Raw genomic sequence first — 144179 nt, forward strand, 5'->3', positions numbered from 1 at the left:
CTTAGCATAACATTTTCAAGTTTAATCCATGTTGTAGCATTTGTTAGAATCTCATTTTTTTTCATGAGCTGTATTTCATTATATTTTGTTGATATATTCTCCTGTTGATGGACTCTCGAGTTTTTTCAACCTTTTGACTGTGAATATTTACATACAAGTACCCTGTGAGTCCCTTGTTCAAAATTATTTTGCATATATACCTAGAAGTGGAATGACAGGAATGTCAATTCAAGTGCATGGCTCAATTTTCAGTTGGCATGCTCTTTTGTTGTTCAGTTATTTTCATAGTTCCTTGTATCGATATAGTCTGGATATAATTTTATTAGATAGATATATGATTTGGAAATATTTCCTCCCATCCTATAGGCTGTCTATTTACTTATCAATCTCTTTTGATTCATATGTTTATTTTTAAATTTTACTGAAAACTACTTTACTTTTTATTTTGTTGCTCATGCTTTTGATGTCGCATAAGAATTCCTTGCTAAAGTTAAGGTCATGAAAATTTATCTGTATGTTTTCTTTTGAAGTTTTATAGCTTTAAGTTTTATTTTTAAGTCCTTGACTCATTGCAAATTTTAAAATATGATTTAGCTTTATTATTTGCATGTGGAAATTAAGCAGTGCTTCTGCAAGTTTCAATTTTTCTACATTCTCATAAATACCTGACATTTTTGTGTTTTCATCTGAGCCATTCTTCTGGTAGAAAGGGCTTCATACTCTGATTATAATTAAACATGTAACTGTATTTACAATAAAGGTCAGTATCTTTGCATTTTGGTATCCTATTTTATGGGCTTCCCTGATGGCTCAGACAGTGAAGAATCCACCTGCAATGCAAGAGACTGGGGTTTGATCCCTGGGTCGAGAAGATCCCCTGGAGAGGGGAATGGCTACCCACTCCAGTATTCTTGCCTGTGTGTATTAATTCGCTTCAGTCATGTCCAGCTTTTTGTGACCTTATGGACCATAGCCTATCAGGCTCCTCTGTCCATGGGATTGGAGTGGCTTGCCGTGCCCTCCTCCATAGAATCTTCCCAACTCAGGGACTGAATCTGCATCTCTTATGTCTCCTATCTCCAACATTGGCAGGTGGGTTCTTTACCACTAGTGCCACCTGGGAAGCCCTGACTATTCTTGCCTGGAAAATCCCATGAGAAAGGAATCTAGTGGGTTACAGTCCATGGGGTCGCAAAGAGTCAGACATAACTGAGCGACTAAGCACACACACACACACACACACACATCCTATTTTAAAATGTACATGTTCCAGTCTTTTTTGCATTTTTATATTGGAATTAGCTGTTATATACAGGGAAGCCTGGCATTCTGCTGTTCATGGGATTGTAAAGAGTTGGACATGACTGAGTGACTGAACAACAACAATTCTAAAATTATTAATTCCTAGATTTTGGATTTTTTAATATATAATCATATATTCTGAATAATGATCATAAAAATTTTACTTTTCTATACAATTTTAATGGCAAACCACTTCAGTGTTCTTGCCTTGAGAACCCCATGAACAGTATGAAAAGGCAAAATGATAGGATACTGAAAGAGGAACTCCCCAGGTCGTAGGTGCCCAATATGCTACTGGAGATCAGTGGAGAAATAACTCCAGAAAGAGTGAAGGGATGGAGCCAAAGCAAAAAGAATACCCCGTTTTGGATGTGACTGGTGATAGAAGCAAGGCCCAATGCTGTAAAGAGCAATATTGCATAGGAACCTGGAATGTCAGGTCCATGAATCAAGGCAAATTGGAAGTGGTCAAACAAGAGATGGCAAGAGTGAATGTCGACATTCTAGGAATCAGCAAACTAATATGGACTGGAATGGGTGAATTTAACTCAGATGACCATTATATCCACTACTGCGGGCAGGAATCCCTCAGAAGAAATGGAGTAGCCATCATGGTCAACAAAAGAGTCTGAAATGGAGTACTTGGATGCAATCTCAAAAACAACAGAATGATCTCTGTTCATTTCCAAACAAACCATTCAATATCACAGTAATCCAAGTCTATGCCCCAACCAGTAACGCTGAAGAAGCTGAAGTTGAATGGTTCTATGAAGACCTACAAGACCTTTTAGAACTAATACCCAAAAAAGAATATGTTTTTTGTCCTTTTCATTATCAGATCAGATCAGTCGCTCAGTCGTGTCCGACTCTTTGCGACCCCATGAATCACAGCATGCCAGGCCTCCCTGTCCATCACCAACTCCTGGAGTTTCACTCAGGCTCACATCCATTGAGTCAGTGATGCTATCCAGCCATCTCATCCTCTGTCGTCCCCTTCTCCTCCTGCCCCCAGTCCCTCCCAGCATCAGAGTCTTTTCCAATGAGTCAACTCTTCACGTGAGGTGGCCAAAGTACTGGAGTTTCAGCTTTAGCATAATTCCTTCCAAAGAAATCCCAGGGCTGATCTCCTTCAGAATGGACTGGTTGGATCTCCTTGCAGTCCAAGGGACTCTCAAGAGTCTTCTCCAACACCACAGTTCAAAAGCATCAATTCTTTGGCGCTCAGCCTTCTTCACAGTCCAACTCTCACATCCATACATGACCACAGGAAAAACCATAGCCTTGATTAGACGGACCTTTGTTGGCAAAGTAATGTCTCTGCTTTTCAATATGCTATCTAGGTTGGTCATAATTTTCCTTCCAGGGAGTAAGCATCTTTTAATTTCATGGCTGCAGTCACCATCCGCAGTGATTTTGGAGCCCCCCAAAATAAAGTCTGACATTGTTTCCACTGTTTCCCCATCTATTTCCCATGAAGTGATGGGACCGGATGCCATGATCTTCGTTTTCTGAACGTTGAGCTTTAAGCCAACTTTTTCACTCTCCACTTTCACTTTCAAATCAAGAGGCTTTTTAGTTCCTCTTCACTGGAACGCAAAAGTAGGAAATCAAGAAACACCTGGAGTAACAGGCAAATTTGGCCTTGGAATACGGAATGAAGCAGGGCAAAGACTAATAGAGTTTTGCCAAGAAAATGCACTGGTCATAACAAACACCCTCTTCCAACAACACAAGAGAAGATTCTATACATGGACATCACCAGATGGTCAACACTGAAATCAGATTGATTATATTCTTTGCAGCCATAGATGGAGAAGCTCTATGCAGTCAGCAAAAACAAGACCAGGAGATGACTGTGGCTCATATCATGAACTCCTTATTGCCAAATTCAGACTGAAATTGAAGAAAGTAGGGAAAACCACTAGACCATTCAGGTATGACCTAAATCAAATCCATTATGATTATACAGTGGAAGTGAGAAATAGATTTAAGGGCCTAGATCTGATAGATAGCGTGCCTGATGAAATATGAATGGAGGTTCGTGACATTATACAGGAGACAGGGATCAAGACCATCCCCATGGAAAAGAAATGCAAAAAAGCAAAATGGCTGTCTGGGGAGGACTTACAAATAGCTGTGAAAAGAAGAGAAGCGAAAAGCAAAGGAGAAAAGGAAAGATATAAGCAACTGAATGCAGAGTTCCAAAGAATAGCAAGAAGAGATAAAAAAGACTTCCTCACCAATCAATGCAAAGAAATAGAGGAAAACAATAGAATGGGAAAGACTAGAGATCTCTTCAAGAAAATTAGAGATACCAAGGGAATATTTCATGCAAAGATGGGCTCCATAAAGGACAGAAATGGTATGGACCTAACAGAATCAGAAGATATTAAGAAGAGATGGCAAGAATACACAGAAGAACTGTACAAAAAAGATCTTCATGACCCAGATAATCACGACGGTGTGATCACTCACCTAGAGCCAGACATCCTGGAATGTGAAGTCAAGCGGGCCTTAGAAAGCATCACTACGAATAAAGCTAGTGGAGGTGATGGAATTCCAGTTGAGTTATTTCAAACCCTCAAAGATGATGCTGTGAAAGTGCTGTACTCAATATGCCAGCAAATTTGGAAAACTCAGCAGTGGCCACAGGACTGGAAAAGGTCAGTTTTCATTCCAATCCCAAAGAAAGGCAATGCCAAAGAATGCTCAAACTACCACACAATTGCACTCATCTCACACACTAGTAAAGTAATGCTCAAAATTCTCCAAGCCTGGCTTCAGCAATATGTGAACCGTAAACTTCCTGATGTTCAAGCTGGTTTTAGAAAAGGCAGAGGAACCAGAGATGAAATTGCCAACATCATCGAAAAAGCAAGAGAGTTCCAGAAAAACATCTATTTCTGCTTTATTGACTATGCCAAAGCCTTTGACTGTGTGGATCACAATAAACTGTGGAAAATTCTGAAAGAGATGCCCACCTGACCTGCCTCTTGAGAAATCTGTATGCAGGTCAGGAAGCAACAGTTAGAACTGGACATGGAACAACAGACTGGTTCCAAATAGGAAAAGGAGTACGTCAAGGCTGCATATTGTCACCCTGCTTATTTAACTTCTATGCAGAGTACATCATGAGAAACGCTGGACTGGAAGAAACACAAGCTGGAATCAAGATTGCCAGGAGAAATCTCAATAACCTCAGATATGCAGATGACATCACCCTTATGGCAGAAAGTGAAGAGGAACTAAAAAGCCTCTTGATGAAAGTGAAAGTGGAGAGTGAAAAAGTTGGCTTAAAGCTCAATATTCAGAAAACGAAGATCATAGCATCCAGTCCCATCACTTCATGGGAAATAGATGGGGAAACAGTGGAAACAGTGTCAGACTTTATTTTGGGGGGCTACAAAATCATTGCGGATGGTGACTGCAGCCATGAAATTAAAAGACGCTTACTCCCGGGAAGGAAAGTTATGACCAACCTAGATAGCATATTGAAAAGCAGAGACATTACTTTGCCAACAAAGGTCCGTCTAGTCAAGGCTATGGTTTTTCCTGTGGTCATGTATGGATGTGAGAGTTGGACTTTGAAGAAGTCTGAGTGCCGAAGAATCGATGCTTTTGAACTGTGGTGTTGGAGAAGACTCATGAGAGTCCCTTGGACTGCAAGGAGATCCAACCAGTCCATTCTGAAGGAGATCAGCCCTGTGATTTCTTTGGAAGGAATTATGCTAAAGCTGAAACTCCAGTACTTTGGCCACCTCACGTGAAGAGTTGACTCATTGGAAAAGACTCTGATGCTGGGAGGGATTGGGGGCAGGAGGAGAAGAGGACAACAGAGGATGAGATGGCTGGATGGCATCACTGATTCGATGGACGTGAGTCTGGGTGAACTCCAGGAGTTGGTGATGGACAGGGAGGCCTGGCATGCTGTGATTCATGGGGTCGCAAAGAGTCGGACACGACTGAACTGAACTGAACTGATACAATTTTATGCTCTTTATATTTTTGTTTTACTATTATACTGGTTAGGATGCCTTCTAAAATACTGAATGGAAATTGTGAGAGCAAAGATACTATTACATTTGGCACATCAAAAGAAATACTTTTAATAATTAGCCTATGTATAAAATTGGGCTTCCCTTGTAACTCAGTCAGCAAAGAATTTGCTGCAGTGTAGGAGACCCGGGTTCGAACCCTGGGTTGGGAAGATCCCCTGGAAAAGGAAATGGCAACCCACTCCAGTATCCTTGCCTGGAAAATCTCATAGACAGTGGAGCCTGGTGGGCTGCAGTCCATGGGGTCGCAAAGAGTCAGGCACGACTGAGCGACTAATTCTTAACTTATGTATAAAATTAGCCATAGGTTTTTATTTAGTGTATTTTGTCATGTTATGTAAGTTCCCACCTTCATTGCTGCAGTGAAGTTTTTATTGTGTTTCCAAATACTTTTTTTTCCTGAATATATCAAAGGACATTGTCACTGTTAATACAGGATAAATTATATTGATTTAAAAATGTTAAAATCTTGAATCACTAGAATAAAATCCAATTTGAAATGAGATATTATTCATCATGGGCTTCCCTAATAGCTCATTTGGTAAAGAATCCACCTACAATGCAGGAGACCCTGGTTCAATTCCTGAGTGGGGAAGATTCGGTGGAGAAGGGATAGGCTAACCACTCCAGTATTCTTGGGCTTCCCTTGTGGCTTGGCTGGTAAAGAGTTGGCCTGCAATTGTGGGAGACCTGGGTTTGGAAGAAAATAAAGAAGAAGATAAAAAACAGAAATTTGCACCTAGCAGAGGGATGCTTCAAAATACAAAGCACTGACATTAGGGTCAGGAAAGAGGTAAAGACCTGAAGAACTCTGAGGAGCTTGCTAGTAGGAGCTACAGAAAAATATCCCTGTTCACACTTCCAATGCTGGGGTATGGATCCGATCCTTGGTTGGGTATTAAGATCCCACATGCTGCATCCTGTGACCAAAAAAAAAAAAAAAAAAAGAGAGAGAGAGACTTTAAAATTATGTGCTGACAGAAAGATTAGTGAAACTGCCCCCTACAGTCATGTGAAAGATGGAAAGTATGCCTGAGGGAATTGTGGATCTGGCTAAGGAAATTTCCAGGAAGAGTGGTGTAAGTTCAAGTTGACTTCTTTGACTATATGAAAGATGAAATGAGATAAGGAAAGGTAAAAGGTGAGATGAGCTAAGGAGGAACTGTTGATATTTTTCTCACATCTATTTCTGTTCATTCCACCAGGAGCTTTGCAGGTGGCACTACCGGTAAAGAATTCGCCAGCCAATGCAGGAGACTTAAGAGATGCAGGTTTAGACCCTGGGTTGGGAAGATCCTCTGGAGGAGGGCACGTAACCCACTCTAATATTCTTGTCTGGAGAATCCCATGGACAAAGGAGCCTGGCGGGCTATGGTCCATGGGGTTGCAAAGAGTTGGACACAAAGTGACTTAGTACACACACACACACACACACACATTCCAATTTAATGCAACATCTCATGAGTTGTTGGGTTGTTTGAGGTGAAATGAAAGTAGCAGCAAGAAACTGCCCAGGGAGAAATCCTTGAAAAAAACTCATTTATAGAGTTTCAAAAGCTATACATTTATTAGCATCATTCTATCTTAATTAGAAAAGGGACTTTGGAGCTTTTTGGAAACAAGTCCATTTTATATATTTGGCAGATAAGAAACTAGCTCAGAACAAAGGGGAAAGTCACCCAACATCTCATAAGCTGGTGAGTGGCAGAGCTGAAATAAAATCTGGTTCTCCTGACATCCTTCTTGTGGCATAGCCTTGAAGCTCTCTTCTCTTTGCAAAGTGAGACAGGCTACTAGTAGAGACATCTGAAAGCTTAACTGTCAAACTGAATCCAGGCTACTTGGCAGTGTCACAGGGAGAAATAATCTAATGGGTTGAAATGAAGGGAGGAAAATAGTTTTCAGCAAGTGGCATCAACTTACTTGGTATTTTTCTCTCCCTTTATTGTTATAGACATGTTAATGGCAAATCTGAGAAGTTTCTTTTGTGAATCAGGTTAGGGCTATGATTGTTCAAAAAAGCTCATTAGCAATTTATGAAGAGCAGCAAAACTCATCTTCCCTTAACGTGAAATCACTTCAGGCTGTCACTAGAGGAAGAATTGCTGAGAAGTGAAATGACCACATACAGATCCATTCTTTCTTTAACAAAAAGGAAACCCACACAAAGGAAAAATACCTTGCAATAATGAGGTATGAGTAACAGTCAGATTTCAGCCCCAGTTACTATGATGCTCTGAACGGAACTACTTTTCTTATTTGCCTACTGCGGGTACCACTCAGGTAGACGTCATAAACCTGAGTTATCTATCTGTTAAAGAGCAACAGGATCTCTTTGACTTAAAATTTCATTAAAGCTCTGAAAGGATTTGGGAATAATGAAATCCACACTCTGGAGAAGAGATACATGAAGTTTACTGAGCACATTCTGTACACACATTGAATAATCACGTTGACCAGAGTGCATGCTGATGTCAATTCTTGGTTATTCCATCTTAAGAAATAAGCAAGAAATATTCCCCAGGGTGGCTGATGGGTAAGTCTGTGCTGGGTGAGGCTATTTTTCTATGTTCTGTGTGTGGTTCATATAAGCTTATCTCTTGCTAACACTTGATATCTAGGATAACTTACTCCCAGAGTCTTTCAAAGTCCTTTTCATTTTATCTCACTTTTTTTTAACTTTTAAAATGTATTTTCAAATTGAAGTCTAGTTGATTTACAATGTTGTATGAATCTCTGCTGTACAGCAAAGTGACTCAGTTATACATTCATTTTTATATTATTTTCCATTATGACTTATTCCAGGATATTGAATATAGTTCCCTGTGCTGTACAGTAGGATCTTAATTTTTCACACCAATGTATTTGGCTGAGGTTCAGAATTTAGGCAATGAATCTTCATCCGATATCTTCTGCATTGTAAATTTCTTGCTGTCTATTTAATCCCATAAGGCCAGGAGAGATTGTATGGCAGTATAGCTCTCTAATTATTCTAGGCATATCACATCAGAATTCTCATTGCCACAGCCATCATTGTTCTGATCTCTGTTTTTAAATAAACAAATTTCTGTATCCCAGGGGGGAAGTGTGCTGGTTGGTATAGGCAGAGACTGTGTGCTTTGATCTTCATAAAGCAATCATTTTATGACTTTAAAATATTAAGATTTATGTTAAAATTATAATTTGTATTCTATAGAATAAAACACATATTTTTAAAAGATAACCAGAGATTAAAAAAAAATTGTGTTTTAAATGACCCATTAACTCCTTTTTCCCTAAGGCAATTCTATGAAAAAAAATGAGAGCTATCATAATTTTATCAAAAACAATGCTTGTTAACAGGTTAAAATTTTCAAAGTTTTAAAATCTTACTGTCTTCAATACAAAGTAGTATCACTTACCATCTGTTACATTTGTGAGTGGTGGGCAGACAGATTTAGCACAAATTTGTGAGTATCTATGTTTATACCTAGGAAAATTCATTTGGTTGAATATTTCAAAAGTGGAGATGTATCAGCATATTAATATCTCACAAGGCCATGTAATTGGGCATCACCTAGTAATACTAAGATTCTACTGCCTAGGATGTTTGTACCAATGTGACCACTACTCTACTTTCTGGATATTTGTTAAAAATGAAGATACTTGTTTTGGTCCCTTTGGGCTGCTACAACAAAACACCCCAGACTCAATAGCTTATAAATAATAGAAATTTATTTCTCAAATTCCAGAGGCTTGATGTCTAAGATCAGCAGGTCAGCATAGTTAGCTGGGGGTCTTCCACCTGGTTCCAGACTCATTGCATCCTCACATGGAGGAAGGAGTTGGGGAGTTCTGCAGCCTCTTTAGATAGGTTCAGCCTTACTGGGATTACCCCAGTGAGGCATATATTACTCAGACTAGTCTTCTCATATCCTACAAATATCACCACCTCTGGGGATTAAGATCTCAACATGTGAATTTAAGGACGATGCAAACATTCAGTCTATAGCAGTAACCACACATCTGCCTGGAAACCTTCAGAAGATTGCCAAGAGAAAAACTAATATAAGAATAATGTCCATCAAGCTAGACTTCAGAAACTCCAAGAAACAAGTTCTTATGCCAAGACTTAAGAGAGATCTTTTAAAAAATATAATAAAGTATTTTCTGTACTTAGCTCTCTAGACTTCAATTTTAGGCCATTAAATATATTTTGAAAATAGTAAAACTACATAGAAAGACATTTTTGATAGTACTTGATGGGTGTCTCATTTTATAGGTAAGTTTGTGGGGCCTACACAGACAGAAACTTCCTTTATACAGTTATAAATCATGTTTTTACCAATTTGTGAAGTCATATTCTTAACACTAAAAAATATTATACTACAGTCAGTTCAGTTGCTTAGTCGTGTCTGACTCTTTGTGACCCCATGGACTGCAGCATGCCAGGCCTCCCTGTCCATCATCAGCTCCCAGAGTTTACTCAAACTCATGTCCATTGAGTCAGTGATGCCATCCAACCATCTCATCCTTTGTTGTCCCCTTCTCCTCCTGCCTGCAATCTTTCCCAGCATCAGGGTCTTTTCAAGTGAATCAGTTCTTCACATCAGGTAGCCAAACTATTGGAGTTTCAGCTTCAACATCAGTCCTTCCAGTAATATTCAGTAAAGCTATTATAATCTAGTGGTTTCTAATTATTTCAATGCAATTTAATAGTTCCCTAAGCTGTTACTCAGGTTTCCCTGGTAGCTCAGACACTAAAGAGTATGGCTGTCATGCAGGTGACCTAGGTTTGATCCCTGGGTCAGGAAGATCCCCTGGAGAAGGGAATGGCTACCCAGTCCAGAATTCTTGCCTGGAGAATTCCATGGACAGAGGAGCCTGGTGGTCTATAGTCCATGCAATCGCAAAGAGTCAAACACAATTGCATGACTAACACACTGAGATGCAAGCCTTTATTCAATAGCTCTTTAAAGTAGTTGAGGTCACCATGACACTTCCATATAGTTTTTTAAAAATTCCCAATTTTTAAAGTCAAAGCCTCAAGTGTATCTTCTTTTATAATTATCTTCCCAACGATTTTACTGGAGAAATAACTTTTACATCAGGTATTGTGGATAAAGCTATTAATTCCCAATCCACAAATTATAATAAATCTAGATTATCTAAATTATGAATATCAAATTTCTAATCAGTAAAAAGGAAATTATATGACATGGGTTCACAAAGAATTGTACACAGCAAAGTTGATATATAGAAGATCTGTATCTCAGTATTTGGTTTTTAGAAAATAAAATACTTACTTTCATTCACCCCCACCTAGTATTCTTCAACCATGTCACATTATTTTATGATTTCTATCATTCTTTTCTGATTTGTGATGAAAGTTCAATTCTATGTTAAAAATTATAAAGCAAGATAGTTTTTTTTCTTCATTATCAAAGAGAAAATTTAATGGGTATTACTCTACTCAAGTTGAAATCAAGATTTCCCGGAGAAATATCAACCACCTTAGATATGCAGATGACACCACTTTAATGGCAGAAAATGAAGAGAAACTGAGAGCCTCTTGATAAAGGTGAAAGAGGAAAGTGAAAAAACTGGCTTAAAACCCAACATTCAGAAAACAAAGATCATAGCACCCATTCCCATCACTTCATGGCAAATAGATGGGGAAAAACTGGAAACAGTGACAAATTTTATTTTATTGGGCTCCAAAGTCACTGCAGATGGTGATAAAGAGGGTGACACAGGATGAGATGATTGGATGGCATCACTGACTCAATGGACATGAGCTTGAGCAAACTCCAGGAAATAGTGAAAAACAGGGAAACCTGGCATGCTGCAGTTCATGTCAGTAACCCTGGTTAAAAGAATGGAGGACAAACTATGTTATCAATCCATTCAAGGTCTTATTGATGACATCACCAACCTCACTGCTACATGTAGGGTCATAGAAGTTAATAAATGAGATCTAATTTCTCTGGGCCTTCAATATCTAACTGAGAAGAGAAACATGAAAAATACAGCTGGTGTATATTTTGATACAGGCAATATCAACTGAAGTACACCACACAGTGAGAGAGGGCATTAATGCAAGTTTGGGGTGAGGGGTCAGAAGACTGGGTAAGGGAGAGCATTCAGCAAAAAGTGATCCATTGCATGGAGTGAGTAGACTGTACCAAAATACAATAAACAAAGTAAATAGACCTCTTTACAAATTAATTTTGAAAATACTATTGGAAGATAGAATAATATCACATATCTATAATATATATCCACAAATGTTCATAAACATATAGACATAGACACCTTGTGATTTTCACCCCGAAATTTTCATCATGAAACAAGTGCAACAATACCAAGCTCACCAGTTTGTAAGTAAAAATTGAATCCAAGCTGTGTTTCTGGCAGAGGGAACAACTTAAGATACCTGTTCAAATGGCTAAAACTTTTTTATTAATGTTTGTAAAGAAGACTTTTAAGAGATTTGTATTTGTACTTGATGAGTAGTCTTATGGAGGCTGTGAACTAGATTTGGACAAGGGAGCTTCTATAGCAGTCTGCATATTAGAAAGCCTCTTTTCTTCTTCTTCTATTTTTTTTTTTAAGTTTTAGGCAATAATTGTCAGTGTTTTAGTTATCTCTTGTGTTATTTATATTTTGAAAACATAAGATTTACATCTTTGAAGGACAGAGAGAGAAAGCAAGTTTTCTTATAGGAGTTTTGGGATATATTTCTCTTTTATCCAAAGTCTAGGGTTATTACTAGGCTTCCCACATGACTCAGTGGTAAAGAATCTGCCTGCCAGTGCAGGAGACATGGGTTTGACTCATGGTCTGGGAAGATCCCCTGGAGAAGGAAATGCCAACACACTCCAGGATTCTTGTCTGGTGAATTCCATGGACAGAGGAGCCTGGCGGGCTACAGTCCATGGGGTTCCATAGAGAAGGACACAACTGAGTAACTAATACTAACACAACATGCATGCTGCTGCTGCTGCTGCTAAGTTGCTTCAGTCGTGTCCGACTCTGTGCAACCCGAGATAGCAGCCCACCAGGCCCCACCATCCCTGGGATTCTCCAAGCAAGAACATTGGAGTGGGTTGCCATTTCCTCCTCCAATGCATGAAAGTGGAAAGTGAAAGTGAAGTCGCTCAGTCGTGTCCAACTCTTAGCAACCGCATGGACTGCAGCCTACCAGGCTCCTCTGTCCATGGGATTTTCCAGGCAAGAGTACTGGAGTGGGGTGCCATTGCCTTCTCCGAACACAACATGCATAGATATGTATAAATAAGTAGAATGATAAACTGGTAACAACAACTTATATGCAAGTGGCACTCTGTATCACATTATACTATTTTTATTTTTAGAATAGTTAATTTAATGGAATAAAATGAACCATGAGTAAAATTATGGGGTAATTAGACTTATTTAAATATTTCATCCTGAGAGATTTAAATTCTAAACTGAAGCCTATTATACAGAGTGAAGTAAGCCAGAAATACCAATACAGTATATTAATGCATATATGTGGAATTCAGAAAGACTGTAAAGATGACCCTATATGCAAGACAGCAAAAGAGACACAGATGTAAACGACAGACTTTTGGACTATGTGGGAGAAGGCAAGGGTGGGATGCTATAAGAGAATAGCACTGAAGCATGTATATTATCATATGTAAAACAGACATCCAGTGCAAGTTTGATGTATGAAGCAGGGCACTCAAAGCTGCTGCTCTGGGACAACCCAGAGAGATGGGGTGAGGAGGAAGGAGGGAGGGGGATTCAGGATGGTGGGACACGTGTACACCCATGGCTAATTCGTGTCGATGTATGGCAAAAATAACCACAATATTGTAAAGTAATTCAGTTCAGTTCAGTTGCTCAGTCGTGTCTGACTCTTTGCGACCCCATGAATCGCAACACGCCAGGCCTCCCTGTCCATCACCATCTCCCGGAGTTCACTCAAACTCAGGTCCGTCAAGTCAATGATGCCATCTAGCCATCTCATCCTCTGTCGTCCCCTTTTCCTCCTGCCCCCAATCCCTCCCAGCAACAGAGTCTTTTGCAATAAGTCAACTCTTCACATGAGGTGGCCAAAGTACTGGAGTTTCAGCTTTAGCATCATTCCTTCCAAAGAACACCCAGGGCTGATCTCCTTTAGAATGGACTGGTTGGATCTCCTTGCAGTCCAGGCCTCCAATTAAAATAAATTAATTTTAAAACAAGCCCAAACAAAAACAACAGAAAATAAGATAATGATAAAAAGTGTTTGGGATTATTTTTTTTCCAGGATGCAGTTCTAAGTAGTGTCTCTTCAAATATTTATTTGATAGAAGACAAATATTTTTTACCTCTAATTTTCATATGAATTGGTCTATTTGGTAATGTTATTAAACTTATGTTGCCAGTGCTTTCAAAGGTCATTCTCCCCTTAATTATGACTTAAGCAAATTTGGTTCTATTTTATTTCCATACTTACAGAGTTAGTTATCAGCATCATTCTTTTTACTAAGTCTTCACATCATTTGATCCCTTATTTTAATACCTGTCTAGCTCTACTGGATCTCATCATTCACTAAGATTTTTAAAGTAAAGCTCATGGGTGTTTCATCCCATTATATTTTCAAGAACACATGACTGACTTCAGAATTCTAGGGTCATATTTCTTCTTGGCAGAACTTTGTAGTAATTGCTTCATTGCCTTTTGGCATTGAGTGTTGCTGTGGAGGGTTCTCTATTCCAGAGGCACTCATTTTTAACAATTTTGGCAGTTTCTCCTAAGAATATGCTAGACTTACAATTCTTCTTACTGAATATTTTACTTTCGCAGTTGGTTTTTTAAAATTTTCATATACTCTTATTTTTTATAGATTCTTCTACCTTTGAGCTGTATAGATGCCATAGACTTTCTCTCTGAAGATAATTTCAAAAACTGATACATGACTTCTTCTGTTCCTTATGTTACATCTTTTATTATGGAATGATTTATAATTACTAAGGTTATTTGTCAAAGCTTGTCTATTCATATTTAAGAGAGGGAACTACAGTGCTTACTGGAGGTAGTATGTGTGGGAGGTTACATGTTTGTTGGTGGATTTCTCTTTGGCTGCACACATTACTAGGTGGCTTTAAAACTGAGTAACCGTGAATATTAGTATCTTGATATGGCCAGTTTTAGCATGGAGGTATAATATTGACCATCATTATACGGAAGTTACGGGGGTAGATTACAATTAATGTCAGTAAAGGGTACATCTTTCTGTTTTGCAGTCTAGCAGCTTACTTCTGTGCTCTGTTGAACTGTGTCCCCAAGTCTGGCACTTCCATTATTAAATTCCACCATAAAATAAATACCTAATCCTATATATGGTTCTGCAAAGAGTGTGCACTTGACTTTGGGGGATGTGGCTGAGAAGTGGAACAACTTTCTGCTCCTTAGTGGACTTTCATTCCAACCACCATCAACTGCAGAAGTGCTCACGCCTCATTCCTAACTCTTGTTGATTCTTCAGGACTTACAAGCTTTTTTCTTGCTAGTATGTGCAGACATTTGAGATTGATTGTCCTTTGACTAACTAAATTAATTATGATTGCCTTGTCAGTGTTCTCATAAATTAGAGATTGAGGCTTCAGCTATCTCTTGTGTCTCATTCTTGTTGCTTTCTGTAGTTTTTGAGGGTAGGGAAAAATCCAAAATTCTTTGGCATCTCTTTTGTTCTACTGTTTTCTTCAGAAACATCAAGTTTATAGCATATGTTTCCTGTCATGATTTGTCATCACTTTCATTTTGCAATTTGTGGTGAGCAGAATTCTAAAATCATCTCCAAGATTCCCACCCCTTGGTATACATGCCCTTCATAATCCTCTCCTCAAGGGTAGGCAGGTTCTATGAATATGATGGAGTCACTTCCACAATTACATTAAGTTATGTTAGACTCCTTCATAAGGGGTAAAGAGTAATTCTCTTGCTCGCTTTGAATGAAGAGTCAAGTTGTGAAAGGGCGGCCATTCAGAGTTGAGAGTACTTCTGGTCAATAGCCAGCAAGAAAGTAGGATCTCTGTGTTACAATGCAAGGAATTAAATTCTGCCAACAACTATATGAGAACCACAGCCCTGCCTAAACCTTGACTGCAGTCTGGCAAGATCCTGAGCAGAACACTCAGTTAATACCGCCTGGACTACTGACCCGCAGACATAGAAACTTCTTTTGTAGTCTTTTAAGCCACTGTGTTTGTGGTAATTTAGAGAAGGCAATGGCACCCCACTCCAGTACTCTTGCCTGGAAAATCCCATGGACGGAGGAGCCTGGTAGACTGCAGTCCATGGGATCGCTAAGAGTCGGACACGACTGAGTGACTTCACTTTCACTTTTCACTTTCATGCATTGGAGGAGGAAATGGCAACCCACTCCAATGTTCTTGCCTGGAGAATCCCAGGGATGCAGGAGCCTGGTGGGCTGCCGTCTACGGGGTCACACAGAGTTGGACACGACTGAAGCGACTTAGCAGCAGCAGTGTTTGTGGTAATTAGTTATGCCGTAATAGAAAATGGGTGTTTGATCTTGCATGTTTGTGGTTTTATTTTTTTTTTCACTTTAACTTGGTATTATACTCATGAGAGTACATTTCTAATTGTGTGCATTGTATTGGCTGCAGATTGCTCACGTGACTTTCATAATATTTTTGTTGTTATCTTCTCAAACTTACTATTTATTTAGTTACCTTAAATTTCTTCTTTTAAAACATAACTCTTGTTCTTCCAATTTATTGGTCTAATTATCTTTTATTTCCTTGTAACTGTGAAAGATTATGTGTATGAATTTTTTCTTTGTTATTAATAAATTTCCTCCTGGAATGTTTTTTTCTTCATTAGCTTTTTGATTCACATCATCACTACCACCAGTCACCTCCCCTCTGCCTACTGTCTCCCCCACCCCCAGTATTTCATAATTCTAATTTCTTTCTGACTTTTGCCTGTCTTTAATGAAGTCATCTATTTAATTAAAAATTTCTGAAGTCACAGGCACATGAGTTGGGAAAGTCCAGAGCTTTAATTCAAGTTTTGCTCTTTGTGTGGGTCTTCAGTACAAAACAATCTCTTCTCTCCCATGAGTATACATCTCATACAAATTCTGGCATTCAATTTTTTAATGCATTGTACTTCTAACCAAAAATATTTGTTGCTGTTGAATAAAAGTACCATAAATTTTCCAAATTTTATTCATTAGATACTATTACTTCCTCCATCTAGAGCTCTCAAACACATTATTTTTACATACTGTTAATGCATCAATCACTTGAAAGATTTTGGCCATGCTGCTCTGTCTGTTTTTATCTCATATAAACAGGTAAACCTTTGACACATTTAAGGATTTCATATAAAACAAATTTTTGAAGAACAAACTTTCTCTTATTTCCTTGGGCACACTGACTCATCATTTCAGCTGATCCCTGAAGGAATCCATGACAAAATATTTATTATTATTTTTACCCACAGCAGCATGATTTAAACTCTAGTTATATAGGCTTGTAAAACAAATTTGTATAACCACAATGGGAAATGATCTTCCCAGTGGTACAGCTAAACTAATAAAGTAATTATAGCAAGGCTGAGCAGTTATAACCAAGCATTGTGAAGTCAATTCACATATATAAAACCATAGAGACAAGAAAAATTTTAAATGTAATAAGATTAGAGGAATAGGAAGACACAGGGAGTTTCCACACTCTCCTACAGAGAGCTGTTATCTACCCACTTTCTCAGGAGCTCACCGTGGAAATGTCTTTTGTCAACTCATCAAGATTAAATATTTTAAAATGTCTTATGCAAAAAATATTGTGTTCTTTTAAAAGGCAGTAAAATTCTGGCACAGAGTGGGAGTATATTCTTCAGCAATATTTACAAATAATTTATAGGTTTATTTGCATAAGACCTAATTAGGGAATATTTTATGTTTCATTAGCTAAACAGTTGCTTCTATACTTAGTCTAACACCAAGGCAGGCTTAATCCACTTAACAACTTTCAACAAATATTTATTGACAGACCCTTGTGGTTAGGGATAATATTAGTTGCTAGGGATACAAAATGAATAAACACCAGGTCCTGCATTAAAAGTTTTTAAGGCTCAAGATAATAGGGACACATAGTCTTTTAGAATATATTTATTTATTCATTTATTCATTTATTATTTATTAATACATATTAATTATTTTAATCAATAATTACTTGGTACCTACTAAATGCAAGTTACTGTCTCTACTTTGATACATGCACAGTTTCTATGACTGTATGTATGTTTCATGTTATTTATTAATATTTTAAAATAATCTGCATTTATTCCTTAATAATACATAATAGTACCAGTACACAGTGCATTATTAATTTTTGAAGTTTTCACTCTTATCCATACATTGCCAGTGCTTATACATAAAATTCTTGTGAATGTCTTAGCCTCTTTCTGAAACCTACTTCTAGTATAGCTGTATGTACTAATTATCTTTCAAGGGACAGCTCTAAGTCATACCCTGCACCCCACTATCATATCTATTCCTATTTAGATATATGTATATAGTATTTTACTCTTTCGAATGCTCATAGTGTTCTTTCTGTGTCTTGTAAAGTTTACTCTGTTAATGTGCATTGCATATTTGCCACTGCCGTTATTACCATCAGCAATACCAATGCCACACATTCAACATCCACCCGAGGGCCAACATATTTTATTTCTGTAAGATAGGACTCACATCTTATTAGTTTAGTGCTCCTGAAATTGAGAATAGTTTCTGGTACATAGTAGAACCCGTTAAACTTTTGGCTTCTAATTTGAACGGTCTTATTGAGCTTGTCCTCAAATATGGGGAGAAAAAGGATACTGTAAGAACAATAGCAATAAAGGAAAAGTTAGAGCTCAAGTCCCACTTTGAGTTATACTAGCAATAAAATAATATTCATGTTTACCTAAAATAATTCCACTTTTTATAATACCCAGAGTGTGACTTGCAATTATAATAAAATCTATCATCACTATCTTAACAATTTGCTGTGTATGCTGCTGCTGCTGCTGAGTCGCTTCAGTGGTGTTCGACTCTGTGCGACCCCATAGACGGCAGCCCACCAGGCTCCCCCATCCCTGGGATTCTCCAGGCAAGAACACTGGAGTGGGTTGCCATTTCCTTCTCCAATGCATGAAAGTGAAAAGTGAAAGTGAAGTCGCTCAGTCGTGTCCGACCCTCAGTGACCCCATGGACTACAGCCCACCAGGCTCCTCCATCCATGGGACCCTCCAGGCAAGAGTACTGGAGTGGGGTGCCATTGCCTTCTCCATTGCTGTGTATAGATAACAGAATATATATGACATGAATCTAGTAAACACGTCATCTTTGTAATTTTTATATCTATTCTATTGTGTACTATTTGTTTAGTTTCTCATTCTACTAAAATAATTTTTAACTTTATTTTCTGAAATTTACATTTTTAAAAAGCAATTTTGCTTATGAAAGTGTAGAAGAGAAGATTTTTTGAGGCACCCTACACAAGTATTTTTTAACACATTTTTAAAATTTTCAAGATATAAGGAGACTCTCCAGGGACAAAAATAATTATGAACTGAGTGAGGAGTAAGCATATATGAAATCAAGGGGTTGGACTGAAAACAAAGGCCTATTATCAGCAAAATAACCTGGAAACTAAGCTTTTAGACAGCTATAAATTAATCCCAGATTAATTCAAGGACACTAGAAAAGAGTAAAATATCTGAGTTGTGACCTTTATTTACCAGTTATAGTCAATTTATACTCCCTGTTTTTGACATACAAAGATAAAAAGAAAAAGAAAACCATATTTAAACTTATGTTGAATAGCATATTTAAACAGGCAAGGTATTTTTAGAGAAATAAGAACAAATCCAAAGTGAAAAAGACAAATGACTAATAGATTTAGATAAGCAAAGGACATTAGATTTTATAATAACTCAGTTCAGTTCAGTCGCTCAGTCGTGTCAGACTCTTTGTGACCCCATGGACTGCAGCATGCCAGGCCCACCTGTCCATCACCAACTCCTGGAGTTTACTCAAACTCAAGTCCATTGAGTTGGTGATGCCTCAAATATTTAAAGAAATAAAAGTTGAAGATAAAATAAGAATGTAAGAAAGTATTGAAAATAACAAAATGGATTAAGAATAATATATACAAATTTAGAAATAAAATATATTTTTATCATATCTAAATGTTTTAACGAGAGCCTAATTAAAAGAAGAAATGGAAATAAAATCTGATTTTGTTGCAAAGACCAGTGAAAGTGATAAATCTTCAGCTAGGATAACCAAGAAAAAAGAAGACACAAATGACCACTATCAGAAATGAAAGGCTGAACACTAGTACTGATCCCGTGGGTTATTAAGATAATAAATGAGCCAAAACGGGTAATAAAAGTTAATAAAGGAATAGCTTGAATAAAACTATGCCCATAAATGTTATAATATAGATGAAATGAACCAATTATTTGAGAGACTCAAACTATCAAAACTAACAGGAAGATGAATAGATTATTTGGAATATATATTTATATATATATATTCGATATATGTATAATAGACATATACATACATATATATTCAATGATTAAGAGTCTTCTAAAAATGAAAGCATATTTGTGTGCCTGAAAAAATTCATTTTTTGACACTAAACTCTAAGGTGATAGAATAATTTGAATAGAAAACACTATCTTTGAAGTGACTATACAATTGCCCCCAATGACAATAATTTAAAACAGAAAGGCTTCTTTATATTTTACTGGAAAATTTAAGACTATTTAGCCTCCAATGTAAAAATAAATAGTAGCTAATACATGGGAGAAGGCAATGGCACCCCACTCCAGTATTCTTGCCTGGAAAATCCCATGGACGGAGGAGCCTGGTGGGCTGCCGTCTATGGGGTGGCACAGAGTCGGACACGACTGAAGCGACTTAGCAGCAGCAGCAGCAATACTTACATAGCACTTTTTATAAACCAGGAATGACTAAGTATTTTGCCTATACTATAGTGGTGCAGTGGTAAAGAATCTGTCTGCCAATGCAGGAGATGCAAAAGATGCAAGTTCAATCCCTGGGTTGGAAAGATCCCCTGGAGGAGGTCATAGCAACCCATGCCAGTATTCTTGCCTGGAGAATTCCATGGACAGAGGAGCCTGGCAGGCTGCAGTCCAAGAGTCCACAGAGGTGGACACAACTGAGCACACACCTATCCCAATAGTTAGCACAGGAGGTAGGGGCTATAATTACTCTTGTTCTACAGATGAGGGAACAGGCACAGGGAAATTTCCAACTCACACCATTAGGAAACAGCAGAACTTGGATGCAAACTTAGGCAAGTGGCTTGCTAATCCAAATTCTTAACTCCCCCAGAGAGGATGGGGCTATTCAGGAAGACAAAGACAGTTAAGGAAAACCAAGAAAGTTGTAGTCTAAGCTCATGATCTGATGTGTATAAATTCTCTTTCATGGATTTGATAGCTGCTACCCACTCCAGTGTTCTTGCCTGGAGAATCCCAGGGACGGGGAAGCCTGGTGGGCTGCCATCTATGGGGTCGCACAGAGTCGGACACGACTGAACCGACTTAGCAGCAGCAGCAGCAAGCATTCATTAGCTTATATTTAGAACAATGTTTCTGTCATTTTCTTGGTTTTGGTAAGAAACGGACAGATCCAGCATGTGTTTAGTCTATCGCACTAGAAGCAGCATTAGGAAAATTAAGCCCATACAGAGCAAAGAATGTCTTTCTGTTGCCTTCACAAAATGAATGACAACTTGGCAGGGTGTAAAATTCTTGGAACACAAAGTTTTTCTCTAAAATCTCTATATATGTTACTAGAATCTGGCATCTGATTTCCTGACCAAATTTACATCCTTTATTTTCTCTTAGCTTGTGGTTTTATGATGTCTCTCCTTAACTTATCCTAGATTTTGAGAAAATGACAATTTATAAATATTGCTCAAATATCAATTGTGTATTAGATACATTGTCAGCATGGTAGTAATCAACCAGTTCATGCTACCCTTTTTTATGATATGAATATTGTCACTCAGACTTTCTGTTTTGACTCGGTATATCATTGTTCCAGTGTTTTTATTTAATTGTGTGACTTTTCTTTCAGCTGTGCCTACTGAAATCAGCATAGAGTTCCAGTTTAAGATTGCCTTTTTGACTGGCTTTGTCAGATGTTCCCAGGCTCTTTTGTCAGTGTATTAGGAACAGGGAGGCAGAAGCCAGTAAGACAAGAAACAATCAATAACCAGTTAGATTCAGGTATATCAGATTAGTGATTGCTTTTTACCTGGTCTAAGCATATAGTTTTACTGATGTCGAACTTGGCTCTTTGTAGATATTTCCTTAAATAGAAAAAAATAAGTGCATAGTTAGCTTTTAAAAATCCTTAATGATGACACAAACAAGCATAACAGGACTGTGGCACAGCAAAAATTAAGCGTGTTAGAATCAGCAAGGTCATCCTTGCACAGACTGTATTAATACCAGCTGTGTGTTTTCATTACAGAGTCTAAGGCACCTTGGGAAGCAAAACTGGGACAAGCTAAATATGTTTCTATTCTCAGTTGCCACACAATTAAAGCTGGCTTTCAAGATTCTTAGTTAAATAAATCTGGATATAAATCTAGCCTAGCAATGGGCAAACTGTCCAGCCTCATCCATACTGTTTTGGCCAAATTTTTCTGTTTATAGCAGGTGTTTAACCAAGGAAATTGGCCTATTTATCTGGACATGGATAAAAACATAAAGAACTAAGCATGTTCTTACCTCTCCACCAACCTTCTGCTCACCAGTGCACGTCACTAAGATCCCATCCTAATTCAGAAATTATTTTTCTCAAGAGTGATGTAACTAACCATGAACATGTGTATGATGACTTCAAGACAGTAATTTTCAGTACTTAATCTGTTAGTAGGTGTCCGTTTGAAAGACACATTTGAGTTGAGTTTGGGCTGGTTAAAGCAAAACCAGCCCACAACTCAGTACTCGATCTGTATGCAAGTCAAGAAGCAACAGTTAGAAGCAGACATGGAACAACAGACTGGTTACAAATTGGGAAAGTAGTATGACAAGGCTGTATATTGTCACCCTGCTTATTTAACTTATATAAAGAGTACATCATTCAAAATGCTAGGCTGGATGAAGCCCAAGTTAGAATCAAGATCGCTGTGAGGAATATCAATAATCTCAGATACACAGATGATACCACCCTAATGGCAGAAACTGAAGAGGAACTAAAAAGCCTCTTGAAGGTGAAAGAGGAGAGTGAAAAAGCTAGCTTAAAACTCAGCATTCTAAAAACAAAGATTATGGCCTCTGGTCCCATCACTTCATGGCAAATAGATGAGGAAATGATGAAAACAGTGACAGACATTTTTTTCTTGGGATCCAAAATCACTGCAGATAATGACTGAAGCTGTGAAATTAAAAGACGCTTGCTCCTTGGAAGAAAAGCTGTGAGTAACCTAGACAGCATACTAAAAAGCAGAGACATTGCTTTGCCAACAAAGGTCCATCTAGTCAAAGCTATGGTTTTACCAGTAGTCATGTATGAATGTGAGAACTGGACTATAAAGAAAGCTGAGCATGAAAGAATTGATGCATTTGAACTGTGGTGTTAGAGAAGATTCTTGAGAGTCCCTTGGACTGCAAGGAGATCAAACCAGTCAATCCTAAAGGAAATCAGTCCTGAATATTCATTGGAAGACTGATGCTGAAGTTGAAGCTCCAATACTTTGGCCACCTGATGTGAAGAACTGACTCACTGGAAAAGACCCTGCTTCTGGGAAAGACTGGAGTCAGAAGGAGAAGGGGACGACAGAGGATGAGATGATTGGATGGCATCACCGACTCAATGGACATGAGTTTGAGCATACTCTGGGTTTTGGTGATGGGCAGGGAAGCCTGGAGTGCTACAATCCATGGTGTTACAAAGAGTCAGGCACAACTGAGCAACTGAACTGAACTTAAAGCAAAATAGAAGTGGCAAGGAATACATGTATGTGGGGTTTATGATCACAGAAAAATAAGAAACTTTATTCAGAACTGTTGCAGTACTAGTGTATTCTTTAAATAATTTTAAGTCATGTGTTTCGCCAGTAAGTCCATCTTCTCCACAAAATAGCTGGGGAAATTCAGGATCATCACAGTTGAGTTACTTGTCATAGATTATGCTGAATTAAGTGCCTGAATTTGGAATATAATTTATATGAAATAACTCTGACTGAAACATTTGTCACTCCATTAATCTGTAGGCTCAATTCACCTAATCTGGTTGATGAAGTAGTTTCTCCCCTCATGTAAAACCATTTAAAATTGTGATCAGCACTTAAAAGCAGGAAATCCTTCTTTGATCAAGCAAATTTACTTCTAAGCCTTCCAAGGTATTACAATGCACTATGTTTTTTCTGACTTCTTCATTTACCATGCTGAGTACATTGCATCCTTTCACTGAATGCCATCAAAATACCTTATAACAATATTTGCATTACTTGGATAACTCAGTTACCTAATGGTTATGGCTGCTGATTTCAAGTTAATTTTAAATTGAAATTAGTAATTAATTGATATATTTCAAATTCATTTATAAAGCAAATGTTTATAATTAACCACCTTTTGGAAGTTATATACAAAATTTTTATTTTTAGATTCTTATTACATCTATATATGTATTTTGGCACCATGTAAAGCTGTCTGTCTGTATACACTCACATATATTAAATGGTCAAAGACATATCAAATACATGTAAACAAATAAACTCATAACTGCAGTAATTGTATCAGATACAGTAACACCCTACAAAGTGCCATTTTCTGTGTGTGACATATTTAAGTATTTACTCTATTTACACATTTCAATGCTACTGGACTAGAACAATTTTTCCGTTTTCCGTATGTAAAATTTAGAAAGGTTAATTAACCTGGCTGATTTCACATAGCCAAGCAGTGCTGCTCCAGATATTCAAATTCAATCTTACCTGACTTTGCAACTCACATGTCCTTCATTTCACTGCCCTTTTAGGGCATAGACTCTGTTATTACATCTTAGTAAAATATGTATACAGTCCTAACAGGTATAAAGCAAATTAAGTACAGTTTTGTGGCCTGATTCACTCAAATCAACAGTAATCCCTTCTCATATTTCATGCTAGAGCTAAATCAAATTATCTCAACTTTGAAATGGCATTACTTTTTCAACAACTATTAGAATTTTATTTTTGTACCTCCTGATGCTCCATGTAATAAATGAGTTAGATTTGAAAGAAGAGTCCATTTGTAGAAAACCATACAGATCTACTTCTGACATTATCTCCCAAGAACAAATGTTTCTACATTTCCTTACACTATCAAAACAAACATACAAAAAAAAGATGTCTTCAATATGTCTTGGTGATTAAATCTTAGATATGAATAAGTGGGGAAACACTACAAAAGCAGAGACACTGAAAAACTACTAGAATATGGTTAGGATGGTGACATGACTGAGAAGTCCAAACATAGGCACAATATGGAAAAGACTGGGATATCTGAGTGTGTTGTCGACTCAAGGGGAGACATCTGATACACTCCCATATCTCTGAATGATTGTCATGTGCACACCACGTGCTGTGTCATCCCATCAATCTCACGTGGAGAGATATCTTAAGAAGCAAGCGTATATCTGATATAACCATTGTGAAGAATGATGAGCACCCTCTGGTGGTCAAGTGGTCACTCTGATGGTCAAGTGGAATCTGGATAACAAAAAGTCGACCAGAATCATGTACCCAAGGCTGGAGGTGTTTTCTTTTTTATTTTCTTTCCATTATTCATCTACAAATTGCAAGATATACATTTAGAGTATAGGAGTCAGATTTGATTATATACCTTTCAATTCAAATCCTGAGAGTCTCCTAAACTTTCAACACAAGACAAATACACTGATTCTAAACCGTAAGAGATTACCCCTAGTATTCCAGGAATGAATAGGATGACATTTATTAACTTTCCTGAAAAATGAAAGAAAAAGGTGTGTGCAGAAAATAGAAACACAATTTTGACCTGTAGTTTGAACCTGAAACTGCTTAGGAAATAATGAACTCAGTTAAAGCAACACTGAGATACTCTGACACTTATGGGGGTAATTTTCTTGGAGCTTTTTCTTCTGACTTTACCTTTCACATGCATTTTGCAGGCTGTTCCAATCTTTCCTTTCTTCAGTATGTTTTTATTGCCTCTCATTGTTTATGTACTTGTAGCTTGGTAGGCTGCAGTCCATGGGGTCGCTAAGAGTCGGATACGACTGAACGACTTCATTTTCACTTTTCACTTTCATGCATTGGAGAAGGAAATGGCAACCCACTCCAGTGTTCTTGCCTGAAGAATCCCAGGGACAGGGGAGCCTGGTGGGCTGCCGTCTATGGGGTCACACAGAGTCGGATATGACTGAAGCGACTTAGCAGCAGCAGCAGCAGCAGCAGCTTGGATTTTTAGAAAGTGTTCTTATTTTCCACGGTTTGACTCTCACTTATCTCTAGGGACTCAGCTGTCATTCTTTTTAAATTTTCCTGTTTCTCTGTCTTCTTTAAATAAAGACCTCACTCTACAGAGTGCCATTTACTGGGACATCAATCTGGGAAATCTTTCTTTTGCGGGGTATTTTTATGTCCATCCTGGACCCTTGAGTAGTAAGGACAAGTTTTATACATCAACTTATATCAATTATTTCAATACATGAAATAAAGTTCATAAAAACTTGAAGTATACTTGGGATTAGTGAAAAGTCATTCTTTCACTATTCACTGTCTGTGTACTTCAATATATCTTAAGTTCCCTGTAAAAAAGATTTTTGTTATATTCTTAATGATGGACTGGATGACTATGGTGTTGGAGCAGACTCTTGAGAGTCCCTTGGACAGCAAGAAGATCCAACCAGTCCATCCAAAAGGAAATCAGTCCTGAATACTCATTGGAAGGACTGATGCTGAAGCTGAAACTCCAATACTTTGGCCACCTGATGCGAACAACTGACTCATTGGAAAAGACGCTGATGCTAGGGAAATCAGCGTCAAAAGACTGGGAAAGACTGGAGTCAGAAGGAGAAAGGGATGACAAAGGATGAGATGGTTGGATGGCATCACCAACTCAATGGACATGAGTTTGAGTAAGCTCCGAGATTTGGTGAAAGACAGGGAAGCCTGGCATACTGCAGTCCATGGGGTTGCAAAGAGTTGGACATGACTGAGCAACTGAACTAAACTGAATTGAAACAGGATTTTTGATGTATTCTTAATGATTTAGTTTAAATCTCTCCAGGTGAATGTCAAAATTCTAACAGTTATTTCCTCCCCAAAGAGAAGAGTCTGTAATTCAAAGGCAAAATGAAATGATAAATAACATCTGTTGGGTTTATGTTTTGAAGAGGTGATTTCTTGGAAGAGAATTATAAAGGGCAGAGAAAGAAAACCTTCATTTGTATATTAATGTTTTCTAAACTGGCTTATTGAACACAAAACAATTTTTGCTTAATATGTCTGTCTATCTGTCACTATCTATCTTTTCATTATCAGAGTAATATGAATTGGAAAACTGGGGTGGGTCTTGGAGAGTACAGGGAAAAAAGGGCAGAGTAGATTATTATGCTCCACTACTAGATCTGAGATGGTACTAGAGTGACTTGAAAGGTTTTCAAACTTTTTTTTTTCTTTTCTTTTAGTTCAAATGACCAAAGTTGCAGCCTTAGGTGGGGAGTTGAAAGACAAAGAAATTTTGAATGTGGACTTCAACATGCATTTGGAATTCATACCAAAATGAGAATCAGAAATCTAAAACGTTTGCCCAAAAAGTTGAGTAATCATGATCTAACCTGACCTTGAAAAATAAATGCTTTATTCTATGAGATTTATGATGAAAAGTGTGGGGTTGCAGAAATAGAGCACAACAAATATTTGAGTTCACAGATTAATTTCATGGTGTTTCTAGATGAAGAGCCTCTTGACAGCAAAAGTGCAAATGAGTAACTGGGATACTAAAAGATAGGTATATGTCTTTCTAGATTATAGGAGCAAACATAAGCCAGCAAAAGGGTGCCAGCCATAACAAAGAGAAAATGCATCCAAAGAAAACAATGATTATGCACGTAGACAGAAGTTCAATCAATGTTGCCAAAAGGGCAATGCACAGTAGAGGAAAAGCAAGGTGGGCACATATCCAGGCATATGGCAACAGCATTAATTTGGGATCCAACCTGTGTGGTATTCACTGCTCACATACCACTTGCCTTAGTCATGGATGATTCAAGACTGAGTGGAGCTGAACCCAAAAGATGCAGGTTTCAGTGGAGACAGCTGGACAAAGTAGGACTTGGCAGTTTAATCACTGGACTAAAGGGGATACCTAAAATTTATTTTTTAGACATGGACTAATGATTTCAGAGACCACAAAACTTGGTTAATTAAGAAATTAATGTGTTTTTTTGTTTTTTGTTTTTTTTTTTTTTACTTTGCAATATTGTATTGGTTTTGCCATACATCAACATGAATCCACCACGGGTGTACACGTGTTCCTAATCCTGAACCCCCCCCTCCCACCTCCCTCCCCATACCATCCCTCTGGGTCATCCCCCCTGCAAAAAAAAAAAGAAATTAATGTTTATAGCAAGAAATGAAAGGCCAGCTTTGGTTCAAACATTATATGAAAGTATAGGACATGTAGTATAGCCCAGAAATAGAACAACAAAAGATTAAGTGTTTTCAAATGAAAATCAAGTGATAGAAACATGACTGCTACTCCTGGTAAAACTTTCACCAGTTCCCTGGCATCTAGTGAAGAGTAATTCACAGTAATTCGTAACAACATACAAACCATACAGACAATTTTTGTTAATCATTAGTGAATTTTTCCTCTAGTGTCATATCTTACTACACTACATCTGAAGTTGAAGAGCAGATGAAATGTAATTTTTAGGCAGATTTAAAGACTCTAAGTGAAGTTAGTTTCAGAATTTTCAAGGACTATTTCAAATAAGTAGATCATGCATTTATATACAAATATATAAAAGTCTAGATTAGACCTTCCTCCATGTCATTGTATGTAGAGAAATAGTTCTTATTTTCAGAATAAAGGTTTTTTTTTTTTTTTTCCAGAATATGGTCCATAAACAGAGAGACAGAGACAGAAGACAGAGAAAGAGAGAGAACTTGTTCTCTTAACCTGTTACTTAATTTTGTGCCTTAGAAAATTATTATTATTATTACCCTATTTTATGTTCTCTAAAAAAAAAATGTCATCACCACCCAGGTCTCTGAGTTGCTGTGAGGTAGATTGTAGGTTGATATAAATTTTTTCTATGAAATGTTAATACATGAATACATGACTCTTTCAGTGACTGTTAGTAAGCTTGACTTCTAGACAATGCACGCAAAGTTTGTTCTTCCTTTCTTATCTCTGCCATCCTTTTTAAAAAACAGATAGATTTGATTTATTGATCTCTTCTTTCACGATTGACTTTCTCTTGAAAACAAAGTGGAAATTAACACTAAGAAAGAGCTTTTTTTCTTATAACTATTTTAAAATATTCTTCTTTGTTATTTTATCAACAAACTCTGTCAAGTGTTTATGATGAAAATAGAGACACAGGAATATACAAGTTTCATCACTTTTGGTATTTTGCCAGTGGACAGTTTAGTATCTAATTATGAGCCATAAAATTTCCAGCAATTTTGAAATTAAGAACATGAACATTACAAATTAGACTGCATAAAATTTCACAAAGCCAGTGAGCTCTAACTGCCCTTTGTGGAAAATTTCTGAGATTGCGACTATGAGGCATGAGAAATTCACCAATTAAAGTGTCTTTAAATGTTGACACTGAAAAATATTTTAGAGGATAACAAATGCAATTAGTTGCCATTATTATCATTATTTTATTTTAGACAGCTATTAGTATAAGGAAAGAACTGCAAATTTTGAATTCAGAACATTATAAATTTGACATTCAGTTCCATTATATGCCAGATGTTTGAATTCAGCAAATGATTTATTCCTTTGATTTTCAAATCTCTCATACATAGGAAGGAGAAGATGAAACATAATTTAAGGCTGTTATAAAAGTTATTAATACATAATTATATTAGTGTTTGGAACAATGACAGAGACTGGCTTTCATTATTAATCATGAAACTTGGATGGTAGCAGCTTAACAAATCCTTAATTATACATAATGCTTTCTAATTTACAAAGCTCTTTTCTTATGCATTACCTATTTTACATAAGGTAAGTGAAAAATATAATAACAACAGCTCACCTTTCTTGACTGCTTGCTATATGATAGGCACATTACTGATCCTATTACATCCATTATCTCATTTCATTCTAAACTGAAACTTTGGTATAGGCTATAAATCATGATTTAGAGATAAGGAAACTGAGGCTTAGAGAGATTAAGTTGTTGAAAGTTCCCAGTAAGTGGTGAGCCAAAATTCAGCATCTCGTTTCTGACATCAGAGCCTGAGTTTGTAAGCACTGAACAATATTACTTGCTGAAATATATGACTGAATTAAACCAGAATATATCTTATACAAATGATGCTGAGTTCAGGTGCTCTTAGTAGTATTTATATTATTTCTGTATATTTTCTGGAAGATTTTGAAAAACTAAAAAATATTTTTATAGCATACAATGACCTTTTGGAATTCAGGAGCCACAAAATAATTGATAGGGGCTTCCCAGGTGGCTCAGTGGTAAAGGATCCTCCTGCCAATGCAGGAGAGGCAGATTCAATCCCTGGGTTTGGGAAGATGCCCTGGAGAAGGAAATGGCAATCCACTCCAGTATTCTTGCCTGGAGAATCCCATGAACAGAGGAGCCTGGCGGGCTACAGACTGGCAGGCTACAGCCTGGGGGGGTTACAAAAGTGTTGAACACAACTTAGTGACTAAACAACAAGATAATTGATAACTTTGCCCAGTTAATTTTCAACATCAATATTATGTTCATCAGATTCAGAGAGGCATATATGATGATGCAAAATAACTTTGCTATGACTATTTATATTTTGAGAGCTACAGGTGACAGAAATAGCTGAAATTAAATATAAGTCATATTAAGAAATATAATACACTTGTATTAGGGTAAACAATTCTTGAAGAGCTTCTTCAATTATTTTTTCTAATAAAATATAGATTATTTTCAGCATAATATAGGTCTATGAGTAAAGAGGGTACTTCATTATTTGACTATGAATTTCAACTTTTAAGCTTGTGATACAATGAACTGTAATTTACTTTGCATTTCCAAGTGTGAAGTTCTGGTTCAAAAAAAATATTACATAAATAATACTGTTGCACAATACATATTAGTGACTGTAATTACGTGTTATGCCATTTTAGTTACCTGCTTATCATACATTTGTAGATATATGCTTATGGCTACATTACTGCAAGGTTTTAGGCTATTTTCTGATCTATGAAGGGCTACTGCAGCCAAGAAAACTTCCTGGCTTTGGAATCCGTCCATTTTTTTGACTTTAATATTATTTTTAATATGTTAATATATATAGTTTATAATATCAAAGTACCAAAAAATATCCCTCAAAATAGTATTTTTTTTTTACTTTCCTTCAATTAAAAAAATATATTTATTGATTTCCAAGGCACAGTTTGTGTTTACTGGGGAGAAAACCCTGAAATGGAAATCTGTGTGCAGAGACTTCACCAGGAGAGTATTCTTGGGATCACCCTCTGCAGGGGAGAATGAACAAGGAGAGAAAGAGTACTTCCCTTATTTGGCAGAAAGAGAAATAATCTGAAGCAGTATCAACAAGGAGTCGGAAAATCCTAAAGGGTTTCCGGAGCTGGGTGAGCCTTGCTGAATTGTGGTGCACCGGGGCAAGGTGACTGGCTCTTTCATAGCCCTCTCAGCTGGTCATTGCATGCAGGCTGCATCTGGAAGAAAGCATGGGCTTGTGTGAGGTGAGTCTACTCAGCTGAGGGCACTTGCCCACTGGGCATAGGGTGGGTGTGGCCCAGTGGCAGTGGCAGGTAGTCCTCAGTTGTCAGCTTTCCTTGGAGAGAACAGACTTGTCCAATGCCAGGACACATTTCTAGTGACCTATATTGATTGACTGATCAATGTAAGGGTAGAGAAACCTCTGATATGAGCTGAATTATAGCACCACCCTCCAATTTATGTTGAAGTCTTAACTATCCCCCATATATATGGCTGTACTGAAGATAGGACTTTTAAGTGAGGGGAAATCTCATAAGGGGAAATCTCTGCTCTGGTAGAACTAATGATCTTTTAAAAGAAGAAAAGAGACCAGAACTCAGTCTTGCTTCCTCAGGTGAGGATACAGAAGGAAGGCAGCCTTCTGCAACCAGGAAGAAATCTCACCAGAAACGGAAACTGCCAGAATATGCCTCTTGGACTTCTCAGCTTCCAAAACCATGAGAAAGTACACTTCCTTTGCAAAACTACCCAGCCTGATAGTTTGTTGTGGCAGGCTGAGCTGACTAAGACATTCTTCCACTCTTTTTTTTTTTTTTTCGGAGCTCTTTGATTTTTATTTTTTTTATTATTTTTTTTAAATTTTATTTTATTTTTAAACTTTACATAATTGTATTAGTTTCTGATTCTATTTTCCAGGCAACATAATTTTCATGGTTGGAACTGGAAGAAGTATGAGAAAACAGCTACTGGAACATCCATTACCCAGCCAGAAAGGAGGACTACATTACATGTGGTAAGTAAAGCACATATCACCTTTGGCACAAAATAGTGATGCAACTGTTGCAAGCTTTATCATCGGTAGAATAAGGTGGTAGAGCAGTGAAAAGAAATTCATGGGTGCAGTTTATCAAGGGTATGAGTGAACTGGTGATTGCAAGAACAGTGGAATCAGATGGGTATTGCTAACAAAAAATGATAATAGTTGAGATCAATTAATTGGCATTTCAAAGCTAAGTGTTAAATCCAGAGAACTGTTTTCTTTAAAAAAAAAAGTTTCCGTTTATTTTTTATTAAATGTAGTTTATTTACAATTTTGTGTTAATTACTGCTGTAGAGCAAAGTGAATCAGTTATACATACACATACATTATTTTTAATATTATTTTCCATTATGATTTTTCATAGGCTATTAGACATAGCTTTTTGTGCTCTACAATAGGACCTTGTTATTTACCTGTTCTATATATAAAAGCGTACATATGCTAACCCCAATTTCTCACTCCATCCTTCTCCCAAACCGCCCTGCTTGGCAACCACCAGTCGGTTCTGTATTTAATCCAGTTTCTGTTTTCTCTGTAATTCTGTTTCTATTTCAGAGACAGAGTCATTCGTGTCATATTTTAAATTCCACATTTAAGTCATATCATACAGTATTTGTCTCTCTCTTTCTTTTTACTTTACCAGTATGATAACCTCTAGTTGCATACATGTTGCTGCAAATGGCATTATTTTTTTTTTTTTCCCCTGGCTGAGTAGTATCTCATATACTGGATCTTCTCTTTCCATTCATCTGTTAATGAACATTTAGGTTGTTTCCATGTCTTGGTTATTGTGGATAGTGCTACTATGAACATGCTGCTGCTAAGTCGCTTCAGTCGTGTCCAACTCTGTGCAGCCCTATGGACTGCAGCCTACCAGGCCTCTCTGTCCATGGGATTCTCCAGGCAAGAACACTGGAGTGGGTTGCCATTTCCTTCTCCAGTGCATGAAAATGGAAAGTGAAAGTGAAGTCGCTCAGTCATGTCCGACTCTTAGCGACCCCATGGACTGCAGCCTATCAGGCTCCTCCATCCATGGGATTTTCCGGGCAACAGTACTGGAGTGGGGTGCCATTACCTTCTCGGACTATGAACATAAAGGTGCACAATTTTTTGGAATTAAATGTTTGTCCAGATTCATGCCGAAGAGTGGGATTGCTGGATCATATGGTAGTTATATTTTCAAGAGTGCTCCCTAGTCCTTGCCTACAGGAAGCTAAGGCGATTTATTTGATTAACTGTACACGAGGTAAAGAGAAATATTACAAGTTTTTCAGCACTGTTGAACACAAAACAAAGTTGACCAAAGTGTCATCGGGGATTCTCTGTAGGAATGGATCCACTGAATACTAGGCCCACCCTGTGGTCAATCATATAATCCCCAAAGAGATGTGTGTATTAGTACAAGCTTCCCAGTCTTTGGGATAGAGTTATGACATTGAGGAAGGCCACATCGAAGCCATTAAATTGATCTCACTTCAGCTAAGATGAAAAAGTTAAAAACATCACATCTCAGGTTAAATGGCAGAAATTAATATCACTTTTAAACACATCAAGGATATAGAATTTATTCTTTTATCTTTACAAATTTCAAAAATCCCTACAAACAAGCAAATGGATTATGGAGAATAATAGTGGATTCCTCCAGATACAACCAACTAGTTAGTAGCTCAAATTACTGCTTCTGTCCAGATGTGGTATCCTAGCTATAAAAGATGACTATGACTTAGATACATGGCCTACAGCCATTCATGGAGAAAATGAGTCCACCCCTATCAGAAAAGATGATTAAGCTGGTTGCATTTACATGGAACTGACAACAGTACACATTTCAAACTTTGCTCTGGAGGTTTGTTATGTGCCCTGAATTCTATCACAATATACTCTAAAGAGATATGGAGCATCTGGAAGCTTCCTAACATAATAAAAGGGTGCATTGTGTCAATGAAATTATATATTCAGACCAATGAGCAAGATATGGTTGGCATGCTGTGGTCTTGGCAAGACATTTGGCGTCCAGAAGAATATTCAAGGGCCTGCCACATCAGTAAAACTTTTAGAGGAAGTAGAGGTCTAAGGCATGCTAGAATGTTCTCCAAAAGTAAAAAAAGCACTTATTCACCATGTACATCCTAAAAGAAGGAGGTTGCTTTCAGTTTCTGAGGCATAATATTGTGTTTTACACTTGGGAATACTGCTTTGACCAGTATACTGGGTGACACAAAAGCTTGCCACCTTCAGGAGCTCAAAGGAAGAAAATAGTTTGCGATAGATGTAGGCTGTACTAAAAGTAGTCCTGATGTTTGGCCCATATGATCCAGCAGATGCTGTGATATTACAAGTATCATTGATGGGAAAATGTATTTTGAAGAGCTTATTATAAGCACCCCGCCCCAGAATAATCATAATGCTATTAAGCATAATTAGAATTACTGAGGTTCTGGAGCAAGACCATGACAAGTGCATGAGAGATTCTACACATTAGAAAAATAGCCCTTGGCATGCTCTCAGACTCTGCTAGAGTTAGAGGGCCTGACCGTGAGTCATCAAATGATTTTAAAGCTCTGAATGCCCACCATGGGCTGGAGTTTGTGAGATCCACCAAGTCATAAGGTCAGGAGGTCCAAACAACCAAGTAGATAAGCTGGCAGAGCTCAGTTCAGTTCAGTTCAGTCGCTCAGTAGTGTCCTGCTCTTTGTGACCCCATGAACCACAGCATGCCAGGCCTCCCTGTACATCACCAACTCCCGGAGTCCAGCCAAACCCATGTCCATTGAGTCAGTGATGCCATCCAACCATCTCATCCTCTGTCGTCCCCTTCTTCTCCTACCCTCAATCTTCCCCAGCATCAGAGTCTTTTCAAATGAGTCAGCTCTTCGCATCAGGTGGCCAAAGGATTGGAGTTTCAGCTTCAGCATCAGTCCTTCCAATGAACACCCCAGACTGATCTCCTTTAGGATGGACTGGTTGGATCTCCTTGCAGTCCAAGGAACTCTCAGGAGTCTTCTCCAACACCACAGTTCAAAAGCATCAATTCTTCTGTGCTCAGCTTTGTTTATAGTCCAACTCTCACATCCATACATGACCACAGGAAAAACCATAGCCTTGACTAGATGGACCTTTGTTGACAAAATAATGTCTCGGGTTTTTAATATGCTGTCTAGATTGGTCATAACTTTCCTTCCAAGGAGCAAGCGTCTTTTAATTTCATGACTGCAATCACCACCTGCAGTAATTTTGGAGCCCAGAAAAATAAAGTCAGCCACTGTTTCCATTGTTTCCCCATCTATTTGCCATGAAGTGATGGGACCGGATGCCATGATCTTAGTTTTCTGAATGTTGAGCTTTAAGCCAGCTTTTTCACTCTCCTTTTTCACTTTCATCAAGAAGCTCTTTAGTTCTTCTTCACTTTCTGCCATATGGGTGGTGTCATCTGCATATCTGAGGTTATTGATATTTCTCTTAATTCCAGCCTTGCTTCTTCCAGCCCAGCGTTTCTCATGATGTACTCTGCATGTAAGTTAAATAAGCAGGGTAACAACATACAGCCTTGATGTACTCCTTTGCCTATTTGGAACCAGTCTGTTGTTCCACGTCCAGTTCTAACTGTTGCTTCCTGACCTGCATACAGGTTTCTCAGGAGGCAGGTCAGGTGGTCTGGTATTCCCACATCTTTCAGAATTTTCCACAGTTTATTGTGATCTACAGAGTCAAAGGCTTTGGCGTAGTCAATAAAGCAGAAATAGATGTTTTTCTGGAACTCTTGCTGTTTTGATGATCCTTCAAATAGTCTGTCTTGACGACCTAGTGTCGGCACAATGGACTCGTGTGTGGCGTGGGCGTGGAGGCTGTGACAGGCTGTGCAGGTCCAAGAGCTGAGCTCCCTGGAGCTATACTAGTATCACTAAATATCCAAACTTTAACAGAACGGAGACCAGCACTTTCCAAAAAACCAACAGGTTTCCTGCGGGAGAGTTCTTCACATAGGACAATTTCTATTAAAGAAAAACCCAGTTTTCACATCCTCTGGATATGGTTTTGCTTTTCCTGTCCTCAAACACGTAGCTAGCACCACTCTCTGAGGACTTACAGTGGTTTGGTCTCAGGGGTACATGAGCCCACACAGTATCATATCAGTTCAAATGATGCATTTAAGGCCACAGAGGTGTGGAAATGGGACCATAGCTTGGATTCTACCAGTTGCATTGCATACTATATGACAGAGACCCTCCAAACCTAATAGGAAGCTGAATAAGTCTCTTGAACACTCAGCTGAAACATTGCTTTATTTAAAAGAAAAAAAAAAAAACTTCATGAAAAGAGGTAATATCTTCTAGGATATTGGTAACCTCTTTATGTTTTTCCAGCTTTATTGAAGCATAGTTGACAAATAAAAATTTGTATATTTAAAGTGTACAATGGGATGTATATACTGTGAAATGATTCCCACAAGTAACCTAAGTAACATATGCATTACCTCACATAGTTACCATTCTTTTGCGTGCAGTGAGATTTTGAGATCTACTCTCCTAGTAAATTTCAAGTATACAATACATTATTGTTAGCGTACTTTTATTATAAATATAAGGGAAATAGTTCACATATTCAGTTAATTGATATGACTGTAACTTAGGAGGTCTATAACTAAGTATTTATAATAGTGTCCAATTAATCTCTATTATTCAATAAAACATACATCCATGTGATTAATTTCCTTAGTAATGACATGAAGTAAAATTGAGTTCCATGTCAATCTTATTAAGCATTGTACTTTGGGAAGAGGTTAATTGCAGTCATATAGTTACATGATTTCAGAGCTGTCAGGAATCTTTGGAATCATGTGGTACAATTTCAGTATTTTACTTAATAGAAGATGGACTCAGAAGTCATAGACAGATATTCCCTCACTTCCAGGACAGTACTCTCTTATCTCTGCTGATCTGTAAGGAGATTTTCAATGAGCAGCTGCTCAGCCTACTAAGATTGTTTTTCTTAAAATTGAGTCTGGTTCCAATCAATCTGGATTTCTGAATTCTGTGATTGAAATTTTTTTGTTGTTGACTTGAAGAAGAAAACTATTGTACTCAGCTGCTCCATCCTATCTGCAGTATCTTATCTTACTCACCTTTTTGGCTCTCTAAATACCTTATCAATACTTAATGTCCTTTCCAGATTGCTCCATAAAGCAGGAAAGGCTTTATGAGAAAAGCTGTTCAATACATGTCCAAACCAAATGATGGTTTATGTCCTTTATTTTTGAATGAGTGGTATGGTATTCTGCAAATACCTTTTCTGTTTAAAGACAACTGGCTATAATCATCTCCGCTCCCTCTTTCACTTTAGAGACTATTGAGTTCCCTGCCTGGTTGCCTCTCCTTTTGTTGATTGGCTTGTCCATGAAGTCGAACATTACTGGACTGTGCTATTCTCAGTTGCTATGAGTAAAGAATTGTAAGCAGGATCAATTGTGTGTCTAGTTTTTCCCGAGCACCATATGACTATTTAAATTTCATGACAAAGTTGAAAGAATTTAAACAGCCAAAGGAGTACATGAGAAATTCAACATTTAGAGTTTAAGAACATTACAAAGAAATAGTAAATAAGGTCACTCATTATTTCCCAAGTGATCACTCATTTATTTACTCACTTATTATTTAAGCAGACATTTACTGAACATATGCAATATATTAGACAGTCTGCTATTTATTGTCTAAGACACATGCAGGTAAGACATTGTGTACCATTGCCTTTAGTGAGATTTCATTATTTTATTCGATTAGATTACCGAGTGATGTGCGAGAAAGGAGAAGCAGAGGAAATGAGAACAGAGCATGGATTGTGTTCTGAGAAACCTTGATTTAAACAACAGGTAGAATACACAAAATGATTCAAAATAGAAAGCCCCAGAGTAAGGGACTTCGTGGGAGCCAAGTGAGATGCGTAGTAGGGAAAAAAAAGGCAGGGGATGGTGATGAGTAGAGGAAACGCTGCAATACCACTGAGGAAAAACATGATAAGGATTTCAAATTAAGGAGTTTATTAGGTCAATTAAATGGAAGACCTTCACTAGAGATTTAAGAATTTGTGAAGAGGAAAGAAGAGAACAAAAATTGAAGTGGGACCCTGAATAAAAGTAATTGTTTGGATATTTTAATATTAGCTGTGTTCTTTATGGACTTCCCTACTGGCTCAGACGGTAAAACATCTGTCTACAATACAGGAGACCTGGGTTCCATCCCTGGGTCAGGAAGATCTACTGGAGAAGGAAATGGCAATCCACTCCAGTATTATTGCCTGGAAAATCCCATGGACAGAGGAGCCTGGTAGGCTACACTCCATGAGGTAGCAAAGAGTCGGACACGACTGAGTGACTTCACTTTCACTTTCACTTTTAAGAAAACAAAAAAAATACTGATCTTTAAATACCATTAAGAGGAAATCAGTGGACAAGAGAGCAGATAATGAACAAGGTAAATTCCTTGTGAGAGACCCCAAATTCAAGTGTTAGGTGGTAAAACAGATCTCCTTCTCTTTGTCTGGAATGAAAGGAAGGGCGGAGGCAAATCTCCTCTTGGTTTAAGAAAATCAGAGAAAAGTCCACCGGATAAAAGAAAAGTAGAATGCAGTGTAGGACAATTGTAGAGATAAATAATTGAAGAGCAGGTTGAAAGAACAGAAAAGCAAACTTACTAGAAATAAAGTTACTGTGGGAACTCCTAAGTCAATGTTTGAAGAAGACCATAGATTTTTAATAACATCAGTCTGTTTGGTTACATGATTTATGTTTTCTCAAGATGCCTACATTCAAGAATCTCAAGGGTAGATATTTTTTAAGTGTTTTGGCAGAGTGAAGACAAAAAAGGTAAAGGGAAAAGGAAGTATTAGATATGGGTGATATATCAGAATACTGGATTTGCATTAAAATCATTTATAGATCTATGTAAAAAACAGACAGGGCTTCCCTTGTGGCTCAGCTGGGAATCCTCCTGCAATGTGGGAGACCTGGGTTCAGTCCTTGGGTTGGGAAGATCACCTGGAGAAGGGAAAGGCTACCCACTCCAGTATTCTGGCCTGGAGAATTCTGTGGACTGTATAGCCCATGGGGTTGCAAAGAGTCGGACATGACTGGGCGACTTTCATTCTCACTCAAAAAACAGACAAGCTATACACAAGTTATGATCTACCTTGTGGGAAAGCAAAGGAAGACGAGATCAGAATATCTTTACAGCTTCAGAGTTTGAGTACCTCAGGTAAAGACAATGCTTAGAATGAGCCCATAAGAATGAATGGACCACCCAGAGAGATAGTACGGGGAGGGAGGAGGGAGGAGGTTCAGGATGGGGAACACGTGTATACCTGTGGCGGATTCATGTTGATATATGGCAAAACCAATACAATATTGTAAAATTAAATAATAAAATAAAAAAAAAAAAAAAAAAACGAATGGAAAGACAGGAGTTGAGTAGAATAATGTCAGAAACACAGTTAAGGAACTGAAAAACCAGGTCATTAAATGGGCCTTTCAGCCTCATCTTGTTATTATAAAACAATCAACTTGTTTACACTAATAAAATTCTCATTTTCAGTATCTCCATCCATAAAATATAACTGAGGATATCTATGATTAATTTCAGCTCTAAATATAGTGTGGAAGTATGAATGCTATTCAAGTTTCACCAATGTGCATACAAAACTATTTGTGTTATTCCATCCCTGGAACTTCTTACACCAAAAATTTTTCTTTTGATAAATTTATATAGCTAATTCTGTTACCTAATTGTATTCACTGGCTTATAGAGAAAACTAGTGGATTTTTGGAAGAAAGAAAACAAAACAAAACAAAAAAACCTTTGATTAATGTATTTATATTTACATTTGTGAGGGTCAATGAAGCAGCATTGGATGCACTTCTACTTCATCAGTCATGCAAATCACATTCATACTTTATATATTTCTTGTATTTATAAATTTTTAAGAACAAGTTAGGGGAGTTAATTTGATACCAGCAACAAAAATGGTTGATTCATGAACACTGAAAAATTGAGGAGAGGCCAACTGAGTCATTTTTTAAAAAGAGAAAGCAATCATATCAACTTTAAGAGCCCAAACTTAATCGTTTTAGTTGGTGGTAAGTACAGAAAATAAAGCTGGCAAACAAGAAGACATTGAAAATTCTCTCTAAAAAAGCAGATTATAACTTAAATAAATTTAATTTTGTAAGCCAAAATGATAAAGAGGATTTCATTTTGGAATTTTATAATTGCCATTTTGAAATGTATTGACTTTTGGAAAGAATCTCCTGCTAGAACTCTCATTTTTAATAGATAAATTTATATCTATGTAGGTATAAAATGAAATTTTAAAAAATGATTGTTCACCATCTAATTTGCTAAAACATTTCAAAATCAATAGATAAAACTAATTTTACAAGCTTTGTTTTATAAACATATATTTCAAAGAAAGATACAATGATAGAAGCAATAAGTTTTTTGTGAACATGTTGAAGCTAAATAATTATAAATTTCTTAAAAATAATAGAATTAAGAATATATCTTCTAATATAGCTTGCTTTGAATGCTTACCAAGTATTTCAACACTTAGATATTTTCTCAATCAGGAATATATGGTCTATATAGAAAAGTAAGCTAAAGAAAGCAAAATATTATTTTTTCATTTTAAGTACAACTTTTAAGAAAATTATAGTATTTTTGTGAAAAATGTTTAAAATGCCAAAGTCACATGGAAACAAATGTACCTTGTTCAATAAAATACCAATAACATGCAATTAATGATAACCGATATGACTAAGAAACCAATTGCAATATGTCTATTTTTTATTTGAACTATAGTTGATTTGCAATATTGCATTAGTTTCAAACACACAGCAAAGCGATTCAGTTTTATATGTGTGTATATATATTCTTTTCCAGATAAATTATAATTATAAAATATTGAATATAGTTCCCTGTTCAATTCAGTTCAGTTCAGTCACTCAGCCATGTCCAACTCTTTGTGACCCCATGGGCTTCCCTGTCCATCACCAACCCTAGAGCTTGCTGAAACTCGTGTCCATCGAGTTGGTGATGCCATCCAACCATCTCATACTCTGTCATCCCCTTCTCCTCCTGCCTTCAATCTTTCCCAGCATCAGGGTCTTTTCTAAGGAGTCAGTTCTTTACATCGGGTGGCCAAAATATTGGGAGTTTCAGCTTCAGCATCAGTCTTTCCAATGAATATTCAGGACTGATTAACTTCAGGATTGACTGGTTGGATCTCCTTGCAGTCCAAGGGACTCCAAAGAGTCTTCTCCAACACCAGAGTTCCCTGTGCTGTACAGTAAATCCTTATTCATTTTATATACAGTATTGTGTATCTAATAATCCCATATTCCTAATTTATCACTTCCCACCCTTTTTCTACCTTGGTAACTGCTATATTCTAAACAACATGCAGGTAATTTTTTAACTTTTTGTAGGTACATTTTTTAATTAAAAAATGTTTTAATATTTGAGTGGAGCAATATTTTCTTTAGGTTCACCAATAAAATAACACCAGTTTGTCAATCAAAAAGTACATGATGTTTGTTGAGATATAATTGACATAATATGTATTTGGGTTTTACAATATAATGATTTAATATGTACATCATTTTATGTGTTTTTATTACCTTTTTAACTCTCAAAATGTCCCCATTTTGAGAATAAATTTTACGATTATCCTAATTCTGGTATTGAGAAGTTTAAAATAAGCAGTAGGGAACCACTGAAAAGTTCTGTGCAGGGTTTGCTTAATAACGTTTGTGCTTGAGAAGATAACTGCCGTTTGTTCCTGGGAAAGAAAGAGAATTGAATCAGACTTTGAGGGATTATAACAAACAGAAATGTGCTAACTTAAACTTTTCCTTTTCTTGAAAATTTTAAAAGGGCACTCCAAGGAATTAATAAAATACATCATATGCCTCAGCTAGTAAAGCATCTAAATATTTTTTGTTTGTTTGCTCTGAAAATCTATAGAGACACTTTTCTTTAGACTGAAAAGCATCAAGATGTTTTTTAGAGAGCACTGTAAATAAATTATCTTTGGGCAAAGAAAAGTATTCTAGTTGTACTTCACTTTATTCTAAAGTTGGAAAGTAAGAGCATATTGAATTTTCATAAGTCTGGCAATTTTAAATTAACCAGGGAATAGCACTTTAAAGAAAAGAATTATTTTTATAATGGAAATAATACTTTTGTAGTGCAAATTACAACTCATAACATGTGTTTTGTAAATTCACATTTACTAAATCTTTAACTAGCAGAGTGCATAAGTACTCAAAAATGAATGTCTTCCCAAAATGTTTTAAAAAACGATTGATTTAATAAGGAAAAATAATGAATGTTTGATCTGAGCAGGTACAGTGTTAAAGGAAACTGCCCATTCTGAGGAGGGATAATAATGAATAAAGCATAATATGTATCCTTCAGTTCTCAAAGTAAACAAGGAGGCAGACACGGGCTGTGAAAAGCATCATAAAATGTTTTGGGTTGTGAAACCATAAGTAGGAGGAAAGAAAGAGAAATTAATATTTCCAAATTCATTCATTTTGGATCTCAAAGCGTCTCATGGGAGAACATAGGATAGAAGTAGGGTTGCCAGATAAAATATAGAAGGCACAGCTAAACTCAAAATTCAAATCAAATGAATGTTTTGTTTTTGTATAGGTGTGTGTAAGGCCTCCTTACATATGCTGCTACTGCTGCTAAGTCGCTTCAGTTGTGTCCGACTCTCTGCGACCCCATAGACAGCAGCCCACCAGGATCCCCCGTCCCTGAGATTCTCCAGGCAAGAACACTGGAGTGGGTTGCCATTTCCTTCTCCAATGCGTGGAAGTGAAAAGTGAAAGTGAAGTCGCTCAGTCCTATCTGATTCTTCGCGACCCCATGTACTGCAGCCTACCAGGCTCCTCCATCCATGGGATTTTCCAGGCAAGAGTACTGGAGTGGGGTGCCATTGCCTTCTCCATCCTTACATATAGAGTGTACTTATAAATACTTTTATATATGTATGCATATTTATTGTGAAATAATTACCACAATCAAACTGATTAATATACCATCACCTTATATAGTTTCCATTTTGTGTGTGTATGTAGGGAGAATAAATAGGATCTAGGGCTCCTGAAGTGACGTTAGTGGTAAAGAACCAGCCTGCCAATGCAGCAGACACAGGTTTGATCCCTGGGTCAGGAAGATCCCCTAGAGTAGAAGATGGCAACCGTTCCAGTATTCTTTCCTAGAAAATCCTATGGACAGTGGCGCCTGGCAGACTACAGTCCATGGAGCCACAGAAAGTCGGATACAGTGTGAGACTGAGCAGGCACCCATGTTGTTAACTATGCAATGCATTATATCCTCAGAACTGACTCAGTTTATAATGGAAAGTTTGTACCCTTTGACCAACATCTACCCACTCTCCACTCCCTACCCCCGAGTAACTACTGAAATACTCTTTGATCCTACGAGTTTGACTTTATTATAGAATCCACATATAAGTGAGATCATACAATATTTGTCTTCCTAGGTCTGGCTTATTTCACTTAGCATAATGTCTTCCAGGTTTATCTGTGTTGACAAAAACAGTAGGATTTCCTTCTTTATTATGGCTGAATATATGCCAAATTTTCTTTATCCATTCATCCATTGATAGACACTTAGATTTTTTTCTATATCCTGATTATTGTGAATAATGCAGTAAACATATGGGTACAATATGTTTTTAAGATATTTCACTTTCTTTGAATATATATCCAGTAATGGGATTCCTGGATATATGTATATATTATATACATATATGTTAGTTCTATTTTTAATTGAGGAATCTCCATAACTTTTTCCATAATGACTGAACCAATTAATATTTCCACCAACAGAGTACAAGTGCTCCCTTTTCTCCAATGCCTGTTATCTCTTATCTTTTTGATAATAGCCATCCCAACAAATATGAGATGATGTCTAATTGCAGTTTTGCTTTGCATTTCCCTGGTGATTGGCAACACTAATTACCTGTTCAGGTACATGTTGGTCACACATACGTTCTTTGGAAAATTATCGGTTTAGGTTTTTGCCCATTTTTATATTTGCTGTTGATGATGATAAAGATTATTATTACTATTGAATTTCCTGACTTATTTATATTTTGGAGGTATTAGCCCCTTATCAGATATATGGTTTGCAAATATTATCTCTCATTGCCTAGGCTGCCTTTTTATTTTGTTGTTCTAGTGAGGATTTCCATTACTATGTTGAGTATAAGAGGGCATTCTTTTCTTGCCCCTAATCTTAGAGGAACATCTTTCAACATTTACCATTGAATATGATGTTAACTATGGGCTTATCACATGTGGCCCTTATTATGTTGAGGTACAGTCCTTCCATACCTAATTCGTTGTCAGTGTTTATAATGAAAGGGTGTTGAAATTTCTCAAGTGCTTTTTCTGCATCTTTTGAGATGACCATATGAGTTTTGTCCTTCATTTTTTTAATGTTTATGGTTTCCTAATTTCATTTGTGTGTCTCTGTGTTCTGCTGTATCTCATATCTCATTATGCTCCTTCAAGATGATTATTTTAAGTTCTTTGTCAGGCAATTCATAGATCTCCGTATCTTCAAGGTCAATTACTGAATCTTTATTACATTCTTTTATTGGTGTCATACCTGCTTGATTCTTTGTGATCTGTGTATACTTTTGCTGGTGTCTGTGCATTTGAAGGAGCAAATCTCATCTGGTCTTTACAGATTGTTCTTGACAAATAAAGACTTTCTCTGCTCCCCATCCTGAGCCCTCCTCCCTCCTCCGTCCCCACTCCCTCCCTCTGGGACGTCCCAGTGCACCAGCCCCTCGTTTTGATGTTTGGCAAAACTAATACAGTGTTTCAGGTTTAAAAATAAAATAAAATTAAAAAAAAAAAGAAATCAAAATGTAAAAAAAAAAAAAAAAAAAAGACTTTCTCTGACCAATTCCCATAGCTAATGATAATATCTCTGAAATCAAAGTTATCCTGTGGTGGATGCAGGTTATGAGGCTATTGCTGAGCCTAAGTCCCTTTGTAGTTGGTGGGCCTGTTACCAGGGGCTCGGGCTAGTGTGAATGCTGTCTGGTAACTGAGTGAACAGTGTTGATCTTGATTGGCAAGAAGGTGCTAGGACAAATACATGCTTCAGGGTCCATAGTGGGATCTGAAAACATTAGTCCTCTCATCAGGTTCATGGATGGGTGTGACTCCCACCAATTTCCTTGAAGAACATCTTCTAGGTCACTAAGCATGTCCCTGGGTAGGCAAGTCTGGCCCAAGAGCATGGCTGAGAAGGGGTCTGGGTCTCAGAGTTGTATTAGGGTTCATAGCCCAACTTGAGATCTGATGTTGGAGGATGGATGGGTATGTCCCCTGTCAAGTCCCCAGGTGGCCAGGCATGCTCCCTGACCATGGCTGGGAGAGACTGGAACTGAATTATAGGATTGTTTCAGGATCAGCAATGGGTCCAGTATTGGTGGTCTTACCTCCAGAGGTATAGATATGCATGTCTTCTGATGGATCGCAGGTCTGGGTGGCAGAATTCCTCATGGGCTACAGCTGAAAGGGATTGAAGTCTATTTGCAAAATCATTTAAAGATCTGCTAACAGAACAAGTTTGGTTTGTCTGCCTCCAAAGACTGATGGACCTGTTTCCTAGAAAAATATTGGGTTTTCAGGACTACTTATGGGTGGTGGTAGCTGGTGAGGACTATAGCCAAGAATAGAAGTGTTTTAGAATCTCTGGGGGTACAAACAGTTGTATATCCTGATGGGACATTGGGCTACCAGCACTGCTTCTGGACTGTAGCTGGTGGAGGCTGGAGCTCAGTTATAGGGCAATCTCAGAACCTACAGTCAGCTTGAGTTTGGCAGGCTTGCTTCCCAGCACTCCCAGACGACAATCAAGAGAGGCTAGGGCAAGAGCTTCAGGCCACATTACAGCTCACTTCAGAGTCTGCATCTGGGATTTAGGTCTGTGTGCCCATCACCATGTCACCAACAAGTGTGATTCCTTTAAGGCCCCATGATGTATGGTGCTGCTGGCTGGATCAAGGCCAAATGAGGCTGTAGCCAAGTTAGGGGGAGTGTAGAGCTGTTTCTCTATCTGTAACCCATACCATTATCAGCTGCCTAAGCATGGGCCTACTTTCTCAAAATAGCTCTCCTCAAGTTTGTACTCCAGCAAGATTTCAAGATCTCCTATCTGGACCCCTTTGCACATTGTTCATGGGGTTCTAGAGGCAAGAATACTGGAGTGGCTTGCCATTTCCTCCTCCAGTGGACCACATTTTGTCAGAACTCTCCACTATGACCCATCTGTCTTGGGTGGCCCTTCATGGCATGGCTCATAGTTTCACTGAATTATGGAAGAATCTTTGCCACTACAAGACTGTGAAGGGGAAATCAATTTTTATTGGAGAATAGTTGCTTTCATTCATGCTAGATGTGTCCGACTCTTTATGGCCTTATGGACTATAGCCCTCCAGGCTCCTCTGTACTTGGGATTCTTCAGATAAGAACAATGGACTGGGTTTCCATGCCCTCTTTCAGGAGATCTTTCAAACCCATGAAACAAAATCCACATCTCCTGCATTGGCAGGTGGGTTCTTTACCACTAGCATCACCTTCACTGACTACACTAAAGCTTTTGACAGTGTGGATCACAAGGAACTGTGGAAAATTCTGGAAGGGATGAGAATAGCAGACCACCTTTCCTGTCTTCTAAGAAACCTGTATTCAGGTCAAGAAGCAACAGTTTGAACCAGACATGGAACATCAGACTGATTCAAAATTGGGAAAGGGGTATACAAACTGTGTATTGTTACCCTGATTATTTAACTTCTGTGCAGGGAACATCGTATGAAATACCAGCCTTGGTGAAGCACAAGCTAGAATCAAGATTGCCGGGAAAAATATCAATAACCCTAAATATGCAGATGATACTACCCTAATGGCTGAAAGTGAAGAGGAATTAAAACATCTCTTGATGAAGGTGAAAGAGGAGAGTGGAAAAACTGGCTTAAAACTCAACATTCAAAAAACTAAGATCATGGCATCTGGTCCCATCACTTCATGGCCAATAGATGGGGAAAAAGTGGAAGCAATGACAGATTTTATTTTCTTGGGCTCCAAAATCACTGCAGATTGTGACTGCAGCCATGAAATTAAAAGATACTTGCTCCTTAGAAGAAAAGCTATGACAGACCTTAGACAGTGTATTAAAAAGCAGAGACTTTATTTCTGACAAAGGTCCGTCTAGTCAAAGCTATGGTTTTTTCAGTAGTAATGTATGGATGTGAGAGTTGGACCATAAAGAAGGCTGTGCACCAAAAAGAATTAATGCTTTCAAATTGTGGTGCTGGAGAAGACTGTTGAGAGTCCCTTGGATTGCAAGGAGATCCAACCAGTCCATCCTAAAGGAAATCAATCCTGAATATTCATTGGAAGGACTAATACTGAAGCTGAAGCTCCAATACTTTGGGTACCTGATGGGAAGAGACAACTCCTCGGAAAAGACCCTGATACTGGGATAGATTGAGGACAGGAGGAGAAGGGATCAACAGAGGATGAGATGGTTGAATGGTATCACCAACTCAATGGACATGAGTTTAAGCTAACTCCTGGAGATAGTGAAGGACAGCGAAGCCTGGTGTGCTGCAGTCCGTGGGGTCTCAAAGTTGGACATGACTGAGTGACTAAACAATAGCAACAACAAAATTAGATCCTAAAACTCCTACAGAGAAACTTTTATCTGTGGGTGGCTTCCAAGTTATTGTTGCTGAGAGCGGATATAAGTGAAGAATCCTTTTTTCTGCTATCTTGCTTAGGCAAGGTTCAAGGAAGGCAATTTATAGTAAGCTGAAACAACTAGACATCTCAAACTCATTAAAAAAAAAAAAAAAAACCTCTTGCAATGAATGATGTCCATTCTTAATACATATATCTTCAGCTTTATAAATTACATAAGAATCCATTTTTAGTCTTTTTAAGAGACCATTTTGGGGACATTTTTCTTTAATCAATTGAAATTAATATCAGAAATTTATAGAGAACAAATCAAATCAGTGTTCTCTGCAAATATATTTGGAAATATAGTTAAAGCAACATTTACATTTGGTGACAAGTGTCTTTATAAACAAAAATTGAACAATGGCCTAATTAAATGCCTGTCACATACAGAGAATTATTTGTTTATTCTAGTAATGGAGTCTTTTGCTAAATTCTAATAGTCTATGTTGAAATATATAAAAAATGCAAAACACCAATACAGTATACTAACGCATATATATGGAATTTAGAAAGATGGTAACAATAACCCTGTGTACGAGACAGCAAAAAAGACACTGATGTATAGAACAGTCTTATGGACTCTGTGAGAGAGGGAGAGGGTGGGAAGATTTGGGAGAATGGCATTGAAACATGTAAAATATCATGTATGAAACCAGTTGCCAGTCCACGTTCGAAGCACGATACTGGATGCTTGGGGCTGGTGCACTGGGACGACCCAGAGGGATGGAATGGGGAGGGAGGAGGGAGGAGGGTTCAGGATGGGGAACACATGTATACCTGTGGCGCATTCATTTTGATATTTGGCAAAACTAATACAGTTATGTAAAGTTTAAAAATAAAATAAAATTTAAAAAAAATGCAAAACAAATTAAAATATAAGTTACACGAGGTTGTTAATGAATAATAAAAATAAATGTATTCCCACTGCAAAAAAAAAATCATCTTTATCAATAGGATATAAGGGCAGACTATTTGAATCATTATGCAAATAGAATCAGACTTTGAAATAGTTTAACTAAAAAGTTAACTTACTTCATGTACATTTCATCTTAGGCCCTCACTGAGAGGCCCTGCTAGCTTAGATTTTGCCTTTGCATAAATAAGAACAGAAAGTTGCCTGTTCTAGATGGGAATTTTCAGACACAGACACACTCCTGCCAAAAAATCTCAGGGAAACACTTGTCAAGAGAAATGGGTTGAATTCATGCACACTTCTCCCTCATGCCCAAGCCCTCCTGTGTAAGTTACTATGTGTACCACTGCATAGGTTGGCCAGGACTTGTTGGAAACTTCCACTGAAAAGCCCTTCTCTATCCATCCCAGGTAGACAAAAGTGAGTGGGAACAAACTTTAGAATAGAAGCATAACATTACCTTAGGGAAAAAAAAAAAAGCCAGCATGAATCCAAAAGGTATGCTTATACAAACAGACACACACACATCTACCTACCTACCACAAAAATTGTAAATTGACAGCAATAAAGCTTGATTTTTCATGTGGCTATTTTCAAGTGACAGGAGAGACAAATTGACAGGAAGGCAGACTAGCAAAGCAAAGGCCAAAGTATTGGAAATGAGAGATGATTAGCACACTGAGGAGCATTTTAGAAGCAGGGCTAGAGAGAAAGTTTTAACAGCATTGCATTGCTTCTCTTCTTCTCATGATTGCTATCTTGAAATCCTCTTAACCCAGAGCTAAGTGGATGGCAGAATGATCCCTTGCTCCTCACTAGAATAATATTCCATTGGCCCTATATATACTATTGCAAATAAGAAGTATTTAGGATTCAGACTTGCAGATGAATAAGAAAAAAAGAAATTACGTATGTGGAGAATTTATGAAAAATTCAGAAAGTAGCTACCAAAGATCTCTCTGGTGATTTAAAATCTTTCATTTGTTATTTAAAGGAAACATTTTCAAAGTAATTCATGAATGGAATTAGTATGAAAAAGTAAGCTAAAGTTACTGTAAATTTCAAATGATTTTGTTTGACATGGTTATTAAATTAAGAGTGGCAAAAAAAAAAAAAAAAAAGAGTGGCAAAGTAAAGACATTCATGGAAAACAAAACAGTACTGTTAGCATTATCAGAAATGGCAAGCTTCTTCATAAAAGAACATAATTTATTTGCCTCCCTTCTGAATTCTGTAAATTTTTTTTTCTAATCACTGTCTAGTGTTGAAATAAACAATTAACAATTTAGTCAATAAAATCAGTGGGAAGAGGAAACTAGAGTAGGGATCAAGATTAACAGACAGAATTGAGAGGAAAATCAAATCTGCAGAATGTGTGCTAATGCTCATTGTGTCCATCATATGTCCTCCTGGGGTGAAACCAATCAGTGGAAGTTGATTTTCCCCTTGATCCTTAGGTGAAGATTTTACCGTGCTTCTTACAAAAATAGAATCACAGAAAAGAGAAGGGTACTCATCTTTGCCACTGACCTTTGAAAGGAGAACTTGATAAATGTGGACCTCAAACTGACACTGATAAATCAACCAGTCTCAGACTTAACACTACATTCTTAAGTCTCTTAATAGCTCATAATTTTCTGTTGAAAAGAATGAATAGAATAATTTTGGTAACATACAAATTTAGAATGCAACTTCCTGAAAGGAACTGCTCTATAAAAGTGATGACAAATTGGTTTTTAGCAAAAGAAAAACCTAATGAGTGTGTAGACAAGTCTATTACATTCAGTTCAATACAGCTCCAGAAATTTTAATTGAATTCCAACTGTTTTTAAGGCTCTGCAGCTTCATTTCTTACCCTCATGGACAATTCTCTATGGACTTGGGGGTTAAGGATCACTAATGCTAGCAACCATCATGTCTGAAAACAAATTCAGAATTTCAGTGAGCATTTAGGTTTACTCCTTAAAGATAAATGTATCTCTACTCAGTGCACTAAAAAATGTAAAACCTCATTCATATATACTCTGCAATATTCAATAATAGTATGTTCTACAAATTTGAGAACAAAGATAGATATTATTACTTTTTTGCTATGCTTCAAATGTTACATGAAATAAGGGGCTGTTAGTACAATATCTAACTGGACATTAGCAGTTGGGCACAGCATATCTCTCAAATATGATCATGGATACCAAAGTATCTTACAAGCCAACAAGATAAATAGTGTTGAGAATTTTGATCTATCTAAGCCTCTAGATGAAGGTGAAAGAGGAGAGTGAAAAAGCTGGCTTAAAACTCAACATTCAAAAAACAAAGATCATGGCATCCAGTCCCATCACTGAAACAATGGAAACAGTGACAGACTTTATTTTCTTGGGCACCAAAATCACTGCAGATGGTGACTGCAGCCATGAAATTAAAAGACACTTGCTCATTGGAATAAAATCTATGACAAACCTACACAGCATATTAAAAAGCAGAGACATTACTTTGCCAACAAAGTAGTCAAAGCTATGGATTTTCCAGTAGTCATGTATGAATGTGGGAGTTGGACCATAAAGAAGGCTGAGCATTGAAGAATTAATGCTTTTAAACTGTAGTGTTGTAGAAGACTCTTGAGAGTCTCTTGAACTGCAAGGAGATCCAACCAGTCCATTCTAAAGGAAATCAGTCCTGAATATTCATTGGAAGGACTGATGCTGAAGCTGAAACTCTAACACTTTGGCCACCTGATGCGAAGAATTGACTCATTTGAAAAGACCCTGATGCTGGGAAAGATTGAAGGCAGGAGGAGAAGGGGACGACAGAGGAGAAGATGGTTGGATGGCATCACTGACTCGATGGACATCTCCCAGCAAACTCTGGGAGATGGTGAGGGATAGGGAAGTCTGGTGTGCTGCAGTCCATGGCGCTGCAAAGAGTCAGACATGACTGACTGAACAACACCAAAATGTCTAAAAAGTCTTCAGTGGCCACCACTGTTTTGGTGGAAGACATGTCCACTGGGAATCTGAAAATATTAATAACTATTCTGAATTTGGTATGGCCCATGATATCTTCAGCATCTGATAAAGAGGAGACATAAGCTGAGACATGAGAAGTAGAAGTGTCCCTGATGAGAAGCACCATTTCCAGGAGAGGAAATGAATTCATTTGTTTATCAATTACAAATATAAACGGTACACAGGATATGCACCAGGCACTAAAAGGACATTGGGGAGGATCAATAGAATAAGGCAAGGTCCTTGCCTTCAGGGACACTAGTTCATCAGAGACTACAGTGCAAACATAGGAGTAACCAGGCTGCTCAGAGATGCAGAGGAGATGCACTGAACTAGACTTGCTGTGGCATTTGGAAAAGCCCAGTTTGAGTTATAAAAGGTGAACAAGAGTTACCTCGATGAAAATGAAAGGAAAGGCAATTCAGAGGAGAAACGGCAAAGCCTGAGGGCTCATTAGAGCCCCATCAGTCTTGCTGGCACACCTGGAACAGGCTCAGCTCTTGAGTATCTCCAGTCTCATTGCTTTTGTGCAGAATCCAGCAACTAGCATTTGTGTTCTTGTCAGTTTGTCTCTGAAGGCCAGAGCTTCCTAAACTGTGGTTGATATGTCAGTCTATAAATTGTTAATGAAGAGTGATGAATGAAGGCAGGAATCTTACAATTTTAATACCATACAATTGTAAAATTGCTTACAATTTGGCATTGCTGTGATATTCAAGCACCTGCTCAGTGGTTTTTTCTCCTTGAAAGTGAAGTCGCTCAGTCATGTCCGACTCTTTGCGACCCCATGGACTGCCTATCAGGCTCCTCCGTCCATGGGATTTTCTAGGCAAGAGTGCTGGAGTAGATTGCCATTTCCTTCTCCAGGGAATCTTCCCGACCCAGGAATTGAACCCAGGTCTCCCACATTGCAGGCAGACGCTTTACTGTTTGAGCCACCAGGGAAGCCTTGAACAGAATATAAAAAGCTGATCACTATGCTACTCTTTACAGCACCAAAAAAAGAGAGATATGCTCAATTCCTAAGCTCAGTATACAGTTCCTATATCTATGCAGATGTAGTCAAACTAAGGTGGAGATATTAGGCTGTGTTTTAATCCAGTATGACCAGTGCCCTTGGAAGAAGACGTAAAACTGAACATAGGCATTCACCGAGAATGCCAGGTGAAGACACATTCATGAAGGGAGGATGCCACCTGATGATGGTGGCAGCAGCTGAAAAGAATGTCAAGGATTGTCAGCAGGCCACCGGAACCTAAAGGAAGTGAGGAAGAATTCCCTTTACAGGTTTCAATGAGAAGAGAGACTCCCCACCAACACCTCCATTTCAGACTTCTGGGCTTTGTACTCGTGAGCAGTAAAGGAAACCAACACAGCTAATGATAGGGAAACAAACACACACAGTCCTTCATCACAGATCGCTTGCGGAGTTCTGCCCTGGATAAAGAAGAAAATTAAACCAGCAGTGGCACAAAGCAGGGCCAGAAATGACCCAGAGATAAGCAGAGTCTGAAGAGAATTGACAAAAGCATCAGAATCAGACAGGCAATGCAACTGAAGAACTCCTCAAGCAAGGGACAGCGAAGCACAGAAGCTGCTAATCTGTCTCTCAAAGTTGATTATCCGAACGATGTCTTTCCCACATTCTACATCCCCTCCTGGTCCCGTACATTTCTGAAGGTAATTTCATTTTACCCAGGACATCTGGCAACCTTCAGAAATGTTTGGGTTAAGAATCTATGGAATATACAAATCAGTAAATGATGATTCACAATTCTAAAATGTAAAAATTTTATAATCCTATTGTAGGTGATTATTAAAAAGATTAGACACTTTTCTTGCTATGCATCAGGCACTATCCCAACCTTTATAAATATTCTCACTTCATGTTCACAGTGATAAGTGATAATCATTTCTTCATTTCAGAATTGAGCATAGATGAGTAACTTGCCCCAAACTAAATGATTTGACAATGGAAAAGCCAAACTCCAAACCCAGATTTCTCTGACACTAGTGCTTCAGTTTTTAACCATAATCTCTCATTGCTTCTCCAGAAAAACTGAATGAAGCATGTTTTACTTGCTGATGAACCTTGAGACTATTTTGCTTATATCTATGCATGTCTGTATACCATTAACCACCCAATAAATATTTGGCACAGTAACATCTAATTTCCTTTTAACTATTCTAACACTCCATTGTTAACTCCATTATACACATTGAGAAATAAACTCTGGTTATTTTAACTTTTTATAGAACTGAAAGAGAACAAATTAAAACTCAAGATAGATGCCATAACCCCACCCTCTTCCACAGCCTTATTTCTTCTCAGCACTGAAGTGGGAGTCCCAGTGAAGGCACAAAAGTAGACCCCCGGGATTGTCTGGAAACTCTGCTCCAGGGAAGCAGGGAATGTTTCAATTGGGTCCTTGTTTTCTTTCAGTTTTCTTTCAGGCATATGCTTTCAAGTAGTTTGATAATGTTTAGAAGGTCTAAGAGTAGCCTAAGAAGTAAAAAAAACCTAGCAGCTGAGAATTAGTTTATCGGATAATCAAAGTATTACAGCAGTTCATTGTGGGTCCTAGAAATAGAACTCATAGGTACAGTCCTGGTCATATTAGCAATCTTATATAATCTTGGACACAACAGTCACATAAGCTACTTTGTATCTCAATTGTATAATCTGTAAAATGGGGCTGATACTACCTAACTCACTGGGTAAGAAAATGCTGGCATATGCTTCACATTATCACATAAATATTTTAATAAGTATCAGTGGGAATTGATGTTTACAAAGCAATTCTATACTTTGTAGTAAAAATGAAAGAAAGCAATCTACATGTATGGCCATTTCTGTATTTTAGTTGTGTCTTCTCCAAATATTCTTATTATTTACCTCCCCAAAGCTTATTACCTCAGAAAACCAATATAGCTCAGTATGTGGTTTGCTTGAAGGTAGAATTGTGTCTTATACATGCTTGCTGCTGCTGCTGCTGCTAAGTCGCTTCAGTCATGTCCGACCCTGTGTGACCCCATAGACGGCAGCCCACCAGGCTCCCCTGTCCCTGGGATTCTCCAGGCAAGAACACTGGAGTGGGTTGCCATTTCCTTCTCCAATGCATGAAAGTGAAAAGTGAAAGTGAAGTCGCTCAGTCGCGTCTGACTCTTAGCGACCCGATGGACTGTAGCCCACCAGGCTCCTCCGTCCATGGGGTTTTCCAGGCAAGAGTACTGGAGTGGGGTGCCATTAGACCATCCTTTATGGTGCAAACATATGTCTTACTCCACCATCATTGCTTTCCTTGACTTGCGTTTACAGTGGCAAAAGAGATGTGGTACATATTTTACAATATGCAATGAGAGAAGACCCAAATTCTACGTTTATTGTACATATTTTTGTACTCACTATAATTCCATCATGTTTCCTGGTGTGAAAATCAGATTGATAAATCCCTGCTCTGCTTATTTCAGGGAGTTTGTTATGCAGGCAGAAGTCAAATTACTTTGAAAAATGTGCAACAATAAATAAACAGAGTAGATAAACCTAGAGAATCTAGTTATTTAGTCATAAAGACCAAAATAATGCAGCTCTGCTGTAAATAAAATGATGTGTATAAAAATTGTGGGGGTTGAGAAAAATAGAATGAGCTTTTAAATGTATCTTAAAAGACACATAATGTAATATATATCACTCTGAGTAGTTTTCTATTATAACCACCATATTATTACACTTTTGTTAAGATAGATAAAGAATATGGGCATGTTTTTAAAATCAGTTTTATGAACATTAAGTATACAATTCATGAACAAATCTCAAATAGTATATTCATCAAATGAAGAACATATTCTAAGAGCCTCTTCTCTCCAAGATAGCATGAAAAAATCAAAGTAGAAGAAAGGAAATATTTTGTGGGAGAAACTGAGGTTGCAGGCATGGAGTAAGGTTCTTGAGTTCAGGTCAGTTCAGTTCAGTCCCTCAGTCATGTCCTCCTCTTTGCAACCCCATGGACTGCAGAATGCCAGGCCTCCCTGTCCATCATGAATTCCCAGAGTTTACTCAAACTCATGTCTATTGAGTTGGTGATGCCATCCAACTATATCATCTTCTGTCATCCCCTTCTCCTCCCGCCTTCAATCTTTCCCACCATCAGGGTCTTTTCAAATGGGTCAGTTCTTCACATCAGGTGGTTTAAGTATTGGAGTTTCAGCTTCAACATCGGTCCTTCCAATGAACACTCAGGATTAATCTCTTTTAGGATGGACTATTGGATCTCCTTGCAGTCCAAGGGACTCTCAAGAGTCTTCTCCAGCACAACAGTTCAAAAGCATCAGTTCTTTGGCACTCAGCTTTCTTCATAGTCCAACTCTCATACCATACATGACTACTGGAAAAACCATAGCCTTGACTAGATGGACCTTTGTTAAGCAAAATAATATCTCTGTTTTTTAATATGCTGTCTAGGTTGGTCATAACTTTCCTCCCAAGAAGTAAGCATTTTTTAATTTCATGGCTGCAATCACCATCTGCCGTGATTTTGGAGTCCAAAAAAAAAAAAAAAAAATAAAGTCTGCCACTGTTTCCATTGTTTCACCATCTATTTGCAATGAAGTGATGGGACTGGATGCCATGATCTTAGTTTTCTGAATGTTGAGTTTTAAGCCAACTTTTTCACCCTCCTCTTTCACTTTTGTCAAGAGGCTCTTTAGTTCTTCAATTTCTGCCATAAGGGTGGTGTCATCTAAATATCTGAGATTATTGATACTTCTCCCGGCAGTCTTGATTCCAGCTTGTGCTTCATCCAGCCCAGCATTTGTCATGATGTACTCTGCATATAAGTTAAATAAATAGAGTGACAATATATAGCCTTGACATACTCCTTTTCCTATTTGGAACCAGTCTGTTGTTCCATGTCCAGTTCTAACTGCTTCCTGACCAGCATATAGGTTTCTCAAGAGGCAGGTCAGGTGGTCTGCTATTCCCATCTCTTTCAGCATTTTCCACAGTTTGTTGTGGTCCACACAGTTAAAGGCTTTGGCATAGTCAATAAAGCAGAAATAGATGTTTTTCTGGAACTCTCTTGCTTTTCGATGATCCAGTGGATGTTGGCAATTTGGTCTCTGCTTCCTCTGCCTTTCTAAAATCCAGCTTGAACATCTGGAATTTCATGGTTCACTTATTGCTGAAGCCTGGCTTGGAGATTTTTGAGCATTATTTTCCTAGTGTGAGAGATGAGTGCACTTGTGTGGTAATTTGAGCATTCTTTGGCATTGCCTCTCTTAGGGATTGGAATAAAACTGACCTTTTCCAGTCCTGTGGCCACTGTGGAGTTTTCCAAATTTGCTGGCATATTGAGTGCAGCACTTTCACAGCATTATCTTTTTTTTTTTTTTTTTGGTTTGGTAGCTTTACTTCTTTATTTTTTTAATATAAATTTATTTATTTTAATTGGAAGTTAATAGCTCAACTGGAATTCCATAACCTCCATTAGCTTTGTTCATAGTGGCACTTCCTAAGGCCCAGTTGACTTCAGATTCCAGGATGTCTGGCTCTAGGTGAGTGATCACACCATTGTGATTATCTGAATCATGAAGATCTTTTTCATATAGTTCTTCTGTGTATTCTTGCCACCTCTTCTTTTATTTCATATATCTATAAAAGAATACTAAGACAGATAGCATTTCAATTCTATAGATAAAAAGGCAAGATCAGAGAAGTTCTATAACTTGTCCAAGGTCACAGAGCTAATTCCAAGCAGAGGCTATATTCAAAGTCAGTTCTCTGTAAAGGCAAATCTATTATAATCAGCCCAGGCTTCCATAGATTCTTCCAGCTTGTTGGAAAGAAGTTGACTCATGTGTAAATTAACCTCAGTTAAGTGATGCCAAAGAATTAAAATCTTCCCTGGTGGCTCAGCAATAAAGACTCAGCCTGCAATGCAGGAGATGCAGGAGACTCAGGTTTGATCCCTGGGTCAGAAAGAATCCCTGGAGAAGGGAATGGCCACCCATTTCAGTATTTTAACATGAAAAATCCCATGGATCGAGGATCCTGGCGAGCTACAGTTCATGGGGTCACAAAGAGTCAGACATGACTGAGCACATGAGCACAGAATGCCTCTGAGGTCATGGAAATCCACACAAAACCAGGATATATTTCCAAGTTCTATGGTTTCAGTTACAAAAGAATTAACATCTTCCCTGGTGATTCCCAGATCATGCAGTGGTAAAGAATCTGCCTACCAATGCACAAGATACAAGGGACTCGCGTTTGATCCCTGGGTTGGGAACATCCCCTGGAGTAGGAAATGGCAACCCACTCCAGTATTCTTACCTGGAAAATTTCATGGGCAGAGGAGCCTGGTGGGCTACAGTCCATGGAGTCACAAAGAGTCACACACGACAGAGCACCACACATGTATATATTATATACTGGTGATTCAGTGGTTAAGAATCCACCTGCCAATGCAGGAGATGTGGGTTCGATCCCTGGGTCAGAAAGATCTCCTGGAGAAGGAAATGGCAACCCACTCCAGTATTATAGAATCTCATGGACAGAGGAGGCTGGTAGGCTATAGTCCATGGGATTGCGCAACACCTCAGACAGGAGTTAGTGGCTAAACAAAAACAACAAAGAATTAAAGTGCTTGAAAGAATTTAAGGACTTCGTAAACACTAAAACTAAAGAAAAGTCAGATGTTAATGATAAGTGTCAATAAAATTCACACAATAATTGACAAGAGTGCTCAGAGGAATACCCGCAGTAATAAGGTTTGAAAAAACACTTTTAAGTGGGGTAGAATCACTAAGGATCAGTGGAGACTTCACATATTTCTCACAGAATTTAGAGGCACAGATGTGAGAAAGACGAGAACATTCAAATGCTAGCTTATTGGATGACATATTGTTTGAGGTTGAAAATGGCAGTCAAAGCTATGACAAAATTTTTGTCTTTTATCATTTTCTCTGTATGGCGATCTTGAGAGTCAGCAAAACTCAGTAGTTTAATATTTGTTATCAACATATTATGGTTTTTCCATCTAAAATCCCTGTTCTTCTGCCTCAGTGAGTAAGCAGTTGGAGCCTGAAATGGAAAAGGTGCACATATTTTTCATGAAACTCTATAACCACAGGATGTTCTTAATAGACAAATCAGAAAGGCCACTGCAGCTACACAAGTTACCCTTGCAAAAAGACCATTGGTTTTGAATTTAAAAAATTGGATGCAATCTTCAGCCTAGTAATTACACTGTATGTTGGACTCCAGATAAGGTACTTCTCATCCATTTTTCCAGCTTGAAAGAAAAAAAAAGTATAATATGAACCAAATTAATAAATATTTCTCAGTACATACTTTATAGCAAAAGTTGACAGACTAAGGTGTACATGCTAAATTTTGCCTTCCACGAGTTTCAGCAATCTTTTTATTTTCAGAAAAAAACATATTAATTTGCATGTTTTCCTTTGTTGCATTCATGCTACAACTGCAGATTTGAATAGTCATTACAAATATGATGTCATCTACAAACTGGAAGTATTTACTCTGTGGTTCTTTTAATAAAGTATTTGCCAACCTCTGATGTATAGCACATCACTCATTTGTTCCTTAGAACAGTCCTATGAGATTTTACAAATAAATAAGGGATGCATGGAGATATTTGGTAACATGGCCAAAGTTACAAAGTGGTGTGGTGAAGGATTTGATATTAAAATGACTACAACACTAAAAGGATACATTGCAATGTGTGATAAAGTACATTATAAAGCATTAAGGATTCATGAATCAGTTCTTGAGGGACAAGTGTGCCCCTAAAAATAAATTTTTGAAGCAATATAGAAACAGTTTCAAAATCTGACTTTTCTACTTTGTTTTCTGTGACTTTTGTGACAACTGATCTAAATTCCTATAACCTTATAACGAGGTAATTACACTTACCTTGTATAATTTTACTATCAGAATTAAAGCAGGTAAGTGTAAGACACCTCATAAAGCATGGTACCTTGTAAGGGATAAGTAAAGGGGATATTTTCACTGGCTGTTAATCCTTGTTTTCACAATACTTTTATTTGCCTCCATTATACTGGTTGACACAGTGTTCTATTTCCTCTCCTAATTTCCTTTCTCCTTCACTAAACCATGGGGCTTTAAGAAGGAAGGAACATTCTTTATTTGCTTCAGGTTCCCAAATTTTTGCAGAGAGTTTGGCACCAAGAGGGTGTCCATAAATATTCATTGCCTAGATGACCAGTTCCTAAAGCACAAAGGCAGTTGATCTTGCCACAGTCTTTGCTTGCTAGGCCACATTAGACAGGGAAAATGTTCTTTTTCCATTGCAATATTTTTAGGATGTAAAGAATGGTGCTTCACTGGTTGGTTCTGCATTATGGCTAGGCCTGGGATTCATTACTGCATTGGGTAGTCAGCTTATTAGAGTCATTTTTATCCCTTCTTGGTAGAATCAATTAGGTAATCAAGATGAAACATGTGTCTATTATTGGATTCAGAAAGATGCCATATTATTTCTTCATAAATACTCATAAATCATCCAGGAATGTGCAACAAATCAGAATACTTAATTTGCTGAACTCTGATTATTTTCACCAAAGGATAAAATGAACACACGTTAAGAGGTGTTGGATGGTCTCTAAAAATTTCTTAAAACAGTTTGTTTTTGAACAGTGTAGGCTATTTAAATCATTTAATAGTGACTGCTTTTCCTTATGCCCTGAGGTCTTAGACCAATAGGTGTTTTCTGGTCCACTAAATACCTGTCAGCCCTAGTTGGGTGTTATTCAGGTCTTGGCCACACTTCCATCTGTGAAAAGGGAATCATGATTCTCCATCACAGATTTATTAGGGAGATGAATTAAAATCACAAATGTAAGGCATCTAGGAGAATGACTTGGAAATTAAAAGTTCACCTTATGTAGTGATTTCCTTTCAATGCTTTCCTTTTTAATTTTTTTTAAATTTAGAGTGAGCATCAAGGTTTAATCAGTAACTTATATAGTTTAGACTTTCCAAGGAAATCACCAATGTTGAAACAAAAACACTACAAAGCAAAAAAAAACAAACAAAACCAGGCCAAACCAAGTAAAAGCCACTTGAGATTTTATTTGCTTTATCTGGTGTATGTATGTATGTATGTATGTATGTGTATGTGTCTGTGTGTGTGTTCAGTTCAGTTCAGTCACTAAGTCGTGTTCGACTCTTTGTGACTCCATAAATTGCAGCACGCCAGGCCTCCCTGTCCATCACCAACTCCTGGACTTCACCCAAACTCATGTCCATAGAGTCGGTGATGCCATCCAGCCATCTCATCCTCTGTCATCCCCTTCTCCTCCTGCCCCCAATCCCTTCCAGCATCAGAGTCTTTTCCAATGAGTCAACTCTTTGCATGAGGTGGCCAAAGTATGGGAGTTTCAGCTTTAGCATCAGTCCTTCCAATGAACACCCAGGACTGATCTCCTTTAGAATGGACTGGTTGGATCTCCTTGCAATCCAAGGGACTCGCAAGAGTCTTCTCCAACACTACAGTTTAAACGTATCAATTCTTCCGCGCTCAGCTTTCTTCACAGTCCAACTCTTACATCCATACATGACCACTGGAGAAACCATAGCCTTGACTAGACGGGCCTTTGTTGGCAAAGTAATGTCTCTGCTTTCGAATATGCTATCTAGGTTGGTCATAACTTTCTTTCCAAGGAGTAAGTGTCTTTTAATTTCATGGCTTGCAATCACCATCTGCAGTGATTTTCGAGCCCCCAAAAATAAAGTCTGACACTGTTTCCACTGTTTCCTGATCTATTTCCCATGAAGTGATGTATAGATATGCAATTATATATGTGCATTCATTTCTAACACTTGCATCTTTCTCAGATCAAGCTGCTTCTATTCAAATCTCTATTCTCTAATAATCACCCGCCCTATGATCTCAGTTGCTTTTGAAAAAAGTCATGTAATAAGCATTGAATAATTGTGATCTCTTGGGTTATTAATATATTTAAAATGCTGCTGACTCAAAGTTGAGGCTTTTAAAATTAAGTTAAAACTTTTAAAATCTGTTTTCCATTTTTTCTATCTCATTTCAGAAATATTTTTTTGCATTTTACATCTACTGGACACTGTTCTGGAAACAGTCAACAAAAAAATTATGGTATAGTTCTTTTTTAATTTTATTTTTTTAATTTTAATTGGAGGCTAATTACTTTAAAATATTGTATTGGTTTTGCCATACATCAACATGAATCCACCACGGGTATACACGTGTTCCCCATCCTGAACCTCACTCCCGCCTCCCTCCCCATACCATGCTTCTGGGTCATCCCAGTGCACCAGCCCCAAGCATCCTGTATCCTGCATCGAACCTGGACTGGTGATTCGTTTCTTATATGATATTATACATGTCTCAATTGCATTCTCCCAAATCATCCCCCCTGCTCCCACAGAGTCCAAAAGACTGTTCTATAGTTCTTGACTTCAAGAGATGCAAAAGTTAATCCCCTCAAATACATTTTGGGAATTAGCAGCAGTAAGTGGAGATAAGAAAAAAAGTGTGTTAAAGTATTGGCTACTGAGTAAGCAAATAAATGAATGATTCTTTGTTTCTTAAGAAATGTAAAAGAAGGCAATGACAGCATAGAAAAAAGCATAGAGGAAGCAAAAAAATAAAAAAGGAAATATGGGGAAGCTTCAAAATTCAAAGACTTTGATCTGAGACTTGAACACATATTTTTACCCAGATGTACAAACCTTAAGATGGAATTCCAAGCAGAGCAATAAACATAAGCAAAATTCAAGATATTGAGAAACACTGTTGTGTTTCTAAGCAAGTGGCTTGACATTTCTGTAACATACATTGGAAATTAAGTGTCAAGGGTTAGTACTAATTAGGTAGGAAGAATATTTATCCAACCAATGAATTTAAGGCATCATCCTGTGAATAAAGATTTATTTAATAATTTAAACAGTGTTGTAGCAAGATTATATTTGCATAATGGAAATAGTATTTAAATGATAAGACTCTGATAAATATATCTGTAATATTTAACAAAAAAAGGGCTATCGGTGTTGAAATTTTTTAACAACCAATAGATGGGGAAACAGTGTCAGACTTTATTTTGGGGGGCTCGAAAATCACTGCAGATGCTGATTGCAGCCATGAAATTAAAAGACGCTTACTCCTTGGAAGGAAAGTTATGACCAACCTAGATAGCATATTCAAAAGCAGAGACATTACTTTGCCCACAAAGGTCCGTCTAGTCAAGGCTATGGTTTCTCCAGTGGTCATGTATGGATGTGAGAGTTGGACTGTGAAGAAAGCTGAGCACCTAAGAATTGCTGCTTTTAAACTGTGGTGTTGGAGAAGACTCTTGAGAGTCCCTTGGACTGCACGGAGATCCAACCAGTCCATTCTAAAGGAGACCAGTACTTTGGCCACCTCATGCAAAGAGTTGACTCATTGGAAAAGACTCTGATGCTGGGAGGGATTGGGGGCAGGAGGAGAAGGGGATGACAGAGGATGAGATGGCTGGATGGCATCACTGACTCGATGGACATGAGTTTGAGTGAACTCCAGGAGTTGGTGATGGACAGGGAGGCCTGGAGTGCTGTGATTCATGGGGTCGCAAAGAGTTGGACATGACTGAGAGACTGAACTGAACTGAACTGAGGTAAGAGTCAATGATGACTAGACTGTGTAAACATATATGTAATATTTAATAAAAAAAAAAAGGAGCTATCAGTGTTGAAAATTTTTAACAACCTAGGTAAGAGTCAATGGTGACCCGAAGAAATAATGACAGATGGACAAGTAGATACATAGGTTAATCCCAGAGCTATGTGTGCCTTTTTAATAAATATTTGTAGAACCTGTTGCCTAATTAGATGCAGGGAGCAATGAAAACAAGGCAAATAAAATTACTTCCTGACTTTGGATTTCCCCATGACCTTTCAAAATTCTTATTATACCATACTGTATTCACAACTTCACTTACCTTTCTTTCTTTCTATAACCTTAGCAGAGTGCCTGGCACATATTAGTTTGCTGATAAATAAGTGTTGAATAAATAACCGGTGAAACTTGTGGATTTAAATAATATGGGATGAAGAGGTTTGTGGGAGCAAGATAATGGTATCAATGTTGGAAATATATGAGGTGTTTGTGGCTCCATGTTACAGACTTATAGAAAATAATTCTATGCCTGGATAAAGAGCTCTTGAGAGAATTGGCTGAGAGCTATGGGATTATTAACATATAAGTGGTGGTTTAAGATAAATGTATAAAGGAATCCAATTCAGGAGACAAATGCTTCTCTGATTCTCTATTTTAGTCAAACTCTGCCCACTTGCCTACCATTCACCTTTCCAACTCTCCTTTATTTCCATCTATGTCCCTTTTTATTTTACTTTTTACCTGAAGGCCAACAATGGTCTGCTGCAGACCATTGTTTAAATGCTGCTCTCCAACTAAGGCTTCCCTGGTTGCTCAGATGGTGAAGAATCTACCTGTAATGAACCCTGGGTTCAATCCCTGGGTCAGGAAGTTACCCTGGAGAAGAGAATAGCAACCCACTCCAGTATTTTTGCCTGCAGAATTCCATGGACAGAGGACCCTGACAGTCTACAGTCCATGGGATCACAAAGAGTTGGACAGAACTGAGCAACTAACACTTTCACTTTCTCCAACTAACTATTTAGTTATCACTGGTCTCTTTAAGACAGTTCTAAAGAAATGCTTTTCAAATTGAGATAATGAAAAAGGTCAATTTTCTACATCGTATTCATATCATCATTAACACCAAGGTCTTGTCTACTTAAAGAATGAAATATATCCAACTACTTTTTAAACTTTTTCAATCATAATTCTTCTGTTATATATGTCCATTAACAAAAGCATTCTTCAGATTTCATAATGCAATGGTGTACAATGAAACTTTTGCATCATCAATATGTCTAAATAAAGATAAAATTAATATTTCATGATGTCATTTCTTATGTACTTCTTTGTGGTCAAAGATAGTAAAATTTAATCCCTTCTGTAGTACTTTAAAGGGAGAAGGCAATGGCAACCCACTCCAGTACTCTTGCCTGGAAACACCCATGGATGGAGGAGCCTGGTAGGCTGCAGTCCATGGGGTCGCAAAGAGTCGGACATGACCGAAGCGACTTAGCAGCAGAAGCAGCAGCAGTGCTTTAATAATGCATTCATTGTTATTCATTATTTCATTCAGTGAATATTTAATACTATTGTTGTATTAGCAATGAACTAAACAAGTTATATGCAGATGATCCCACCTTTATGGCAGAAAGTGAAGAGGAACTAAAAAGCCTCTTGATGAAGGTGAAAGAGGAGAGTGAAAAAGTTGGCTTAAAGCTCAACATTCAGAAAATGAAGATCATGGCATCTGGTCCCATCACTTCATGGGAAATAGATAGGGAAACAGCAGAAACAGTGTCAGACTCTTTTTGGGGGGGGGCTCCAAAATCACTGCAGATGGTGATTGCAGCCATGACATTAAAAGACACTTACTCCTTGGAAGGAAAGTTATGACCAACCTAGATAGCATATTCAAAAGCAGAGATATTACTTTGCCAACAAAGATGCATCTAGTCAAGGCTATGGTTTTTCCAGTGGTCATGTATGGATGTGAGAGTTGGACTGTGAAGAAAGCTGAGCACCAAAGAATTGATGCTTTTGAACTGTGGTGTTGGAGAAGACTCTTGAGAGTCCCTTGGATTGCAAGGAGATCCAACCAGTCCATTCTAAAGGAGATCAGTCCTGGGTGTTCTTTGGAAGGACTGATGCTAAAGCTGAAACTCCAGTACTTTGGCCACCTCATGCGAAGCGTTGGCTCATTGGAAAAGACTCTGATGCTGGAAGGGATTGGGGGCAGGAGGAGAAGGGGATGACAGACGATGAGATGGCTGGATGGCATCACTGACTCGATGGACATGAGTTTGAGGGAACTCCAGGAGTTGGTGATGGACAGGGAGGGCTGGCGTGCTGCAATTCATGGGGTCACAAAGAGTCGGACACGACTGAGCAACTGAAAAGAACTGAAACAAGTTGGACTGCCCCACCCAATTTAAATTCATCTTTATTCATAAGAGTCATCATTGTGAAATCAAGAGAAATTGCACTGAAATAATTAAAATAGAAATAAAATATTCAACAGTTTCAAAGTACTTCACAAGCATTTATTCATTTTTATCATGAGCCTTGAAATAACACTATGAATATTGTGAAAAGAGCTATTTCTTATGATAGGTAGCTTTGAGACTAGAGTAACTCACTTTCCCAAATTCATATACTTGGTAGCTGTTGGACCTTAAACTTGAACAAACCCTTTCAATTCATCATGCAGCCTCTTGGTAGAGACAACTTGTCTACTGGAAATTCTTCCTGAGGAATATTAATGGCATTACTAGTTGGCTCCTCTGATAATATTTAATCACAAATTTAAATCCGTGACTTATCTTTACCAGGTTGATATGCTTAAAACTTTTGATGAATGTGTCTAACTTCATTGCATTGATATAATTTGACACGATGTACATAGTGGAGTCCTAAAATCACCAAAGTGTAGCCATATTTCAGTGACAGATTGAGAGAAACTGCCATTAATGTGCAATATTCAGCAAGGTTTGGTGTGAAAAAAAAGAAGAGACCTCTGAATTCGCCTAAGGAAAGGACAATTCATCTAAAAATCAGCCCTTGTTTTAAGGAAAATTACAAAGCAGATCAGGAGAGCCAGTTTTAGATTTCACTGCCTAATTCTTTCTTTTGCCTTTTATTAAAAAATATATTAATTTCAAAATAACTTCTAAAATTTTACCAAATCATAAAAAATATTTTTTTCTGTAAGAAAAATACCTGCTAAACTTGACTATAAATAAATAGCTGTACTTCTAAAATGTGTTTTGTAACATTTGTATACTGAACTTGGAATAGGAGGAGCGTGCCTCACATTTTAATGGCAACCATGGTAAGACCACAGTATCTGGCAGTTGGGAGATACTGATAAATGCTCAATGAGTTGCTAAAGTTACTGCCTGGTGGCTCAGCAATAAAGAATCTACTTGCCAATGCAGGAGACCCTGGTTTGATCCCTGAATTTGGAAGATCCCCTGGAGAAGGAAATGGCAACCAACTTCAGTATTTTTCCCTGGGAAATCCTGTAGACAGAGGAGCCTGGTGGGGAGCAGTCAATGGAGTTGGACATGACTTGGTGACTGCACACGCATAGTACTTCTAGGTTTCTGGAGCAACCACTTTCCCATTCTACTCCATATGAAGACATTTACACACAAACACAATATTATTCATATATTCAATGAAAGCCAATGCACTGTGGACAGATTTATCCAAAAACTCATACCTAGTCCAGCTAAATAATGAATTCCTATATGGTACTGAAAATACCTGAATGGACATATATAGAGAGATAGGGGCCATTCACAACAAGAACAGCCTCCCATCTCACATTAACCTAGCAAATATGCTTGATGAGGTAAGGAAAATTCAAGAATATATTTGGGCTTTTTTAATATTATGCAATGATTCCAAGTATTTTTCAAAGGGTATTACTTTTAGTGAGCACTGGGGTTTCCCTGGCAGCTCAGATAATAAAGAATCTACCTGCAATGCAGGAGACCTGGGTTCAATCCCTGGTTTGGAAAGATCCCCTGGAGAAGGGACTGGCTACTCACTCTAGAATTCCATGGACAGAGGAGCCTGGTGGGCTATAACCATGGTGTCACAAAGAGTCAGATTTGACTGAGCAGTTAACACTTTCACTTTTTTTTTCTCATTAACAATGAAAAATTCTGCTCTTAATGGCATACAAAAGAAGAATTACTAAAAGCTGTTATTAAGGACAGAGTATAAAAATGAAAGAAAGAGAAAATGAGAATTAAATATAGCAGAAATCTGCAAGCCATAATGATAGGCTTCATCTCCCAAGATTATACTTCCCTTATCTGTAATGTTTTTTCAGAATTATTCATGATCTATTTTTCTATGAACTATGACTTGGCTGAAATTAGCTATTCTTCTACAATATTATCATGGTGATGCTTCAAAAGATAGGAATATCTGCTCTGATAGAATGTTTTAATTATGAGTACTTGATATGACAGCCCATGTAAAATGAATTTAATTGTTCCAAAAGAGATCTAGCCTTTGCCCTTGGCTACTGGGAGGTGGTCATTGCATGTCTGGGGGCCTTGGAATAGCTAGAGAGAAATTGTGATTTGGGTGGTTGGATGGCATCACTGATTGAATGGATATGAACTTGGATGAACTCCAGGAGGTGGTGAGGGACAGGGAGACCTGGTGTACTGAAGTCCATGGAGTCGCAAAGAGTCGGACATGACTGAGTGACTGAACAACAACAATCAATAACAGTGTGATTTAGGGGGAGCTAGCCAAGCCTTCGAGGGACAGTGGGTATACCAGAAAAGACCAACACTATGATTTAGGGTGGGCACTTTGAGTAATGAAGTATCAATAGATCTAGAGACTGAGATCAACCACATAAGCATCAATCAATCAGTCAGTCAGTCAATCAATTATGTCTGCACAATGGAACTCGAATAAAATTCTGAATTTGAGGCACAAGTACATTTCCCTGCTTGGCAATACTCTGTGGTATCATCACAGATCTATGCCAGGAGAATAGTGGGGGTGGGGGGTGGTGATAACAGAAGTTCTGTGTCTGTTACATCTTCCTGTCCCTGTTCCAGGGCATCTCTTCCTCTATGCTATGCTATGCTATGCTAAGTCACTTCAGTTGTGTCCAACTCTGTGTGACCCCATAGATGGTAGCCTACCAGGCTCCCCCATCCCTGGGATTCTCCAGGCAAGAACACTGGAGTGGGTTGCCATTTCCTTCTCCAATGCATGAAAGTGAAAAGTGAAGGTGAAGTCGCTCAGTTGTGTCCAACTCTTAGCGACCCCATGGACTGCAGCCTACCAGGCTCCTCCATCCATGGGATTTTCCAGGCAAGAGTACTGGAGTGGGGTGCCATTGCCTTCTCCGTCTCTTCCTCTGGCTGATGTTAATCTATATTATTTCTCTGTGATAAACCATCACTGTGAATGCAACAGTCTTCAGTGAATTCTGTGAATCTTTCTAGTACATTATTAAGCCCAAAATTGGTTTTGGGAACTTCTCGACCTTGCAATTGATATCAAAAGTTAGAGTGATTTTATGTGATCTATTGCAGGGCCTCTAAACTTTATTCTTGGCTAAATTCAACAGCTGGCCTAAAGTTTTGTAAGACCATAACAGAACGAGTCATTTGTAGGTCACTTGTACACAAATCAACAATTTCTTAATACCTAAGAAAGTACTGTGTGGAAGGTCCAGTATTATAGATTTTGAGTGATATAAAGGAGAAGAAAAATTAACAGCAGCTCTCTAGGATCTCAAAATCTAGTGAAAGAGATAAGTATACACTTCAGTTTTAATGCAAGACATGATATAGCATGATGTGTTGAAACAGAGGAAAGCAGCCCCTAAGAGCAGGGAGCCAGTTTGGCAGTGACAGCCAGGCCTTGATGTTCTAGAGTCTGGACTGGAGCTCTCTACTAGGCCGTTATTTTCTGCTATTCATGAATAATTTCATAGAATGGCAATATCAAACAAGACCGCCTCATGACATAATAGATTAAGATAAAACAGAATCTTACTGTAATCATTTTCCAATAAAGACAAAAGCAAGAATGCTAGCCAAAACCTGCAAATGACTAAACATCCTCTTTTGTGGCCAATAGGAGCAGCTATTGCTGCTTTAAAAAAAAAAAAGTTTTAGTTTTGTTTTGTTTCTGCTGACATTTAGATAAGATTGATAAAGATACATAAGCATAAAATATCCCCAGCTTCCAGAATATAATCTTCTTTCTTAAATCTAACACTTTCCAAAATGCTGTACATAAATACTTCAACATGTTTGCCCTGAGCTGGCCCTGACATCTCCAATGGCGTGCCCTCTCTCTCATGGCAGGCATCAAGGCAGTCACCCAACTTCGTTGGGCTATAACTGCATGCCTGGCAGTATTTGGCTGATAGACATCAACCAAACTGTGGAACGTGTAAGACTTTGTCTGAGAGATCTTAATTAGATCAATGACTGTCTTCTCCTGTGGCTGTAGGGTTTACTGTACCTGAATGAGGGGGCATCACAAATTTCACACAGCAGGTTAGTGATTGAACTGAGATTATCACTGGTGCTTCTACCTCCTGGATCAATATTCTGGGTATTGTGCTATTTTGCTTTTGTTTTTATTTCCCTTAAACTTTAGACAATACAATTAAGAACTAGAATATAGCTTAAATGAATGAACCATAAAATGTGGTGATGGGCAGTAATTAAATAAGTGATAAATAGGATAAAAAGGAAACTGAAAAAAAGAAACCTAAGGCTTCCTGATGACAGAGAAGAAATTTAAGATGATTCTTCTTCTTTACTCAGAATGCCAAATTCGAAAGAGCTTTGGTGCAGTTCTGTTTCAAACTATATAGTTACTTTATCATTCTAATCTAGACCATGAAATTTTATATTTTCCACAAGTAAAGATTATACGTATACAACAACTATCAACATAAAACATACATATATATGTATCTATATTTAGTTGTTTATACACATTCACATAATTGCTCATATTTTTTTTCAAATTTGTTATAAGAATACTATATTTTAGGGTTTTTATTCTATGAGTTTTCACCCAACATGCAAATAAAGCAAAATAAAGAATCCAATACAATATTGTAAAGTAAAAAAAATAAATAAATAAATTTTTTAAAAAATTAAAAAAATATTTTTAATAAAAATTCTGGTGTTTTTCAAATGTAGTTCTCATAATGTATTACATGTAAAGGGGGTCAATAATTAAGTAAATCAAAGAAATGCTAGATCTTTTAACAGAGGTTTTCTCAGAACCTTTAGTTTATGAAGGTCTGTTACAAAATCAAGAACAGGAACAAGCTTCAGGATGCTTTTATTAAGTATCTGACCATCCCTCCTGATTTCTGCCATTAGATACCAGGCAAATGACAGAGAGTGAAGAGGAACTAAAGAGTCTCTTGATGAGGATAAAAGAGGAGAGAGAAAAAGCTGCCTTAAAACTCAACATTCATAAAACTAAGATCATGGCATCTGGTCCCAACACTTTATGGCAAAGAGAAGGGGAATAAATGGAAGCAGTGACAGATTTTATTTTCTTGGGCTCCAAAAATCACTGAGGATGGTGACTGCAGCCATGAAATTAAAAGATGCTTGCTCCCTGGAAGAAAAGCTATGACAAACCTAGACAGGATATTAAAAAGCAAAGACATCATTTTGTTGACAAAGGTCCATATAGTCAAAGTGATGTTTTTTTCAGTCATCATGTACAGATGTAGCAGCTGGACCATAAAGAAGCCTGAGCACTGAAGAATTGATGCTTTCAAATTATGGTGCTGGAGAAGACTCCTGAGAGTCCCTTGGACAGCAAGGAGAGCAAACCAGTTGATCCTAAAGGAAATCAACCCTGAATATTCATTGGAAGGACTGATACTGAAGCTGAAATTCCACTACTTTGGCTACCTGATGTGAAGAGTCAACTCATTGGAAAAAAATCCTGATGCTGGGAAAGACTGAAGGCAAAAGGTGAAGAGGGTGGCAGAGGATGAGATGGTATATAGCATCACTGACTCAGTGGACATGAGATGTAGTCAATGGGGTCTAACGACTGAACAACAAAATCTTTCCTGAAACTTTTCTTCCTATTTCCTGCCCACTACTAGATTTGGGTCTAGTATATTTCAGAACAAAATTTGAATCTTCCCACATTTTTGGAAGATTAACTACAGAGGAAAATAATACTAATGGGTTTTGAAAAGAGAAGAAGGCATAGGAGACATTTAATCAGTGAAAATCACTCAGTTGTGTCTGACTCTGTGACCCCACATAGTGTAGAGTCCACGGATTTCTCCAGGCCAGAATACTGGAGTGGGTAGCCATTCCCTTCTCCAGGGGATGGTCTCAACCCAGGGATTGACTCAACCCAGGGATCAAACCCAGATCTCCTACACCGCAGGCAGATTCTTTACCACCTGATCCATCAGGGAAGCCCTGGGAGGCATTTAGGTGGAGATAAAATATTTGCAGACACAGGGGGAGGTGTCTTATGTCTGGTGAAAAAGGAGAGAGGGTAATAAAAGACAGCTTACATAGTTTGGCAGAATACTATAAGGAAAGTTTTGATAATTTACTTGTGAGGGTAAATGAAAAGTAAACTCATTATACAAAAGTTAAAACATAAAAAACACTGTTTTTGAAATCATGATAAACATAAAGTCTGCTTTTCATGAACACTGTTCTTATAGAAATTGGTGTGTTCACTTTACAGTTATTTCTTAAGTTTATCATTAAAATTTTCTGGTTTTGCTTGTCTGTTTGTTTCTACAGAAGTGTTTATGAATATTGATTTGTCTGTTTGCCTCCAATACTTTTGCCTTTGCTCAATATTGTGAAGTTTTGAGTAGCAGGAGTCATAGGACATTTAAATTTGTGGATACAGTGCCCTTCAGAGCATCTGAGGTATAATAGATAAACGTGTCCTAGAAGAAAAAAAATGAGCAAATTGCTAATGGGATTGAATCCTTCAGGAGGACTAAGATTCAAGGAGATAAAATATTACAATGCTGCAATTAAATAGCAATAATAACTATAATTTATTGAATGCTTATCTTATGCAAAGTGCTATGTACAAAAACAATTTATATGCATTTGTTCCTCATGTCACAGTCATAACATAGGAATAATGATTATCCCCATTGATTGATGAGGGAACTGAAGCACAGAATGGTTAACTAACTTGCCTGCCTTGAACCTGGCAACACCTTCCAAAGACATGTTTCAGATTCCAGGCAGTTATCCACTATATATACAACATTGTTCACCATTTAGAGGTAGTGAGGAATTAAAATAGAAGCCAAGCAATAAGGATGGTGCTAAGGGACAGATTGAAGGTAGAATTCAGTTCAGTTAAGTCGCTCAGTCACCTCCAACTCTTTGTGATCCCATGAACTGCAGCTGCCAGGCCTCCCTGTCCATCACCAACTACCTGAGTTTACCCAAACTCATGTACATTGAGTCGGTGATGCCATCTAACCATCTCACCCTCTGCTGTCCCCTTCTCCTCCCATCCTCAATCTTTCCCAGTATCAGAGTCTTTTCAAAACAATCAGTTATTCGCAGCAGGTGGCCAAAGTATTGGAGTTTCAGCTTCAACATCAGTCCTTCGAATGAACACCCAGGACTGATCTCCTTTAGGATGGACTGGTTGGATGTCCTTATAGTCCAAGGGACTCTCAAGAGTCTTCTCCAACACCACAGTTCAAAAGAAGCAATTCTTTGGCACTCAGCTTCTTTATAGTCCAACTCTCACATCCATACATGACCACAGGAAAAACCATAGCCTTGACTAGACGGACCTTTGTTGACAAAGTAATGTCTCTGCTTTTTAATATGCTGTCTAAGTTGGTCACAACTTTCCTTCCAAGGAGTAAGCATCTTTTAATTTCATGGCTGAAATCACCACCTGCAGTGATTTTGGAGCCCCCCCAAATAAAGTCAGCCACTATTTCCACTATAACCCCATCTATTTGCCATGAAGTGAACTCCGGGAGTTGGTGATGGACAGGGAGGCCTGGCGTGCTGCGATTCATGGGGTCGCAAAGAGTCAGACAGGACTCAGCGACTGATCTGATCTGATCTGATCTGATCTGATGGGACCAGATGCCATGATTTTAGTTTTCTGAATGTTGAGCTTTAAGCCAACTTTTTCACTCTCCTCTTTCACTTCATCAAGAGGCTTTTTAGTTCCTCTTCACTTTCTGGCATAAAGGTGGTGTCATCTGCATATCTGAGGTTATTGATATTTCTCCCAGAAATCTTGATTCCAGCTTGTGCTTCTTCCAACCCAGCGTTTCTCATGATGTACTCTGCATATAAGTTAAATAAGCAGGGTGACAATATACAGCCTTGATGCTCTCTTTTTCCTGTTTGGAACCAGTCTGTTGTTCCATGTCCAGTTCTGTTGCTTCCTGACTTAAATCCAGTGAAATGACAATATAAAATAAAAACTTTAAAAGTGAGTCCAAGGAATATCATTTGAAATTTCCCATTTAAAAATATTTCTTGGTTGCCTATCATATACCAGGCACTTTGCTAGATGCCAAAGTCCACTTTGAATAAGGAGGCTCCCAAGTAAGGTAGGTAGCACCAAAGATCGAATTACAAAATAGGAAAGGAAAAAATATAGAGAAAAGAACACATTCACTGTTTGATTCATTACAATTTTTGATGTACAACAAAATACATTTTCAGTATTTTCAAGAGACTTTTATTTGTTTACCTCTATCCCGCGGACAGAGGAGCCTGGTAGGCTACAATCCATGGGATCACAAAGAGTCGGACAAGATTGAGCACAATGATTAAGCATAATGGAGCACAGATACTACTGATATTATAATTACCACAGATTGAACAATCACTTTGTATATGACACTGTGCAGTGCAATTTATATTTAATGTCTGTTTAAGTCATAAAACATGTTAGGATCTAGATGTAACATAAAAGGAATTAGACTCAGACATTAAGAAATGTTGCTAAAAGTCATGCTTTGTACACAAGGAGCTCAAAACTATTGGACTTAAAATTTGTCTTCTTAATCCAAAATCGTTACTCTGGAAATGTATGATTCATTCAACTTGATACTCCCATTAAAATTTATCTTTAATCATTCAGATGTCAGCTTTCAATTTAAAATTTAGGAGACTCTAGGCATCTGAAAAAAGGTAGAATTAAGACAGATATCATAAATTGTAACTCTTCCTTGCCATCAAAATTATGAGAAAAAATTTATTTCACCACAATCACATCCTCTTATATCCTAAATAAATCCAACTCTAGCAATATAACTTATTATAATAGCAATACAGTAAAGATATCTCTCTCAAAGTCTAGGAACATTTCCTAAAATATGAATGACACTCTATTAATTTGCATGCCATATTAATTTGGCCTATAAGATGCTTACTCCTTGGAAGGAAAGTTATGACCAACTTAGACAGCATATTAAAAAGCAGAGACATTACTCTGTCAACAAAGGTCCATCTAGTCAAGGCTATGCTTTTTCCAGTAGTCATGTATGAATGTGAGAGTTGGACTATAAAGAAAGCTGAGTGGTGGAGAATAGCTGCTTTTGAACTGTGGTGTTGGAGAAGACTCTTGAGAGTCCCTTGGACTGCAAGGAGATCCAACCAGTCCATCCTAAAGGAAATTAGTCCTGGGTGTTCATTGGAAGGACTGATGTTGAAGCTGAAACTCCAATATTTTGGCCACCTGATGGGAAGAGCTGACTCATTTGAAAAGACCCTGATGTTGGGAAAGGTTGAAGGCAGGAGGAGAAGGGGACGACAGAGGATGAGATGGTTAGATGGCATCACCGACTCAATGGACATGAGTTTGGGTAAACTCAGGTAGTTGGTGATGGACAGGGAGGCCTGGTGTGCTGCAGTTCATGGGGTTGCAAAGAGTTGGACAAAACTGAGCAACTGAACTTAACTGAATCAATAATTTTAAAGCAAAATAGATCACATGCAGTTGGAAAATATCACAAATCACAGAAAATGATAAAAATGGCAAAGACCTTGTAGGTCATCTAACGCAACTGAACAGTGCAGTCAGATGAGTAAGGAAAGTTTAGGAGAGAATAACTCTTCACTCTCCTGAATTCCATTATATTGAAAAATAAGCATTAAACAAAAGGTTCATTTAATATTATTGTGTCCATGTTTCACTATTAATGTGGGAAGGGCTTTTATTTTGAATGGGAATATTTTAAAGTTCAAAAACCACAAAAGTAGACTTTTGTCCCTGTTACTCACTTTATATGCATTAGAAGTATATTGGATAACCTCTGAACATAAATCATGTGTCTGGCAGAGCATTTTGTAAGTAAATATGTACCCTATATTCATCTAAATGCATCCAAGGGAAGACTACAGTAAGAATACTGTAATAAACTTGTCGGGCAAGAAACATAAATGGCAGTAGTAATGATGTTAGGGAATGAGATTTTGAATAAGTTTCAAAGTAAGAGCTGGCAGAATGTTTTGATGCTTTTGATAAGAAGAAAAAGCACATTGTGATAACCACCAGAGATTTAACTTGAGCAGAAGGTAAGTTTCCTGAGATGGGGAAAGTTTCTAGAAAAGCAGCTTTGGGATGAGGGATGGAATCAAGAGTTTAGTTTTAAATATAATCCTTTAGAAAGTTCTCTTAGACATTCAAATAGAAATGCTCAGTAAGCATTGAATATAGAATGTGTTTCAAATGATACACTTGCAAGATTATAGATAAATGAAAATAATCCTTGTGATGTTTATTTGTTCACACAATAAAGCACTTAGAACTTATTTGATTCAAGTAAATTAAATAAGTATAGTAAGTATAATAAGATTGTGAGAATGTGAAAATTATGAACACAAGTGGGAAAAAAAGAGCTTAAGATAAAAACATACCAAAACAATAGCAACTTTTAGAATGGAAGTTCTTTTCTGTTTTCTATAATGTAACACTTTGCTATTTAAAAGTCAAAATTATGCTTGAGCTGGAATACAATGTCTCCCTATCTAATATTCCTCTCCAATTTATTTTTTCCTTTTAAAAATCTATAACCCATGTAGGAAGAGAACAATACTTGAAATAGGAAGAAAAATCTGATCTTGCCTCTCCCAGACCAACACTTGATACATTATACTGGATCAAACTTTAAACTTCTCAAATCCAAAATCTTTTGTGTCGGGAGGAGATTAAGGAGACTTTTCACCATCTTCTTACCATCTTCACTCAGTGCATCTCCCTACCTGACCCTCTGGCTAACTGTGTTTCATTCCTCTGGTGCTTCAAGGACCTTGAATATAAGGTCTTCTGTATAATTCTCCTTCATGTTTCCCTTATTCTACTGTTAACTTCCAAGTCCTCCAAAATGTCATTCCCTTAAAGTATTTCCTTTGCTGCTTACTCTAAGCTATTGTCTAATCTTCAGGTACAAAATCTGGTGACTCTCTACACTCTTATTTTAGAGATCTTACTATAATTATGACTAAGTAACTATTTATGTAATAATCTGCATGAATGCTAATCGCCCTGTGGGATTGCCAACTCCAAAAGGCAGAAAATATATACCTGCTAATTCATTCTTTGAGATGCAGCACTTAGCAGAGTGCTTTGCATGTAGTTAAGTGCCAAGTCATATGCACATACATGCAAGAAGAAAAAAAATTTTTTCAGTATAATGACAAGAACTGATAAAAGAGGAAAGACAATTATAGAGATAAGGCAGGTGCAGATCTTCCTGAATGTCTCAGTCATAAGATTTCAAAATTAAAATTTTACACTTTGAATACTTTTTAGCCTTAGGTCAGTCCTAACTATCTACCTTTTTTCAATTAATGCTGCTTATTTCCAGTAGTTACTTGTAGTTCTTTTTGCTCCTAGTTGTTTCTCATGCAATAATATGCATGGAAGTAACAAGTGAAAGTTGCTCAGTCGTGTCCAACTCTTTGTGACCCCATGGACTATACAGTCCATGGGATTTTCTAGGCCAGAATACTGGAGAGGATAGCTTTTCCCTTCTCCAGGGGATCTTCCCAAACCAGGGATTGAACCCAGGTTTCCCTCATTGCAGGCAGATTCTTTGCCAGCTGAGCTACAAGGGAAGCCCAGTAATATGCAGAGAATTGTCTAAACAAAAGAATATCTGTAGATATTCCTGTATAAGTACAAAATGTCCACAGACATGACTTGATAGGTTGAATAATTAGTGAATTAAATTTAAAAGAGAATTAAAGGAGTTTTCACTCATATCTATATTGCTATCCACTTAATATTGCTATCCTTTTGAAGCAAAAGAGATTATAACTAAATTAGATGAATTTGGTATTTGTAGTTTAAAAATTCTGAATTTTATGAAAGTGAAAAAATAGAGAAATAAGAAATACAGATGACCCATTATGGGAGAAATTAGGAAATTTTATAGATTGTCAAAGAAAAAATTACATCAGACAAAGCTAGAAACATGAAGATTGTATTCAAGGATTTGGCAATAGGAGAGAGACCAGAATACAGTGTTACTAAACTCTGCAGAAACAAGGGAGCAGGGGGAATTTTAAAAGTTGGAGATGGGGTATCATAGGTAATCTGTTATTGCAAACTGGTATTACCAGAAGGGAAAGGAAACAACTTTTTTCATATCTTCAGGACAGAGGTTGTTTTACAACTTGGAGCAAGGTGTCTCTAGAGGTTCGGCTATTCCTCTACCACAGAAACTGGGACATTAGGGACACTACCTTCTTTAATGACTGTATTGTCCAGGAAGCTTCCCCAGTGCTTGAGAAATAGTGTCAAGGTCACAAAACTGCCAAGATAGCTTTGGAAAGATTGACATCTCAAAGGGACAGAGAAATGATTTTCCATTGCCTGTTCTTTTGGAACAAATGATTTAAGAAAAGGACAGGAAGGCATCTCTACACTTAGACCAGGTAAGTTCCTTAGGAGCAGGGGTGAGGGAGCAGTCAGGTGCCCAGAGACAGGAAGAAACATCTTGTCTAAAGTTCAGTGAAGCTGTGGGAAATGTGAGGCCATCCTGAATGAGATCTGTGATTGAGAAGACTGAAGAGGCTGTTTTATTTTACATGAAGCCAGTGTAATCCAATATTTCAATGCTGATAATGGAAGATAGATTCAGAAAATAAATGTAGAAACCACAGAATTCTTTTGGGTATTGAGAATCTTAATCATCATTTTGAGATAGCATTTAACGCATGTAAAAGGCAGATAACATTTTTGAAAACTTTTAGAAAAATGAGTTTTTAAAGGGATAAGTAGACACCATCCAATGCTAATTGTTGATGGGATTAATAGCTTTTCAAACTGCATATTGACAGAAAACTCACTTATATAAAGTCTCGTAATTTTTTTTCTAAAAATTCTCTGAATCAGTTCAGTAAGTTCAGTTCAGTCGCTCAGTCGTGTCCGACTCTTCGCAACCCCATGAACCGCAGCACACCAGGCCTCCCTGTCCATCACCAACTCCCGGAGTCCACCCAAGCCCATGTCCATAGAGTCAGTGATGCCATCCAACCATCTCATCCTCTGTCATCCCCTTCTCCTCCTGCCCTCAATTTTTCCCAGTATCAGGGTCTTTTCAACTGAGACAGCTCTTCGCATCAGGTGGCCAAAGGATTGGAGTTTCAGCTTCAACATCAGTCCTTCCAATGAACACCCAGGACTGATCTCCTTTAGGATGGACTGGTTGGATCTCCTTGCAGTCCAAGGGACTCTCAAGAGTCTTCTCCAACACCACAGTTCAAAAGCATCAATTCTTCGGCACTCAGCTTTCTTTATAGTCCAACTCTCACATCCATACATGACCACTGGAAAAGCCATTGCCTTGACTAGATGGACCTTTGTTGGCAAAGTAATGTCTCTGCTTTTGAATATGCTGTCTAGGTTGGTCACAACTTTTATTCCAAGGAGGAAGTGTCTTTTAATTTCATGGCTGCAGTCACCATCTACAGTGATTTTGGAGCCCAGAAAAATAAAGTTGGCCACTGTTTCCACTGTTTCCCCAGCTATTTGACATGAAGTGGTGGGACCAGATGCCATGATCTTGTTTTTCTGAATGTTGAGCTTTAAGCCAAGTTTTTCACTCTCCTCTTTCACTTTCATCAAGAGGCTCTTTAGTTCCTCTTCACTTTCTGCCATAAGGGTAGAGTCATCTGCATATCTGAGGTTATTGATATTTCTCCTGGCAATCTTGATTCCAGCTTGTGCTTCTTCCAGCCCAGAGTTTCTCATGATGTACTTTGAATATAAGTTAAATAAGTAGGGTGGCAATATACAGCCTTGACGTACTCCTTTTCCCATTTGGAACCAGTCTCTGAATAGATCAATGAATATTAGCTTCAGCTTGAATAACTATATTATTTGTCTCGCTTCATTCAGTAATTAATTTCTCTCCTAGTTTCAGATTTGATAATTTCTTTCAAAAATCTTCAAAAGGAAACATTCACTCATTAAAACAAATGACTGCCTACTCCTTGTTACCAGGTTTTCATAGACATCAAATTCCCCCTCTTCTACTAGGTTTACCAGACTGGGTTAAGTTGTTATACAGTCTGTTAAGTGGAAAAGATGCTGTGGTGAGTCAATCAAATCTTCATTTCAAAACTGAGACCCTCATTCTCCCACCTTTTAGGAAGGTTGACTGGCTGACTGTTCTCAGCTGAGAACTTCTCTGGGAATTTCTCTTTCCCCAATACACCACCTTACCCGAGATCAAGCTCCTCTCCTGGGGACATACTAAAGCCACTGACTAGTCCATGAGAGAAGAAAAGTGATAGGAGTATAAATGAATAGCACTTTGCTCAAAATGGGACAACTTTGAAATGACAACCCACTCCAGTATTCTTGCCTGGAAAATTCCATGGATGGAGGAGCCTGGTAGGCTACAGTTCACGGGGTTGCAAAGAGTCAGACACGACTGAGTGACTTCATTTTCTTTCTTTCTTTTGAAGGTCAGACACAGTTTCAGGGCACCCCTTGGATCGGCTGTGGTCTTTTTCACCAGTGTATTTCTGTTCAGCTTCTCTCTTTGATCCCACTTCTTTTATTCCTTCACAACGAGCAAACCTCCAGTACTTTTGGAGATGCATCTAGCTGGTGAATACAATCTCATCATGTCATTTGTGGTCAAATGTTTTGTGTTTTCTGAAAATCTTAGGATAAAACCCACGTTCTTGGCAAGTCACATAAGTTCCTTCATAATCAGCTTCTTACTGACCACTGCAGCTTCATCTTCCCCATTCCCACTGCAGCTTTATTTCACAAGCTCTGTGAACAACTTGATAAGACCAAGCCAGGGTCTCCTCCCATCTTCTTGACTTTTCAAATGCAGCTTTTGCTTTAAATCTGTGCCCTTGATTCATTCCTTACATCTAGGGCAGGTCCCACACATGAGCACATTTTATCTAGCTATCTTGCACTTGCTCTTGATTTAAACACACTCTTCTCAGAACTGTACCTTGATTTTTTAAATCATGCATTTATTTTTGGCTGTGCTGGGTCGTCACTGCTGCATGGGCTTTTCTCTAGTTGTGGCAAGCGGGAGCTGTGTTCTAGTTGCAGTGCACGAGCTTCTCATTGCGGTGGCTTCTCTTGTTGCCGAGTACAGACCGTACGGCACAAGGGTCTTTGGTAGTCGCGGCTCCCGGGCTCTGGAGCACAGGTCCAATAGTTGTGGCCCACAGTCTTAGTTCTCAGCAGCATGTGGGATCTTCCCAGATCAGGGATGAAACCTGTGTCCCCCGCATTGCTAGGCAGATTCTTTATCACCTAGACACCAAAGAAGTGCACTACCTTCATTTAAACAGTGTGAGTTTCCTTTTCAATGGGCAATCAATTAAAAGCCATAAAACGGTATGTTCAACAAGAAGTATTAGGCAGGTAGATAAATTCCCTTTTCCTACTCTAACAATAATTGCATCGAAATATTTTGGTCATGTTTAACAAATATTAACAAGCTCTTATTTATGTCAACTCGCTCTTCTGTCAGTCACCCTCAAAGAAGTTCATGCAAAGAGCCTAATGTAACTGATAAAGTCACTAAGAAGACCAGAGGATGCCCCTGATCTCTATGGAACAGGGCATGGTTATTATGAGGATGGCTTAACAGCTCATCTTTTGGAATGGACAACCTCCTGATAAAGCCATTTCTTCACTTCATGGTTATTTGATCAGCTTTCTTTTCAGAGAGCAGCTTTATTTCATTGTCCTAGAAATGCCTTTATCATTTATCTATTTCTTGACTATAATAGAACATAAAATTGTGTATATGTGTGTGTGCACACACATTATTTTTTTTTCCACCCTTAGATAGGCACAGTGACATATCAGAGAGCAGGGGACATGGGAAGAGTCTGCTACAGTGTCAGCAAGGAGTATGTTGTCTCTAGAGAATTTTTAAAAAGATAATAAAACTTACTTGGATTTTTTATATTTATGTTTAAAATTCACAGCAGTGTAACATGCAAACTATGAGGCATACAACCTTGATGAAGTACACATTCTAACTTCATGTGAAATATTTTATTGAATTTGAATAATAACTTTTTAACATGGGATTACTTTTTTGAAATGAAGGGCTTGTTTTAAAACAAAGAAAAGATTAAAAACAGGACTATTAAAAAACAAAAAACAAAAAAAAAAAAATAAAAACAGGACTATTGTTATTCCATTATTGTGGTGGTCCATTAAATGTACACCTTTTTTCAAAAAATGCATTAATGCAATATAAGTTTTATACTTTTTCTCCTTATTCCCTGTAATATGCATCTTATTAATTTCACCTTTTTCTGGTATTATTACTGAAAGTAATTTTCTCTTATGAAATAGGGATTAAAAATCAAATGACTCCAATGTCAAATACACTAGTTATGTCACAGCATAGACAGATCATTGGAAAACTATGCAAAAGAAATGAATCAGAAGAGTTTAAGACTCCATAGCACATTAACTTATTCAGTCCTTTATTTATTTCATCACTGAGCACCAAATATATGTCAAGCACTCTGCCAAAGCTTGCAGATACATAAAGATAAAGGATTAATCTCTGGTGGGGAAAAGGGGTTGGTGGTAAGTATAGTAGCAGAAGTGAGACAAAAAATTGAGTAAATATATTAATCATCATAATCTGTTTATTGATTTATCCCAAATGCCTATTCTAGTAGGCATTACATAAATATTTTGTATGAATATATGCTATAAAAACATGCATAGAACACAATGGTGCATTGGAGGAGAAATTGCAGATGTCTAGATGTGGGGGACAAGGAGAAAATATTTCACAGAAGTGAGATGAGCTGCCAAATGTTTACTGATCAATGAAAATAAATGACTGCCATTTCAGCTGCTACCTTTTGGGGTGAATCTTTATATAATCTGATTGTGACGATGGCTTAATGATACAGGTCAAAAAAAAAAATGATACAGGTGTGTGTGTGTGTGTGTGTGTGTGTGTGTCGGAGGTGGGGGAGTGTTGGGAAAAGGGAGATTGGAAACTGAGAGATCATGAATTAGAACACAATTGCAATAGACCAGGAAAGAAATAATCATTCCTAAACTAGGAATGGAGTAGTGGTAAATGAGAAGAGAGGACTAACCTCAGAGAAGAAGCCCAAAATGTGTGATCAGAGGGCACTTTTAGATGATGTCAATTTTCTAATTCTATAAATGTTAAAAAAAAAAAAAACTTTCCTAAAATAAACAGTTCTAACTCCTTCTTAGAATTAGTATATTTGGAGAAAAGCCAATATCTGTGGAAAGTTCAATTACATTTGATCATTGTAATTGATTCAGGGACACTGAGTGGGTCCCTGCATTCCTGAATGGGAACATTAATAAGATACGACATTATAGCCATTTCCAAGCCAGTTGCTCTGTGTACTGCCAAAAGTACAGAAATACCAGACCTCACAGCACTATAAATATTTTTACATGTCAAAAATGGAATGAGGCTATTAAAAAGATATGCAAATATAATCCAAGATAGAGTTTTCTTTCCTAGGGGGAAAGTAAATTACAACCTTTCATAATGAAATTAATGTTTATAAGCACAAGCACTGAAATCAAATTCATAAGCTTACTCCTTTAAGATAGAATACTCCTTACGATTTATCAAAGATTATTTTGTTCCAGTTTTTAAATGATTTCCTGGTGATTTGCAATGGATTCTTATTTCCTTATAGCATGTATAATTTGCATTCATGTCTGTAAAAAAAGAAAAAGTCAGTTTTCAGTTTGATCAAAATAATAAGAGTAAGATTCTCTGAATTTCTCTGATATTTGGCATTTTCTCTGACCTTTTACAGCTGTGTAGAATCATTCTTTTCTATGGCTATTTTATTTTTCACTTTTCTTTGAGCTACAGAATCTTATTTCTGTAAGAAAGTTTAGAGTTATATAGTCTAATGAGTACCAACAGGGTTCAAAGATCCTGTAAGCGTTTGCAAAGGTAATAATTGGGTTTAAGACTGACGTTCCACAAAACAAAAGCCTAAATACATTACATATAAACACTTCATAATGTAAGATAGGTATACCTAGACCTGTTTTATGCTTGAGTTGAACTGTGCATGCTTTTATTAACTCTGTATCAGTTCAGTTCAGATCAGTCGCATCCGACTCTTTGCGACCCCATGGACTGCAGCATGCTAACTCTGTATAATCACAGTAATTATCTCATTATGAGCATAATCTTAGATTTGCAGCTAGATGCATTTAAAAAATCTGATAACTAAAAACTGAAAAGCAAATTAGGTAAGACTTAAAATGTAGACTTTATGAGCCACTTATAAATTTGTTCTTTGTAATTTATTAAAAAAAAACCTGTGATCAAATGACTAAACAAATTATGTGAATGTTTGATATTTAATAGTGAATTTTCTTACTGATTATTGGTTAACATAGAATCTTTCAATTTGGTAATATATATTATGAAGATTCAAGCATTTCAATCCACCATTTAAAACCAATCTTGAGACAGTAATCTGAAGTAACTAACAGTGTTTATATATAAATATTTTCATTAAAATATGTAATAATAAAGCAAAAAGAGTAAATTTAAGAGTAGTAAACAAAAATAAATTATAATATATTCATCTCAATATGTACTTATTATAATAATATTCACTTAAAGAGTATTGTATGAAAATTCCATTCTGTAATATTAAGGAAAAATCAGAAAATGCAAGATAATATCTAAAATTATAAAAATTTAAAACATGTAGTTTAAAATAGTCCAGAAGTAAAATGTAAACATGCTGTAAGTAGCTGAATCTGTTTCCATTTAATAATTTTCTGTTTGTAATAGATTAACATTACTTCTCCTATATAGTACTTATACTTTTATATTTATATTTATACATATATATTAATATTTATACTTATATATTTATTTATAGCAAATATTCTATAGGTATTTCAATACAATATTTCTCTCACATTTTCATATCTAAACATTTCTTTGATGAAAGAATGATATTATTTCACTATACCTACTTAACATATATTTGTAAAATTGTCTATTAATTCTATTTATTGAACTTTTTCCAGGTAAATGAAAAACATATTTAAGAACATGGCACAAAAAAATGCCATTATTGCAGTTTGATTCCTATAGTTAAATATGTTAAAATATAGAATGCTTGCCTAGAACATGTGATTTAAATTTTACATCAAATTCATTCTCTGATCATATTCCTCATGGGATTTTCTGGACATATCCATTATTGTTAATATTCAGTTTTTTATGTGACCAGTGCTGGGAGCCTCTCCAAAGAAGAGCTGCTTTAGATTTATCTTTATGCCATTTGCTAGTTAAATCACTGAACCAAAGCCCTCTGGAGAAAATTTAGCTGTGGTTAGGGTGAAACATGATGGTGAAAAGTATAGGAAATTTTTAATCAAACAGACTTTAAATCTTAGCACTTACTAGCTATGTAATAGTATGATATAGGTATTTTTTTAAAACAATTTTACTGGAGTATAGTTGATTTACAATGTTGTGTTTAGTTTCTGCTGTACAACAAAGTGAATCAGCTACATGTAGACATATATCCACTCATTTTTAAATTCTTTAGCCATATGGATCATAACAGAGCATTGAGTAGAGTTCCCTGTGCTATATAGTAGGTTATTTTTAGTTTTCTATTTTACATATAGTTGTATGTAAATGTCAATCCCAGTCTCCCTGTTTATTCCTCCCTCCTTCTTTCTTCCTGGTGACCATAAGATTTTCTTTCAAAAAGCAAGTGTCTTTTAATTTCATATCTGCAGTCATCATCCACAGTGATTTTGGAGCTCAAGAAAATAAAGTCTGTCACTGTTTCCATTGCTTCCCCTTCTACTTGTCTTGAAGTGATGAGAAGAAAAGCTATGATAAACCTAGACACATATTAAAAAGCATACACATTATTTGCTGGCAAAGGTCCATATATTCAAAGCTATGGTTTTTCCAGTAATCATGTACTGATATAAGTGTTGGACCATAAAGAAGGCTGTGCACTGAAGAGCTGATGCTTTTGAACTATGGTGTTGGAGAAAATTATTGAGAGTCTCTTGGACTGCAGGGGATCAAACTAGTCAATCCTAAAGGAAATCAATCCTGAATATTCACTGGAGGGACTGATGCTGAGGCTGAAGCTCCAATACTTTGGCCACCTGATGTGAAGAGCTGACTCATTGGAAAAGACCCTGAAGCTGGGAAAGATTGAAGGCGGGAGGAGGAGACAACAGGACAAAATGGTTGAATGGCATCACTGACTCAATGGATATGAGTTTGAGCAAAGTCCGGGAGACAGAGAAGGACAGGGAAGCCTGGAGTGCTGCAGTCCATGGGGTCACAAAGAGTCAGACACAAGTGAGTGACTGAACAACAACCATGAGATTGTTTTCTACATCTGTGACTCTATTTCGATTTGGGAAATAAGTTCATTTGTACCATTTTTTTTTTTTTTTTTTAGGTACCACATATAAGCTGTAGCATATATTCGTCCTCTGTCTGACTTACTTTACCCAATAAGACAATCTCTAGGTCCATCCATGTTGCTGCAAATGATATTATTTTGTTCTTTATTATGGCGTCCCAGGTGGTACTAGTGGTAAAAAATCCTCCTGCCAATACAGGAGACACAGGAGACATGGTTTGATCCCTGGGTGGGTCAGGAAGATCCCCTGGAGGAGTAAATGGCAACTCATATATTCTTGCCTGGGAAATCCCATGGACAGAGGAGCCTGGGGGCTACACTTCGTAGGGTCACAAAAAGTCAGATATGACTAAGCATGAACACAAACACACACAATATTACACTGTATATTTATACCACATCTTTATCCATTGCTCTGTCAATAAATATTTAGGCTGCTTCCATGTTCTAGCTATTGTAAATTGTGCTACGATGAACATTGGGGTGCATGTATCTTTTTAAATTATGGTTTCTTGGGATGTATGCCCAGGAGTGGAATTTCTGGATCATATAGTAGCTCTATTATTATTGTTTTTATTCACATTTTACAAGTGAAGTTAAATAACAAAAGTACATATCTTATACTTACAAAGGCAAAGTGCTTATCTAAATTCATGCTGGTGGGTAGTGTGGACTAGATCTAAGCTTTCAGTTTCATAGCCTCCTGTGCTATGTGATAAAGCCTGTCTGCTTTATCTCTCCAAGGCATATGCAAAATCATAAACATAGTTATTTTTACAGGGATACTGTGAAACAACTGCAGTAAATAACTATTAGTCTTGTGCCCATAAGTTATAATAATAATGACAATGAATAATATAGGCTTCTTCCCTTTAATATTATTAGTTTGTTTTAGATTCTAGTCCATATAAGTGAAAACTCTGTTAGAAACTTCTAGTATTTTTGCTTTTTATTTAATCCCAGAGTCCTAGCCAAATCAAAAAAATGTTTCTCTCTGTGTACAATTAAATAGACTATTTTTCCCTAGTTAATATTTTCATCCAGTCTTAATCTTTTGAATATTCTAAATTGACGGAGAATCATATTTCCAACTCTACATGCCACAGATAGGGTCAAGATTTTATCTCCTTTTCCCATGTGTCTGTAGTGTCCCAAAATCCTCTATTAGAAATCAAAAATCCCACCAAAATAGCAACTCATTGCAAGGTCTGATTTATACTTCATAGTCTGAAGCTTTTGTTCTCATTTCATTTGTGAAAGGAAGATAATGCTTCATTTGTCCACCAGTGCTTATATATGTATACTTTTATCTTTTTCACATATATACATACAAACATACAGTTGTATGGGTTGGAACATAGACCTTTTCTGATTCTTTGATAATAAGTTCAACGTCAAATTGTAAGGGATTTTACAAGTTGATGTTGGTAGCTGGATTAGGGCAAGTACAGATTAAAACCTATAAAAAAAGATAATTTCATTCAGGGTTCATAAGTAAATATCTTAATGTTCAACCAACCTTCCTGAGTTGATATTAGAGATTTCTGCAAGTAGTTATTTCTTTCCATTTTTTCACTGAAGTTGACTTTCTTCATTAAGACAAAGTTCGTTATTTCCCAAGGAAAAGCGTAGTTTTTCTGGAATAGATTTTAAATTCCTTTGTGATAAGAAACCCAATGATGTATGTAATTACATAATTCCCTGACACACACATACACTACATTATGGTCTATGAAACAGTGTCACATTTATTGTCTCATTTCATTCTCAAAATGATACTAAGGAATAATCAAGATAGAGATTGTACCTCACTTTGAAAACAGGGAAGCACACAAAAACTCAATTGGAATGCTAGGTGAATTTGGGGTTCCACTAGGACATGCATCCAATTATTAGGTACTTTTTTATTATGTGTGTGTGTGTGTGTGTGTGTGTGTGTCTGTGCGCATGCTCAGTAGTGTCTGACTCTTTGTGAACCCGTGGACTATAGCCCAACAGGCTCTTCTGTCATGAGATTTTTCAGGCAAGAATACTGGAGTGGGTTGTCATTTCCTACTCCAGAGGAGATATATATATAGCTATATGTGTCATTAACTTCCTCTTTCTCTTCAGTGTAGAAATAGAACTGATTAAAATATACTTTCTTAATATCTGTTAGTATATTATGTACCTGGAGGACAAAGCATGATATATAAAAAGATATATATGCATGTACATACATATATGTACATGCATATATATCTTTTTATTAACCTTCCATACAATGGTAGAAAATATACATATATATGTGTATATTCTTTAAATGACTAATAAAATTTTCCTTGAAAGGAGATTTAATAATTGAACTATAAAATGGGACCCTAGGCAGCCACAAACTTATACTTTTGACTCATAGTGGCCTAAAGAGATGATCATTTATTAATTAATTCATTCAGTAATTTGCTTATTAAATATTTAACTGTGTTTTGAGTTACTACAAAGATACAAGAATTGGATGAGAAACTATATGTTTTACTCTCATTCTAATATTTAGATGCTTTTTTTATCCAGGTACATAATATACTAACAGATGTTAAGAAAACGTACTTTAATTAGTTCTATTTCTACATTGTAGAGGAAGTTAGTGACATATGTAACAAAAGTCAATCAATGATAGTCATTGTTCTTTGGTGCTATAGATGAACCATACCCCTCCATGGAATAGTACAGATATATGACTACCTATCTGTGGCTTCTATGGTGGCTCAGACTATAAAGAATCCACCTGAAATGTAGGAGACCTGGGTTCGATCCCTGAGTTGGGAAGATCCCGTGTGGAAGGGAATGACACCCACTCCGGTATTCTTGCCTGGAGAATCCCATGGATAGAAGAGGCTGGTGGGCTACAGTCCACGGGGTCACAAAGATTTGGACATGACTGATTGATTAACATTTTCCCAGGTGGCCCAGTTGTAAAGAATCTGCCTACCAATGCAGGAGACACAAGAGACATGGGTTCAATCCCTGGGTTGGGAAGATCCCCTGGAGTGGCAAATGACAACTCACTCCCAGGCAAGTGTTCTTGCCTGGGAAGTCCCATGGACAGAGAAGCCTGATGGGATAACAATCCATGGAATCACAAAGAGTCAGACATGACTGAGTGACTGGCACACACACACACACACACACACGCACACACACACACACACACAATAGCCTATTAAAGTGCATGAGAAAACACAGGTACTCCTCAAATATTAGCTATTACATTTTCATAAGTTTCTACCACTCTCTTTACACACTCATTAAAACCATACATGCAAAATAGACATAATAGTACTTTCTTTGCCTGTCAACAAGGCTCGGGATATTTGTGCTTCTTTACCATGTATCCAATAAGCCAAAGAGTATTTATAGGCTTTAAAAACACCATCTCCATTTAAGAAAAATATTCAACTGTGACATTCTCCTTTACAACATTAAAACCAATTAAAGCAGAAAATAAATACCTGGTATTTTCAAAACAGAGTACTTTGAAAGTTAGGAATTTAGTTAGTTTAATCAAAAGTTTAACTAAAATAATAGGATTGTTACCATTACATGGATCAAGGAATCATTAAACAAAATTAGTAAGATAAAGTAAAAGTAAAAAATAATAAGCTCAGCTTTCTCCCCAAATAGTATTCAAGGTCATATATTTCAGATCAGACACAAGAAAAGTCCACTTACTAAATATGAGCAGTAATTTTCATGTTCCTTATCAAACAGATTATTGTAATTTTTGTCGCAGAGAATTTAATGTGTTGCATGAGAAGTCAGAGAGAAATGATTCCTGTTATCTGCTGTTTCCTGACATTTTCTCATGACACTGTATAAAGAGAGTCTCTAAGAAGCATATTATCAGTTCTTTACATTCAACTACAACTAACAGCATTTCTATGGGCAGAAACTTTCTCCCACCACAAATCACCATCATACACCAGATTTCAGCCCTAAATTCAGTGCATTTAACTGGCAAATATCAGGCATGGTGAAGCCTAGTAAAATGTGGATTCTCAGACTGAGCCTTTGCATCATAAGGAACATACATCTTATTAAGTCTCAGCTTGCCTGCTTGGTGATTCTCTCCCACTCATCAGGAAAGATAGATGAGAGGCACATTATGTTCATTCAGCAAATCAGCATTTATTAATACAAAGTGGAGGCCAATAGAGATTTCATCAGTCTGGTGAAAAGGAAAAAATTAAGTAAACATAATAAACTATGAAGGAAAACTAGCAGGGGTATATATATACATACTGAAATACTTCAAAAGGCAAGCTGGAAATGTCCAATCAGTAAATTTCAATATTTTACATTTGTATTTTACAATGTGATTTATGTAAATTAAATTTACTTACTGTTTCTAAGCAACTTAATTTTACTGAAAGTGGGGGCCTGACTTTTCCCTACTCAAAAGCTAATAAAAATGCAAAGTTAGTGAAAAGGAGACTTTGCTTTATTTCAGAGTCCAGCAACAGGAGGAAGGGAGGAGGTTGGACTCCTGTTCAAAGGTTCACTCTCCCCACCATCCCATCTCACCTCACTTCACCCCATTCCACTCACACTCAGTGGGTAAGAGCTTTTATAGATGGAGGGAGGGGGCTACATTCAGAAACAGCATAGTCGTCTCTGACTCTCATCTTGAAATTAGTCACATGTGGTCTGATCAGCATCATCTTGACTGTTTTAGAAACAGTTAGTTCTTAATTCCAGGGTCAGTTTGTTCCCATTCCTTTGAGACCAGTTCTCAGAATTATGGCAGTTTATGTCATGTCTACAGTCTGGTTATTATGTAGTTAAGTTCTTCCACCTGATGCAGTTTCAAAATCAATAAGACAGCTCAATGGATATGGCTCAGAATAGTATGTATAGCTCTGGAGGCGGAACTAAAGGTCCTTGGCTTTCCTTAAAGACTATCTGGCCACTTGACTGTTTTCCTTGTTTCTGCATTTTATCACTTCTCTGATTAAACTTATTCTTTGGCTAAAGTTTTTCTACAGAAAAAAGGCAGGCTAAGGACATGGGAGGCAAGGGTCATAGGGCCCTGCCCCATTTCAGTATCAAATATGTACACATACAATTCTAATCAGTTGAGAAATTAAATATATCAGTATTTTGCAATACGGTGAAACAAGCTCCAAAGTTTTCAGGTACTCAGCATCCTCACTAACTCTGAGAACAGTTGTTAGATAAAAGGAATTTCTAACTCTTATAACCTCCACGCTCAGTCATGTCCGACTCTTTGCGACCCCATGAATCGCAGCACGCCAGGCCTCCCTGTCCATCACCAACTCCCGGAGTTCACTCAGACTCACGTCCATCGAGTCAGTGATGCCATCCAGCCATCTCATCCTCTGTCGTCCCCTTCTCCTCCTGCCCCCAGTCCCTCCCAGCATCAGAGTCTTTTCCAATGAGTCAGCTCTTCGTATGAGGTAGCCAAAGTACTGGAGTTTCAGCTTTAGCATCATTCCTGCCAAAGAAATCCCAGGGCTGATCTCCTTCAGAATGGACTGGTTGGATCTCCTTGCAGTCCAAGGGACTCTCAAGAGTCTTCTCCAACACCACAGTTCAAAAGCATCAATTCTTCAGCGCTCAGCTTTCTTCACAGTCCAACTCTCACATCCATACATGACCAGAGGAAAAACCATAGCCTTGACTAGACGAAACTTTGTTGGCAAAGTAATGTCTCTGCTTTTGAATATGCTATCTAGGTTGGTCATAACTTTCCTTCCAAGGAGTAAGCGTCTTTTAATTTCATAGCTGCAACCGCCATAAGCTTCTTCATATTAGAAATGTAGCTATTGTCTGCTTTTATTTCCATTACAACTGGTCGCTAAGTTCTTATCTAATGAATTTATGTATGATGTTTACATACATGCTAAATAGGAAAACATTTCAAGGAGGTCCACAGTATGGGCCTACAGAAAGAGTCAGTAGTTTCTTGGGTCTGAAAGGAGTTTTTCACCTAAAAGTGTTTCAGTTCTGTATTCAGCAATTTTAATTGCTATGGAAATGAGATGTCTGTCCCAGATACACTTCTCTCAATCCTGTTGAGATTTTGCTGCAAAGGCAGAAAGCTATTAAGGGTCACTCTGTTTTCTGTACATACTCAGCATTTCTTGACGTCTGACAAGAACAAATGAAAAGTTTGTTGATTTCTAGGTTTCAGGATCTCTGTCAACCCTCTGCCATCTACTAGAAGAAGAAATAAAGAATGACTTCAGAAAAAGTCAGTTCTGGCTTTTCTAATTTATAAAGTTCACATTTTTTTAAAGTGTACAAATAATGAACACATCATATATTTAATTAGGAAATGAGTAAATAAAAATCACTATGAAGCAAAATTGATAATGTTTTGGCATTGTCATGTCCTATGTATTTTTAGCATGAAATATGTAATTATAGGAATCAATCTATATATACATTTTTATCTTTTTTAACTTTGCATAAAATTACGACTGTTTCCTATATATTCAAAAGTTCATTTCAGTTTTTAAGTTTGTGTGCTTGTGCCATAGTTTATTAGTTTCTTTACATCTGGGTGTTTTTGATGGCCACTCACTGACTCAATGGACATGAGTTTGAACAAGCTCCAGGAGATGGTGAGGGACAGGGAGGCCTGGCATGCTGGAGTCCATGGGGTCACAGGAGTTGGACACGACTGAAAGACTGAACAGCAACAACATTTTTGATAATTATTGCTAGCTTTTTGTGGCTATCACAGACCACAAGTTGGTCATGTAAGCACCATCTTCTAGTGTTCACACCTCTCAATACTCCCTGTTAGTGTGGGCAGGGCCTGTGACTTGCTTCTACCCAATAGCATACAAGACAGAAAACAGCTTGAGATTCTGTTATGAAGGATTGTGATATTTATCTTGCCAGAAATTCTGTGGCTGCCTCTGAAGAAGCAAGCTGCCATAGTAGGAGCTGCACTCCAGAGAGGACCATGTGGCAGAGAACTGAGGTGTCCTCTGACTGACAACCAGCAAGAAATCGGGGCTCACAAACTGGCAGTCTGCAAGAAACTGAATGCTGCCAACATGTAAGCTTAAAGGCTCCTGAGTTGAGCCTGCGAGAGCAACTCAGCCCCGGTCAAAACCTCAACTTCAGCTTTACATGAGGCCATGCTAAACCATGTGCAGACTTCTGAATCATAGAAGTGGTGAGATAATAAATGCATACTAAGTTTTTTATAGTATTGTTATACCACACTAGAAAACTGGGATTAACATTATAAATAATGTGTAGATGAACCACATTATACAAAAATTATTGTTCTGTATATTTCTGAGGATACATTTTCTGAATAGATTATTAATGGCTTGTTATTGTTTAGTCACTAAATCATGTCAAACTCTTCCGTGACCACATGGACTGCAGCCTACTGGTCTCCTCTGTTCAGGGGATTTTCCAGGCAAGAATATTGGAGTGGGTTGCCATTTCCTTCTCCAGGGAAGCTTCCCATCCAGTGAGCAACCTGAGTCTCTGGCTTGGCGGGTGGGTTCTTTACCACTGAGCTAGCTGGGAAGTCCTAAGAGGAACAAAACATTTTAGCAACTCTGATTTTAAAAAATTATCTACCATACTACATAAAAGAAAAAAAAAGTTTCCACTGTAAAAGTCATTTTACCCTGGAAAATTTAGGAAATATGATGATACCATCAAATTTAGTAAGAAAACTGTAATCTTAAATGCCAATAGTTACTGTTAGCCAGACTCTCCTAAGCACTATTACAATGGAATGACTGACAATCATGTGAGAAGTATTCTATCAATATATTCAATTTACAGATGAGAAATTTTACATGAAAGTTGGGGGGGTGGGGGGGTGTACAGTTCTAAATTGTCTAACATCACAAAAACTCCTAAAATGTTGAGCTAGGATTATGAGCCAGGTAGGTAGGCTCTAAAAGCTGTCCTTTTAAATAGTTTGCTCAACAGTTTGCTAAGTAAATGGACAATGTTTATTGACAAAATGCTATAAATATGTTAAATATTACCAAAATAACCTTTAAGAATCACTTATTACTGCTTGATTTTGTTGAAGTTCTAATGAATTAGGGCATTTATTCACCATGCCTCACAGCTTGTTCATTTATTCATTGGGCAAATATGAATTGATCATCTGCTAAGGACAAGATTTATGTACTAACCCCTGGTCATGAAAGTAAAAAACAATTATGAGTTCAGAGCATGCCTCCAGCATGGAAGGATGGATATGATGAACAGATTCTACATATTTAACGTGCTATGAAACAAAACACATGGCTATTTAAGAGGATGCAATAAGGAGATCTGGAGAGTGAGGTCAGGCTCCTTTGAGGAAGAAGTCTAATCTGATATCTGGAGGATAAATAGTAATTAACGACATAGAAGAAAAAGAGATTGACATTCCAGTCATAGAGGATGCCACGTGTACTGACCTTATCCATAAGAAACACAATACTTTCAAGACCTTGAAAAATGCCCCAAGTTGCTAAATAACGCAAAGTGAGACAAAGAGTGGCATAAAATATAGCTGCTGAGATGTGTGGGTACAGAGCAGTAAAAGCTATGTAGATCCACTAAATAGTCTGTTCTTTATTTAAAAGCAATAGACCATCACTGAATAGATCTAATAAAGGAAGCCTCATGCTCATATCTGCATTTAAGATGAGATACCTCAGGATAACTGAGCTAACAGAGCTCACAGGACATGCGATATGGCCCTACCCTGATAATCTGGTCATTCAGGAAAAAAAAAAAAAAAAAAAAGAATAAGAAAAAGTTGGACAAAACTCAAAAACTATCTGCTTGTGAGCTGAAGAGCTAATAACAGTGTCAAGAATTACTGGGGTAGAATTCTACAAGGACAGTTTCAGAGTGTGTGTTTATCTGTTCAGGCGGCTGTAACAAAGTACCATATACTCAGTGGCTCATACCAACAAGAAATGTATATCTATAGTTCTGGAATCTAGAAGTATGGTTTCAGGCTACCAGTGATAAAGTTTTGGTGAAGAACTGCTTCTGGGATCAAAAACAGCCATCTTTTCCCTGTGTCCTCACAGAACAGATGGAATGAGGGAACTCTTTGGGGTCTCTTAATTAAGGGCACTAATCCCATTCATGGATATGAGAGTTGGACTGTGAAGAAGGCTGAGCGCCGAAGAATTGATGCTTTTGAACTGTGGTGTTGGAGAAGACTCTTGAGAGTCCCTTGGACTGCAAGGAGATCCAACCAGTCCATTCTGAAGGAGATCAGCCCTGGGATTTCTTTGGAAGGAATGATGCTAAAGCTGAAACTCCAGTACTTTGGCCACCTCATACGAAGAGTTGACTCATTAGAAAAGACTCTGATGCTGGGAGGGACTGGGGGCAAGAGGAGAAGGGGACGACAGAGGATGAGATGGCTGGATGGCATCACTGACTCGGTGGACGTGAGTCTCAGTGAACTCCAGGAGTTGGTGATGGACAGGGAGGCCTGGCGTGCTGCGATTCATGGGGTCGAAAAGAGTCAGACACGACTGAGCGACTGATCTGATCTGATCTGAATCCCATTCATGAGAGGTCTACTCTCATGACCTTATCAGCCCCTAAAGGCCCACCTCCTAATACCATCATATTGGAGGTTCAGTTCAGTTCATATTGGAGGTTAGGATTGCAATAAATGAATTTGGGTGGTGTGGGGGACACAAATATTCAGTTTACAGCAGGGTAGAATCTCGTTTGGGAATCTGCTTTTATCTCTGATACCAAGTCTAGCACGGGAACCTAAGAATCTGGAGGCTAAGGCTTATTGTTAAAATTTCTCCAGGTTAAGGGCCAAGGAATCAGTGTTCAGGTCCCCCGACTTTGGGGAATAGCCCTCGAAAGCCTTCTTCCTATAAGATTGAAACAGCCAAGGTCTCTTTACAAAAGGAAGAATAAACCAGAAGTGGAAACATTCACAGATCCCTGTGCAGTTTTTAAATGACCTGTCTCTGAAATTGGATTAAGGAGATTCTTGGATATCAACGTGAGGCACCAGTCAGCAGCATCAGTTCAGTTCAGTTCAGTTGCTCAGTCGTGCCCAACTCTTTGCAACCCCCATGAACTGCAGCATGCCAGGCCTCTCTGTCCATCACCAACTCCCGGTATTTACCCAAACTCATGTCCATTGAGTTAGTGATGCCATCCAACCATCTCATCCTCTGTCATCCCCTTCTCCTGCCTTCATTCTTTCCCAATATCAGAGTCTTTTCAAATAAGTCAGCTCTTTGTATCAGGTGGCCAAAATATTGGAGTTTCAGCTTCAACATCAGTCCTTCCAATGAACACCCAGGACTGATCTCCTTTAGGATGGACTGGTTGGATCTCCTTGCAGTCCAAGGGACTCTCAAGAGTCTTCTCCAACACCACAGTTCAAAAGCATCAATTCTTAGGCAGTCAGCTTTCTTCATAGTCCAACTCTCACATCCATACATGACCACTGGAACAACCATAGCCTTGACTAGATGGAACTTTGTTGACAAAGTAATGTCTCTGCTTTTTAATATGCTGTCTAGGTTGGTCATAACTTTCCTTCCAAGGAGTAAGCGTCTTTTAATTTCATGCAGCAGCATATGCAACTCTAATTACTTATTATCCCAGCCCTGCCCTCAAGTTGCATCTAAAAGTGTTTCTTAAATTCAGAGCATGACACATTGAAAAAGAAAAAAAATTAAAAACAAAAGAAAAACTAGACTCATTATATGACAGGAGCACATGGGTAAAAACCAACAATAGACAACAGATGTTTAGGTTATCAGAATCAGATTTTAAAATAACTATAATTACTGTGCTCAGCAGAACTTTTTAAATCAGACTCTGATGATGCCAAAGGTGTTTGATGAACTCTCCCAGTGTTAGCAACTGTGAATCTGGACAGGGCACAGTAGAAAGAGCACGGCTTCGTTCTTAAAGGATTGTACAAGGTAAATTCAATTTTCCCCTCCCACTCCCCTCATTTCTGCCTAGTTATATGTTCCAAACCATGGTTCAGGGAAGGAGAACCAAAACCAAAAACAGGCATCTTCTGGGACAATGCTGTAGAAATCACCCTTTGGGCCTACTGACATGGTTGGAATTTGTGGGGGCAAAGTTGAACAAAGGAGGGAACTGAGAATCTTCAAAACTTTGCCCAGGAATCCCTTAGAGTCTTTGAGCAAATAGTGCACTAAGCAACGCAAGGCCCTGGTCAAATCTAGTTTATTGTTAGTATATCTTAAATGAGGAATATGAAGAAAATTCCTGTGCTTTACACAAAAGGCAAGGTGCAATAAATTAACGCCCACCACAAACTGTTTTATCATCTTTATTGACATTTATTGCATTAGTAAACTACAGCATTCATTCTTCAAATACTAAGGAAAAGCCAACAATTTCTACTCTGATTCCCTAAAGCCAGTATTATCTGGTAAATATGACTGAAAAACAAGAAATGAGTTCAGAAGGTTGCGACATGCTCAGTTTACAGAGAATATTTGAACTGTCTGGATATTTAAGCTCATTCACCATACCCTAGAGGTATGCTACATACCCTGAAATTTACTTACTCTCATGACTAACTATTAATAGCTTTCCATAACTTATAGACATAACTTCTTATATTTCTACTCTCCTCTGGATCTGACTCCAACCTCCCATTCAGGACTCGGTCTCTCATGCCCTGGACTTCCTACCCAATAATATTGTTGCAAAATAACTAATTATTATATGTGACCGAACTGTCAAAACTTAAATTTGAAATGTCATTTTTCTCTATTTGCCCCTTGCCTTCCTACAAAACAAAATAAAACAAAACAATAAAACTACTTATCCTTCAAAGTCCATTTTTTGCTACTTTCTCCAAAGTTTTTAGCTAGAATCTCCATTGTTGTCTATGAAATTCCTCTTCCTAAAATTATCCTCATAATATTTAAAAAAATTTCCCCATCCTTGAAATGAATAAGAGATCTAAGAACTTTTAAAACTTCTTCATATATATCTGTTGTTGTTCAGTCATTCAGTCATGTCTGACTCTTTGTGACCCCATGGACTACAGTATACTGGGCTTCACTAGCTCCCGGAGTTTGCTCAAATCCATGTACATTGAGTTGATGATACTATCTAACCATCTCATCCTCTGCCACTCCCTTCTTCTTCTGCACTCACTCTTTCCCAGCATCAGGGTCTTTTCTAATAAGTTGGCTGTTTGCATCAGGTGGTCAAAGTATTGGAGCTTCAGCTTCAGCATCAGTCCTTCCAATGAATATTCAGGGTTGATTTCCTTTAGGATTAATTGGTTTGATTTCCTTGAAGTCCAAGGAACTCTCAAGAGCCTTCTCCAGTACCACAATTCAAAATCATCAATTCTTCAGTGCTCAGTGTTCTTTATGGTCCAACTTTCATATCTTTGAAGACTGCATTTTGATCTATATCACAACTCATTTGAGGTTTTATATATATCATATTTTGGCACCTGAGACAAGACTCTCCATTTAACATTCTGTCACACTAATTATCCTAGACAGAATAATCTATTGTTCCCCATACCTGTCTTTTTCCACCAGACCATAGGCTGAGACTATGTCTCAGTCATATTTTTCTTTCTATACAGATTACCACTCACATACCACTGACCCAGAAAGACCTTTACCAGTCATTTGCCTTTCTACCATTTTCAATACCAGAAAAGATAATATATCACTGTGAAATATACAATTCATAAACCAGATTTATTTACTTTGTGCTCTTTTTGGTACTTCTAGCTCCTCTTATTTGTAGCATTAACTACTATATCAAAAAATGTGTTGAAAGAAAGAAGATATGCATAGATGAATGGTTGTATAAACAGAAAATAAGATGAATGGATATATACACAAATTTTAGTTAATACTTAATAAATATTTGTAAAATGAATACTTTTAGAATGACCTGAGCCAACTGTTTTTATAAGCAACAATATAATAAAATAGACTGGTGAAATTTTAGGCAGAAAAAAAATTAAATTTTCAAGCCTGTGATACTCTTTACTGAAATATTTCTGACCCTTACTAGTATCATAAAAATTGATTTATTTTACCAAAGTTTTACTATATACCCAATAATGTATGCTTCTCTGTCTTTCACACAACATGGTTACAAAGTAGGCATTTAAAATTTCCTGATGGGTAGAAATAGTTATAATAAATAAAGATATCTTTATTGATTCGTTTATTGATTACTTTATTGATTAGTGAAAGAGGAGAGTGAAGAAGTTGAGTTAAAATTCAACATTCAGAAAACAAAGATCATGGCATCTGGTCCCATCACTTCATGGCAAATATATGGGGAAACAGTGGAAACAGTGGCAGACTTTATTTTGGGGGGCTCCAAAATCACTGCAGATGGTGACTGCAGCCATAAAATTAAAAGATGCTTACTCCTTGGGAGGAAAGTTATGACCAACCTAGACAACATATTAAAAAGCAGAGACATTGCTTTGCCAACAAAGGTCCATCTAGTTAAAGCTATGGTTTTTCTAGTAATCATGTATGGATGTGAGAGTTGGACTCTAAAGAAAGCTGAGCGCCGAAGAATTGATGCTTTTGAACTGTGGTATTGAAGAAGACTCTTGAGAGTCCCTTGGGCTGCAAGGAGATCCAACCAGTCCATTCTGAAGGAAATCAGTCCTGAATATTCACTGGAAGGACTGATGCTGAAGCTGAAACTCCAATACTTTGGCCACCTGATGTGAAGAACTGACTCTTTGGAAAAGACCCTGCTGCTGGGAAAGATTGAGGGTCGGAGGATAAGGGGATGACAGAGGATGAGATGGTTGGATGGTATCACTGACTCTATGGACATGAGTTTGAGTAAACTCGGGTAGTTGGTGATGAACAAGGAAGCCTGGTGTGTTGCAGTCCATGGGGTCACAAAGAGTTGGAACACGACTGAGTGACTGAACCGAACTGAACTGAACTGATGTCAGACTGTCTTCCGAATTGCTCTTCATTGATTCTAGCCACGCAGTGAACTAGATATTGTGACATTTTTCAGGTACATAAACTGAAACTCAAAGAAATTATACAACTGTATTAAATTCTAAAGATATCAAATCCCTATTTCATATCCCAACTTTCTCTTCTAACTCCAGAGTACATATTCTTTCTACAATAATAGGCTATATTTTAACATATATGGTAGAATAGTTGAAGTCGTAAATTTGTCGGAAAAAAAAAAATATTCCTCTAAACTTCTAAGGCTACGTCTTATTCCTCCCAGGCCATTTGACAAATGATTTTATTTGAAAAGGCTGAGTCAATGGGACTTGGTTAACCTGTATAGTGCTTACTCATTTCATTTGAAGTTGCCACTTAATATGCATTCCCATTAGGAATAACAAGAGTTATCAAAATCGTAACACAGTTAAGCATAGAAGCTTCCCATTTCACTCAGAACTTTGCCATGTTCCTTACGATTTAAGCAAATAAAGGAGAGTTCAGTTTATTAAGGCAAATGTGAGCCTGATAATAAGAAGCCTAATAATACAAACAAAACTCATGACAAACTCAATCCTAAATATGTGGGAGCAGAGAGAAACTATACAAGTTAATAAAAGTTATATATGTTATTAAAATAAGTTATAAAAATACTTGTGTCATCTCCTGAATTTTTACAATGTGGGATTACTGTGTAACAGATGTGAATAAAATATTCTTTTGAAAACACTCCTGAAAGATTTTTATTCTTTAGTCTGTATCATTATGCTATAGAGCAGGAAATAATGGGAAAAAAATATACTGCCTATTTAAATAAGTTTCTTTACATTTTAAATATGATAATATCATGAATGATGTTCTCTCTATTTTACTAGTCTGACTGAAACAAGGTCTTTTCATTTCCTGGCTTATTTCTAATAAAAAGTCAAAATAACAGCTTTTTAAAAAATTATTTTGTACATCAACAGAAAATTTCTGGCACAATTCTTACCCCTGCCATAGATAGATTTTTTTATGTTAAAGTGCTTTATGCATCCATATATTATATTTTTACAATAAAATATATTATTTATATATTCATATATTCAATAAGTATGAATTTAGTTCCTACTATTTGTTAGAAACTCATCTAAGTGCTGATAATTTATTGATTCATAAAATAAATCAAGTCTTAACACTTGAGGGATTCTCACTCTGGCTGGAGAAAAGAGAAAACAAATACACAAATGAATGTAGAAGAAAGCATTGATAATTGCAGTAAGAATAGAGACGATAGAAGTGATATTGTTACAGAAAGTGGCATGTCTTAATTCACTTGAATTCTACACACACACACACACACACACAAATATTCACCATTACATAAATTGTCCCCTAAATGTTGTTATGTCAAAATCCATGTAGAAGAGGTTTTGAAGAAGATGAAGAAAAAGTGTGAAGTCTCTGAGCTGGAAGCAAACTTGTGTGTTCAAGAGACAGAAAGCAGTCCAGTGTGGCTTGATCATAGTGAATGAGTGGATAAAAGAACTGAATTAAGTGATCAGAGAGGACTTTATAAAACATAGTAAAAAGATTTTAATTCATTGTATTTTAAAAAATATGGTTTAAAGAGGGTAGTGACATTATCAGTTTAATTTTATTGACTTGAACTAAGTCGATAGAAGTGAAAATGGTAAAGTAGTAAAAAGAAATATATATTTTGGAGACAGAGGTTTCAGAATTTATTGATGGATTGACTATGAGGGTTAAAGAAAGAATGAAATCAAGAATGACTCAAGTTTTTGGCCTTAGTATCTGTGTAAATTGTGGTTCAATTTACTGCAAACTAAAGAATCAATAGTTCTGTTATGGTCAGAATAAACCTGAGAGGGCTAACAGATGAGATGTCAAGTAAACAGTTGAATATAATGGGGAAGAAAGAAAATTCTGGGCTATGGAAATATATGTTTGAGCCATTGGCATATAAATAGTACTTTAAGTAAGTGGACTGCGTAAGATCATTTTGGACTCTGTAGGAGAGGGAGGGGGGGATGATTTGGGAGAATGGCATTGAAACATGTATAATATCATATAAGAAATGAATCCGCCAGTCCAGGTTCGATGCAGGATACAGGAAGCTTGGGGTTGGTGCACTGGGATGACCCAGAGGAATGGTATGGGGAGGGAGGTGGGAGGGGGATTCAGGATTGGGAACACATGTACACCCGTGGCGGATTCATATTGATGTATGGCAAAACCAATACAATATTGTAAAGTAATTAGCCTCTAATTAAAATAAATAAATTTAATTTTTTAAAAAAGAAACAGTTAAAAAAAAAAGAAAATTTTAAAAAGGAGGAGACTAAGTACATAGCTCTAGCGCTCTCCAACATTTAAACATCTGGTAGGAAGACTTCTTCTCTGCCCATAAAGGATTAACTGTTACAAGAAGTACCACAAAACTATACATAGCTAGAAAACTGTATAAAGTATACAAAACAAATATTTTCAGGCATTGCAGAACAGATACTGTCAAATTGCAAGGATGTGATCCCCAAGAAAAGAGAAACCAATGACGTGAACTCTAAAATTTCCCCAGCTTACCACCTTGAGGCAGTTTCCAGGCCCCTGAATAGGGAGGGTGACTCGAACAGAGCTCAGAAGTCCTGCTAACTTCAGGAGACAGAGATTGGATTTCAGGAAGATACATACACAACTAGGATTTACGCAGCAGAGTACTGGAGAGGAGAGTGCTTCAGAAAGAGGACTCGGGATGTCTTCAGAAGGGTCTTTTTGGGACCCTAGGTGAATGTCACGGGTTGTATGTGCATGAGGTGAAACTCCATGAGTTTGGGAAAAGAACTACCAGAATGTAGTAAGCCATAGATTCTTAGGGCTCACACTGGGTTGTCAATATTCATCTTCCTGGACTCCCTGTGGTCCAGGGATCAAGAGTCTGTATTCCCAGAGCAGGGGACCTGGGTTCAATACCTGGTGAGAGAACTAGGATCCCACATGCTGCAACTAAGCATTCACATGCCACAACCAAGACTGAAGATCTCATATGCTACAACTAAGACCCAACACAGCCAAATACATAAATGAATATTTTTTTTAAAAAATACATTCATCTTCACACCAGCCAGCAGGGAAAACCATGCCATCCACAGACATTGAAAAGGCATATAATTAGCAGTTATCCTACCAAACTTTAAAAGATAATCTAAAAATGATTCAACTAATTACAAGTCACTTAATTATATGACAGGTAAAGTCCAATGTTATTTAAAAGAGTAAGCAAAATCCAGCACAAAGCAACAAAAATATTATCAACGTTTGGCATTCTACCAAAAATTACTAGCCATGCAAGGAGGCAAGAGAACATAATACACAATCCAAACAAACTTGATCAATATAAATATATCCAGAAATGATAGAAATAATAAAATTAAACCACAACACATCTGTATGAATGAAGTGCCATGTCAAGAAAATGGAGAATACTTGAATATAATAAGCAAGCAAATGAACAATGTACAAAGATTGAAAATTAATTAATAGACAATAAAAATGCAGTATCTGAAATTTAAAATATCCCAATGGCATTAATGTTGGCTTAGACTCTGTAGAAGAAATATTAGTGAACAAAACATTGCTGTAGAGTCATTCAAAATAAGGTACAAAAATAAAGGGAAACAGACTGAAAAACAAAATAAGAGGGCACAGAAAATACCTCTGGGAAAATATAAAGTACTACAATTCACATAAAATTGAGATCTCAAACAATAGAAGCTTAACATTATTTGAGTAAATAATGGATACATTTTTCCCAAATGTGATGAAAAATAAACTCCCAAGTTCTATGAACTTCAATGAACTCTAAGAAAATACATTTAAAAAAAATCGTGAGAATGTTAATAATAAAATTTTTGATACACATGTGTCTATATGTCACAGAACAAGAGATATATTATTTACAATGGAATAAATGAAAGGCTCATAAATCTTTCAACTATTTTCATAAATGAGTAAATCAGAGGAAACTGGAGAGGTATTTCTAATTCTTAAAAATGAAAATTTAAACTTTCAAACTACGTTCTTAGAGAAAATGTCTTCCCAAATTGAAGGAACAAATTAAATTTTTTCAGAGAAATAAAATTTAAGATAATCAATTGCCAATAGATTTGATCTACAATAAAAGTTAAAAAGAAAGCTCAAAAAAGAGAAACAATTATGCTAAAAGGTAATGCAAAAATACAACCAAACAAAATGAAGATTACTAAAAATCACAAACAAGTGAGTAAACGTCAAAGGTATTATTTTCATTTTGAATTTCTATAAAATATAAGTGACCCTTTTAAACAAAAATTTGAAAAATGAATTGACTGTTTATAACAATAAGATGTGGTCAAAATTGAAGTATATATTTTTAAGATTTTAATAAGGGGCATCAGTTAGATTTTTATGTTATATTTAGACATAGGAAATTATAACTTTCTGCTCAAAAACATATTTTCCAATAGTACGTAAATTAAATATGTATATTAGAAATGCATAATATGGAAGAAGGAAACTGCAAAAGATAATATAAAGGATGAACCAGTGAATGTAAAGAAGTAGGCATACAGTAGAGAATAAAAAAAAACTTAAAAATTAAGAAAAATGAATGATCATTTATGTCAAATGTTGCTGATAACTTTTTAACTGATTAAAAAAATAAAGGCTTATGAGGTGACAGGCATCTAAATACACATTGAAAAATAAAAAAAGATCCTACCTTCAAGGATATTTTATTTATTGTAATAATGAGTAAATAGTTTGAGTATCTGGAAGACTATAGAGAACTTATCTTTGTGCTTTAGCATGCTGCATACAATTGATGGGCTTCCCTGGTGACTCACTGGTAAAAATCTTGCCTGCCAATACAGAAGACACAGGTTTGATCTCTGGGTCTAGAAGATTCCCTGGAGAAAGAAATGACAACCCACTCCAGTATTCTTGTCTGAGAAATCCCATAGACAGAGGAGCCAAGCAGATTGTACTCCATGGGGTCTCAGAAGAGTCAGACACGACTTAGCAGCTAAACAACAACAATACAATTGGTAATTTGGAACTATTTTTGTGGAATGATGAGAATTAAAGTCTGTTAGATTATATGGTAAATTAAGTTGGTTGAGGAAAAATATTCCAGATGTCTAAACACAGTTTCCTTCCTGTGTCTCTGATCAGAATTGCATCAAATGCCAAAGAAAAGTCCAACATTTGTATGAGAATTGGAAATAGCAATTTGCTTGAGCAAAATAAGATTTATATGCTAGAACTGGTGGGAAACTTAGCCCTGCTCCCATTAGCATGAAGACACAGTAAAAACAAACATCTTTCAAGAAAAATTTTCTGTGACAAGAACAGAAGTAAACAACTGAAAAGTTAATGAAGTCAAGCAAGAGAGTGTTGTAGTTTCATTGATACTTTTGTTTGGTTTTGTCTCTTATAGATGATATTTAAGATTTTTTTTTCCTTAAATTTAGAATAAATTTAGATGCAGGAAAGTTTATAATGAGGGAAAACACAATAGACTTTTGGAGAGGATAGAGTTTCTATAGCTCAAATGGAAGGTTTGTCTTAGCTAAAAGTATAGACAGAGGTCCTCTTGTTGCAAAAGGGAAGGAAGGGCATGCACATGCAGACGTGAGTAGGAGAGCAGAATTGTTGTGATGACAAGAAGATATTTTAAGGTGATCATGACTACTTTCTCTGCAAATTAGAAGACAAATTCATGGGTTGGGCACTGAGACTTGGGGAGTACTGCTGCGGGTTTGAGTAAGAGGAGGAGGAGTAAAAGGGTGTCTTGAGAGGCGAAATAGAACTTGTCCTTGGGAAGCATAGGAGGTTGGTCTTGTGAATGATGGTCTGAAGTCTTTGGCTATAAATGTGAGGTGAGATTCAGACAAACGCAGCAGACAGTTTTAAGCTGAAACGTGAGTTTTGTAGTTGAGAAAGGCAATGAAGTTGAGACTGATTGAAAGGGATTGATTGTAATGCTGAGCTGTGGTGTGGATTCCAAGTCAGTATGTGATGACTGACAGAGTGATGACATTTTTAAAAACAACAAAAGAAAATTAGCAATAGGTAATCAAATAACTGACTCAATTAGGTCAGGAAATTGATAGATTAGTATAACTAAAGTAGGTGGGCTACTGATGCTGGTGTTCATAGTGTGATGCTTGAAATTAAAAGTTTGGAGTGTATTGAGCTCTGGTTCCAGAATATGATGATGGAAGTACATGATTGAGATTAGCTGTAAGGAAAAGATAATTCAACATGTGAGGTAACTGAGAAATAGAAGGTTGAATGCATCACCTACATGAATTATTCTAATCATATCAAACCCAATGCTGTCTTCTCATAATACTTTTTTTTTTAATTTAAAAGTAAATGAAAAACTGGAAGAAAATGTTTACAACCTATGTCACAGATATAGGGCTAATGCCTCTAATATAAAAACACTTTTTAAAAGGAAGAGAAAGTAGTTCTTACTCTTGTTATTTTTTATTGTTTTGGAGGAAATACTGGAAAAAGACGTAGGCATAAGCTACCATTGTCTTGAGTCTGGAAGTCCCAAATTTGATTTCAAATTTCATCATCATATTGAGGCTTTGAGACAACACAAATGCAGTTGTCTAACTCCATGCTACATAAACCAAAGTAAGTTAAATAATTTTAGCATCTTAAAGCACCTTAAAAACAAGTACAATTATATCGAGTAAAGCATAAATTGGCATATTATAGATCTACCTTCTGTTAATATATCATACTAGTTTTTGACTCAAGTATATTTTTCATGGCCCGCTATAAAAGTGATCTTTGATAGACAAAATATTTGATGCGAAACAGGCATTTTCCATACAAAATTTAGTATCCAAGTTAAAATACCTTCCTGCTAATCACAATTGCAGACCTACAAATCCAATAATATACACTTTTCCATAGGCTTCCACCAAGGGTAATACTACAAAAACCACAATATTGACAATTAAGGGCAACACACAGTCAAATCAATCCTTTTAAACCACTATTAAGCAAAGATGGAGAACATTGGACATGATTGTTTGTTAAGGTTGGCTTTTTGAGTATGTATTAAAAAGATTCCACTGAATAAATATGTGGAAATGTTAGCCTAGATAATAATGCTTTAACAATTATTTTCCAGTTAAGGTAAGATTTTAAATTTGAAAGAGCTCATTATTTTAACAGCACCAACCCTTATTGAATTGTGTCAGCAGTCATCAAACTAAAAAATGTAGTTGATTTTCAAGAAAATTATCTAATAAATCAAGATATTATTCATATTGTCAAATAAATTAAAAATCACAATGAAACTCTCTGAAAATCTGTGAGCCATAGTAAAGCACAGATTCCTTTCAACACTTGAGTCTAGAGGCTGCATAAAGTCAAGGTTGCTGTAACCTATTTGATGCGTGATACTGGTTGCTTGGGGCTGGTGCACTGGGACGACCCAGAGGGATGGTACGGGGAGGGAGGAGGAAGGGGGTTTCAGGATGGGGAACACGTGTATACCTGTGGCAGATTCATGTTGATATATGGCAAAACCAATACAATATTGTAAAGTAATTAACCTCCAATTAAAATAAATAAATTTATATTAAAAAAAAAGAAGGCAAAAAAAGAAAAAGAAAAGCCAGGCCAGATTATAAGTGAGAAAAATTTAGTAAAAGTTCACAGAAAAGAGGAGACCCCAAGACATGGAGCTTCCCTGGTAGCTCAGTGGTAAAGAATCTGCCTGAAATGCAGAAGACACGGGTTTGATCTCTGGGTCAGGAAGATCCCCCAGAGAAGGGAATGACAAACCACTCCAGTATTCTTGCCTGGAGAATCCCATGGACAAAAGACCCTGGGATTACAAAGAATCAGACACCACTGAGAATGCACTAACAGAGATACGGAGAGGGCAATGTCAGCCTTTGATTTGATAAGTGCTGGTAATACAAGCAGAGAAGTGAGTGCGATACTTTGGAAGTTCGAATTATGGTAACAATTTGGATATATTAAAATATGTCCAAAAATCTTTAAAGAAGCATGCCCATAAATTCAATTGTTATTAATTTCTAAAAAAATAATAAATATCCCCATGTTTTCAGGTTGGAAGAGTGTCTATCCCCAAGTATTTATTTATTTATTTTAATTTTATTTTATTTTTAAACTTTACATAATTGTATTAGTTTTGCCAAATATCAAAATATTTATAAATAAACAGTATCTATAAATACTTAAATTATAGAAAGTATTCAAATATTCATCAGAAAAAATCTAAAAGAACAAAATATCAATTATTATCTATATTTGGTAAGAATAGAGGAAATTTTCTTCTTTCACAGATCTGTTTGCCAGGTTTTTATATCATGAATAAAAATAATTAAAAAAACATTTGCAGACCTTTAAAATATGAATGTAAATTCTAAGCTCTTTACATGTATTATAAGCTAATTTCAAGCAAATGTACAAATTAAATATTATTATTTGTTTATTTGTTTAAATGAGGAGTGTTATATACAAAGTTATTGAGGAAAATATGAGGAAATGATAGAGCAAGGATTTTTAATGAGCAAATCTGGCTATAGACCTTGTGCTCTTAAACCCTATGTCATAATGAATGTGCTACCTTTGCAACAGGAAAAAAACATAAAAATGACTGAAAAGTAGTAATACATTATTAGACTGGTAATTTAGAATAATTTCAATGTTACAAAACATGAACATAAAATAGGCTATTATTTAGAATAGGTTGTTACCCATAAACCTGATTTATGGGTAGGAATCATATTCAATAAAATGTAAAGTTAATAACTTAATTTTTCCATCTGGTAGGATAGATCAATTTCAAATGAATTCCAAGAATATAGGGTTTAAATGTTAATAGTTCGTTGTTGTTTAAAAGAAAAATACATTAAAGTCTGCTTCTCATCTAATGTAAAATGTACTAAGATGCATTTGAAAAATAATCTATACTACTTAAACAGATTTAACTATTTCTCATTTCTTCTTAAGGTAATATTTCAGTAGATTAACTATTATTAAGAAATCTAAATGCAGCGAAAAATTATGGTCCAGTAAGAGGAAGAACCTTTTGCTGAGAAAGCAGTACAGCATACCACCTCCATTGAAGCATAAACATTGTAGAATGACCTTAACGCCTACCTTATTTTTTATGTCTGCATCAAGCTGTGAAGTGTGCCTGCAATTAGGACAATGGAGTAAGGAGAAAATAGTAAAAATGTATGAGGGCAGAATCTTTTCAGGGAATGAATAGGGATGATTGTCAGGTTTATAATATCTATCTTTAACTTCAAATAATATATCTCCAGACATTTGGTGTACAGCCTTGCAAGAATATTTCCTATTTTCCCCTCCTATCCTGTGTAGAGTTGTCCAGTTGACTGTTTGGGTGGTGTTTCCTCTGCGCAGGTGGGAGTCTAACCAAAAAGCAGGGCAATCGTCTGCAGATCCCTGGCGCTGTCTGCGCACCTCCCTTTCTTTAGTGCTCCAGCCTGCAAGTCTAATCCCACCCTCAACCTCCCCTATTTCAGACCTCTACCTCCTCAGCTCAGACTGTTTGGATTTTTCTTCCCTACCACAGCCTGGAACTTGTCTTCAAGCAGTAAACTGGTGTAATCAAAGGGTCACCTCATTTGTTTCTTTTCTCTCTGGGATCACAGTCCTTTGCTGCCTATGGATCATGGTCAGAAAAATAGATTTTTCATAGATTTTTGTCCTTGAGGGCAGTTTCCATGGAAGTTCATTCTTGATGGGTAGAAACCTTTTGATTCCCTCTTCCACCATCTACTTTGCTGATCCTGCTGTTTCTGTGTTACATCACTGTGGGGCCATGGCTTCCCAAAGCTTCTAAGAGCAACCTCAGCAGTGCTTTGTAGCACAGCCTCTCTGGGATCTAGCGGGGTGCTAAACAGTGTTCTTACAGTATTTAATATGGGAAAGTGTCCCCGTATTAGCAGTATCTCTGTTATCCTTTCACTTAACACTGTCAGAATCCTGTCCTATTTGTATTTATCTGACTCCAGTCGTTACACATTGTAGGATAGGCTCTGCATCTCCTGGTTATAGTCCCTTTCTTCTGTGTACAGGGCTTGTACTTCCATGAGTAGATGAGGCTGTGACCAAACCCTAGAGGGACCTCTCTAAAATATGAAGTTTATTAATTACAAAAAAAAAAAAAAATTTAGTAGTATTTTAGAGGTCTCAGAGGAGGGATTCATTCCAGAAGTAGGTGAGGTCTAAGAAAGCCTCACCAGAAAGGTGAATACTGAATTGGATCAATAGCTTGACGTTAGCCAACAAAATAAAAAATACTGGTTTGTATCATGGATTTCAGTGCATGTATACTATACAAAAATCTTTAGCTAGTCTATGCTGACAGCAATCGATGTTGTCAGACTCAGCATAGTATTATGCAAAGCATTGTCAAATGGGAGAATGAACATAACAAACGGCAGGAAATAGGGTTTCTGATAGATCTCTCAGCTCATCCTTAGCCATCTTGACACTAGATTTCTTATATTTAAGACAATAGCTAATGGTGCAAATCCAATGTGCCAAAATGACCAAAATAAATTGAACTAATCTAGCATAAACACACCTGTGGTTGGTATGTAATTGATTTCCAATGATGTATTTTAATAACAACAAAATATATGTGCTTCTTGTAATAAGATTATATTCTATTCTGCCAGACTATTACATTAAACTTCACACCAGATAGAGCATCACTTAAAATGATTGCTCAGCACTGGCCTGAAGATTTTCAAGTTTATGGGTGGCCCTGACATACCTGCACCTAAAATAAAAGAGTTTCTTTATGCTTCAGTGGGCACCTTCATGAATAATAATTACATCTACAAATTCTTTGTCACTTAGCTATTATAAAGGTGTGTTTTTCCTTTGAAAAATCTCTATTATGTCTTTAAAAATGAAAGTGAAAGTGAAATTGCTCAGTCATGTCTGACTCTTTGCAACCCCATGGACTGTAGCCTACCAGGCTCTTCCATCCATGGGATTTTCCAGGCAAGAATACCGGAGTGGGTTGCCATTTCCTTCTCCAGGAGATCTTCCTGACCCAGGGATTGAACCCAGGTCTTCTGTAGGCAGATGCTTTACCGTCTGAGCCACCAGGGAAGTCCTTTATGTCTGTAAGGTAACTTTAAATCTTAGATTGTTTTGAGATTCATAAGAATGGCAATATCTTCTAATGACCCATGTGGTACTTCCAGTCTTATTATTATTGTTATTATTTTGGTCCAGTTGACATACCTTGTAGGATCTTAGTTCCCCAACCAGGGATCAGACCTGGCCCTAGACAGTGAAAGTCTCTGAGTTCTAGGCATTGGACCTCCAGGAAATTCCCACTTCTACTGTATTCTTGACAAGTAGGTATTCACCTAGATCCTACTGAATACTTCACTGCTTTCTGAGGGAGCCTAGTCCAAATATGTCCAGTGGAGATGATTAAAAGTTTCTATGTTCTACCCATGTCCAACACAGGTTCTGGACATTAGTGGGATGCTTGCAGAACAAACACACATTTCTCTCCCACGTAACAAGCTATCAGAAGAAAGATTGAATGATGTGATTAATACAGATTCTACATGCAGGAATGGGGGAGGTAGAAGACTAGCTTCCTTCCTCAGCAGTCTAGACTGTAGTTGGCACAGCTAAAATAGGAGCACGTGATATTATTCAGATCCCTTAGTGCTTTTCTCCAAGATATTTTTAACTAACATGAATTGTATGTGAATGGTAAGATTGTTCTAAAATAGAATCATAGTGATGTTTTCACCATTGTATAAATTCATTAAAACTCTAACTGAACTGTAATTTAACTTGGGTGAATTTCATGGTATATAAATCAACCTCAAAACAAGATTTTAAAGAATAATATATATACCAAAAGATACACAAAAAAAAGTTTAGACATATATTTGCTAATAGAGTCAGGGAATTCAGGCCAAAAGGGTAAAGGAAAAAATAAGGGAAAATGCCCAAGGAAAAGTAGAAGCACAATAGGAGAATAGAATAGATTCTTCATAGAATATGAAGGACAGAGGTTTATAGAGGCTATTGGAAGAAACATCCTGCTTTCAGCCTAGAACATAAGGAGAAACCCTTGGACCCAGCATCGATAGAAGTAAAACAAGCAGCACAAAGGTAATTAATTATCTCCTATTTTTATGTGGCAACGTTGAGTAGCAGAATTAGTCTAAGTCTATTAAGATGGAGACACTTGAATTCCATGGGGAATGGAAAGGGCACTTTTCATTTATATTAAATCTGGAGTATTTGAAACCATCTGTAGGGAATATGGAGAAGGCAATGGCACCCCACTCCAGTACTCTTGCCTGGAAAATCACATAGATGGAGGAGCCTGGTAGGCTGCAGTCCATGGGTCGCTAAGAGTCGGACACAGCTGAGCGACTTCACTTTTCACTTTCATGCATTGGAGAAGGAAATGGCAACCCACTCCAGTGTTCTTTCCTGGAGAATCCCAGGGACAGGGGAGCCTGGTGGGCTGCCATCTATGGGGTTGCACAGAGTCAAACACGACTGAAGTGACTTAGCAGCAGCAGCAGCCAAGAAGGAAGAAGAGGATATCAAGATGTCAGTCTGGAAGGCATTGTGAGATTTCCCTTTTCCTTTTTGAGAGCAAGTGCATTTAGATGGAGATGGAGGTGTCTGCATCATGGTGGGAAATTGAGGAAGAATGCCTTAATTGCCTTTATGTCTGCTTGCTTCATGTGCAGTGAGAAGACTGTTACTTCCTAGAATTGCCACAGTGGTTGTTGCTAGTCATTTAAGCTGTGTCCAGGCTCAAGCACCCATGGACACTGTGGCTGGTCAGAGTCCTGCTGAGAGTCTGATGGACCCTCCTAGAATATCCTCTTCTAGACTTGGCCTATTGCTTCCCCATGGACAAACCAGGATAAGGTCAGGAAAGAAAAGAGTGTCTCAAATCCATCTCCACAGAGCTCCTGGTCTTAGTCATTTCATCAGAAAGCTCCCTATCATCTCTCATCACTTTTTCCAGTGATATCATTAAAGAACAAGGAGAAGGAGGACGGAGAGGAGGAAGACAAATAACATATGCTAATGAGAAAATACTTAAAAAAGATTTGCAAATGTCACCAGCATTTTCCCCACCAGAGTACACGGCTTCAGTCCAAATTATATCTGGAAACTTTAGTATAATTAAGATGGTTGAAAGCTGGGATTCTAGAGTCAAAAGTCAGTATGTAGGTCACAATACTCAGGACATAAGGTCCTTATAAATTGTGACTCAATTTCCTAATCTGTATTGTGGAATTATAATCCTCACCTCTTAAAGTTCTTATGAGTAAGAGAGATAATATTGATAAAAACATAAAAGTGAAATAATTAAAAAAATTATTTGGGTGTTCCCTGTTATATAATAAATGCTATATTTCAGATATTTTCACTTACCTGATACCACAAAACAATATGAAAGCCAATGTTCATTCTACATATTTGCTAGCTATGGCAAACGATCATCATGCTAATGGTAGTGGAAGGATTTGGTAACACTGGGGAGGCTGTGGATCATGAGTTATAACTGATATGAGGATCCAGTCATATGTACACAGCCTTGAGAGGGAGTAGTTGACAAGGATAAAAAGAAATAGAGCACTTAAGGGCCTTGAGAGCCCTGCCTGTCTGGAGCACATGGGTTGAGTGTAAAATAGGCCCAAATTCCATCCCAGCTCTGATTACCTCTGTTAATCCCAATCCTCCAAACTGGAAAATTTATCTCTTCTTTATCACACAAATTAATCATTATTTAAGTAAGTACACTTTACTTAAATATCCTTGTGTAGGCTATTTGTTTCATGCCATTTCCTCACTGGATTGAGAATACTGAATGATTAGGGAAAGAAAAGTTGTTCCTCTTGTACTTCAAGGCACTACCTTGTCTTCCTAAGGATATTTCCCTTTCTAGGCTTTTTCTACTGAAAAGAAAACCATCCTCACATTCTTCACCCTACTCAAGACCCAAACAAGGCCATAATATTCATGATCATGCTATTTAATTGCATCACCAAGCACATGCCTTGAAGCATTTTGTAACTGTTGGGATTATTCAGAGTACCTCATTGACTGTCATTCTTCTGGATCTTATTTTTCAAGATTTTTTTTTTTATCTAGACCATTTTTTAAAGTCTTTATTGAATTTGTTACAATATTGCTTCTGTTTTATGTTTTGGTTTTTTTGGCCCCACAACCTGTGGGATCCTAGCTTCCCAACCAGGGATTGAACCATTGAACCCCTGAATTGGGAAGCGAACTCTTAACTGCTAGACAGCCAGGGAAGTCCCTCTTCTAGCCCCTAATTGAAAACAAAATGCTGCTGATTTCTTTTTTTTTTTTTTTGTCATTGCCTAATTCCTAATTTATGAGGGCAGACATCAATCTGCTTCTAAAACACTTGCATTACACCAAAGTACTCTGTCTCTATAATATCTTGCCTACTGACCTGTTAAGTGTTCAAGGAAAGATTTGAAAAAAAAAAAAAATATATATATATAGTGAATATGTGCTTGGAAGTGTCATGCTTTAGTGAAACTTACAGCTTTCCCCTTCATCTTAAGTACAAAGAATGATTGGGTAGCACTTTTGCAAAATTTCAAATAAAATCTATGTAATACGTACGGTGGAATGAGGGCTAAATGTGCTTTCAAAATTATTGGAAACTATACATCACTACTTGAACAGGTAATCTATCACACAATCAAGCTTTTATTGGAAATTCTGACACCAATCTCTTTCCCTAGAAAACCTTGAAACCCTATTTTGAAAAGTAGAATCACAGGAATGATACTGCAAAAGGGGAAAAAAAAAAAGATAAAAATGCCTTTCATTAGTGTCTCTTCTAATGTGAAAACTTATAATTAGATTTCAACAATTATTTATTAGTGAAAATTTATGACTACACTTTAATATTTTCTCAGTAATATAATATCTATTTTTACATTACTTACTTTAATATCCTCTACTAACAACTCACTTTAAATACCAAAAGAAAACTCAAAGAAAGCTCAAGGATATTGAGAGTGACAAAAATAGAAGAGATTTGAAAGAAGAGGAATTAAACCCTGAGTACTAAATTTATTAACTGTATAGTGTCAAAAAAAAAAAAAGTGTTAGTTTCTCAGTCATGTCTGACTCCTTACGACCCCATGGACTGTACCTCACCAGTCTCCACTGTCCATGAAATTCTTTGTGCAAGAATATTAGAATAGGTTGCCATCCCCTTCTCCAGGATATCTTTGTGACCCAGGGTTTTAACCTGGGTCTCCTACATTGCAGCAGACTCTACCATCTGAGACACCAGGGAACTGGCTAAACCAGTTAATATCTGAACCTCAGTTTGCACATTTGAAAATGAACTTATTTTCAGAATTATACATAAAATAAAAGAAGTAATGAACTATGTGTGAGAATGAATGAATGTTCAATGTTAATATGAATATCAGCAGCCACTGGCAACCCACTCCAGTAATCTAGCCTGAAAACTCCCATGGACAGAGGAGCCTGGTAGGCTGCAATCCGTGGGGTTGCTAAGAGTTGGACGCGACTGAGCGACTTCCCTTTCACTTTCAACTTTCATGCATTGAAGAAGGAAATGGCAACCCACTCCAGTGTTCTTGCCTGGAGAATCCCAGGGATGGAGGAGTCTGATGGGCTGCCGTCTATGGGGTCACACAGAGTCAGACACGACTGAAGGGACTTTGTAGTAGCAGCATATTAAAAGTAGTTAGCCCCAAGTTCTGAACATTATTTACATATGCAGAACATGAGAACTGCAGAAGGATTTGGAGGTCATCTCTTAATTATCTCTTAACCTACATGAGGAGCTGCTCAGGTGGTGCTAGTGTTAAAGAACTCACCTGCCAATACAGGAGACATAGAAAATGCAGGTTCAGTCCCTGGGTTGGGAAGATCCCCTCACTCCAGTACTCTTCCCTGGAGAAATCCATGGACAGAGAAGCCTGGCAGGCTACAATCCATGGGGTCACAAAGAGTTGGACATACTGAAGCGACTTAGAGCGCACACAACCTATATCAGATAACTGATACTCAGAGATAGGAAGTAATTAATCTGAGTACATCCAAAGAAATAGTAGTTTCTGCTTTCACAAAATGGTCTTTAAATTCCTAATTCAATATTCTTTCTCTCCATGAAATATCTACTTAGGGTTGCCACATTTAACAATTAAATATACAGGATGTCTAGTTATACTTGATTTTCAGAATTATTTTTTTGTTTTCAATATGTAACAATGATTTTTTTTTTTTGGCAGTTTTACTGTAATGGGGTATTGTCAGTTCCTCAAACCTTTCACTGCATGTAACATCCACATTATAACTCTACTCCCTCTTTCCAAGAGCTCTCCTCACTATTTCTTTTGTAAACAAAAAGCCTAAGGGCTCACTGTAGCTAATAATAACAAATAATTAAAAATGTACTGAGTGTACATTGTGTGCCACGTGCTGTTCTTAATGTCATGTGTGTGCAAATTCATTTAACATTCCCTAAAACCTTCTAAATTTGACACTATTATCTTATTCATTTTGTAAATGGGGCTACAGAAGCCCAGAGAGGATAAGGTGGTTGCCCAATATAACACAGCTAATCAGTACCAAAGATGAAGTCACTTATCCCACCACAGCCCCAGTGCCCAGGTTTAAACAGTGACATACAACTGTATAATGCCCTCTAGTTGGGACACAGTTCAGTTCAGTTCAGTAGTTCAGTCATGTCTGACTCTTTGCAACCCCATGAACCGCAGCAAGCCAGGCCTCCCTGTTCATCACCAACCCCTGGAGTATTCTTCTCTAAATACAAAACATTCCTCTCACCTATTTCCTGTCGTACCTTATTGTACTTTAGCTTCCCTGGTGGTTCAGTGGTAAAAAATCTGCCTGCCAGAGCAGGAGACATGGGTTTGATCCATGGGTTGGGAAGATCCCCTGGAGAAGGAAATGGCAACCCACTCCAGTATTCTTGCCTGGAGAATTTCATGGACAGAGGAGCCTTGTGGGCTGCAGTCCATGGAGTTGCAAAAGAGTCAGACAAGACTGAACAACTAGGCAGCAACAACAAACAACTCACTGTACCCATCCTAGAGGAGACTATCATTGTGTTACGGATAATTAACACACCTCTCTGAGATTTTACTCCCTGTTAATATCTAAGACTCAGATCTGGAATATCATGAGGAGTTCCAGGTGACCCATAATGATCCCCTCATTCTGATTCTCAGGACGAGACCTTCTGAGTCAAATCTCTCTTCATGTTAGATTTCTTTCCCAGCACCCTCCTTAATCCTGCCATCCCCCAGAACATTCTGTATGCCATCCAGATGAACTAGGTGGGTCTGAATTCCTGAATAAGTGTGCTCATGTTCCAATCCATCCAGGCCATCTCTTGGTATACAAAACCTCAGGACTTTTCAGCACATATAAGAAAGGGTTCTGGAAAGGCAAGAAAGTTACCCTGAAGAGTTATCTCATGGAAGAAATGAAATAGGTTGGAGGTATTTTTTTAAATTATGTGTAAATTAAAAACAACATGAACAAATCCTCATTATTCATCATCTCAATACTTATTCACATCCAGTTGTTTGAAAGCAGCTCTCCCTTTGAACGGTTTGCAAGGACAGGTTTTAATGATCTTATGCATAATTAAATCTTTATTGAAAACTATAAAATCACAGCACCTTAAATAGGATTACTGAACTAAAAAAAAAATGGCATCAAAGAACACAACTAATATACTTCCTCACCTCAAAGCTTAAAGAGTAATATTTAGCTCATTTAATTATCTCTGAAATAATTTTCTTTAAAATATATATATCTGAGAAGAATGTAATTATATATTTTACTTCTTTTGCAAGTAATTATAAAATGTAATTTGATATAATTCCTAAATCCAATCATTATAAGTAGAAAATTCAAATCTTTTGGTCAATTTTTTAAGATCATTTGAGTTTACTTTGGCATTCTTTATCATGTCATGTATTAAATTGTTTCCCACTAAATAAGGTACCATGATGAATCATGAAATTACTACTGTTTTACTCTTTTAGTTTTACAAAATGGAAATTACACACACTTCAACCCAGTATAATGTTATAATGTATGTTTATACCTGCCACAGAACAAAGACTGTACTGAGAACACTTGGCAAGATTTCAAATTCAGTAAATGTTGGTCCTTGTATTTCTCTTGGTCCTAGTAACTTCCCAAGAGGTGCAGTGGTAAAGAATCTGCCTACCAATACAGGAAACCCAAGAAACATGGGTTCAAGCCCTAGGTTGGGAAGATCTCCTGAAGTAGGAAATGGCAACCCACCCTAGCCTGGAGAGTCCCTACAGACAGAGGAGCCCGGCGAGCTGCAGTCCCTGGGGACTCAAACAATCAGGCATGTCTGAGCAACTAAGCACAGCATGCAGTATTTTTTTTTTTTTTTTTTACTGAAAAAACTTATTAGTTTTTTTACCCACATATTCTGGAGAAGGAAATGGCAATTCACTTCAGTATTCTTGCCTGGAGAATTCCATAGACAGAGGAGCCTGGCAGGCTACAGTCCATGGGGTCGCCAAGAGTGGGACACAACTGAGCAACTGAGCAACAACGAAAACCCACATAGTTCCAAGAGATTTTTAATTTATCTCCCTGTTTTCAATCTCTTGCCCTCCATTTGGTTCATCCTTCATAAAACAGTTAAAAGAATTTTTTGAAACACTGGAAAGATAAAGCAGTTGCTAGTGTAAATATGGGCTGCCCAGGTGACTCAGTAGTGAAGAATCCATCTGCCAATGCAAGAGCCCCAGGGGAAGCAGGTTTGATCCTTGGGTTGGGAAGATACCCTGGAGAAGGAAATGGCAACCTGTTCCAGTATTCTCATCTGGGAAATCCCATGGACAGAGGAGCCTGGCGGGGTACAGTCTATGGGGTGGCATTCGGACACGACTGAAGCAGCTAAGCACACACGTACAGTGTAAATATAGTCGGTGTTCTCGAACGCCTGGTTAATAGGAAAATCCACATATGACAATGTTCTTCTCTAGCAATGTTCTCAAATAAGCTCATTTTGCTGCTGAAATAAAGGAAAGGATTATTCCTTTAAAGTTACAACATTGTTGAAGGGCAAAGCTGAAGGCTTTCACATCTCTTCTTAACCTAACTTTATGGGTCTTCATAAAGCTCACTACCTTTATTATTCTTGCCCCGTACAGAGTTGGTCTCCATTCTTTGATGTTACTCATGCTTTTCCCAGGCTTTTGTGTATTTTAGAACATTTTCACCATTTTCTTCCTGGTAAATTTCCATTCATCACTCTATAACTGCTTTATATTTGCTTTTCTAAAAGATTTTTAAAAATCTTTATATGTATTAATCTTGTTTATATGGCAAAATCACATTCCAGGTACTCTTCAAAGCAACTTAGATATATTATTTAATTCAGTTCTCCCTTAACTCAATTAAGCATATATTTCTAAAACCCCACTTTAACAAATAAGGTTAATGTGGCAGAGAGAGTTAAAGTGAATTTTCCAAAGTCATCCAGCTAGTAGGTGGTAAAGCCAGGATCAGAACTTATCAGTCACTTCTGGAGTTTCCTCTCTGAAAAACTATACTGAATGCTTATCCTCTGTAATCTTATCACGTTTGGATTTATAAGTAAATATTTGGCTTATAAGTATTGACCTACTGATCAGTCAACTCAGATAGAAAATTTGAATGGCTAGGAAGAGCTAAGTATTTTTATGTTTTATATTCACCATATAAAAAAATTCATGGTACTTTGAAGTGCTAAATGAGAGAACAGTGGATTCCTGAATGTTTTTAGCTCTTTTTGAAGAAAGAAGTTCTTAAACAGTGAGGTGACATTTGAGATTAGTTTACATTCTTATGACACCATATCCAGGTATTTTTTTGACAGTTTGTTAATCTAGAGAGTTGGGGCCTAAAGAAACATTTTGATAGTTTGATCCATGGGTTTTTTTAAAAAACAACAAATTTTGTAAAACAGAGCTATGGAACCTTTGAATAGAAGGAATATTATCTTCCCTAATGTTCTCATCTGGTAGACCTCCTTCAATCAGAATTTTAAAACTCAATTTAATAAGATATCATTATGATAATGCTATCTTCATTTCTTTTTGCTCTCATGAAATTTAATCATGACTTTAAAACCTAATTTTACAATTCTTAATACACTGCATTAATTCTGTTATTGAATGTACAATTACAAGAAAAAATTTTAGCTAGCATTAGCCTGGTTCAAGTTTTCATAAAACCAAGTGATACCCTCATCCCACAACCCATACTTCTGACCTTGCAATCAAGGGCACAAATTAAGAGTTCAAAGGCTGGGGTTCAAGCCCAGATTTTTCTAGTAATGATCCCTGTGATCTCAGTCAAATCATTTAAACACCTAAGACCTTAGCTTCTTCAAGAGCAAGATTTCATGTATGTCACAGCATTGCTTGGGTCTAGCAGAGTATTGATCAGCTAATTAAATGAGTTTTCTTGGCAAGAAATTGGGTTCAATTTTCTCCATCTGAGATGCCTGAAAAAGAAACTGAAATAAAAATGTTGGGCTTCTAGAAGTTATAGGACAAATGAAAAGCTGAAGAATTTTCATATAAGTAAAATGATCATAAGTGTATTTCTTTGGTGTTTGAGCAAGATGTCAGATGTTATAATCTTGGATATACCTAATTCTGTAAAGTGGGTATTTTCAAAATATGATCTGTCATATTCACTAGAGATCATTTGTATTAGGAAGAGATAATTTGTAGTGCTACACTGAGAAGTAAAAGGAAATGTCTTTCCTTCTGGTTAGAATGTCATTGTCTGTACTCTTTCTTGAAGTAAGTAAAATTTGGATTAACCCTTGAAATTAAAATAGGGCAAAATGGTGTTAACCTATGTGACAATTTCATAATCAACAATGAAAAACACATCTAGCACACTATCATTTACTCTTCTGTGTTAGAATAAGCCTGGCACAGATTCTTAGATATCTTTTCATCTTTGATTACACTTGGCAGACTGCCTTTCTCAGAATAATGGCTTTATAAATGTTGATTTATTAAATTCAAGGATTCCTTTGTACTCCAAATGAATGTCACTGCATGTTTTAGTGCCACCTTATGTTTAGTTGGGGATTATCTGTGCAATATTTGAGAGTTTTTCAGAATATCATTTATTGGCCATCTGTATCAAAATCGTCTGGGAAACTTGTAAAATGTACAGATTCCTGGGTCTACCACAAAATCAAAATTGAAGTCTATCCATCTATTAAGGGTTATGAGTTAAAACCTCTAATCAATATTCTGAACCTCTAATCAATAGAAGTTTGTTTTGTACTAGATCTTAAAGGCAAGTACAATCTCCTGATTAGAATATGATAAATAACTCTTTGACTTTAATACATATAGTCTCTTCTTTATAAGACATATTTTGTAAATTGTTAAATAAATTGTTGAGTGAATTCTTTTAAAGTGGCTGAAACTGATGCATAATATTTTTCAGTTAAATTCTAGTGGGATATTTTACTGGAGAAGGAAATGGCAACCCACTCCAGTGTTCTTGCCTGGAGAATCCCAGGGACGGGGGAGCCTGGTGGGCTGCTGTCTATGGGGTCGCACAGAGTCAGACACGACTGAAGCGACTTAGCAGCAGCAACAGGATATTTTACACGTATCTATAGATATGCTTATCTTTTTTTTTTAACCTATTGGGGTTAAATGATGGGAAGTGAAATAACACTGAACAGACTTTCCTTGTAAAGTCTCAAGATAGACTATCTTATCTGCTTCCTGTTGTAATTTTAAAAAACATTGGAGGTCTATTTTACAGATCAGAAAAAAAAAAAAGCATAAAAAATGATGTGATTTTTTTCATGTTTTTACAGCAAGAAGGAGCAGACCTAAGATCCAAATCTAGATCTGGATTGTGAATACTGAAATTCTTGTATTTCCACATTAATACAGGTCTACTTTTTGATTGCCAGTGTCCAAAAGACAAGTGTAAATCACAAGCATTTTTACTTTAAAACTGCCTGGATTAATTTTAAGGTGGGCTTAGGTAAATGAATGACATTAGTACATACATTAAGTTTTTCTTTTTTTTGAAGACTGGAAGGCAAAGAGTCAGCAAACTATGAACACCATTGCCAAAGGATGGAATATAACTACTCTGAACATTAAAAATTCAACTGCTCATAAACTGTAATGTAGTACTTATTAACCACAAATGTGACATTTGCTTAATAGAAGTTTCCATAGTAAAGCTGAGGAAAGCTACTGGCTTAAGTAGAAGGAGACGGAAACCTATTAGTTAAGTAGCTGGTATATGTGTATGTTTTCTAAAATATTCTACAAAATGTTGCTGATCGTCAATGGCTGCTGTGATTATATCTGGGATAGGATGCTTTCAAACAATAACCAATTTCAAATCTTGCAAATATATTTATTAAAAAAAAAACTTCTCAATTGGTAAGATGACTAAACATATTCTAGGAAGAATTGTACCAGTTTGCTTTAAGAACTAGAAAAAATTACATCTGGTAACTTCTGCAGTCAGGAACAGGAAACAAAAATGAAGCTCAAACTTTTGATGTGTACTTTGTTTGCTGTAAGTAATCACAATGAACATTAAAAATAGCATATTCCTCAAAACAGGCTGCGAAGCTGTTTCAGCTAAGTTAGAGGCAAATTTTTCAAATTGTTCTCAGCACTTCCAGGCCCAGGACATTGGCTGGTACAGGTACATTTCCTTCTCAGTCTGAGCCTGTTTAAACAGGTGTTATGCAAATGTAAAACCTCATTATCTTCCTTCATAGGAGCTTATTGTTAGAGAACGCAGAGACAGCAATCCGTTTTAGCAGTTGATTTTCTTCCCTCACATGTATTTATATTTTATAAAGACAATTTAGGTAGCTTTTGAAGTGTTTACTGAATAGTTATGCACCAAGTTTTCATATGATAACTGAATTTTCCTATAAGCATCGTCATAAAAATTAAGTGCTGTTAATTGCAAGCTGTTTATTATGAAAGCAAAGGAAGTTTTCTGTATGCCTTAAAATTATACTCATTTTTTAAAAATGTGTTTCTGTCAAATGCAGAGAAATCTGAGAGGATTGATGATAATATTGTGAACTAGAAAAATGTATCACAATTCACAGAGGGCTTTAAATACAGAATTCTAATCCTTAAAATGATTTTGTGATAGAAACAAAGTTGGCTTAAAGCTCAACATTTAGAAAACTAATATCATGGCATCTGGTCCCATCAGTTCATGGCAAATAGATGGGGAAACAGTGGAAACAGTGTCAGACTTTATTTTGGAGGGGGCTCCAAGATCACTGCAGATGGTGATTGCAGCCATGAAATTAAAAGATGCTTACTCTTTGGAAGGAAAGTTATGACCAACCTAGATAGCATATTCAAAAGCAGAGACATTACTTTGCCAAGAAAGGTCCGTCTTGTCAAAGCTATGGTTTTTCCAGTGGTCATGTATGCATGTGAGAGTTGGACTGTGAAGAAAGCTGAATGCTGAAGAATTGCTGCTTTTGAACTGGGGTGTTGGAGAAGACTCTTGAGAGTCCCTTGGACTACAAGGAGATCCAACCAGTCCATTCTAAAGGAAATCAGTCCTGGGTGTTCATTGCAAGGACTGATGCTAAAGCTGAAACTCCAATACTGTGGCCAGCTCATGCGAAGAGTTGACTCATTGGAGAAGACTCTGATGCTGGGAGGGATTGGAGACAGGAGGAGAAGGGGACGACAGAAGATGAGATGGCTGGATGGCATCACCAACTCGATGGACATGAGTTTGAGTGAACTCCGGGAGTTGGTGATGGACAGGGAGGCCTGGCGTGCTGCAATTCATGGGGTCGCAGAGTCGGACGTGACTGAGCAACTGAACTGATAGAAACAAAATCATCTGCACTGTAGAAATTGAAGGTCAGAGAAATTAAGCAAAATGCTATAGTCACACAGCTAATTAGTGAGAGAGCTAGAATCAAAACCCAGGTTTCTGGTATGTAATCTCAGACTCTACTCACTATAATATAAGTAAATAGCATCTCTATAATTATTCTGCAATCACAATACATACACATTGTGTTTATTTTCTGGTCAAGTATTGCAACCTATATCTTTACTAAAGCCATATATATGTATTTTTTTCTTAATGTGTTAGGCACTGAGGGATACTAAGGAGAATTCAACTTGGTCTCTTCCTTGTTCTAATTTCCTGCTTTCTCAGAAACCCTCTGACTCATAAATTTTATTTCCAAACTTCTGCTCTGGAAAGAGATTGCTCTTAATAGAATATGTGAGTTCTCTAGATGGTCAAAACATATATTGGCATCTTTGAATAAATAAACCTGTTGCATATTTTTTCCTTCCTCCTCAATAAGTTATTCTATATCAGCCTAATAGCAAACTAGGATCTGTTTAAACTCAGACATTGAATTTCAGGTTTGTAGAAACCTAAAGCTAGACTGTGGTTCATATTGACCCAAACAGAGGATAAGATGGTTGGGTGACTTCACTGGCTTGAGGGACATGAGTTTGAGCAAGCTCCATGAATTGGTGATGGGAAGCCTGGTATGCTGCAGTCCATGGGGTCACAAAGAGTCAGACATCACTGAGTGACTGAACTGAAGTGAACAACGTGCTCTTAGGACAAAGTTCTTCTCACTGTTATATTGATTGTGTGATATTTCAGGAGCTCTATGATTCTTGCCAGTTCCAGGGTTTCCAGAAAGCCAAAATCCTCCTGCTGCTGCTTCTGCTAAGTTGCTTCAGTCGTGTCTGACTCTGTGCGACCCCATAGATGGCAGCCCACCAGGCTCCGCCGTCCCTGGGATTCTCCAGGCAAGAACACTGGAGTGGGTTGCCATTTCCTTCTCCAATGCATGAAAGTGAAAAGTGAAAGTGAAGTTGCTGACTCTTTGCTACTCCATGGACTGCAGCCTACCAGGCTCTTGCATCCATGGGATTTTCCAGGCAAGAGTACCAGAGTGGGTTGTCATTGCCTTCTCTGCCAAAATCCTAAACCCTGTATAAAAAGACATCTGGACAGGTATGACCTCTACGGTCAACAACAGAGTAGCACATGCTTCTGTCATGTTCATGAGTGGATAGCATGTCCCTTCCTTGATTCCCTGTAGGATCCTTAGAGAGTAAAGATTCATTACCCAGCTTAGATATCATTGTTAACAAATGGAGAGGATGACAGGGTTAAACAAAACAAGTTGGTACATTAACTGCTTATCAGTAAACAGACCATGGGGTAAGAATATATACCTTGAAAATGCAGAGCAAGTCTTCTTCTTGGATCTGCTACCAAATGCAATGTCCATCGTTCTTGCTAACCAAGAGACTCACGCCTTCAGAAATTTATATTTCAATCAACAAATAAAACATTTAGTTGCATTATCAGGGAATGTTTTGTGAGTGCTTCAACTAATGTTGTGTTTCTCCTTTTTCTGGTGTATACTGATTGCCCATCAGCCACTATGTCTGGGTTCAGTTATAGCTATGAGGTCCATTCTGATTAAATATGCTCTTGTTTACTCTGGACAACTAGGAAGGCATTCTGCTTTTGCACAAAAGAGTCCGTTCTGTTACTCATGATGGCATTTTAAGATTATCTCTGTCTGCTGATGTTTTCTATTTTTGGAAACCAAGTGGCACAGGAATATTGGCAGTTTAGTTCTCAAACATCTGCATAAATCATGGGGGCCTGCAAATCAACTCTTTATTCCTTCCAACTGAGCATCATCTCTTCAAGTTCCCAGCCCTGGAGCCTCTTCTTATTTACATAAACAATGGGTGCACCAGAAAAGATACTATTATCAGTATATCCTCTATGATAATCTTACTGACTTTACTTTCTAAAAAGCAATACTTGGATCTTTCACAATAAATAATAGGAAGTTTGGGACAAGAGGAAATAACTGGCTTTTCTTAGGATTTATCATGTGTCAATTATCGAACCAGAGATTGGGGTGAAACAAGGTTATCTCACGCATTGTTTCCCAAACATGTTATACAGATCAAGAAGCTGAACCTTGGGTGCTCTAAGCTTATTCAAGTTTGTTTCTATATAGCCCTTTGAGAAGCATGGTTTTCTCTCTGAAGCCTATTTGGTTCTTATTTTATTGAGAATCTTGGTTTTCTCACTCCAGAGTTCTGTTTTGTTGTTGTTTTTTTTTTTTAATTTTTAAAGCATGTTAAGTATTAGGTACTTACTTTGATTTGCATTGTTTTGAAGGAAAAGTACTCAGGGTCTATTCAGTGGCAACCATCTGCCATCAGTACAGATGCTGTAACACTTACTACCGAACATCTACTCCGCCATCACATCAGAAACTATGAATTCTTCATATGACACCATGGGGTGACTATAGTGGACACTTGCCAAAGAGCTGAATCTTACATGTTGTTATTCAGATCTTTCCAAATTCATGCTTGAGAAAATTGATGTTCAAGTGGGAACATTTATGGTCTTTTTTCTTCTTCTGTTATCAAAGTTCTGACCTAAATCAAGTCAGATCTCAGCAAAGGGTAAAATACCAAATACATATACTTTAAAGTCCGTAGAAAATGCACACTAAGCAACAAAACCGTACTATTCTCTGACCTTTTATTGAAACCTAATATGTAAACATGTAATAAATAATTCACCTCAAGTCAAATAATTTGTGGTTTTATCACTAATTTTTTTTCTCCATATGATAGATTTCCCCTCAGAATATAAGAAGGGAAGAAATAACCACTTTGTCTATCTGTCAAAAATTGGTATTCTTTTTTAAACAAATAATACAAAGATAGAAGCTACTATTCTTTCCTTCACCTAAGTGTGTAAAACTACATTTAGTTCTCATGTGCTGCTGCTGCTGCTAAGTCGCTTCAGTCGTGTCCAAGTCTATGCGACCGCATGGACTGCAGCCCACCAGGCTCCTCCATCCATGGGATTTTCTAGGCAAGAGTACTGGAGTGGGGTGCCATTGCCTTCTCCGTCTCATGTGCTAGATTGCTAAAATGGATTCACAATTTTCATCTGGTAAATTTCTGTCTCTTCTGTTGTTGAGTTCTAATCATGGTTTTAAAATCTTTATACAAACTGTCATATACATCAGCTAAACCAGTGAATTATCTAATTTGGCATGTGTATATCATTAAATAACACAGTTTTACCCTTTTTTTTTTCTCAAGGGAAAACCTAGCATGCTTGAATTTATATCAATACTGTAAGTAATCCAAAATCCAAGACTGAGTTGTTGTTCGTCTCTTTCTAGTATCTGTAACTAAATAGCGATCAATAGAGCCTGTGCAAAGTACAAAATGATAAGTTCAGATAATAATACAATAGTCGAGTGAGAAATCACAGGTGATACCAATAACAGCATAGATTTATGTTGTCTATGAACCAGACACTGTTTAATGTAATTCATATCTATAAATTCATTTAATATTCATTATATTCAAAACTAATCCATGAATAGTCAGTAACCTTATCATTTACATTTTTCAGATAGGGAAATTAAAGCACAGAGGTATTATATGATGTGCCAAAGTCATTTAGCTTACAAGATATAGAACTGGGATTTAACTGAGGCTCTTGTTCAAGTATGGCTCTTGAATCTCTATCCTTTAGCAATATTCCATGGTACAGTTCAAAGATCAGAATGGCTACGGCTAGTCTGGGAAACTGGAAGACTTTCCTAGGGATGTTAAATTTAACTACATAAAAATTGAGGTTTAAAATAAATGCTTACCATTGTATTTGTTCTTTGAAAACAAATTTCATGTTTTTACATGGTTTCAATTTTTCTTCCTGTAGAAAGCTTTTACAATATAAGGAGCAGCTGTGTGTGCATCGGGGATTGGGACGTGAGGGAGAGAAGAAAGAAAATTTCACAGACAAGTGAGTTGCTTTGATTGATAATGAAATGGATTTATTCAATTGCAAATTTAAAAGTCTCACTCAATTCAAATAATATAATTCAGAATTTAACTTCCTTTTTACTTTGTCACTATAGTACAGAGGTTTTGAAAAAAAAAATAGACCTTCGAGTTCAGTTTTGGGGGGAAAGGGTGGAGGGCAGAATTGTGGATAGCATTTAGAGTTCCTTTGCTCTTATTCAGAGAAGTTGTGTGTGGCACGTCACTGGGCCACGGCCTGGCAGTGGGGCAGCTCTGGGCCCCTGGATGGGCTACAGGAGACTGTTCTCTGGCAGCTTACTGTTCCTGAACAGGCTGACATTTTATAGGAACTATTAGAAATGCATGAATTCTGCACACAAAATGTCAACTGATATATTAAGAAAGAGCAACTTGCTGTAGTCACTCGCAGTAAAATTTCTTTAGCTTTTACCCCATTCTGCTCCATGGATATACTTTATATAAGCTTGTACTATTTCAGATGAGATCATTTGACACCCAGAGTACACAGTCAAGTGAAACTTTTGCAATAAGAGTGAAAATTTAAAGAAAAATAAAAATAGTAGTATTTCTTCATCTGCAGTTCAGAAGCCAAGATCATGGATTATGAATTTTAAACAGGCAGTACATCACTCAAAAATCATTCTAGATAGAAAGATGGCATCTTTATTCCACTTGCTTATTACTTTTAAAGTACATTCTCGCTTAACAGCTTTCTGCTTTAGACAAGGATAACTTTTAAAAATTGGATAGTAATACAAAAAATTAACCCCTATCATAAAGCCATTGAATTTAATAGCGTTTTTGTATTGAATTTCATAGTCAATGACGCTGCCTCCCACTATGTCTAGAAATCCGAGAAAATTGAGCACTTGAAAACTAAAACGTATGCTTAATATTTATGCAACCCTTTCAGTTCAATTCAGCTCAGTCATGTCTGACTCTTTGCGACCCCATGGACTGCAGCACACCAGGCTCCCTGTCCATCACCAACTCCTGGAGTACTCAAACTCATGTCCATTGAATCAGTGATACCATCCAACCATCTCATCCTCTGTTATTCCCTTCTCCTCCCACCTTCAATTTCAGTATGAGGAAGCTATCCCTCATGGAAAAGGAGATTAGCCATAAAATTAGTTCCAGGAGTACATAAACTCAGGGACATTCAACTTCAGGCACAGAAAAAGACAGCAGTGTCTCCACGGTGTTTCCTTTACCTATGACTTACCTCACCTGTGATGTAACACATACATGGCTTTATTCCTGATTTTAGTGTATATTACCTCAACTTACTTGTCACCCATAAGGTTGCTTGGCATACACATTCATGGCTGCTTTTCCATCACACTGAATTCCAATTTCTCACCGCAACCTCCCGGACTTCTTTTCGTTAAAAAATACGCATGGGTAATGCCATCTATGACTTACCACAGCTCTACCTTAATTGTAGGTAACAAAAGATAACTAAGTTATTAAGTTAATTTTAATGCCATTAGTGTGTTAGTCACTCAATCATGTCTGATTCTTTGTGACTGCATGAGCTATGGCCCACCAGACTCCTCTGTCCATGGAGTTCTCCAGGCAAGAATACTGGAGTGGGTAGCCATTCTCTTCCCCAGGGGCTCTTCCCAACCCAGGGATCAAACCCAGGTCTCCTGCATTGCAGGAAGATTCTTTATTATCTGCTGCTGCTGCTAAGTCACTTCAGTCATGTCCGACTCTGTGTGACCCCATAGACGGCAGCCCACCAGGCTCCCCCGTCCCTGGGACTCTCCAGGCAAGAACACTGGAGAGGGTTGCCATTTCCTTCTCCAATGCATGAAAGTGAAAAGTGAAAGTGAAGTCGCTCAGTCATGTCTGACTCTAGCGACCCCATGGACTGCAGCCCACCAGGCTCCTCCGTCCATGGGATTTTCCAGGCAAAAGTACTGGAGTGGGGTGCCATGGCCTTCTCCATCTTTATCATATAAGCCACCAGAAAATCCCATAAATACTTTGTATTTACTGGTAAAAATATTTCAGTACACTTTTGTGCATAAAAATGAAAAGACTATAGTTTTACCTTATGGAAAAGTAGAAAGCTCAGAGGAAGCCTACAGAGAAATTTGAAGTTACACGAGTCCATATATTTACACAGAAAAACACTGCCTATTGGGTTTAAGTGAGAATTTTAGTCCTCTCATTACTCATGACTGGTAAAGCTGTCATTTGTGCATGAGCTAAAATTTGAATAATGGAGTGTGTAGAATACCTACAGTATTATTTTCTTCTTTGTTGGTGTCTTATTTTGTCACTCTTTTTTTTTTTTTTTGGTTGCTTTTGTAAAAATAGGGATTTAATCATGCTTTAGGGAGACTAACTTGTTTGAGCAGAGGATGAAAGTAAACTTAAGATAGAAAACAACGTAAGCATGTTTAGTGGTGTCCTGATTCATAAAACTAAAAACACATTTTGTCCAATGTCACATATAAGCAGGAAAATGAGGCATACCATTTCCTCTGTAGACTGAGATCATTTCTGGAATATTTTATACTGTATTGAGCTATATGGAAAAATAGACATAAGAGTATAAGTCAACATTTGTTCATCATTTTACTTTTAATTAACATTTTGAACTATATATATCAGGCATCACACATGTATTAACTAATATGTGCAGGGCTGAGATACAGAGCATATAAAAGAGATCATATGGGTTGACTGTTTCAGAATTTGATTACTGGAGCCACACAAACTTGTGTTTGATTATGCTCTTTCACTTACTAAAGAGTGATTATGGAGAAGGCACCTACTCTTTTAATCTCTGTTGGCTTCCCTAGTAGTTCAGATGGTAAAGAATCCGCTTGAAGAGCAGGATACCAGGGTTCGATCCCTGAGTGAGGAAGATCCCCTGGAGAAGGAAATGGCAATGTGCTTCAGTATTCTTGCCTGGAGAAGAATTCTTGCCTGGACAGAAAAGCCTTGTGGGCTACAGTCCATGGGGTCACAGAGAGTCAGATATAACTGAGCAACTGTAGGAAGAAGTTCTTCACTTGAAAATGGTGATAAAAGTAGTCTCTAAGTCATATGAAAATTTTGAAATGCAGCATGATTGTACACATAAAATATTTAATGAACTCTGTTACTAGCACATAATGAACACTCAATATTTTAATAGTAAATTAATACTATTGTTATCATTGTTCAAGTTCATCCTTCAGGAAAGTAAAAGCTAATTCAGTAGAGGAAAATTGAACTAACAAAAATATAAATAAAACTGTTGTACTGTGGAATATTATCTTAAGAGGAAAATTCCCAGAATATAAATAAAAACTTAAGTTGAACTTAGATATATAGGAAAAATTATAAATATATCACTAATTAGCCTATTTCCAACCTAAAATAAATTTCCTAATTAGAAAAAAAGAAGGAGGGAAGACAGTCCTTTGCATTTTGGGAGAAATGAGAAATTATATTTAATAAAACATTTTGTAATATATGGTCATGACAAGAATAGGACAGAGAAGAGTATTTTAAATAAATGACCAGCATCTATAATCCTCCAATTCACAGATGACCAAACTCAGTAGTTTAATGTGTTTTCTCCAGTCTTTATGATGTAGTTTTTAAGATGATGGATATTCTATTGTACATTAAATTTTATGTCTGCTTTTGATGTTAAACATTATGGTATAATAATTTTCCACATCTGTAGGAACTCTTTATTAGTTTCATTATTCATATCTCAAAATTTTGCATTTTATGAGGATACACTATAAATACATGTGGAATAACAGAAGTTTTTTCCCCAGTGTGTATTTTGTGTGACAATTAGAGAATATGTCTGAACGCAGACTAATATACTTGTGGTGTTCAGTTACAGTTTTGAAAAGAGACGCTACTATGAAAATTCTTAACAAATGTTTATTAATATTAAGAAACAATTTTTGTGGGTGTATTGTTTTTGAAACGTAAATAGAACATCATTAAGGAACAAATAAGGTGTTAGGTATTTAGGGCATGAACCAAAAGAAATAAAATAAAATGAAGTAGAAGCATAAAATGTGAGGTGGTAGTAGTTGTAAAAAAATTAATAAAGAGAAACCCAATTAATTAGACTTAGGAGACCAGAGGGGGAACTCTCATTCTCTCTGATGATAGCAGAGCCCAGCAGGAAGAAGAAAAATCCTCTTCTTTCCTGGTAAGGACTCAGCCAATGAAAAGCCAGGGACTCTGCTTACTGTGACCCTCCTAAATATATTTTCCTCTCTATAATAAAGAGTAGTAGGAACTTGCACTAAACTTTCTTGAGAAGAAACTTGCACTAGGCTTGCCATGGTGCAGAACTTAGAATTCAATTCTCTGTTGATCCTGAATAGACCCATTTTTTTGCAGGAGAAATATCTGAAAGTCTCCTTGTTTCAGGTTAGCATAGTTTACCTGAATATGAATGGTGCATGCTTTAAATATTGTAAATGAAAACTGTATGATGTGGAGAAGGGAAGTGGAAGAGACAGACTTGGCTTTCATAGGTGATTTTTTTTGTCTCAGCCATAGTACTTGAAGGGTACTAACTGCCTAATATGTAAATATTGCTGAGGTAGTCCATTAAAAGAAGGGGAAAAAAACCTAATTTCTAAGTAGTGAGGACATAAAATAAAAATGTTATACTATTGTAGACATTGTCATGATATATGTAAACTAACCACAAGTATCTATGGATAACTATTATAATAAAACAGCAATATAAGCAAGTTTGTTGGATGTAAGATCAATTATTCCCTCTTAGTCCCTACCTCCTCCAAAAAAATTCCTATTTAAATGAAGGAAAATATCATATTAACATATCAGAAGTCTCAATATCATAATGTCATTTTATCCAAATTATACCAGATTTACCCAATCAAAATGCTAATATGGTAGGTTGTTGATTTGACAAGTTGATTCTAAAAATCATATGGAAATGCATATGGCAAAAAATATCCAAGGTAATTCTGAAGAACAACAAAATGGGAAAACTTTCCCACCATATATTAAAGCTAATAGTGAAACTGTTACAATTAAAATAGTGCGATATTTGTACAGAAACAGGCAACTAAACCAATGGAACAGAATGATGACCCAGAGAGATACAAACACATATATGGGCATTTAACTTATGAAAACTATAACCCCAGAGAGCATGGAGAAAGAAACCATGTTTTTAATAAATGGTTCTGGGAATAATTGATATTCATGCAGATAAATATATATCCACAGCTTGTATAGAAACCAATTCTAATGGATTGTAGATCTGAATGGTAAGGTGAAAAATAAAAGCTGTCATAAGGTAAGAGAATTTTTAAAGACTTCTGTATAGAAAAATATTTCTTAAACAGGCCTTAAAAATCTTTAAGAAAGTAAATATTGATAAAGTTTGGCGATATTTCTGCTGAAGAAACAACATTAATTCAGAAAACAAGCAAGTACTTGCTAAAAGAATATATTTGTAACTTACATAATTGGCAAAGATTGCATCCACAATATATAAGTAATTCCTTTAAATAACTAAGAAAAAGAAAGGCAACTCAATAAAAATAGGCAGAAGACAACTGAACAGCATTTCACAAATAAGGATATAAAATAATCAATAAACATATGAAAAGATAGTTTAAAGGTTTGGGAAAATAAGCATTAAATCCATGAGAATATAACCCTACTTCCTCTATAGAAAGCCAGAAAAAACTGACCCAAAATTTCATAATACCGGTGGTTGGAAAGAATGTGAAACAAAAAGTACTCTCATAAACTTCTGTACAGAGTGTAAATTATTAAAAAAAAAAAATTACTGTTGCTTATTTGTATTACAATTATATTACTACTATTGGCTTCCCAGGTGGTTCAGTGGGAAAGAATCTGACTGCCAGTGCAGGAGACACAAGAGACTCAGGTTCAGTCCCTGGGTGGAGAAGATCCCTTGGAGGAGGGAATGGCAACTCACTCCAATATTCTTGCTTGAAAAATTCCGTGGAGAGAGGAGACTGGTGGACTACAACCCATGGGATCACAAAGAGTCACACATGACTGAGCATGAATGCAGGGTATTTTACTACTATTCAGTTCAGTTCAGTTCAGTAGCTCAGTCGTGTCCGACTGCAGCTTGCCAGGCCTCCCTGGCAAGTCCATCACCAACTCCCAAAGTTTACTCAAACTCATGTCCATTGAGTCAGTGATGCCATCCAACCATCTCATCCTCTGCCAACTCCTTCTCCTCCCACCTTCAATCTTTTCCAACATCAAGGACTTTTCAAATGAGTCAGTTCTTCGCATCAGGTGGCCAAAGTATTGGAGTTTCAGCTTCAACATCAGTCCTTCCAATGAACACTCAGGAGTGATCTCCTTTAGAATGGACTGGTCCGATCTCCTTGCAGTCCAAGGGACTCTCAAGAGTCTTCTTCAACATGACAGTTCAAAAGCACCAATTCTGCACTCAGCTTTCTTTATAGTCCAAATCTCACATCCATAGCCTTGACTAGATGGACCTTTGTTGGCAAAGTAATGTCTTTGCTTTTTAATATGCTGTCTAGTTTGGTCATAAATTTGCTTCCAAGGAGTAAATATCTTTTAATTTCATGACTGCAGTCACCATCCGCAGTGATTTTGAAGCCACCCAAAAATAAAATCTGCCACTGTTTTCACTGTTTACCCACCTATTTGCCATAAAGTGATGGGACTGTATGCCATGATCTTAGTTTTCTGAATGTTGAGTTTTTTGTGTTTTTTTTTTTTTTGAATGTTGAGTTTTAAGCCAGCTTTTTACTCCCCTCTTTGACTTTCATCAAGAGTCTCTTTAGTTCTTCTTTGCTTTCTGCCATAAGGGTGGTGTCATCTGTGTATCTGAGATTATTGATATTTCTCCTGGCAATCCTGATTCCAGCTTGTGCTTCATCCAGCCCAGCATTATGCATGATGTACTCTGCATAGACATTAAATAAGCAGGGTGACAATATAGAGCCTTGACACATTCCTTTTCCTATTTGGAACCAGTCTGTTGTTCATGTCCAGTTCTAATTGTTGCTTCCTGACATGCATACAGATTTCTCAAGAGGCAGATCAGGTGGGATGGTATTCCTATCTCTTTCAGAATTTTCCACATTTTATTGTGATCCACATAGTCAAAGGCTTTGGCATAGTCAATAAAGCAGAAATAGATGTTTTTCTGGAACTCTCTTGCTTTTTTGATGATCCAGCAGATGTTGGCAATTTGATCTCTGGTGCCTCTGCCTTTTCTAAATCCAGCTTGAGCATCTGGAAGTTCATGATTCATGTATTGCTGAAGCCTAGCTTGGAGAATTTTGAGTATTACTTTACTAGAGTGTGAGATGAGTGCAATTGTGCGGTAGTTTGAGCATTCTTTGGCATTGCCTTTCTTTAGGATTGGAAAGAAAACTGATCTTTACCAGTCCCATGGTCACTGCTGAGTTTTCCAAATTTGCTGGCATATTGAGTGCAGCACTTTCACAGCATCATCTTTCAGGATTTGAAATAGCTTAACTGGAATTCCATCACCTCCACTAGCTTTGTTTGTAGTGATGCTTCCTAAGGCCCACTTGACTTCAGATTCCAGGATGTCTGGCTCTAGGTGAGTGATCACATCATTGTTATTATCTGGGTCTTGAAGATCTTTTTTGTATAGTTTTTCTGTGTGTTCTTGCCACCTCTTCTTAATATCTTCAGCTTCTTTTAGGTCCATGCTATTTCTGTCCTTTATTGAGCCCATCTTTGCATGGAATGTTCCCTTGGTATCTCTAATTTTCTTGAAGAGATCTCTAGTCTTTCCCATTCTATTGTTTCCCTCTATTTCTTTGCACTAATCACTGAGGAGGGCTTTCTTATCTCTCCTTGCTATTCTTTGGAACTCTGCATTCAAATGGGTATAGCTTACCTTTCTCCTTTGCTTTTTGCTTCTCTTCTTTTCACAGGGATCAAGACCACCCCCAATAAAAAGAAATGCAAAAAAGCAAAATGGCTGTCTGAGGAGGTCTAGCCTGACCTGTGTCTTGGTTGCTTATTTGTTCACTTGATAAATGAACTGAACTTTTCATTTCTTGACATATGCTTTTCTAAATTTGTGTTACATGTCATAAAGCCAGTTGGAAAAAAAAGACAATCATTGCGGTGGCAGGGGTTGGGGAAGACTTAGAATTAAACACCAAGTAAGCACACTTTGTATTTAGAGATAAAAATGTTTACATTTAGAAGCAATTTTTAAAAATTAAAGGAAACTTGAAGACAAAAATATTAATACTAGTGAAGAAATTGGTAAAGAATAGTGAGCAAAACAAAAATATTTGAAAAGTTTGAAAAACAAGATGAGAAACTGAATTAAGGCAGAAAAATGCAGTGAGTGAACTGAGAGGAAGAAGGTAACTAGAAAGAAACAACTGCATTAGGAGAAAAAAGAAAATTACTACACAGGATATGAGAGATGGACCATAAAGAAGGCTGAGCATTGGAGAATTAATTGATGCTTTCTGACTGTAATGCTGGAGAAGACTCTTAAGAGTCCCTTGGACTGCAAGGAGATAGAACCAGTCAGACCTAAAGGAAATAAACCCTGAATATTCATTGAAAGGGCTGATGCTAAAGCTGAAGCTCCAGTACTTTGGCCACCTGAGGTGAAGAGCCATCTCATTGGAAAAGACCCTCATGCTGGGAAAGATTGAGGCAGGAGGAAAAGTGGGCAACAGAGGATGAGATGATTGGATAGTATTACCCACTCAACGGACATGAGTTTGAGCAAATTCTGGGAGATAGTGAAGGACAGGGAAGCCTGGAGTGCTGCAGTCCATGGGGTTGCAAAGAGTCAGACATGACTTAGGGGCTGAACAACCACAGCAACAGAGAATTGGTACATTTATACTTATAATTCTGTCAGTTTTTGCTTCAAAATTATGGATTGGAAAGATACAAATTCATGAGGAAAGAAGTTTTCTCTTTTGGATGGATAAAGTAATATAAACTGGTGAATAAAATTAAGAAGATTACACATAGTACACATAGGTTAGTTATAATATTATTTGAACTTTCAGTATTAAAAAATCCAAATTTGAATCGATTCTTAAATAAAATTTTAAAGAACTACAAAATTATTCCATTTTTAAACAATTCATGTAAGTCAAAATGGTGAATCTCAATTGTTTGATCAGGGAATTTTGATCGTATTTCCTAATGCTTCCTAGAAGCTGGCAATACTTAAGGTCATTTCACTTTACAGACAGAAAGTATTGATTGTATTGAGTGACAGTGACAAGCATTTGCCATATAGATCTCATGCATGCCCTCATTACCTTCTGCCTGCCTTACTTAATGATTCCCAAATTCTGCTCCTTCCAATCCATGTTTATTTTAAAAGACTCATCACACTTCACCATATCTTATCTTGAGATATTTTAGCACCTGCTTATCAGTTCAGTTCAGTTCAGTCGCTCAGTCGTGTCTGACTCTTTGCGACCCCATGAATCGCAGCACACCAGGCCTCCCTGTCCATCACCAACTCCGGGAGTTTACTCAGACTCACGTCCATCGAATCAGTGATGCCATCCAGCCATCTCATCCTCTGTCGCCCCCTTATCCTCCTGCCCCCAATCCCTCCCAGCATCAGAGTCTTTTCCAATGAGTCAACTCTTCGCATGAGGTGGCCAAAGTACTGGAGTTTCAGCTTCAGCATCATTCCCTCCAAAGAAATCCCAGGGCTGATCTCCTTCAGAATGGACTGGTTGGATCTCCTTGCAGTCCAAGGGACTCTCAAGAGTCTTCTCCAACACCACAGTTCAAAAGAAGCAATTCTTCGGCGCTCAGTCTTCTTCACCGTCCAACTCTCACATCCATACATGACCACTGGAAAAACCATAGCCTTGACTAGACAGACCTTTGTTGGCAAAGTAATGTCTCTGGTCTTGAATATGCTATCTAGGTTGGTCATAACTTTCCTTCCAAGGAGTAAGCGTCTTTTAATTTCATGGCTGCAGTCACCATCTGCAGTGAATTTGGAGCCCAAAAAAATAAAGTCTGACACTGTTTCCACTGTTTCCCCATCTATTTCCCATGAAGTGATGGGACTGGATGCCATGATCTTTGTTTTCTGAATGTTGAGCTTTAAGCCAACTTTTTCACTCTCTACTTTCACTTTCACCCAGAGGCTTTTTAGTTCCTCTTCACTTTCTGCCATAAGGGTGGTGTCATCTGCATATCTGAGGTTATTGATATTTCTCCCGGCAATCTTGATTCCAGGTGGTGCTTTATCCAGCCAGCATTTCTCATGATGTACTCTGCATATAAGTTAAATAAGCAGGGTGATAATATACAGCCTTGACGTACTCCTTTTCCTACTTGGAACCAGTCTGTTGTTCCATGTCCAGTTCTAACTGTTGCTTCCTGACCTGCATACAAATTTCTCAAGAGGCACCTGCTTATAGTCCTACCAAACTGATAGCATAATATTGTAGGACTTTCATGCACTCTTTTCTATATATCTCATTTTATGCAAGTCACCTCATAAGAACCGTTGTAGCTATGATTTATTGAGAGCTTTAAATTCTAGTATATTTTTTAATATATTAAGGTAATCATATTGTTTTCTCTTTTTTCTGATAAGGTGGTGAATTACCTACATTTTTAGTTTTAAACCAAACTGTACAGAATACCCTTTGCTATAGTCAGACAACTACTTTGAATAATTCCAGTCCTTTGAAATTTGTTTCAAATTTGTTTCAAATCCCTCTCTGTCTCTAAATAATCATTTTTTGGTCCTAGTTTTATGTAAACTGAAAGACATATGAACTCCTCAGTTGTTGGGTATAAAGTTCTATTAATGTGTCAAATAGATCCATTTTAGTTGTGCAGATCAAATTTTATAAATATATATATTTTTTACTCTCAACTCTTCTTTCTTATTATTAGTGTGAAGCCTGGAAATGGACTGAGATGTAGTTATATTCAGACTTATGGGGACTACACTCAAAATGTGTGCCTATACAGAAGTGATTAAGACCAGATTGATAAGTGTGCGTGCTCAGTTGCTCAGTTGTGTCCAACTCTTTGCTACCCCATGGACTATAAATGGCCAGGCTCCTCTGTACATGGGATTATCCAGGCAAGAATACTGGAGTGGGTTGCTGTTTCCTTTGCCAGAGGATCTTCCCAACCTACAGACTGAACCCGTGTCTCTTGTGTCTCCTGATTGGCAAGTGGGTTCTTTACCACTGCACTGGGAGAAACTGACATGGTGGCAACTGAGACCTTTAATGATCCTGCAGGTAGCTTTGTGGCCCGGATGACTCAAGTTGCCCAAGCTAAGGAGGCCAAGGGACATCTCTGGGAAAGAGGTGGTGTAAACATGGACGAGGCCATTCCCTTCATTCAAGGATACAGTAAATCCCAGTGCAGGATGAAGCTGTAGATCTATCATCCTAGCAGTTTCGAATGGGTGTGAAGGCCTGGAAAGTGAACATGGATGGAACAAAGTAGCATAATCTGAAATCATTTAAGGCCCATCCTTTCCAAGGAATCTGTGATTGGATTTTGACCTTTTTATTGAGCTTCAAATACATGTCTTTTAATGGCGTAATTTCACTCACAGTTAACGCAATTATTGTTATATATAGATTTAAGCTTGTGATTATCTTTGGTTAGGAAACAAAAGAAGTTCACTTCACCTTTCCTATATTCTTTATTCCCTCCTTTCTGGCCTTCAACTTAAGGTTTATGTTCTTGTGAGCAGATGAATGGATTAGCTAAATTTACTATGGTAATCATTCCCTGATCTTCCCTTGTGGCTCAGTGGCAAAGAACCCACCTGGAATGTAGGAGACGTTGATTTGATCCCTAGGTCAGGAAGATCCCCTGGAAAAGGAAATGACAACCCACTCCAGTATTCTTGCCTGGAAAAATCTCATGACAGAGGAGCCTGGCAGGCTACAATCCTCTGGGTTGCAAAATAGTCAGACATGACTTAGTAACTAAACAACAAATACAACAAATCATTTCCTGATACATACATGTATCAAATTACTATATTGTCCACCTTGAATTTACACAACTTTATATGTCAATTATGTCTCAGTACAGCTGGAAGAAAAATATATGTCAGTGCTTCTGTGCTTTTTCCTTTTTTTTTTTTTTAGCTATATTTTTGTTAAGTATTTGCTTGGGTGGTTCCCAGAGGGATGTAAATAAATACTTTTATCACTTTGTAAATGGTACAGGAGCCTTAAAAGGCTTTCTGGACACTTACTCTCAAACCTACAGAGTCACCACTAATGTGTACAAATCATATGTGATAATGCTTGCAAGGTTATTGTGTTTATAGAAAATTCTATTTAAATTCTATAAATAAAAATGTATGGGACCATGTGAGGTTTAGTTACCTATTAGCTAGTATTTAAAATAATAAGAAGACATGAGCGATTTATGCTTTTGTTGATTGTTCTCACTGTATATGTTTGCATAGTGTCTAAACATTATCACTTTCTGTCCAGGTCTAGAAAACATCTCTTTGGGTACTTTACTATCAAATTTCATGTCTATAAGAAAAAGAGATCAAGGCTGTTATTATTTACTATCCTATGATTTTTCAAATTATGCTTATTTTGAAACAATGCAAATTTTCTTATCCATGCAGTTTTCTAATTCCATTTATTTAAAGCAAGTTACATAATTACTTACGATGCTGAGTCATCCACTGTGCTACTTGTGTGGCCTCTGGCTTCCAATTTAAATGTTCTTATTACTGAATTTTGTTAATGATGACCCCAAATGTAATTCTTCACAAGGTTATGCAAGAAAATGTAAAAGATACCTCTTCTCCTGGTCATGTTCAATTAACTGTTTAGAATTCTATAGTCTAAAGGTAGAACTCTTCATCTTCCAACAACATCTTCTCCTGAACTCTTTAGGCCCTATCTCTCAGTCAACTTTTTCACTGTTGCTCTTTCCTTCCACACACCTGCCACCAGCAAGAAAAATAGGCGAGGAAACTGTGGGCTGAGAAAACAGGGCTGTCTTTTTCATGTCACTCATTCAGCATGGCTAAAAACTGGTTGTTGACATGTGGCTCTAGATGTATCACCCTTAGAATGTGAGAAGCAAATAGTTCTGGGGAAAGGAAACTTTCTCACTTGTTATAAAGCATGCCAATGCATGTCAATTTTCTTAAATCAGAAAGTCCTAAGTAAGCATGGAGAATCATGAAAATATTCACATTATTTTGACACACTTTTCTCCTAATGTAAGTGAAATTGCTTGTATTAAACCTTTTTACCATGTAATGTATATAATTTTATAACATTTTCTTCCCTTTGTTTGGATCCTGATATTTTTAATCTATTTTTATCTGACATTCATCTGTGTCTAATATCTTATTATACTCATTCTTTCAGTTTTTAGTTTCAGTCACTGTATTATTTAGTTTGATAATAGCCATTTGCTCTAAAAAATTATGAATTCCCTTGAATTTTTGAATATATCATTTAATTATCTTAAAATATAATTTTCAGTTACTATAAAAAATCTTTGTCTAATAACAGCAGTATCTAGATATAATGTAGATCCATTTTTTTTAGAATTCTTTTTTTTTTTTTAAAGAATTCTTCATACTCTGACATTTTATTCCCTTCTGTGAAAGTTTGTTGTAATTGAATGTCAGATATCACACATAAAACATTATAAAAATTACTAGAAACTTTGAATGGTGTTGTGTTCTTCCCCAGTGAGTTCACTGTTTTGGGCTTCTTTTGTTTCTTGTTTGTTTGTTTTTTAGACAACTAGTTTAAGAGTCATTGTCTTTATCCCATCAGAGGTCGAGATTATTGGAAGTTAGATTTAAATTCTTGAGAGACTGATCAATTTTTGTCTCAGTTTTTCTCCTAAAATGTATTCCCTTGGGATTATAAACTAAAGTGAAAGTGAAAGTCACCCAGTCATGTCTGACTCTTTGCGACCCCATGGACTATACAGTCCATGGACTTTCCAGGCAAGAATACTGGAGTGGGTAGCTTTTTCCTTCTCCAGGGGACCTTCCCAACCCAGGGACTGAACCCAGATCTCCCGCATTGCCAGCAGATTCTTTACCAGCTGAGCCACAAAGGAAGCCCAAAGACTGACTTTTAAAAATCAGCTCATCTTTTCCTCATAAGTCTCTGACCTCTGACTTCTCACATCACTCCCAAATTTTCTGAGTCTAGAAAAAACATTGACCAGTCTTTTGGACTCTGTGGGAGAGGGAGAGGGTGGGTTGATTTGGGAGAATGGCATTGAAACATGTATAATATCATATATGAAACAAATCACCAGTCCAGGTTCGATGCATGATATAGGATGCTTGGGGATGGTGCACTGGGATGATCCAGAGGGATGGTACAGGGAGGGAGGTGGGAAGGGGGGTCAGGATGGGGCACATGTGTATACCCGTGGCGGATTCATGTTGATGTATGGCAAAACCAATACAATATTGTAAAGTAATTAACCTCCAATTAAAATAAATAAATTTATTTAAAATTAAAAAAAAGAAAAGAAAAGAAACATTCTTTTCTGAGAGAAAAAGAAAGAAAGAAAGAAAAAACATTGCCCACCTCCTCATCATAATTGACAGTTACCTCATGGGATTCAATGAGATTCCACCGGTTGGTGAGATGAATGGCTTGAAACAAGTAGTTCAGCCATTACCAGTACATAACTCATATTGCTCTGAAGTGAAGTGAAGTGAAAATCGCTCAGTACTGTCTGCCTTTTGCAACCCCCTGGACTATACAGTCCATGGAATTCTCCAGGCCAGATTCCTGGAGAGGGAAGTCTTTCTTTTCTCCAGGGGATCTTCCCAACCCAGGGATCAAACCCAGATCTCCCACATTTCAGCTGGATTCTTTACCAGCTGAGCCACAAGGGAAGCCCCAGCAATATGTTGGGAAGGTTTAAAATTAGCATTTTGATATAAGTAAGGTTTAATAAAGACCATCTCCAAGAAAAAGAAATGCAAAAAAGCAAAATGGCTGTCTAAGGAGGCCTTACAAATAGCTGTGAGAAGAAGAAAGTGAAAAGCAAAGGAGAAAAGGAAAAATATACCTATTTGAATGCAGAGTTCCAAAGAATAGCAAGGAGAGATAAGAAAGCCTTCCTCAGTGACAGTGCAAAGAAATAGAAGAAAATAATAGAATGGGAAAGACTAGAGATCTATTCAAGAAAATGAGAGATACCAAGGGAACATTTCATGCAAACTTGGACTCAATAAAGGACAGAAATGGTATGGACCTAACAGAAGCAGAAGCAGAAGATATTAAAAAGAGGGGGCAAGAATATACAGAAGAACTATACTAAAAAGATCTTTATGACCCACATAATCACGATGGTGTGATGACTCACCTAGAGCCAGACATCCTGGAATGTGAAGTTAAGTGGGCCTTAGGAAGCATCACTATGAACAAAGCTAGTGGAGGTGATGGAATTCCAGTTGAGCTGTTTCAAATCCTAAAAGATGATGCTGTGAAAGTGCTGCATTCAATATGCCAGCAAATTTGGAAAACTCAGCAGTGGCCACAGGACTGGAAAAGGTCAGTTTTCACTCCAATCCCCAAGAAAGGCAATGCCAAAGAATGCTCAAACTATCACAAAATTGCACTCATCTCACACTCT

This window comes from Bubalus kerabau, chromosome 11 (assembly GCF_029407905.1).
Source record: "Bubalus kerabau isolate K-KA32 ecotype Philippines breed swamp buffalo chromosome 11, PCC_UOA_SB_1v2, whole genome shotgun sequence".
NCBI classification, from domain to species: domain Eukaryota; kingdom Metazoa; phylum Chordata; class Mammalia; order Artiodactyla; family Bovidae; genus Bubalus; species Bubalus kerabau.